This window comes from Salarias fasciatus, chromosome 15 (genome assembly GCF_902148845.1).
Source record: "Salarias fasciatus chromosome 15, fSalaFa1.1, whole genome shotgun sequence".
Taxonomy (NCBI): domain Eukaryota; kingdom Metazoa; phylum Chordata; class Actinopteri; order Blenniiformes; family Blenniidae; genus Salarias; species Salarias fasciatus.
In genome coordinates, this window is record NC_043759.1 from 16,707,657 (window position 1) to 16,845,785 (window position 138,129).

General features: G+C 42.4%; 12 protein-coding genes and 2 long non-coding RNA genes across 25 annotated transcripts; 10 read left to right on the forward strand and 4 right to left on the reverse strand.

The window, feature by feature from the left end:
* Positions 1-5,542: 5,542 nt before the first annotated feature.
* cep57l1 (centrosomal protein 57, like 1) lies at positions 5,543-9,904 on the forward strand. Of its 2 annotated transcripts, none has more exons than XM_030110242.1 (11): positions 5,543-5,710; positions 6,665-6,821; positions 6,907-7,095; positions 7,215-7,339; positions 7,792-7,902; positions 7,989-8,066; positions 8,317-8,400; positions 8,495-8,566; positions 8,680-8,930; positions 9,014-9,158; positions 9,268-9,904. In XM_030110242.1, the coding sequence occupies exons 1-11, from the start codon at positions 5,690-5,692 to the stop codon at positions 9,472-9,474; spliced, it is 1,440 nt and encodes a 479-aa protein (XP_029966102.1). In that variant the 5' UTR covers positions 5,543-5,689; the 3' UTR covers positions 9,475-9,904. The 2 variants fall into 2 exon arrangements, with proteins under 2 accessions (XP_029966102.1, XP_029966103.1); XM_030110243.1 differs by having other exon boundaries at positions 7,218-7,339.
* Positions 9,905-13,600: 3,696 nt separating this feature from the next.
* Positions 13,601-23,560, reverse strand: cd164 (CD164 molecule, sialomucin). 2 transcript variants are annotated; one of them, XM_030110278.1, is made up of 6 exons: positions 23,310-23,560; positions 22,425-22,499; positions 18,210-18,278; positions 17,805-17,909; positions 16,886-16,978; positions 13,601-16,714 (listed from the first exon to the last, which is right to left on the reverse strand). In XM_030110278.1, exons 1-6 carry the CDS (start codon positions 23,374-23,376, stop codon positions 16,554-16,556), a joined length of 570 nt encoding a protein of 189 aa, XP_029966138.1. In that variant the 5' UTR covers positions 23,377-23,560; the 3' UTR covers positions 13,601-16,553. The 2 variants fall into 2 exon arrangements, with proteins under 2 accessions (XP_029966138.1, XP_029966139.1); XM_030110279.1 differs by lacking the exon at positions 17,805-17,909.
* A 544-nt stretch (positions 23,561-24,104) lies between these two features.
* Positions 24,105-26,903, reverse strand: ppil6 (peptidylprolyl isomerase (cyclophilin)-like 6). The gene is made up of 8 exons (XM_030110835.1): positions 26,824-26,903; positions 26,636-26,731; positions 25,459-25,647; positions 25,149-25,211; positions 24,862-25,009; positions 24,576-24,635; positions 24,315-24,450; positions 24,105-24,216 (listed from the first exon to the last, which is right to left on the reverse strand). Exons 1-8 carry the CDS (start codon positions 26,899-26,901, stop codon positions 24,105-24,107), a joined length of 882 nt encoding a protein of 293 aa, XP_029966695.1. The 5' UTR covers positions 26,902-26,903.
* Positions 26,904-27,318: 415 nt separating this feature from the next.
* On the forward strand, positions 27,319-32,236 carry gen1 (GEN1 Holliday junction 5' flap endonuclease). The gene is made up of 13 exons (XM_030110263.1): positions 27,319-27,479; positions 27,559-27,757; positions 27,854-28,030; positions 28,238-28,348; positions 28,440-28,513; positions 28,591-28,676; positions 28,887-29,037; positions 29,477-29,513; positions 29,601-29,681; positions 29,764-29,894; positions 29,987-30,048; positions 30,402-30,551; positions 30,950-32,236. The coding sequence occupies exons 1-13, from the start codon at positions 27,319-27,321 to the stop codon at positions 32,188-32,190; spliced, it is 2,661 nt and encodes an 886-aa protein (XP_029966123.1). The 3' UTR covers positions 32,191-32,236.
* Positions 32,237-33,631: 1,395 nt separating this feature from the next.
* On the forward strand, positions 33,632-34,190 carry msgn1 (mesogenin 1). The gene has a single exon (XM_030110280.1). It carries the CDS (start codon positions 33,632-33,634, stop codon positions 34,061-34,063), a length of 432 nt encoding a protein of 143 aa, XP_029966140.1. The 3' UTR covers positions 34,064-34,190.
* A 520-nt stretch (positions 34,191-34,710) lies between these two features.
* LOC115401895 (cleavage and polyadenylation specificity factor subunit 6) lies at positions 34,711-40,228 on the forward strand. Of its 2 annotated transcripts, none has more exons than XM_030110277.1 (6): positions 34,711-34,893; positions 36,270-36,358; positions 36,558-36,707; positions 36,789-36,923; positions 37,081-37,206; positions 39,872-40,228. In XM_030110277.1, exons 2-6 carry the CDS (start codon positions 36,270-36,272, stop codon positions 39,891-39,893), a joined length of 522 nt encoding a protein of 173 aa, XP_029966137.1. In that variant the 5' UTR covers positions 34,711-34,893; the 3' UTR covers positions 39,894-40,228. The 2 variants fall into 2 exon arrangements, with proteins under 2 accessions (XP_029966137.1, XP_029966136.1); XM_030110276.1 differs by lacking the exon at positions 39,872-40,228 and adding an exon at positions 37,736-38,251.
* On the reverse strand, positions 38,319-46,681 carry LOC115401898 (uncharacterized). Its single transcript, XR_003933027.1, has 3 exons — positions 46,669-46,681; positions 46,584-46,585; positions 38,319-38,398 (listed from the first exon to the last, which is right to left on the reverse strand). It is a non-coding gene; the product is annotated as an uncharacterized LOC115401898 (long non-coding RNA).
* Positions 40,441-42,147, reverse strand: mrps10 (mitochondrial ribosomal protein S10). Its single transcript, XM_030110275.1, has 7 exons — positions 42,064-42,147; positions 41,874-41,926; positions 41,473-41,542; positions 41,205-41,344; positions 41,017-41,125; positions 40,700-40,789; positions 40,441-40,598 (listed from the first exon to the last, which is right to left on the reverse strand). The coding sequence occupies exons 1-7, from the start codon at positions 42,133-42,135 to the stop codon at positions 40,518-40,520; spliced, it is 615 nt and encodes a 204-aa protein (XP_029966135.1). The 5' UTR covers positions 42,136-42,147; the 3' UTR covers positions 40,441-40,517.
* tulp4a (TUB like protein 4a) lies at positions 43,151-67,052 on the forward strand. 5 transcript variants are annotated; one of them, XM_030110261.1, is made up of 16 exons: positions 43,151-43,216; positions 45,122-46,139; positions 54,776-54,904; positions 56,408-56,569; positions 56,787-56,967; positions 57,661-57,768; positions 57,904-58,070; positions 58,291-58,515; positions 58,727-58,961; positions 59,769-59,913; positions 60,176-60,347; positions 60,492-60,585; positions 61,167-61,915; positions 62,030-64,594; positions 64,719-65,994; positions 66,046-67,052. In XM_030110261.1, the coding sequence occupies exons 2-15, from the start codon at positions 45,888-45,890 to the stop codon at positions 64,833-64,835; spliced, it is 5,301 nt and encodes a 1,766-aa protein (XP_029966121.1). In that variant the 5' UTR covers positions 43,151-43,216; positions 45,122-45,887; the 3' UTR covers positions 64,836-65,994; positions 66,046-67,052. The 5 variants fall into 5 exon arrangements, with proteins under 5 accessions (XP_029966121.1, XP_029966122.1, XP_029966119.1 ...); XM_030110262.1 differs by having other exon boundaries at positions 62,030-64,590; positions 64,715-65,994; XM_030110259.1 differs by having other exon boundaries at positions 61,167-64,594; positions 66,027-67,052.
* Positions 67,053-68,612: 1,560 nt separating this feature from the next.
* Positions 68,613-76,190, forward strand: tmem181 (transmembrane protein 181). Of its 3 annotated transcripts, none has more exons than XM_030110265.1 (17): positions 68,613-68,964; positions 71,307-71,410; positions 71,659-71,729; positions 72,950-73,040; positions 73,125-73,243; positions 73,385-73,501; positions 73,584-73,664; positions 73,773-73,872; positions 74,046-74,176; positions 74,257-74,348; positions 74,438-74,495; positions 74,641-74,743; positions 74,833-74,884; positions 74,967-75,049; positions 75,136-75,225; positions 75,440-75,506; positions 75,619-76,190. In XM_030110265.1, exons 1-17 carry the CDS (start codon positions 68,831-68,833, stop codon positions 75,698-75,700), a joined length of 1,575 nt encoding a protein of 524 aa, XP_029966125.1. In that variant the 5' UTR covers positions 68,613-68,830; the 3' UTR covers positions 75,701-76,190. The 3 variants fall into 3 exon arrangements, with proteins under 3 accessions (XP_029966125.1, XP_029966124.1, XP_029966126.1); XM_030110264.1 differs by having other exon boundaries at positions 68,617-68,964; positions 75,616-76,190; XM_030110266.1 differs by lacking the exon at positions 68,613-68,964 and adding an exon at positions 70,901-71,028 and having other exon boundaries at positions 75,616-76,190.
* Positions 76,191-77,884: 1,694 nt separating this feature from the next.
* Positions 77,885-83,135, forward strand: LOC115401893 (uncharacterized). 2 transcript variants are annotated; one of them, XM_030110273.1, is made up of 6 exons: positions 77,885-77,988; positions 79,730-80,047; positions 80,203-80,502; positions 81,658-81,759; positions 81,839-81,867; positions 82,056-83,135. In XM_030110273.1, exons 1-6 carry the CDS (start codon positions 77,943-77,945, stop codon positions 82,119-82,121), a joined length of 861 nt encoding a protein of 286 aa, XP_029966133.1. In that variant the 5' UTR covers positions 77,885-77,942; the 3' UTR covers positions 82,122-83,135. The 2 variants fall into 2 exon arrangements, with proteins under 2 accessions (XP_029966133.1, XP_029966134.1); XM_030110274.1 differs by lacking the exon at positions 77,885-77,988 and adding an exon at positions 79,175-79,239.
* Positions 83,136-84,816: 1,681 nt separating this feature from the next.
* Positions 84,817-93,755, forward strand: LOC115401890 (uncharacterized). 2 transcript variants are annotated; one of them, XM_030110269.1, is made up of 8 exons: positions 84,833-84,906; positions 90,376-90,696; positions 90,850-91,137; positions 91,256-91,375; positions 92,212-92,237; positions 93,012-93,071; positions 93,233-93,304; positions 93,435-93,755. In XM_030110269.1, exons 1-8 carry the CDS (start codon positions 84,846-84,848, stop codon positions 93,489-93,491), a joined length of 1,005 nt encoding a protein of 334 aa, XP_029966129.1. In that variant the 5' UTR covers positions 84,833-84,845; the 3' UTR covers positions 93,492-93,755. The 2 variants fall into 2 exon arrangements, with proteins under 2 accessions (XP_029966130.1, XP_029966129.1); XM_030110270.1 differs by lacking the exons at positions 90,376-90,696; positions 90,850-91,137; positions 91,256-91,375; ... (2 more) ...; positions 93,233-93,304; positions 93,435-93,755 and adding exons at positions 85,583-85,897; positions 86,052-86,351; positions 86,642-86,743; positions 86,823-86,851; positions 87,040-88,353 and having other exon boundaries at positions 84,817-84,906.
* A 15,182-nt stretch (positions 93,756-108,937) lies between these two features.
* Positions 108,938-134,021, forward strand: LOC115402324 (uncharacterized). The gene is made up of 7 exons (XM_030110836.1): positions 108,938-108,976; positions 109,071-109,212; positions 109,946-110,263; positions 132,795-133,094; positions 133,412-133,513; positions 133,593-133,621; positions 133,810-134,021. Exons 1-7 carry the CDS (start codon positions 108,938-108,940, stop codon positions 133,891-133,893), a joined length of 1,014 nt encoding a protein of 337 aa, XP_029966696.1. The 3' UTR covers positions 133,894-134,021.
* Positions 110,972-111,444, forward strand: LOC115401899 (uncharacterized). Its single transcript, XR_003933028.1, has 3 exons — positions 110,972-111,095; positions 111,175-111,203; positions 111,392-111,444. It is a non-coding gene; the product is annotated as an uncharacterized LOC115401899 (long non-coding RNA).
* Positions 134,022-138,129: the final 4,108 nt, after the last annotated feature.

The window sequence follows — 138,129 nt, forward strand, 5'->3', positions numbered from 1 at the left end:
GAGCCCCCCTCCCTGTTACCCCCATGTCCTTCCCTGACAACGTGAGAAAGGCCTGAGCGTGTGTGTGTGTGTGTGTGTGTGTGTGTGTGTGTGTGTGTGTGACGGCCAGGGGGAGGGGGGGCTCCTCCAACTGCGGGGCCATCAGCTCACACATTGGGCTCATAAATGCAGCCTTTGGCGAGTCCTCTGCAAATGTAGCTTAGCATAATTCAAAAATTCCAGACGGTGTGTGTGCACTGTGGTGCGCTGCTAAACCCGCAAAGCAGCTTTCTCCCCCTCTCATCCCTCTCCGCCCTCCTCGCCCATCTTCCAGAAAACACTTCCGTACAAACAGGATTCAGCACCACCGCCAAACATTTGATTTCCACAGCAAAAAAACCCACATCCCACGCCATCAAAACCTGCTCAGTTTATTTTGTGTTCGTTATTAGAAAACTCATTAAGTGGGACAGGCCACAGCTAACACTCCGCTAAAGCCAGTGTAAATTCAATTTAACATACACACACACACACACACACACAGCCAAAATCAGATAAGTCTGCTGCTTCATAAAATAACAACAATGTAAGCAAAAGAAACAGAATTAAGGCCGAAGCTTTATATGAGAGTGTTCTTATCTTGAGTTGATCCATGTAATATTAATGTCTACAGACGCTTTAAACAGACATTTTCATTCCAAGACACACTACTGCTGGAAGACTGCACCTTTGCATTCATGTTACTGATCTGGTAGTGGTCAAATCTGCAACAGCAAATTAGCAACATCAACAAGGGGGGAAAAAAATCAACTCAAATAATCAAAAACAACACTCATGACTGCATTACAGAAGCTTAAAGAATCAAAAGGGCAGAACTGTTTGTTCGTCATATTCATGAGATGCTGTCACTATAAGGCATCGCCTAAAGTTAGCAGTGTCAATAAAATGTGTTTGGCTTGTGGGGATCACCCACATGTGCACTCCGCCGGTGTTTATTATTGGTGGAACTCCCTGTGTTATGAACAGAGTCATTTCAGAAAATCAGATTAAAGCACAGCAGACATGAGGCAAACTCACCATCATCGTTTTCAGAAAAGCAAATTTCCATACCGTCTTGAATGTTCTATGAGACGTCTCTGTTAAAGCTCTATAACAGAATCTCTATATGTTCACTGGTTACTCAAAAGGTATTGCATGTTTCTAGAGAAGTGTTTTATTAAAACATACAAAATGCATTTATCCTGTCAACTAAGATTGATTTGATGTAAGAAAAGTGAAAAAACTCACCAATTGAGATAAATATGACAGCAATCTGTTGAAAAAATAATTTAAAAAACCAACAACATATTGTATGTAATCTTATTTTCGGCAAACCCAGTTGTTGTTTGTTATGCAATGGAACTGATTGAGGGGGCGTCTGTGGGGTTGTAAGGGTAAACCATGAGCTTTGTGTGTTTAATGCGACCAAGTTTGTGGTGTTTCATTACGTCATTGACTGTAATCCATCTGACAAGGCATGCATTAGGCTTGGTGAGCTTCAGTCAAACCACAGTGTTTGCATTGCTTATGAAGAGGTGAAGAGAGGAAGATGGCAGATGGCTGCAGAACAATACAACGACCACAACAAGTCACCAGCTGGAGCAGCCTGAACACAGTGTGAAAAGCTCACCGGGAGCGGGGTGTCGTTATAAAATTACTGGATGTCCTACCTGGACGGCCTGCAAGAGCCGGCTGCACTGCGCCCGGACGTCTTCGAAAGGGCACCGTCGGGACAGCATGAGAAGGTGAGCCAGGATGTCGTTCAGGTCGTTGCTGGGGGGACTTCCTGAGGCCGGGGACAGAGGGGCTGGAGCCGGTACGGGTCCGATGGCCTCCACCTTCCTCATGACGTCCTGGCAGATGATGTCCATGGCTTCGGTTCTGGAGATGGCGTCCCTGGAGCCCAGGCCATCCCACCTCCCCAGAGACTCCTGGTCTTTCGCCTCCATAGCTTCGTGTGTAGGTAGTGTTTGTGCTGTCTCACAACAGGCTACAGACAAACGACACGGGACATGAATGGTGCAATGTTATCACCAAGTGATGAAGATCTGATCATTGATTTTATTTAAGTGTACTTCTTTGAATGTGAAGGTGTACGAGGCGAGTACACGACTTCTTTCAAGTCTTTTAGGACAATGATGTTAATGTGTGTTGAAAATAAATTGCATTAATTGTATTTTTGAATCGTCTTTATTTTCATGATTATTATTATAAGTCTGTATATATGTACCTATATGAGCATTCGTTCAAACTATCAATCAATAAGATTTTCAGTTGGAAATGCATTGTTTGATAGTCACTGATCTTGCAATTCCAATGAAAACTGGTTAATAAGCACAAACACTCAGGAGGGTCTCATTGACATAAATTAGGCAAAAAAAAAAAATCTGAATCAGGGTGATTACTCAAAGTGATGCAGTATTAAATCAATTGTCATTAACATTAATTAATTTCAGATTATTCGTTATTTATTACTTAAGTGTAGAAATTGGAAAAGCCTCGCTTTCACCAGGATTCACACTCATTTATATCTCTCTTGATAACATGAACATGATTTTTGCAGTGCAGCTGAAGCAAAAAACGTCTCATACAGTTCACCAAATATATGCATTTAACTTAAAAAAATGCATTTCTTCTCTGGATCAAAAAATATAAGGTCCAAAACCCTTTAAAAACGCAACCACCTCTACAATAGCTGCAGAGAACTCCACGAAAAAATTAACATTTTGCGCCTTGTTAGGAGAAAAGGTACACCGTGTTACCCCATCTATCTCTGTCAACAGCAGCTTGTCTGAAGGATTTAAAGTGAGATCATGCTGGAAATATTTCATCAGCAGTAGCATCGATCATATTATTAGGACCACTTGTCTCGTGCCAACTTCAAAGACAGAAAAAGAAAAGAAAAGAAACCCAATTTATTAAGCAGCGTATTAATGGAGGAGCTCTCACTAAACGTTATTTCTGTAGAGAAACAATTCAGTGTCAAGGTTCCTGAATTCCATTTAAGTATTTTTGATCGGTTTTGGAGATAATGTTATTAATAACGCTGGCGAGCAGCCTGGAAGTGAAGTCCATTCAATCTTCCCGTCTGCCTCTCTGTCTCTTCTCTCGTTCTGCCCCGTTAAACAAAGACGCCAGTTCAAGTACAGCGGCTCCACATTCGCATCGGCAATGGCTTCCACTGTGCACCAAAAACGGAACGTGTCATGCACAAATACTCACTTTATCCACATTCTTTGGTGCGGCTCTGCTGCTGCGGGACGGACGGCGGAGTCTCGGCACTGACCAGTTAAGTCCCAGGGAAGGAGCGATAGGCAACAACTTGACTGTAAACATGTGATTGACACCTGGGATGGCTAATCAGGAAGGCTTGATATGTTTGTGGGGCGGGGCTATAGAAATCCCGATATTTTATTGGCTGATGGGAGGTTTCCATGTAGCGGACGTTCGCTTAATGGGAGTTGAAGTCTTTTCAGGGAGCATTTCTTTTTTGTTTATGAGCTCCCGTAACTACATTTCCCGTCAAGCCTTTCGACAGCAGCGGTCGCTTGTTTATCAGAAATAACTGAACAAGAGCAGAAAAACAGCCAGAGGAGAAAAAGGTGGAGATTTTGAAGATTTCCACTGACTGTTTAACCCTGTTATTTTAACTGACAGTCAGATGCAAATGAAGCAAACTTCACGGGACCTTTTGCCTTTTACTGCAGCAAACTATTTGCTCGCCGCTGTGTAAATGTTGACAGTATGATTGATTAGTGCATTACCTAAAGCTACTGTCCAAACCTAAAATAGCCCAAGTGATCAGAAAAGACAACAAAAACAGCTGTAAACTGTGTATATCTTATACACAACTTTGTAGTTTTCCTTTTATATGTGACTGTTTTTCTATAAGCAGACCTCAGTTAAATCTACAGGGAACCACACACACACACACACACACACACACACACACACACACACACACACACACACACACACACACACACACACACACACACGCGCTCAGTCTTGTATTTCTATCCTTGTGGGGACCGTCCATTGACTCCCATTCATGTCTAGCCCCTAACCCTGACCCTTACCCTAACCCTAACCCACACCACAACAAAGCCTAACCCTAAAGAAATGTTTTTGCACTTTTACTTTTTTCAGTAACAACAACATGGTCAAGAAAACACTGTTTCTCCTACTTAGGACCGGAAAAAGGTCCCCACAAGGCACGTTGTTCCACGTTTTGCTATCCTTGTGGGGACATTTGGCCCCGACAAGGATAGAAATACAAGAACACACACACACACACACACACACACACACACACACACACACACACACACACACACACACACACACAGAATTCATTAGATGTGTATCCTTTGCATAGCATTCACATTTTGTCTGCATGGTTTATTAAACATTTCAAACAGTGATTTTTAAAGACATGCAGGAAAACGTGCTGCAGAATAGACAAACTACCCTTACATCATGTCAACAGATTGCTATTGTTAACAAAATTGCTCTCTTTCTTCAATGCTTTGGTATGTGATCTGGACGGGTTGACTTTATAGTTTAATTTTAACGAAATGTTGTATCCCATCCCATGTGGAGTGATCTCAGGCTGTGTCACGTTGCAAATCGGATCACAAAGAAAGATAATGGTTGATTCTTTTATTACCAGTTATTCTGACTCAGCCTCTCCATGATGCTCTTTTTATTCTATCAGACGACTCTCTGCAGGGAAATTACCTAACAACCTTTAAAATGTTCCACAAAGTCCTTGCTTTTCTTCTTCTTCTATTTTTTTTTTTGGTTCACTTTGTCAGTATTTGTTGATGTTGCTTCTTTTTTCTTTGTCAATATTGACCACTTCCTGTCTTCTCTTATAAACCAACAAATACAGTTGAAACTACATTTATTGAACAACAAGAGATGAAGAAAATTGCATTTGCATCATTTAATTTTCTGAGTACTGTTGGGTTTGTTTCCTCCCTTACTTTTTTGACATGTGCTGCTGTCATCAACTTCAAAATAGACCATTTTAGAAACAGTGTTTTCTTTTTCAAACTTCATGTTATAGTATCTAAAATAAGCAGAATGTATAAAATTTGCACATCCCCGCATTGTTTTTTTTTATCCTTCTCTTGAGATTGATTCTTTTTTTTCAGTTTTATTTTATGTTTCTACACTGTGACAAAGGTAGGACTAGGTTGCCATCATGGTACCCATGGAGGGGTAAAGGTTTGTATAATTCCAAGGGCCTCTGACTGATGAGCCCCCCCCCCCCCCCCCCCGAAACAGGCAAAATTTTAAATTTGATTTGGCAAATACTGTGAATTTCTTCACTGTGGGATAAATTAAAGCCTATTTTGTCTCGTCATGTCTTATTTTTAACTTGAATCGAGGACTGAATGTGTGTTTGTGACTGTGTCTCTCTATTTGCCCTGTTATGAAGGGGGTGGGGGAGGGGGCGGTAACAGCGCGCACTGCGCAGGCGGAACCAATGTGTACAGAGCGGCAGAGAGGAGGGAAAATTTAAAACTACGGACCCGACGCTTGCTAGTGACAGCTCGGTTTAAAACAGAAAATATTGCATTTCACGACGCCAGTCACCAGCCTGGGAGTGTTCGCTGCACACATATGACTGGTACTGAAGCTGTTTCGTCCTCTTTATCGCAGTATGGAGACAAACTACGATCAGGTAACAATATATCAATGTCCGTTAGCTGACTGTGCGCGCGTTAGCTTCTTTGCTTTCGCCTGTTGACGTCCATCACCACGTTATCCTTTCCTTTTTGGGTCAGATTTTTCACAATTAAATATAACCGTTAATTTTACTCATTTAATTTTAATCACTATTTTTGCTAAAACATGGTAGGTTGTCTTTTCGGATTGTTTTCGTGGCCATTTGACGTCGCTCTCACGCAGAGCTGGCAATAAGTTCAGTTTCAGACCTGAAATGATGAAAACAATCTGTTAATACCTGAAAATACAAGATTCTGATGTGAAGCAACTATGAAATATACTTTTAAAATACTTAATAGGTCTGGGCGTGTCATCCTGGGGAGGGCTCCGGTTTATACATTTATAAACACTTTATGTGGACATGTACCACAGCTACTGATCACAGTGTTTCAGTTTCAGACAATTAACTCAACTGCAAACGTGTAAACCTAGACAGCTAAAATGTGAAAACGATCATCCCAGGGATGTTAGATATTGTTAAAAACACATTTGTGAAATATTGACTATTGGTGTGAAAACAGAAGTATGATAAACTAGGCCCTTGTCCTAAAACATATAAATCCAAAATACATCTATTTTTTTTAGGGGAAAAGTTAATAAGAAAATGTCAGTTTTCCAATAGAATAAATGTCAGACTAAACCTGTGTACCACCTGTTGAATGCAGTCTAGTCCTGAATATGAATGTGTCCTTCACATAAAACAACTCCTGGCATGTCTATTAACTGCAGGAAAATATGTAGGAAGAGTTCAGATATGGCTAAAACTAAAGCTTTTTTTTTTTTCCAGCATCAGGGATCTGCATCATATATGGTTACATATCTCATATTGGTCTTTGGGACACTTTATATTCAATATAAGTCTATAGTTGCTGCAGCCTGTGTCTAAACGTGCTCTTCTTGTCATTTGTAGGTTTTAGACTCACCCTCCAAGAACAGTTGTATTGGGAGCTACTACCAGCCTCCAGATAAGATACTGTCAGTGGCACGGCATCTGGAGTTCCCTACACACCCAGCTGTCACCTCGGACCCCCACATGTCCAGCCCCAGTCCCAGTATTGACAGCAAAGGTGCAGCACAGGTCTTATGTTGAGCTTGGTGTCTCATAAACCGATATGATCACACTCAATCTAATTATTACATTATCGTCTTCAGCTGTGGTTGCTGCTCTGAAGACCCTCCAGGAGAAAATCAAGAAGCTGGAGGTGGAACGGAAACAAGCGGAGAAGAATTACAGGCAGTTTTGCCTTGATGCACAAAAGCATCAGCAGGTCACAGAACCTGCTGAAACAACAACAACAGCAGCAGCCAGCCGAAATGAGACTGATAGCTCTACCAGGAAGAGTAGGTCACAGGAAGTGGAAATGTAGGACGTTTGTGCTTCATCAGACTCTTGAAATATGTTTTCAAACATTCTGAGAATCCAAGTGTTGAGCTCATGGTTGTGCTTACCTTTTCGATAGCAGAACTTGACTCCAAAATGCGGTCGGCAGAGGCTCGCTGCCAGGTCCTCGAGAAGCAGCTGGTCTACATGAGGAGAATGGTAGAAAATGCCAAGAAGGAGAGGAATTCTCTAAAGCAAGATCAGGTAAAACTACTAAACATTTAGGCCAAAAAAAAAAGCTCATTTGAACTAGATTTGAGTTTTTAAGTTGATTTTTATCCTCATTCAAGAATAGAAACCTTAGTTTCTTTACACTGAAATTTCAGAAGATGAAATGTTTTTGGTTCTCACTGTGATCAAAGCCACCCATCCCTGAAGTTCATGAACAGATGTCATAAAAACAGTATTTCATTTACATAACAGTAACAACGTAGCACTCACATCACACTTTTGTAGTGTAAAAAAAAAACAGAATAGTGACATATAACAGTGAAACATCACTGAATGGAGAGTGAGAAAAGAAAGAAGCTCATTTACCATCTCCCAGCAGTCTAAACCTCTGGCAGCCTCCCCAGAAACTGGTCCAGTGTGTCCTGGACCAGCCTTAACTGTTAAAATTAGAGACTAATCTCCATTTCCCTTTTCCTCTTCACAAGGCATCACTGCAGCAGCAGACGAGCAGCTCCTGCAGCCAGACTCAGCGGGAGAAGCTGGAGAAACTCGAGTCCGAGTGTCTCAAACTGAAAAAAACCCAAACTGTGGCAGAGGTAGCTGAAAGTTTTCCAATACATGTGAGTGTCAGCATCCTTGGCGGTGTGTGTTGTGTCAGTGTGAGGTTGTGGTTAACTTTCAGATGAAGCTTGCCATTCTGGAACAGAAACTCCTGAAAGAAGAGCATGAGCGGAAACTTGTTCAAGAGAAGGCAGAGGAGGTTGGTCACAGACAGTTCATTGTTTTACAGAAAGAGGGCAGCATTCAAACTATAAGCCTTTTTTCCCCTCTGTTAATGGATATCAAACTTGCCAAATATTTAGTGGTTTTCTTGTATTTACACAATGTTGTTCTGTAGCAGGTACTTCAATACTCCACAGAGATGCTCTGAAACATTTGTTAGCAGGATCGGAGGAAGAATGGTTTACTTGTGGTTTAAAGCCAGCTGGTTTTTTTTTCCTCGCCTGCAGCTGCAGAGGGAGTTTGACGTCAGCCTCCGACTGTCCGCTCAAACCACTGAGGAAACAAAACCAAAGAGGACGAAAAAGACAAAAGTATTTCCATATTCTCGAAGTTAATTAAATGTTGCTGATAACACATGTAGCATTGTCTGGACTGAGGAGTCACAGAAGCTCTCTTCTTCTGCAGAAAACCTCTAAACACGATGAGCCGGTGACTGGCAGCCCGAAGCAAGTCAGATTTCCTTTTGTTGCGGGAACAGTGAGTCACCTCTCATGTCTTTAAAGAAACATGTTATTAACTGTTTTATCATTTTAAAAATCCTGCTCATTGACTGATTTTTTTTTTCTTTTCATTTGTCTTTGCTGTTGCAGTCCACCAGCCCGAGCCACTCGGTTCATGCCAACGTGCAAAGCATCCTCCACATGATGAAACACCACCAGCCCCAGCTGTGTGAGCGAGTGAGTTCGCTGCACAGGTCGGGAGCGAAGAAGAGCCTCCAGAAGAACTTCCCCTCGTCGGCCAGCGCCGCCCGGAGGCCGGAGAGCCCGCCTGCAGATCAGCCGCTGGGCTCGCTCTCCGACCTGCTCCTGGCTCTGCAAGACGAACTCGGACAGATGAGCTTGTGAGTGGGTTCAATTATTCTGCAACAAATTTCGAAAAACACAATTTAATCTACTTATCTACTTTTTTTGGTTTGTTTGTCAGTGAGCATCAGGAGTTGGTGCGTCAGATAGACGCAACAGAACGTCGGGATAAGAGGCGGGACCTCGAGGGGGAGCTGGAGAGGCTGGTCACCCGGATGGAGGAGAAAGGGGCGCAGATCACCAAGCTCCGCAAACACCAGCAGCAGGTATGACCCTGACTGTGGAGGCGTTCAGGTTCACAGCTTCATGAATTCCATCATGTTTTGCTGCAGTGTGAGCTGATCCCGATGTCTTCACTCCTCTGCTTGGCCACAGATACACAAACTGACCCAGAGTCAGCGGGGGGCCGAAGAACATTACGCCAAAAAGCCGGGCGGCGTCAAGCCGCCCGCTCCTTCTCCTGTCACGGCCAAGCACAGACCAAAGAACGGCACGACACTTCAGGCCAACCGGCAGCTTCTTAGAGAAACCCAGAAGCTCCAAAGCAGCCTAAAACAAGATGACCTCTGCTGGGAAACATGAGGTCCTGTGACAGACCCCTGCGAGGACACATTCTGATGTTTGTTCTCACCATCTCTCTGTTTTTGTTTAGAATAGGAAAGAAATGCTTGAAAAAGTAGCGATTTTTATTTTAAAGCCTTCAAACATACTTGCTTGCTTGAGGTTTTGCACACATGGTAGCCTTCACTGAGCGGACAAGCCAGAATAAATTATGTGAGTAAATTTACATTTTTAATAAAGCCTATTTTTTCTTCATGTAGGTGTTCTTTATGTTCATGTTTAGCACTTCGACATCCAGAGCTGGACTCAGCATACCGTATAGTTTGTCCTACTGTCTCCCGTCCTGCCAGACACGAGTGCATTTTTTTTATTCAACATTTTATTGTGTTGTCTAGAGTACAGGTTATTATCTTTCTGGTTTTATTAAAGTCCTGTATGCATGTTATGATTTTATAATTGCCACATCTCAGCTTTTTTTGCAACTTCTTGAGAGCCACCACTAGATGGCAGCACTCAACCTATATCAGCACAACAGGAACAGATTGGAGAAACATAATCGCATGTATTAGTGGAAAAATAACTCGGTGCTGATTCCTTGCAGCATCCGTCTCTTCACTTTCTGAAACAGTTGGTGATAGAGGAGCAAACGCTGTGCGAGCGCTCCAGCAGCAGCTGCTCAGACAGCTGAGTAAATGTGGCCCTCAAGCAAAGGTCAAACAATGAGGACTCCTCACCCAGGGCGCGTGGGAGGACCTGCGCTTCACACAAAACACTTCTCAGCGAACCTGCATCTTTCGGTCAGATGACGGGACACACTCGCTGCTGTGTGTATTCGATTTATCCAGAAACACAGCCATGTGAATCAGCCTCATGACATTCCTGCATTTATCTCCATGCTGTCAGGACATGATCCACATGTTCATGGTGTCAGAGGATAATGACACACAAGCAGGATTGGTGAGCCACCGTTAATTTCCACCACATATAAACACTTCAGACTGCTGCTATAATACACTTCGGAATTTAAAAGAATACTAGAAAAGAGCAGGGATGAGTGTTATTGCAGCTCGGTGCAGGTTTCCAGGGTTCACTGCGTGGTGAAATGAACGGCTTGGTGTTTCTGAGCAAGATGAAGCCTGATGCATTGTTTTCCTCTGCGCCCCTATTAGATTACCCAGCATGACTGGACACAACAATCAGGTTAAGTCGAGATCTCTCTGCGTCTCCGGCCCTGCCACTCTCCTGACCGTGCAACTTTGATAGCGTGTGACTACACCCTGCTTTTTGTCTGAGCAGCAGCCGCGTGTCCTCCTGAGAGGGAGGTGTGTGTGTCAGGCATTCTGCTGCGGGTGTGTGAGAGGATTGTCTCTGGACGACTTCAAGTTCGTCATCGGGTTAAGAAATGTTTGACACGCAGCGTTCAAACGAGAAAAGCTGCAGCATTTGACTACAAGCTTCCACAGTGTACAATAGACAAACAACAGAAGCGCTGTCTGCTGGCCTCTGCTCCACTTCCACCTCCCAGCTGACGCTTTTTCAAATCTGTACAGCACTGCTGTACAGCATTACTCACTGCTGCCACTATTGTTTGTGAAGACGGTCCCTCTCAGGAATAAACTCAATGAATTGGAGGAGAAACAGAAGCGGGAGTGGCCGACCGGGAACCTTCATCTTTTTAACAATGATCTGGGTGTTTCTGTGCAATTATTTCTTCATCTTCTGTTTTTAATTGTATTTTTTTTTAAAAGTGATCCCTTATTTGAATGCTTATATATTAAAAATAATTTTAGATTTACATCAAATTCATTAAAATAGTCACATTTAAAGTGAATGGTCAGTGGGAGCTTTGTTTGCTCAAGATGCAGATGGGAAGGCTCCTAAATGTAGATAGGTGTGTTTCAGCTGTTCCCTTCCAGGGTTGCCACACAGACCACATGATCTGCATGTTTGTTTTGGCACAAATTTGAGTAAAACCAGAACAGTTGGGGCGAAACGGCCTTGCTCAGAGGCTGAGGACTCAAAATTGTGAACATCAAGTTAAAAGTTTACTTTTCTTTCCTAACACACGTCCTCAACGTGAGAGAGTAGAAAGTAGCTTTTCCAAGGTCTTTCTTCTAAATACGGACATGCATGAGGACGACCATGTTGCCAAATAAATCAAATATCCCAAAACTGCCCACCTGCAATTAATATACAATCTGAAACATTGAACTGCAGATGACTTCCAGTGTACTCGTGTGAAAAAAATGAACAAAACATCCTCTTCTCAGTTCTGGGAAACTCCGAAAGAATAACACCGTGCTCAGCACTAAAATCACACACCGCACTCCCTCGCACTTGGTGGAAGTAGAGAACTGGAGCTGGAGTCTCCACAGAGCACAGGCTCGGCGGCGTTTCCGTTGGTATGATCAGATTTTTGCTACACAAGCAGAAATCTCCCCACGGCCTCAGGAACCAAGCGTCCCGTTTGGAACGCGGCAGTCAGGAGAGAGAAACTAACCGTTCTCTACACTGATGGCTTCTATGTTGTTTTCTTGTTATGGTGACTGCTTGATAGTTCGACATGAGTTAAGAAGCACTGTCAGTTTCTGTATCATTTCTATGTGCTGTTTAGATTTTAGACCTGGGATTTCTGTGTGGAGTTTGCATGTTCTATCCGATTTTCCTACATCTTGGTCCAGAAAAAAAAAAGCTCAAACTGCACCTGAAAACATAATCCGAACATCTCTAAAATGTTGAATCACCGCTGTTAACAGGCCACTGACCATGTTTGGTAACCTTCCCCCCCCCCATTTGATTAAATAAAAGAACGGTACACATGAACCCAGTCAAAGACCTGGATTTAGCGACTGATCAGAGTTCAAAACACAAAAACCTCAGCTTCATTTTAAGCCTCACTTTAGATTAAGATCTGCTGAAGCTCGATATGAACCCACTTTAAATATTCACCTTCTGTGAAACCCAGCTTCGAAGTTGGCAACAAACGCGCGAAACTACTCGTACTGTCCAGATTTACCTCGACACTGATCTCAAAAAAAATTGACAAGAACCACTTGTTTAACAATATTCAAACTTTATTGGTCTAACATTGTGAAACTCAAGACAACACTTCAAAAAGAAAGAAAATAGGGCAAAATGAAAAAGCTTGATGGGGGCGGGGGCAGAAAACATTACAGGAGGCATTGTGGCACCTGCAGGTCTCTACATATGGCTGTGTGTGTGTGTGTGTGTGTGTGTGTGTGTGTGTGAGAGAGATAAAGAGAGCGAGACAGTGAGAAAAGCCAGAGGCCACACAGAACATACAGCCTCTTAAGTTGCTGATCAAATATGTTGTGCACCTAATAAAGACACAGCGCAGGAAACTGATCACTCTGAACGTTGAATAAACACTAAAAAATAGAGCTCTTCGGGATGGGAATATGACTTTTAGGATGGCGTGAAATGAAACATACAAGTTTATCCGGCATTTATGGGCACACTTAGATCTTCATCTTAGCCGGAATTACATTATTTCAATATTTCAGAATCAAATTTCCTCATTTTCTACTTATGAACTGTCAATTTCAAGGTATTTTCCCCAATAGAAGCGGCCTGGCAGGGTGCTGAAAACGTCAATCAGATCTGGGATACACCCACTGCAGGCCAGTCATTTTCAAACCTGGCCGGACAGATGAGGAATCACCCAAAGACCAAGCTGAATTCCCGCTAATGTGATGATGGCTCGCACTATGAAGGAAATGTTGCAATCTGTAGTTACGACATGGCTGACGAGTTGTGTTATGACAGCGAGCTGGCGAGAAGCTGTTCAGGCTGCGTCTTTTCGGAAATCCCTCCCATTCATGCCATCCAGGCAGCAGTTGTACGCCACCGAGTCTCCGCCTCGACGTGCAAAACAAACAGTAACACCTCAGAGTTGCCTGAACAGCTTGGAGCTCGGTGTGTTTGATGAAGTTAAGGCTGGGTGTGACAAAACAGACATTTAAGCTGAACACTACACAGTAAACCACGTCACAGGGGCCTGAAAGTGCTGAGTTAGATATTTAAAAACATGCTGCAATCGCTCTATAATACAACTCTACGTGGTTTTTTTGTTTAACTGAATAAGGCACTTTTCCTTAATAGGTGCAGAAACTGAGTGACTAACTTGGAAGAGGAGTCGCGACACAAAGGACACTGGGTGCCGGACATCAACATGTGACTGTTTTTTTTTTTTTTAAGGAATGCGGCCACCGTGTCGAGAGTGGATCCTGGCGGTGATGCAGCGGCGGGCCACACAAACAGCCATGGCATGAAACTGGAGGCATTTCTCTTGGTTTGGGTGGAGGGCAGGGGGGGGGACTAGTTCACATGCAGGGAGAGAACGCACGGCTGAGGCTAAGGCGAGACTCCTGCAGCCTACCCGCCACGCTGTGTCTTTGGGCTGTAGCCTAATGCCACCAGGTGACCGTCGGTTAAAAGGCGTGTTAATGGTGAGCAGCAGAGGTGTTTTCCCCAAAATTAAGCAAGCAACAACAAAAAAAAAAAGAAGAGATTTCCACACAATTCCTTATTGTTTGTGGTCATAAGAAAACAAGGTGATTAATTCCTCCGATATCTAGCTATATTCAAGACTGAGAATTTAAACAAGCATCAGATTTTATTATAATCTTTAGGCGGAGCCATGAAAATATTTACAAACGCAAAAGTCACAAAGCAGAGCTCGTCAGTGCAATGCTCAATTTCCGTGCCAAAACGGAGGATTTTGGCGTAATGCACACTGTCTGAAGGCATTCTTTCAGCTAGCATATGGGCTAATCACAAATGATCGAGTGGTTTATTCAAGTGTCTCTAGATCCCTACGAGCAAACGCGATGGGGGAAAGACGGGCGAGGAATCACAACTCCGAGCATCCAGCATGCACTAATGAAAGAGAAGAAGGCATTTAAAATGAAGCCATCCACGACAGCGGCCGCGAAACAAGCAAAACGGTCTGATCACGCTTCTTCATTTAGCCTTTCTGAAGTTAGTAACCGAGACCAACAAAAAAAACGGACATGGCTATGTACAGATGGGAGGAAAACAAAACAAAAAAAAAAAACAAAACAAAAAACAAACACAAAAATCACATTTAGCAGCTAGCTATTTACAGGACATGAGCTTTAGCGCAGCCAGCTGAACCTTCATTCACAACCTGCTCGTTTACATGGAAAAGTTCAACATTTTCTACCCAAACTCACTCTCTCAGATACTTCAGGTTTTAAATCAAGCCTAATTTATTCACCTCTTAATCATCAAAAAACAAAAAAGGTACCCTCTTAGCTTCATCACACTAAAGTTGGAAATTTCCACCCAGCTCAATTCGTTGTTTTTAGATTTAACGCGCTTTACAAGCAAGCATTCACAGAGAGGTGGGAGGAAATCTAAAGGTGCTGTCTGATGCTACAGAACAGAGGGTACCTTCACATGGCTTTCACTGCCGACAGTGAATTAAGGTCACACAACAGAAAAAACAAAAAAAAACCTGCAGAACACATTTTAAGAATAAAGTCAAGAAGAACAAAAAGGACAAAAAAACTGAAGGAGAAATAAAAGAAGGCTAAACACACATTTGAAGTTGGAATATGATGAAACATGTTGGCAACAGAGTTGTAAAGTCATGAAAATCAAACATTTCACCATCGACCTTTGACTGGGCTGAGTCTTCACCAGTGCCAGCTGAAATTACTGTGAAAAGCAGCAGCTTCATACTTGCCGACTTCAAACACTATCTCACAAACTTTACCCTTGATAAAAAAAAAATTCTGTGTATCTTCTTGCATTATATTGCCCGACAGGCTGCCGCGCCCCGCTTCTGTACCTTTGAAAGAACGTCTTGACCGATCGAGGCCCTCGAGTGACGACTATCGACTGGATTCGACAACAAAAGGCTCTTCAGTCCAGCTGGGAATAAAAAGGCTCCTCACCGATATCTGCGCCGCGATAACATCTCTCTCCTACAAATATAAACTAATGACAGAACACGGGCCTCAACCGGGAGAACAGACTTCTCTCTCTTCACACCATACTGGACATTAAAGGCACTTCACCGCTCTAACTGTCCACACATACAGAAAGGTGCATACCATACCATAACCCCCCCCCACCCACCCCCCCCTTCCAATCTTAGTCTCTACATTATACATTAGAATATTTGAAAAAGGTTCCTACAATCATTCTTTTTGACTCCTCCATAAAAGAGGAGAGGCCAGCTGGGTTTGACGTCAGCGGAGATCAGAAATAACAGTTGGGAGATTAATGGCAGCAAAATGACCCCATACATAATTTATTGCATTGAGCCGCTCACTGGCAGTTGATGGTTGATTTCCTTTCATGCATCTTTTAGTGGGTGAAATGTTTTCTCGGGGGATTATTCTGACAGCAGAAAACTCTCGGCACTCGTGAGCATCAGGAGAGACGGCCATCGTCAGATGATCGGGTGTTGCTTTGACTCCCCTGTGAGTAAACCTCGCCTCCTGTCGGGTCACCTCTAACACCCTTATGCATACCGGAGCCACGCGGAGGAGAGAAAACTCACAGATTAGGCTGAAAACAAAACCGAATCACCACGTTTATGAATAGCTGTGAACTCGAAGAGCGTCTCCAAACGGGATGCTGCGCGACTGAGCGTCAACAGGAAAGCTCCTCTTTATACGTGACTAATTTCTGAACTGGCGGATGAGAAGGACTGGAAATAACACGAGCCCCCTCAGTTCATCTGAAGGTGGTCTTTTGCAGGATGACTAACGCGGTGATAGGGGTGGGAGAAGCTGGCATGACGTAATCCGTGCCCAAATGAGCCGTCAGCACGGATCTGCTTGGCCGCACCGATCAGCGCGGCGGAAGCTTCCATGCATATGGCGTGCATGTGCAACCTCAAAACAGAGTAGAAGGCCGCCATTAACCACAAATGGAATCAAAGATTTCAAAGAGGATAAAAATAAAGGGAAAAACCTGCTTGGAAACACTGTTCGAGTCCACCCTGATGAACGAGTGCAGACTGGGAGTTTTCTCTGGGAGGGTCTACTTAGCAAGGGGGGGGTTTGGGGTTCGTCGAATGATGTGGATCCTAAAGTGCAGCCGCTTCAGAGAGTGTGGTAATTGCGGTCCTTGGACTTGCAGAATTTGTAGAGGAAGAAGATGACGGCCTGCAGACCCAGGACCAGCACGATTCCCCCGATGAAGCTGGCGGCGTCAAAGGTGGAGTTCTTATGGGGGGGCGCCACCGTGGTGAGCGGTGTGCTGGCTGTGATGCAGACAGGAAGGCGAGGGCGAATCAGAAACGAGTAAGAAGACGACATAATAAAGATACTAAAGAAAAACTGTCACTTTAATTGAAGCACTGATTTAACAGTCTAAAACAGAATAAAATGTCCCTTTAACAGACAGACGACCAAAGACGAACCATCAGACGTACCTGTAGTGGCGTTAGCTACGGTGGTGTTGGAGCTGGTGGTGGTGGCATTAATAGTGGGACTGGGTGAAACGGTGGGAGTGACCGTCGGATTGCCTAAAACAGAACAACCCTGTCATTTCTGTGGTAACCGATTCATAATGCAGCTGAACTTATAATGTTCTTCATGTTAGAATAAGGTCAGAAATGCTGCACCTTGATTTCAAACAAGAAAAAAAAAAATATCTAAAGTTCATGCTTAATTCACATTATTTAGAACTGCCTTGGCATGTTTTCGTGTATTACATTCATGCAGCACCTCAGCAGCTTATCTTTTTCAAATTCTACTGGTCATCTAATGCGATTCAGCTGGTGAAAAATGAAAATACTGCTGCCCATTTTCAGCAAAACAGTGGAAGTGGGTCAAGCCTCAAAGTGACAAATCTTAATTTCGTGTTTGTCTCAAGCGAGGACCACAAGATGACGGCAACGCATACGCGCGAGGCCAGTTTTGTCGAGTGTGACTCAAACCTGACGTTTTGACCAACGCCGAGTCGCTGCAACTCCTATGCTGTTGCGTTACCCGTGCCAACACAGCTCACAGTGTGCTTTACTGGCGCTCTATTCAGAGGAATTTTCCGTCTTGTCCCGATATGCGTCAATACAATACAAACTCTTAAGGGAGTGGACAAGCAGCAAAGAGGCCGACTCAAAGGAGGAGTTACAAAAAAAAAAAAAAAGTTAGAAACTGTGTGGCATTGTTTGCTTTCAGGCTATATTTAGTGCAGAATGAGAGAGACTAATTCTTGTGAGCTCATTACAGTCTAAACTTGAGGGATTACGGCCTAACTCTCTAGAATTTAATATGAATTTAAGAAGAAAAAATAATAATCCCAGACAGAGTACATCAGGAAGGAGCTGGGGTCTGTTAGAAGACGGTTACCTGTGGTGCTGCTGCTGTTAGAGGCAGCAGTGGTCACAGCAGAGGTATTGGGGGCAAGAGTGGGAGAGGAGGCGGTAACCGGAGCGGAAGCGGTTGGAGGTGTGACTGGATCAACCGGACGGGGAACCAACACCAGGACAGGGGAAAAGCGGGAGAAAAGCACCCAAACAACACAATTTAGCCCAGAAATCACACCGACGTCCGTCATTAACGTCTGCATGTTAGATTAGGGTCACATCATTTTAGACACCAACACACACACGGGGATGAAAGAAAGACCCAAAGCATTCACACTAACAATTAGTAAGGGGCTAGTCAGGCAGAATCCACAGATCATCCAACAGCTGATTCTCAACACGTTCATATGAAATGATCATTTCTGCTCCGACGGGCCGGGGAACTTACCTGAGCAGGTGGCGTTGTCGCAGGTTTCATTCGTTCCTCCAAGGGTCATATTGCGACAGAACGGGGTCGCTGGAAGACAAAAGCATTGAGGGTTTGCTCTGATTAGGTTCAAAATATATTTGAAACGGGCCGTCTTAGATTTAAGTAAAAAGTAGCAGGTTTTAAATTAACTCTTGACTTTATTGACTGGAGCTATTGTAATTTTATGGCTGTATGACGATCAAAACGTGTAACAATGTCTAACTTTCTCTTGTTTCTCTTCTTCCTGGTAGTTATGGAATATTCCAGACATCACGAATGGTGTCGGCGTTTTTGTTATAACAAGTATGACTGCAAAATCCTGTCAGGGACGACGTAATAGGAATAAAAATTAAGCTGCAAGCTACAAAGCGGAGCCTCTTTCCTTATCTGCTACAGGAAGGCCAGAGCAGTGGTCTGCACAGCCCCGCATCCTGAAGACCCCATCATATCCTACAAACCAACCCGAGTGAGAAAACCTGTATGTGACCATTTATTATCCCAACTCAAACGGCTACAGAGAAAAGCGAGAATTATATTGGAATCAAGAATCAATCAATAGGATCTCAGATTGTTCTGCAGCTATGAAACACTGGAAAAAAAAAAGAAGTCTTTTACTCTCAAAAAAACATCAACTTGGGAAATCCAAACACAAGAGAACCATTACTTCACAATATAACTGAGAAAACCGAGCTCAAATGTTTGCAGATGGTCTTTATACAGCAGATACGCCTCTATCGGGAGTGCATCACCGTATCTTACATTAAAGACTCGTGCATAATGCATGAAGTTGGAAAAAGCATTTGTGTTTCAGCTCCTTCAGGCTGAGCTGCTTCAGACGACTTCGATCCGTCACAATGTGTTAGATTTTCTAAACTGGTCATTTGTTTTGTATGGAAAGTCATAACTGCTAAAAAAAAAAAAAAGTACACTATTTGCTTCAGAGGTGCAGCACAGCAAAAGGCTCAAGTAGCATGAAATTAAGAAAATTGCATTTATTATATTGAATATAAATAAACTGGGTTTAACAATAATGATCTGTGGTAACCTCATGTACCAAGTTGCAGTCCATCCTGGTTTTGACATTTTAAATTCTTACCTTTTCCAATCGTGTCGCTGTTTATTTCCTTCAGTGAATAATTGATTACTTATTAACTATGACAGCAGGGAACTTTGGCCGACATGAAGCCTCGGCTGACCTAAATACCTCCAACAAAAAGTGAGACACAAACAGCGGCACATCTTCTGAATTATCTACTTTTTCCAGCAAGTTTTATAGACAGACAAGCTGAGCAAGGGACATTTCCACATCTCCATTTATTACCAAGTACGTCTTCAGCAGTGTTTCACAGTGTACCTTAGTTAGGATTATCGATATCTCACGCTCAGACATTGGAGATTTTGCTGCCGTTGCTCAAGTTAAAGTTCCATCTGGCACCATTTGAACCAGTGAGGACTTTCCTTCCTGACCGCCTTCAAGAAACAAACTGTATCTGCACTGCTTCAGCTGTAAAAGTATCAAAATAGCTGGTTCATGTTCTTCTTTCATGTCATGTGATCGTTTAAATCCGTTTTTTTTTTTTTACTGAACCAAAGAATTGTGAACTGACAAAGTTTAGAAAAAAAATCTTACAGAAACAGACACCTGATTGTGTGTAACCAAAGATGATAACATCCACACATCTCACTGAACATTTTCTATTCAGCTTTTGAAAAATAAGTGAAACTCAATGAGAGGGAACGACCTTCGACCCTTTCTCTCATCAGAAATGCTTCTGAATTTGTTTCTATGTATCTGGAGACGTCATAAAGCTGCACCTTCCAGCCGCAGGGCTGCAAAACACCCTCCTGCACCTTCGCTGCAGCCCGGCCTAATGACTCCCACCAGATGGTGGCGGCCCATAAATTACAGATAAAGCAGCTGAAACGCAGAAAGAGGGCAGCGACTGTCGAAGCCTTCGCTTAACAAGGTCAGAAATGACAGCGTTACATTTTCCACTGGACACTGGGCCGTACTTTATGGTTCCTGTAGCAGGTTGTGAACCTCGTTTTACTGCCATCCATACTTTCACGACAGCTATAATGATTTTGTTGACCAGTTACGGTCATTCAGATGTCTTAGCAATTGCCTAATATCTCTGTCCTCTTTCAAAAGCAACCAAAAGAAAAAAAAAAGATTTTTCTCTTCGATCTGGAACCTGAATGTCACACTCCCTTTGTAAGTGTGAATTCAGTCACATTTTGAAAGTATCACCAGCTTCATTTTCCACACCTTTTGTGTGACCTGACAGTGCGGTCTATATGTACGTTAAGCCATGTGAAAAAAAGTTTTTTTTTTTCTCTCTCTCAATCTAACAAGCCAGGGGGAAGTTATCTCACAGGCAGCTGTGAAAGGTGGGACTTGCTCTCACTCGTTTCCAAGACGGTGACATTATTATCACCACGCAGCACATCTAAGCTCGAGCAGGAAGTGTCGGTGAAAGCCTCCCGGGCCTCCAGCTCACGCAGAAAATGGCCTCAGAGTTACAAGATGTGGTTGAGCTTTGTTTTCCACGCTACAGTTTGGACACCTGTAAAGTCTTGAGGCACTTAAAAACACCAGGTGGTTAGGAAATGTGCTTCTGACGCCAAATACATGTTTACACAAAGTCCCTAAACCAAAGATAAATCTGTGGATGACAATGTTGGAAGCGCTGTGGTTATGCGGCAGGAGCTGACCGTTCTGGTTTTTTCACTTGTTCAAAATAGGTGAGCCTGATTCCTGAGGTTGTGAAAGCTTCTGCTGTGCACTCATTAAGGGTGTGTTTGTGTGGTAAACAGGGAGTGTGTTACACCTGACTGTGTGCAAAGCTGAGAAAGTTTCACCAAAGAATGATTTTACCTGATGGGAGAAAAAAAAAAAATTGACACCAGTACAAACCGGTAAAATAACTTGGTTACACAAAACTTTCATTTTCAGTGTCATGAATGGAAAACATCCTCAACAAAACCAGAAAGTAATTTGGAACTTGAAGAGGACGTGGGATCAAATCCCCTGGAGAGAAGAATCAGAGCACCTCATTTATGAAGTTGTCAAACAGGTTCAATCTCTTGAGCTTTGAAAACACCTGCGCTTGTCTGGTTAAAATTTAAATACCACAGAAGCTCAGCTGGGAATTACTTATTCAACCATCTTGTGACACAAGTAACTTCCGATATTCGGGCCTAAAGGTAAAAAGAAACTCAAGTTAGGAGAATGAGGCATGGCAGGCTAATCATTTGCCCGATCGGAGCAGTTTCCTGTCACTTGCTCTGTTACTCTCTCCTTTCTTCCATTTCCCTGCGGGAGGATATTGCAGGATTTCCTGCCACATGATTCTTCACTTCCTTTCTTGTTCATCTTCGTTACAATCATTCAAGACAAGAGTCTGACAGACACGCCCTCAAGGAGAATATGGTCAGTCTAAATCAAGAGGATCTTTTCTTTTTTGGCACCACCACACAGTCTAATCAGTATTATTCAAATCCATTGTAACAATTATTAAGATACAGTATCACAGTGATCTCAGCTCTCACTGGAAAGCTTGTGAACTTGTTACCCAACACTGATAATCATAAAAACATGCCACACGCCTCCTTATCTACATATAATAAAAACATGTTGACACAGTGACACAGTTAACTCAGGATAACGCAGTTACGGGAACTCCTTCTCTATGAATGTCACAAAGTCCAAACCACTACCAGCAGAATCCCAAATTACATTTTTGTTTTCAAGCACACACCGCAGCAGCATATTTCTAAACTGTGCTGCCACACTGCACAAGTTGAAATTTCTGATATTTATAGAGCTCCTGTTTACGCCGACATCTGCATTAACATAATGAAATTACAGAGGGCAGACGTGGGGCGGCAAAACCACATCCAGAAATAAAACGAGACTCCCGAGTCACAGAGAGTGTTGAAGAGAAATCATTGAGAGCAATACCGTTTAAACAATAAACTGGAAGATTGAACAACCTGAATGTGGTCTGTCCTCACTACAAAACTGCAATAATGCTGCTCGGGGTTCAAGACCGTTGGAATGACATGATGTGTTGAGTCGGCTGCCCTCGCCATACATTCCCTCCATACCCAGAGTCACACGTTCCATCACATCAGCTGTGGGCACAATGCCGTCACACATAAAAACGCCACGTATTTATGACCAATACTCACCATCGCCTGTGCAATTCACCCATTGGCAGCCAGAACCCGATTCACATGCTGTACATGACAGGGAGCTACATTCATCTGGAAGAAAAATCAAGATATACGTTACAGGAGATAAAAAATAAGATGATAAATTAGGCTCGCAATGTTATTTTGACATTACAAACTTAGACAGGGACAACATATCTCAACGCCTATCTCTTTAAGGTTCTCTAATGTTAACAACCCTGACTCAGCAGCCACGGTGCAGGTAATTTGACTCCAGCCTCATTGTTATGTCTAACTTGGTGGAACAAGTTTGTCCAAACCACATGCTCAAATCTTCACCCCAAATAAGTCGTGTGAACATGTCATGGGCGTGGATTTAAAATGAAAACTCGGTCCTGCGACCTTTAAAGCTTTACAGAGAACCTCAAAATGTTTGATCCCCAAGTCATGAATGTGGCACAGTTCGCACACGAGGCGCTTACATAACGAGCTGTTCTGGTTCCTGATACCTGATCGGCTGGACGGGACACTTCAGTTTACCCCAGTCCTCGTGAAGGAGTAGCTTCACATAAATCACGTTAAAATATGTCAGGTTACACAACGTGAATGTGATTTCAGGTCACATCGTCTCTTCGCTCGCTGGCTAAACGCGTTAGCCGGACCTGGCAACTCGAGCCCTTCCTCTCCGGCCAGCGTGGAAATATCGCTGACAAGTTAGCAAGAAGGAGGCTAGAAGGGCAAGAAGCAACTAGAAAGTAAGGAAGGGAACCTCTACTGCCCCCCGCGGAGCCACAAACCACGGCTAAAAGTCCGCGTACCGGAGATTTGTAGCTGTAGCCGCTAGCAAAGAGAGAGAGAGAGAGAGAGAGAGAGAGAGAGAGGGGGGAGAAAAAAAAAACTTACCTGAGAGAACCGCTACTGCGCCAATCAGAACCAGAGACGCCGCGAAAAACAACACCTTTACGGCCATGACTGCGGCCAACGGTCTGCTCAGCCTGGTACCGGAGGGGGAGGACGGAACTGTGTGTGCCGAGAAACGTCGAGAAAGTGAGAGTTCGAGAGGTTTCGCTCGGCTCCCTTCACCGTCTTCAGTGCGTGTGTGTGAGAGAGAGGCTGCGGCGGCGGCTCGCTGCTGCTGCTGCTGTTAGCTCCACTTCCTACTTCACAGGTCATGTGGCGCTTCTTCCTGGGAGGAGGGGGGACACGTCAACACACACACACACACACACACACACACACACACACACACACACACACACACACACACACACACACACACACACACACACGGTTCTCATTTCTGATTGGCTGACACCTGATTGAAGCGCACCTGAATAATCATCTGGGGCAAAATCTGGGGCAAAATGCTCGACATTACACGCCAGTCATCACTCCGGAAATCCGGAGTTCCAGTAAATGCTATTGTAGTCCCTGAGGGCAGTCTTGGCCACTTCTTGGTCTTTGGATGCTGGTCTTTGACCTCTTGACTCAGTCAGTGATTTATCAAATTTCCTTCTATTTCATCTTTTCTATGCACATTTTTCTGTAAAATGAACAATTTAATAATATTAAATGACAAGAATTCATTGTATTAAGACAAAGAAAGACAAAGAAAACATGTTTAATCTGTATTCATGTTTACTTTATTGCAATAAAAACAGTGTGTTATGTATTATGTACATTAAATGGTGCACAAAGTTATGTGGTAAACACTCCACATGCTGTGATTTTGCAATCATATTTGGGTGTTTCAATGCAAGTGGGGACCTCTTCTAACTTCCTCAGGACGTCAACACCCTCAACCACTTGACTAGAAGAGAAAAAGAAGATATTAGGAATCAGAAAGTATCCACATAAGAAGTGATATGTCACAGAAAAGAGTTAGACAGTGAAGTTAATCATGCACACCCAAAGGCAACGTAGGTCTTGTCCATCCAGGGTGTCGGCTGCAGGCTGATGTAGAATTGGGAACCATTGGTATGGGGACCCTTATTTGCCATTCCCAGAATTCCTCTCTTAGAGTGGGAAATAGCAAAACTCTCATCTAAAATGAGGAACAAACACAGGCTCAAGTGAATATAGACTGTGTAAATATCCTTGTATATATGGCTGTATAGAGTGATATGATCGCAATACTGTGAATTTCCAGTGACTTGCTTGTTCTTGTACCTTCAAAAGTGGGTCCATAGATTGATTGGCCCCCATCACCTCTTCTCTCTGGTGAGATATCTGATAAATTGGATCCATATTTTACACATCATGAAATCAAAGAGAGAATCTTAAAAACTCCCACAATTTGAAAACCACCAATTTATGCCTCAAATTGATTACCAATGTAAAGCTGAGAATGAAAAAAAAAATACTTCAAAGAACCTCAAGTTTTAAAATGAGATGACTCTGTATTACTGGATGTTTTTATGACTGTCATGATCCGATTGGTTGGGCCATACAGCACCTCCACCTTGCACCCAGCCATTGGGAACAATCCGGTGAAACAGGGAACCCTTATAGCAGAGCGGCAGGCCACTCGACGACAATCCTCGCTCTCCGGTGCACAGGGCCTCGAAGTTCTCCGATGTCTTTGGACACACATCTGTGAACAGCTGAGGAGGTGAAAACAACGTGCTCTGATCACAGGGTTTACTCGTGCGACTGTATTACTTTTGAAGGCAGTCACTCACAACTGACTGTTGAGAAATTGTCGAATGAATTTGAAACCTGGTGTTAATACGTAAGCCTCACCTCAAACACTAACTTCCCCGCTGCTTCTCCGGCTATCTCAATGTCCATGAAGACAAAGCGATGCTACAAAATAAACAGAATACTTTCATTTGTGATATTACTGTTTGAAAATGCATCAAGCATGATAAATTAGCATTTTTACAGTTATCTTTTGATACAAAAGTGTTCTTTGGGAAATCTTTTTTTAAATTTCAAAATCACAAGATGTTACTAACCATAAATCCAGTTATTTTCTGACAAAATTATAATTACATAATCTAATTAAAAAAAATGGTATCTTCATGTTAATGTGACAGTGAAGAAGACTTACCCCAGTCTCTTGGAGGTGTTTTTTGTAGCCATCCTCAGCCAGGGCCCTGTAGAACGCTTGCGGCCGAGTAAAAGTGAAACTCCACTTATCCTTGGCCCAGCAGGCGAGATCCTTCTCATTACCAAGAAGCTGGCCGTTCAGAAAGCACATCAGGCTGCTGGAGTACTGCCACACTTCACCACGCAGCTCCTTGAATCACACATTTGGAACAATAGAAGTGTTGTAGCTCCACATTTCACAATAATCATAACATCAAACTACAGCAACAGTATTTTTTTGTGTAGGTGTAGTAGAGCACAGCAGAGCACAGAAACCTGCAGTAGATCTGTCATTCAGCTCTATTTATGGATAACGGATTTATTTTCACCCATTTCAGATGCTGTCATTAATGTGAAAAAAATGAGGAACAGAAAGCTTTGCAAGACTAACCCAATGCATTTCTATAAATTGGCCATACAATAAATTATGGGAAGTTGGATGCTGGGTAACCATTGTTTACACAGTCATGCAATCATGACGATAATACACATCCTGATTCAGTAATCACGTGGCAACATCATACCACAGTTAACACACGCCCAGTGCTCTGTTACTTAGTATGTATGTATTTCCCCTTTTCTATCATTAAATAGTTCTACTGCTTTTATTTGTCAGTCTTTGGCTTCAAAAAGTTGCTTTTCATATACTCTTGACACATTTTCTATTGATTTTTATTCATTCTGATTTTTGGAAGACTTCTGCTTTTACATAAGTTGCGCAAAAGTAAAAATACATATTGTTGAGTTTTTTATTCTAACAATGTATTCCTATCCTTCACTGACTTGTATTAAATTCTGATGACTTGCCAGGAGAATTTTACTCAAGTTGACTTTCAATATGAAGGAATTAGGTGACAAAGGAAGGTGAGGCTCTGATGTTTGGGAGGACAATTGAGGATTAGTCTAAGCTTCCATGGTGTTACAGCAGAGGGCACCTGCTGTATGCTTTATTTGCTGACCCACCTTTTGCTCTGATGAGAGGCCTACTACTGTATCTGCAGTGCAGATTTTAAATAGAAAATCTAAAGGGCATATCCATGCTAATATTAATGTCAACAGTTAAAGCATTCTTTTCATAAAGAGAAAGAATTAACACAACAAACATTCTTAACTCAATATGTTGTTTGAAACATCCCTACCATTTTCTTACTGTACAGGTATGTGTGCCAGTCTAATTCAAGAAGCGGCTGAACTCTGGGCTCCAGAAAGGCCTCAGGAAACTTCTGCTTCAGTCCCTGCAGTGAAGAGCCAGACAGGTGTCTTTCAATGCGGAAGTGAAAATAAACTATGAAACTGAGCAGGAGACAAAAATAAGGTGTTGGTTTACCTCTGCGATGCATTTAGCGGCGTGGAAGCAGGACTCTTTGATCAGACCTACAATTTCTAATTGGATTTTAGGATCCATAATGAAATCTGTAAACATGAATGGTAACCATGGCAGCCAGGCGCTTGAATATGACGTTTACGGAAAAATGTTCGGTTTCGTTCCATTTTGTTAGTGCTCCCTTTCTGTCCGCATGTCTCAGTTTTGAAATCATATAATTTTAGTTAAAAAAAAGACAATTTAATATAAATTAACCTGATATATTTTTGTTTTGCTCTGAATTCAGCCAATTTTGGATGTAGACACACGCGACACGGCAAAAAAGAAGCGAAGTACAGCCTCTGAAAAAGGAATGGAACGCGGCCCAGAGGCGCCAGAGTTTGAACTGGTCGGGTTGTTGTTCTGTTGTTTTGTGCTGCGATCTTCTAAGTTGCATAATATTGTTTTTTGCTCGTTTCGTTGCGTTTTGAGTTTGGAAAAAATACTTTAGAAGTGGTCATGGGTGTTCACGAGTTGTGGTCCATCCTTGAGCCAATCCGTGAGTCGGTGCCGCTGTACAGTTTGAGCGGAAAGACGCTGGCCGTGGACCTCAGTTTGTGGGTGTGCGAGGCCCAGCACGTCCAGGCCATGATGGGGAGAGTCACGAAGCCCCACCTCAGGTAAAACGATCATATCATGGCTTAAGCTTAATGTATTTATCTGTCTGCAGTCACTCCAACGCAGTGTTGCTTTGTCTAGGAATCTGTTCTTCAGGGTGTCCTCCCTCACGCTGATGGGGGTCAAACTTGTCTTCGTTATGGAAGGGGAAGCCCCGAAAATAAAAGCGGAGACCATGAGCAAGAGGACACAGGAAAGATACGGAGGATTCAAAAAGGCTGCCACAACTAAAGCTGCATCAAACCCCAGCAGAGGGCGCTTTAAGGCTGTACTGCGAGAGGTTTGCTGCTGTCTTTCTCCTGCTGATCACAGGTTGTGGTGATGAGTTGCTCCTGCATCACCTCTTCCTCATCTTCTCTTCCTCTTCTGTCTGCAGTGTGCAGAGATGCTGGATTACCTGGGCGTGCCGTGGGTGACAGCTGCTGGGGAGGCTGAGGCCATGTGTGCTTACCTGGACTCACAGGGACTGGTGGATGGCTGTATCACCAATGATGGGGATGCCTTCCTCTACGGGGCCCGGACGGTCTACAGAAACTTCAACATCAACACTAAAGTATGTTTCATTGAGTTCACTGAATATGTTGTCATGGGTCTTTTATCTAGCTGTTGCAGAATCTATATTTTTAAGCAAACAATATGATACAACAGAATATTATAAACAACACAAAAGATTAAACTGCCTCCTAAGAATAGCAGTAAACTTAATAATATGAAGGGATGAAGTTTACCTTGTGCATTTCTTTCTGGTTTAACCCTCCAGGATCCTCAGGTTGATTGTTACCAGACCGCTCATGTGCAGTCAGAGCTGCATCTCTCTCGAGAAAATCTTGTTGGTCTGGCGATTCTCCTCGGCTGCGATTACATCCCAAAGGTAGGAAAACCACTTCAACCTGAAAAATTCAACATTCACAGTACTAATATGGATGACTATTGTCAACTGTGCATTTCATGCTTCCTTTCAGGGCATACCTGGTGTGGGAAAAGAGCATGCCCTGAGGTTAATACAGGCTCTAAAGGGACAGTCTCTGTTGCAAAGGTGGCTTGTCTTCTTTTCTAATGAGTTGCTAAACGAGTGAAGGATTTGTTCTTTAAATCTTTGCTTAATTGTTTCAGGTTCTCGGTCTGGAAGGAGGAGATTACAGATGTGTCTGAAGGAGTTGTGAAGAAGGTTTCCCACTGCAACTTATGTCGACATCCTGGTGAGTGGAGGTTTGTTTTGAACTCCGTCATGTGGTTTTGAACATGAAGAAAATATGAGTAAACTGGAGAGTGAATACATCTGTCACAATTTTTAGCTTGAGAAATTTGCGTTTCAGCATATAGCACTTTTCAAAATTTTTAGTCAAAATGTTGAAAAGTAAGAAGTGAATTTAAATATTGTGAAATATTTCACCCTCTTTCATCTACAGGTTCGGCAAAGGCACACGAGCGCGGTGGCTGCACGCTTTGCAACAGCCAGCGATTCTGCCAACCTCAAGACTTTGATTACCAGTGTCCCTGTGACTGGCACCGCGGTGAAAAGACACGCCAGGAATTGTCTCTTGAGGCAAACATCAGGAGGTAAACGGCGCCTTGTTGGGTTACGGGTTTCTTAAATTAGCTTTGTGAAGGGGAGACGTGACATTCCTGGCACGGGCAACATGAGAGCATGCATCTGGCTGCAATCTTCTCCTAATGTCTTCCATCAGTAAAGTCTGTTTACCATTCGCATGTCAATGAAGTAAAATGTCAGAGTTCAGTTACCAAGGCCTCTTTGAGGATGTTACATAACTAAGACAGCTTCATTCATCCTCTGTGCTCAGTTTCTATAATATAATGAGCTATAACCTAACAGATAACTGATTTTCTATGTCTTTTACTGAATGTCTACAACCTCTAGTGGTTTTGTTGAACATGAAACGGTACATTATGTCAACAAGACTCAAAATGGGCATTTTCTCCCCTGCAGTTTATCCTTGAAATGATCATTATAAATTCAAAGTGTTGTTTTGTATTTCAGGAAAACCCTGGCAAGTCAGCAGTTCCCCTTTACAGAGGTGAAGCTGATTTCATGAGCTGTTTCAATCATCCGCTGGTATTATAGTCTGAGTATTTTTTTTTAATTCTTGTGGGACTTTTTGCAGATCATCGGCGAGTTTCTGGTTTCCAAAGATAAGCCTGTGTCGCATTTCAAGAGGAGGCAGCCGAATATGCTGCTCATGCAGGTAATAGATTTAAGTCTTTTTTTGTGTGTGTGATACGTGTGTTCAGTGACCTGGATGTGAACGTTTATGGTTTTCTCTCTAGAAATTTGCCTATGACAAGATGGAGTGGCCGAAACACTACACAAGCGAAAAGGTTTTAATCTTGATGACCTACAGCGAACTGATGAACAGAAAATGTGGACGAGACGTGCCCTCTCAAATCAAACCCGTCCGGTAGTCCAAGTGGTTTACAGAGTTGCTAAAAATCAATTTAAGTTGTTCGCATTGTAAATATTAACTGCAATGTTTCTCTATTTCTATCAAAGAATACTGAAGCCAAGGGTGAGGAATGGCATCGCGTGCTTCGAAGTCATCTGGGGATCTCCAGGTCGGTTCAAGCCTCGTGTTAAAAGTTGATATCAAATAGTTTCACCCCAGTTTGAGTGACGCGACTGCTGCGCCGAGCGGAGGTTGGGGCGCGGGCCGCTCGTCGCCGGGTCGTCTGTTAGTGACTGGCTGCGATGTGGGGTTCAGAGGTGACAGATCAGTCACAGCAGTCACGAGGTGCTAAAGCAACTTCCTCCTGGAGCTGGAAATCCGTCATATCAAAGTCCGCCTCACTAACAAGCCCGTCTGACAGCAGCGGCCCGGGAAAGTCCCAATCCACGAACTCAACCTCCACTTTTAAGAAATAGGACCTGACCTTGAGGACTTTTTTTTTCCCTTTTTCTATTTTCCCAGAACATTTTGTGTTTCCTGAGGACCAGCAGGCTGCAGGCCAGCATGAGGTGAGGACGGTGGAGGAAGAGTCTCTGTTCCGCGTGGCGTTCCCCGAGCTGGTGGAGAGCTACCTTCGAGACAAAGCTCTGGCTGAAGAGAGCAAGGCCAAGAGTAAGACAACAACCCATCACGTTCACTTTATTGCTTCATCAATATTTCATGCTCTGAGATAATAAGCTGCAAAAAGAAAAAAGGTAGATTGTTACAACAAAAGCTCCCCCGCTGATTTGACGAGCTCGAAGACTTCCCACGCTGTGTTGACAAGGACGTCCTGATCAAAGGCACCTGGAACTCCGGGTTGTTTTTCAAGCCCGTCTATTACAGCAGCTCTGACACCTGAAAATGTAGCGTTTGGCAGCTTGGCTAGTTAACGCCAAAGGCTTTGATGCAGCTGGGAGGTGTCTGTCTCGCAGGTTGAGCCTTGCTCCCACTGGTTACTCGTGCTGTAGAGATTCCCTTCTTGTTGAGATAGAAGCTCTTGACGTTTTTCTTTCGCTCTCCTTTTACAGAGAAGAAACCAAAGAGTAAAAAGGAGAAGCCCGTCGAAGGCTGTGATGGTATTTCGCATCTCTTGGCTCAGATGGCCCTTCAGGGCTCCTCTTCAGCAGATGCGCCCTCTGAGCCGCCCCTCCCCAGCCGTTCAGCCACAGTGGAAGGAGAGGTAGTGATTCTGGACTCTCCAGTGAGCCACAAGCAGCTTAGGAAGGAAAAAGAAGAGCCCAGCAGTCTGCAGGAGCGCTCTGACTCCCAGAATACAGCGTCACCTTCTGCCTCTGTTGTTATTGGCGCTCTGCACCTCAGTGACATCGACTGGGACGCTTTCTCCTTCACATCCTCTCCAGCAGCTGTAAGCCACACCGCGGGGGAAAACGAACAGCAGAAAAGCCCGAGTGATGTCCCGCAGGGAGGTTCAGAGCTGTCCGTCATCGAGCGCTCTCTCAGGGACCGGGTGCTCGTGAAGAACACAGCCAAAACCGTCAATCAGATGGAGGTGGCCGATGATCCAATCCCAAAATGGCCTCACGGTGGAATAGCCTCACTTAAACATAATTCAGACCCACAGATTCACAATCAATGCAGTAGTGATGGTAATCTACTGAGGAAGGAATCTCCTGTCGACAGGAGCGAGCCCTTCACAGACAAAATCCAGTGTGCAACAAGTAATGTCGGAAGAAAAGCTTCAGAAGAACACGAAACATCTGCAGGACAAACTGAAAGTGAGACAAAAGAAAAACCTCGTGGCTCCAAAAAGCCTCCTCAGAAGTATACATTTGTCAAAACAGCGGTTCCGTCTCTGGCTGCTCCACCGCAGCAGTGCCGCTCCGACCCGGGCCAAGGCAAGAAGGACTCCAGAGCGCCGCAAACCACCAAGAAGAGCGTTTGCATGAGCGTGTGTTCATCCAGTGACGACAGTGATGCAGAAAACCGCCCAACCGGACCTCGGAGAGCAACAAAAACCAAACCCGCTCTCAGAAACTATGCAAAGCCTCTTTCTGTCCCTCCCAGCAAACCACATGCAAAAACCAGTTACCCCCATTTGAATGAACCACATGCTCAACTTGTCAGAATGTATTTAGAAAAAGGTGCATCTGAAAACACGTCGCAGGATGTCCCACCCGCTGAGGTGGAGGCGGACGTCTTTCTTCAGACTCCAGCATCTCCTGTTGTGGGAGAAGACGGCGATTCGGTGATCAGTAGTGATAGTCCACTGCCGCTGGCTGAGAGGCTGAGACTGAAGTTCATGAAGTAAACAGCGGAGTTTATGGTGAAATAAATTCTCTGGGTTCCTCCTTTAAAACGCATGAAGTGGCAGAGAAGCAATGTGGAAACCGTCTCGTCTGCACAAATGACGCAAAAGGATGAAGTTATGTCTGAAGGTGAAGCGAAATGTTGACAAAAATTGTCAACCAATGTATGTTTTGCCACTGTTTTTTTTTTTTTTATTTAAAACCCCCATAGTGCACATTTTAAAGCTGCTGAGACCCTATTTTTTTGTGTGATTTTTTTTAAGGAGCTTAGTTTTGAAGTAACTTCTATAATATGACTTTTCATTACTTACAATTGTAATAAATGCAGAAGTTGTGGACTGTTAAATTGAACAGTACATGAACAGAAAACATATTACATTCATGCACATTTCTGTGAATATGAAATGTATTGTCAAAAGCTGACAAATAATCAAGTTTGAATTGAACTCATGTCAACAGCTGTGTGAAGTTTGTAGATTAGTAGAGTATAAAGGACACAGAGTCATATTTTTTTGAAGAAAAGCTACATGTCGATTCACAAAGCTGAAAGAGGAGAAGCCGCTGTAGCTGACGTGGATGGAGGACGCTGAGCCGCTGGTTTTACAGCTCTCCAGCGTCGGTCCCCTTGATCACCAGCGAGGCCTCACACCTTTTCAGACATGAAAGGTCTGGCAGGAGCTTGGGGACAGCTGCATCCTCTGCTCAAACAGCAACACAGCCATATACCACCATGTCATTCTTAATTTCTTCCTTTATTTTTTTTTTTTTTTGAATGAGCTGCATTTGACAGCATTTTTTTTCCATGTGCAATTTGAATTTTCAATAACTTGAAAGCAATTTCACAATTCATAAGCAAATGCAGTGGAAGAAATTTTCTCTGTGGCAATTTAGGGGGAATTAGAAAAGAAACGTTATTAAGAGCAATGGATTTGCTTACATTTTTATGCAAATTTGTGCGTTTCCATAAAATTGGCATCAAAAGTGATTGTTTAAGGTGAAAATGAGTTTCCCCTGTGTGGGTTTTGTGGCTGTTTGACTTCCAGTCTGCAGACACACGCAGGTCTTGCTTGCCAGAGAGGTGTGAAGACATCAGGTGAAACAGCATCCTCCCACTGCTTCATTAGGCAGCTCACATCAAACTGACAATTGTCGTCGAGCAGACTTTAAAGAGTAATTTCCCACAAAAGGAATCTAATTATTTTTCTTTCTATCACATTAAACCTCTATTTAGCCTTATTCACACCACAGTGATAACCAACGACGTCCCTCTGGAAAGTCGCATTTTGGCACTTGCGGCTTTCTTTGAACTTTTTTTTTTTCGCCTGAGCTGTGAACCTATAAACCTCCGGAGATCTGCTTCTGTATAAAACCGCGTTGTCAAAATCACTTTCACACACTCTGTCTGGATGCCATCCTCTCTGCGCGGCGGTCTGGCTTTGTGACATGGATCTGGATGCGATCACAGCTGACATGCTGTCCGAGTGGGAGACCCACGAGACCGCTTTTGGAGAAAGCCCGGAGTCCCTCCAGTCCAACTCGGAGTCCTCCATAGACTGCATGTGCTCCTCGCCGGAGATGTGCTACTCCGGCGAGAACCAGGAGAGCAAGGACTTCTCCTTTGAGTTTTCCGCGCGTAAAATGACTTCGGCGGTGCAGCCGAGGCAAACCAAGACGAAGATGTCCACCAAAAGACGCATGAAGGCCAGCGAGCGGGAGAAGATGCGCATGAGGAGCCTTGCGGAGGCGCTGCACCAGCTCCGGGACTACCTGCCGCCGGACTACAGCAAGAGGGGACAGCCGCTGACCAAGATACAGACGCTGAAATACACCATTGAATACATCAACAAGCTCTCAGACATCCTGGGACGCGCGTAACGGGCGCGCGGCGGAGCGCTTTTACGCGCCACGTTCACTCTCATCTGGACATTTTAAGTTAGAAACTGACAAGTTTTGACTTGATCGTCTTATTTAACATCAGAGATTGTTCCGTGTCCTGCTTCCGTCGCCACCCGTGATGTAAATAGTGTTTTGCAAGCATTTGTGTTTGTATATGAAGCTGCTTTTATTGAGTGTGTTGAGAAATTTCGTTTAGAGAGCGTAGTTCATTCGAGCTTGGTGTTTCGCCAGGGATGGAATTCAGCTTTATGATATTTTGTTCTATTTTGTGTGATTTTATTGTCTTTACCTTTCTACCCATTATAGAGTTTATAGACCGTGTGACATTTTTAAAACGCTTCAGAAATCTAATAAACGATTTGTGGTGTAATGATGCCATCTGTCTGCTTTGTCATTGAAGTTATTTAACTTTATTTGAATAATGGTTTAAATGATGAGTCAGATGCAGGTATGCTCCTGTGCCTCAGTCAATTTATGAACCATCAATTTCTCCAAGCTTGACGACAATTAGCATTGCGTCATCGCGTTTATCCAATCAAAATGCGAGAATGCGCCACGTGGGGAAACGAAGACATCGGACAGCCAATCGGAGAGACGCTTTTTATCCCGGTGGGCGTGGCCTGTGTGATACGTTCCTCACAAAGAAATCCCTAACCTGGATGTCTGATTGAGCCGCCATTTGAAAGAAGCCCAAGGAGCGGGAGGAAACTTTGTACTTTTTTTTTTAATTTAAATTGAAATATATTTTTATTTTTTAGCAGCCAGACAGAAAGCTATATCTCTTTTTGAATCTACCTCGCGCAGTTGAAGTAAGTCCTCCCCTCTTTTCCATTCCGGCGAAAAGACACAGGAACGCCCCTTTTTTTTCTTACACACCTAATCTTAATCTTGATTTTAGCCATTTATTGCGCCATAATTCGATTTGAGGATCTATTACCCTGACGTTAATTGCTTCCTTGAATCGTAATCGTAGAATCAACGGCTGGTTTTATCGCGTGCCGGGGCTGGATGGAGTAAGCGGCGGTAATTCCAGGAATTAGACGTCGCCTTTTCGGGCTTTGCGTTGTGCCATCGGGTGCGATGCTCGACCTCTGCTGCTGTTGGACCGTGTTATTAAGTAGCCTTACTGAAAGCTTGCGCCGTATTCATTACACGGGGCTGTCTGCGCCGCTGCTGGATCGGCATTAAAGAGCGCACACAGCAGGATAAAAATGTTTCCATGACGCTCGGCGTGCCTCTGGTTTATTTACTACACCACAATGCAGACGGATCAGGCTGTCCTTCATGCCACCACGGTCACAGCATTTTAACATTTATCTCTGTTATCAAATCAATTGAAGGCAATGTGCAAAAAGCATGTGCTGATGACACGGATCCATACAGTGAACACCCGGGCCTACGGTTTGACTGAAGCGCATAAATAAATAAATAATTAACATCTGTTCATAGTGCGAATAATGACCACAACTAAATACAACACAAATGCATGGATATTCACTCCTAAATGTCAAGAATTTTCACATGACACATTCATGTGAATCTCCCCTGATTCATTAAAAAAAAATTCTAATTTCATAATTCCAGATGTTTATTTTCTGACAGCTGTATCACTCAGGATTGCTCAGATTCGGTGGAGAAACACTGCATCTTTATGGATTTATGATTAATGGATTATTTGTTACTCTGGAAGATTCATATTTTGATTCAAATCCCATCCTATTCATAACCTAAAGGATAAATAGCAGCAGCATTAATTGCAACCCATGTGCAGCTATTACTTAAACCAGGACAACCAGTCTCTGAATGTCTGAAAGCATGATTTTACACATAAATAATGTAAACTATAATTTGGCTATTAACAGCTGTAATATATGTTTGATATTAATGTCTATATTTGTTGTTTTTTTTTCAAAGATTTAAGGAATCCAGTCCACTCTAAACTTTTAAAAGGAATGTGAAAAATCCTCCAAATATGTGTCAGTTTCTTGCTGAACTTCCACCTCCTGTTTTTCATGCTCTGAAACTGCTGAACAGGCTGCTCTGCTGCTGTTTTTGAAGTTTTTATGTCACTCAGTATAGGAGTCATTATTGATCTGTCCATGCTTATGTTTTTGTGCATCAAGAAGTGAAACTTCTTGATTTTATCCAATCCTAATGCTGAGTCTTTGTGTTGTTTTTTTTTCAGATGGATGGAGACACCGGAGAGAAAGTCACAGAAACTACTAAAATTTCCAAGGATGAATCAGAGAGATCTACGACAGACTTCAAGTCCAGGTTGGTCCACTTACAAGGTTTTAATGTTCTGTTAACTCTCTGGTCTGTGAAGGAACGGTCAGTCAGGTCAGATTGGTAAATGAAACGGCAATAGCTGAAGGTATTGAGATGTTTGTGACATTCTGACACTGTGACGTTTGATTGTTTCCACTTCTGCTGGAGGCACAGCAGCAATTTTGTAACATCTCCTTTTCTTCAGGGGCCGTGGGGCCAGAGGACGCTTTCGAGGGGGACGCATGAACCGAGGCATCATGCGTGGTGGGCGGGGCGTGATGAAGGCGTTCGGTCCACCGGGATACATGAGGGGTCGAGGGAAAGACGGAGCCATGAATGGATTCGGGCCCATGAGGTTCGTAAATGCGCCCATCAAAACACAGCCAGATCTGTCCGGACGCCGTTAAACCGCTTCACTCCTCTTGTTGGCTTGCAGAGGAATGGGGAGGATGCGGCCTTACCCAGACCTCAGAGGCCACAGGGGTCGGGGGGGACCGATGGGCATGGGCCCTCCGCCGCCTCCCCCGCCTCCTCCCATGCATCTCAGAGGTCCGTTCCCCCCGATGCCCAGGTAACCTCCACCAACCTCCACACACACACAACGCCAAATGACTGAGCCCCTTGTAAAAGCTGTTCTTCATCTCATCTGATTGATTAGAAATAATTACCTTATCCACCACGACAAAACCCACCTGTGTGACTTTTTTTCTCCCGTCCCCGTCTGTCAGGCACAGGCCCCCTCCCCCTCCCCCTCCAGGCCACCCTGCTTTCAGAGGGCGTCCGCCGCACCCCCAGGTCCGCGGCATGCCGCCGCCCGGGCCTCCGCGCCACTTCCACCCCAGAGGGCCGAGAGGGTAAGAGGTGTTTTCACTCCTAACATTCAGCTTTAGCTCTGAAAAGCCACGACTCTCGTCTGCGCTTTGCTTGCACACGTTTCATATTCTTAAAGTGTAAGACCTGCACCCACGGCAGTCCTGACACCTGTAAGCAGAAACAGCTAGTCCTGTGACGCGGATGCACACGCCTTTCTGTTTCTTTTTCTGAAGCCTCCTCATTTTAGCTGCCATTTCTGTCTCAGAGGAGGCCGTAAACGTAGCGTTTCACTTTAGAAGTTTGTCTTAGTACAGATGTTAAGTCAAATAATGTTTGTATTAAATTAGTATATTAAAACTGAACTTGCTGCTCTTCTTGAAGCCAGACTTAAATAGTGCATGTTCGATAAAATTAACATTTCACTGTATTTTGACTTTCGGAGATGCACAGTTGAGTAGCAGGGGATCACTTTTCCCCACTGGAAGTAGTTGAGATGGCTGCTCTTATCAGAGTGTGCCCCCTATTGGCTCGAGCCAACAATCCAATGTGTGATTTTATCCTTTTACACAGCTACCACAATGGACCGGTCTCTCCTCCGCCTCACCCCCCACCTGGCAGGGGCCAGAGGTGGCCAGGCCCCCCTGGCGGCCGACGTTTTTAACACAGCCTGCCCTAAAATCTAAAAGCAAGCGCTTCTTAACGTAGAAAGGGGGGCCGAGAGCGGCCCCCGCCCGCCCACTCCCGACTCTGTGCGACACAAAGTCTCCCTGAGAATCTCTTGAGTATCTATGAAATTCTCTGTGGCCAAATGTTTTGGTGATTGCTATTGTTCCAGAAATCAAGTCACTAATGACAACCGAGGACACGTAAAACGATGTTAAGGCATTCTCACACTCTGTTACTGACAAACACTGTGCAGACCATTTGACGTTGTTGGAAAGAAGTTGTTTAAAAAAAAAAAAGAAATGCTGTGCTGGAAGGGAGGAAAATTCATGTTAAAGTTGATCAAATGTTTTGTGGTTCTCGTCTCGGTCACCCTGTGAAGCCTTAAGAAATATCCCCGATTCCTAATAAAGGTTTTAAAAACGTGGGCGACGCCGTACGCTCGAAGGTGGGGAGAAGTAATCGGCCGTCAAGCACCACTGTTGGATAATTTAATTGACCTTTGACCTCCCTTGGCCTTCCCTTTTGTTACAAACAGTGCAGCAGATATGTTCAACACTTTACACGTTTCTAAGTGGAAAAAAAGCAAGTATTCATGAGTATTTAATTTTATATCTTTAATGTGCAGCTATTTTTAAGTTATGAATATTGCTGTTTGAAACATTCATGTTTGTCTCCAGCAATCTTTTGAGTAGTGTTATGAGTAGTAGAATGAAAAAGATCTTTATCTATATACATATACATATATAACTATATCTATATCTATAGTTTCTTTTATGGATAAAAGCAAATTCCATTTGTTATTGGCTAAAGTTAAGGATAAGACATCTATCTGTCTTTACTGTGTGTTAGTTCTTTTGAAGTGTGACTTCCATATTCACTGTAATTAACATAACTTTTGTGAACCTGTGAATGTGTTTTTGAGAAACATGGAGACATATGAGATAGTCTTTGAAAGAAAGAAAATAAAATTAAAAATAAACTCAACCTCTTCTTTTTATTTTTTTTTTGTTCATTCACAAACAAGCCTGAGAGTTGTCATTACGATCTGTAACTTTTACATGGAGCAGAGTGAATTGCAATGTAATATCTTATGTGATATTTTTCTAAAGTGAACATTACATCCAAGAATGCAGACAAATTAATTTCAATTCCAGTTTCGTAGTGCAGAAAAATAGCAAATCGCCATTTTTGTAGAGGAGAACTTGGAAAAAGCGTAAGACGTAACAGCACAGCGTGTGAATTTGACTGGAGGACTCAGAGTCCACACATCGGTTTGAAATCAGTGGTAGCATGTCTAAAAGGAGGACATCATCTTCAAAGGATAAACACTCTGATACGACCGCGGACCGCCACATGCCGTCTTCGCTGTGATCAGAAGCAGGAAGTTCACAACAATATGATTGAATATTTAAAATTTAAACATCTTGTGTGATTCCTAGATATCTTATGAATTTGCAATAAAACATTGTGATCATATAAATAGATATTTGCTCTAATTAGTCACATAACAGTGCCAAAAAGTGGTATTTGATTAAATATTACATGTATACATTTTGAAGCTTATGCTTCCAGGTTTGTTTAAAGTCATAATGCAAAGGATCAGTCACACAAAAAAGTAAATATTCAGAGTTTGTACATTTTCCTGCAGAACAGCTTGATGACAGACCTCTGCTGTCTTCACTCTGACGCCTCAGGTTGTTCCAGCTGTTCTCAAACTGTGGGGAGGCCGTGTGTGGAGCTCCTCGTGCAGCAGTTCATCAGTGGATCATAAGATAGAATTGTTCGTATCCACGTGCAATAAAAATCAAAAATCCCTCCCCTCAGATTCCCCACACTTTGAGAACCGCTGGACTCGTGGCGCTCTGACGCCGTCCCGGAGGTGATCAGTGACCAGACGCAGCCAGTCGGGTGTTGCACTCTCCCCTCCTCTGTCTCTCTCCATCTCTTCAGCGCTTTCACTCCATGTCTGGGCCTCTTCAGCCTCTTCTTGTTTCTCCCTGTGGCTGATTGTAACAGACTGACTGTTGTTGTCTCCTGAAGGGGGGCACACAGTAACAGTTAACCTCCCGGGCCCCAGGAGCCCCCGGCCCCGCCCTCACATCTCCCCCCTCCTTCACCAGCGGCGCGACGCCCGAGCGCCGGCACTTCGCGTGGAAAGGTGAGCCTCCTCTCGTGTCGATTAACTTCTAACCTCTCCCCCTCTGTTAAACTGGAAGATTTTCTTTCAGGAGCAGAGTGTTGCATTCAAATCAAGTTAAAGCTAAACAAAAAAAAGAGCAAATCTAAGGTGAAATAGACTTGAGAAACTAGATTTCCTTACATTTTTTTGTCTATGAATAAAGCATGAAGCTGTACAGGTAAGTTTGTTCATATTCAGTCTGTGGAATACTTTTTCAATAAATGACCAAAAGAATCTTGTCCGTGCCTGTCTTTAATTATACATCTCGTGTTGTACATGCTCAACACTAATGGGGCATTGCACCATAAATATTTTATTCAGACACACAATCCTGACTGATCAGCTGCAGAAAGGTGAGGCCACAATGTAGGTGCACATTCAGTAGCTATTGAGCTTTTCTCTTCATATTTGAGGAGATCCAGACAATACAGTTTTTTTATATTGCTTTTATTGAACAACATTCAGAGGGGAAAACATTTATTTAAACATCTTTCGGTCAGGGCAGCTTCACGGGCTGGGTTTGTCATCGGTAGGCTCGTCTTTCCACATGGGCTCAAGGATGTGATCTGGGACTTTCTCCATGGCAGTCTGACCACAGAAAGAAAGGGAAAGAACAAGATTATTTTCACTCCTTGAGATGTCCGCCTCATGCAGATTTAGAATGAACACACGCACGCGGTCCGTCTTACCTTGGTCACCTCCATGGCTACGCCTTCAGGGAGGTTCCTCTGGATGTACTCCAGGTACACCCGGGCTGTGCTGCCTGTTAGGTGAGAAAGCTGTGGGGGAAAAAAATAAATGGAACTGAACGTCACTGTGAAATTCAAACAGTAAAAGTTAAAATTCATGGCAGTGATTTCGATTTTCAGTTCAATTATTTAGGTACTTTTTATTGTTTGAGTTTATGTTTAAAGCTTATATTCTCCCTGTGGCTGTAATGTGTCAGCTAAGGGATCCTGAGGATGTGTTTCTGAGATTCCACTTCAAAAACGCCGCCGCTCCTCACCTCGATGCAGCGGTAGTGCGTTCTCATCTCATACTGGACTCTGTGCTTCTTGAAGATGTGGACTGACTTCAGGAGCGTCATCCTCTCGATGTCCTTTTTTGGTTCGAAACTGCAGGAGAGGAACGAAGAATTCTTTAAATCTTCCACCTAAAAACAACATTCTGCAGCGGATCCAAATCGGGACTCACACTTTGCTGATGGTGATGCCCAGCTCGCTCGCCGCCATGGTGGCAAAGAACTCATAGCTGTCCAACACTGCTCTATCATGGCATTTGACCAAAATGGAAACTTTCTGGAACAAAGTGTCTGGCTCTTCTGTGACTGTAATCTAAAAAGACAAAACACATTTGTAATACCTCAGAGATTAGAGCAAAGGAACTTAAAGCAAGAAATGAGTCCGGAAATTTAACATTGAGTGATTCTAATTTACACAACAGTAAAGATCAATCCACTTACTGCTGACGGAGTGGAGGAGAACGTTGCTGTTGAATGGAAGGAAGAGCTGGGAGTCCGAGGGACCTGAAACCTGCATTTACAAACAAACATATGTCACCAGTATAAATACAGCAGGCGCTCATTCATAATATATGCTAGTGTGTGTTTTTAACTTTTGATGCTGGATAGAATTGACCTGTTTGACAAAAAACAAAATCTACCAATGAAGCAAATTTGTCAATCTCGAGAGAAAACAAAATTACAATAACAGTGATTGGAAAAGAAACTGGACTTTATTGTATTTAATAAGGACTGCATCACATTTTTGCATCACATATATCCAGGGGCTTACATCCATCACCCAAACTGTCCCGATAAAAACACAATCAAACTGTAGAAAATAAAGACACGGCGTTTCTCACCGTGTTAAAGTATGTATCCTGATATTCGATGAGGTTCTCAGACATCTTGGTCCCTGAAATAACAGAAGCGGAGTCAGTATTTGAAGATTTGACTCCCGCTGTGCTCAGCTGACAGACAACAGCCAGACCAGCTGGATGCAGCTCAGGTTCATTCACACATGCTGATAAATTAAAATGTTAAATTTCATACCACACGTGAGAATCCGCTGAATATCCTTGTCAGGGAGAGCGCTTCACGTCTGAGAGCCACGGGCGCGGCCATGTTTGTGGAGAAGGTGGAGACTGCAGCTCCTCACTGCCCCCGTGTGGCCCGGAGGGCGAAACACACCTCAACTCATTTCTCCCAAACAAAACCTACAAGTTAGAACATTTAGAAGAAATTTTTGCAAGACAAACTTAGTACAATTTTCAAATAACCAAAAATAAAAAAAATTAAACATCTATGCCTTCAACTACATGGATGGAGAAAGCCTTTACCACTGACATGTTTTCACAGTTAAAGTATTTTCCATTAAAGTCCGCTACCGTTTTATCTTGTTCAGGGTCACAGGACGCTGCAGACAGTCACAGGTAAATAAGAGCAACAGCACAGGATACACCTGGACAGGTCATCTGTCCATCACAGAGAGATAGACAACCACACACACTCACAATTGGAGCAATTTAGGGTCACCGATTAACCTCACACATGCAAATTTGATTTTGACCTCCTCTGGCAGCAAAGTCTCAGTTCTTCCAGACAATGACAGGCACATCAATGGGGTCCTGGACCCAAGGTAGGGATCCACTGTTCTGTAGTGAATACTAATGCTGACAGGTTACTACTGTGAGTCCCTGAGCAAGGCACTTGATCCTTAGCAACTTCCCAGTCACTGCATTTTTGCAGCCCACTGGTCTTGAGATCAAGTCTGAAATCAGCGTACAGCCTGCCGGAAATCATTAGAAGAAGAAGAAGAAGATCAAGTCTGCTGTAGTATCCTGTTCACACGAGAACAAAGCTAAAGCTCCAGGTATTATAATTTGTCATGTATTGGTGAGTCGACCTGAGCAAGGGTTAACTAATACGAATGATAAATACATAACAAGAGGAGTGTGTAGTCAAAGTGAAACAGCATGATTCATTAACAGGGGTATAAGTTGTATTTTCTGTGGATTGATCATGCACAGTTGATGTTTTTGAGACGTTTCTCCTTGGATACACTCGCTGCTCGTGCAGGACCAGACTCAGCTGTGGACGAGGGTCACGTGTGTGTCATGTGACCCAGCTGTCGGGCCCTGGCGGCTGGCGGGGTTCAGTAGCAGGCTGCGGGCAGAGGCAGCAGCAGCGGCGGTACGAAGCGGAGGTAAGCTCCTCTCTGTCCCTTTACGCTCCCCCGGCTTTTGTTTATTTACCCAATTCTGTCTCTGCGCCACCGGAGTGTTGTTATTCCTCACAGCTACTCCGTTAAAACATATAAACATTAGCTTCAGCGGTCGGCTAGCTGCTAGCCTTTTAGCGTCGGATGCCAGCGGCGGACTGTCGGAGCCGTCGGAGCCGCCGACAGAGGCTCGGGCTCAGCTAGCAGCTCGGCTAGCCACCCCGAGCAACCGCCGAGTCCCGCTGCTCTTTGTGGATGAGGCAGTCTCTGTCGGATTAGTGTCGCGACACAAAGCGGTCGAATAAAGCCGGGAAAGATTAATCGGACGTGTTTTGATGCGCGGAGCTCTGTCCTCATCCAGCATCCAGGGCTCGGCTAGCCGCACAGCTAACGGACAGCTCCTGGGGGGAAATTTACACTCTTATTAAAGCCTCTACCGGTAAATTAAGGTCCGAACTATCCGTGTCACTGTTTATTTTTTGCCAGATAGCGCTGTAATAGCCACGTTTCGATGAATTTGCTATGCCAGACGCATCTGTGTGGGATGCTTTGTCGCCCCGTCGCTTTATGCGATGTTAATTTTATTGTATCTAGTAGAAAAATCGGATTGTTCTCGTCCTGACATCTGAGGTAAAACACGATCTTTAGTTATTTATCGGGTGTTGTTTTCACATCAGACAGCCTCCAGCATGGAGACGACCTCCATCGTCGGCGCAGTGTTTGTCTCATGTGTCTGTCGGAGGCTGCTTTATGTGGATTTAACAGCATCGCGTCTTCGCTACAATGGTGTTTTGTTTACCTCTTGTCTCATTTAATCTTTAATTGCTAATTTGTTGCTTTGACCGCGAGAGGCCGCCTTGTTACACTTATTTTGCCCTAATAAAACGGAATAATAGGTAATGTAACTCAATATACCTGTTAACCAAGTTCAGTTTGACATTTGCGTATATAATGTTTTGTTTCGCCTGTAAATACACAATTTCTTTCACTTATTGTTCAGTTAGTTGTAATACACATTTTCAGAATCCATACTCGCCCAAGAAAAATCATATTCAGTCTTCCTGTACTCATGGTCTTGTAATATGAAGTTCCCTTTATATGCCTTTGCCATCAGAATTAGTCCTGATTAATATTTAATTCAAACAATGACATTTTGGTATTTGTGTGATTTGTTTTTTAAAAATTTATTTAATCTTAGTTCATCCTCTTCAGTGAAAGACAGCAACCTTCTCATCTCACCTGAGATCACGAGAAATAGGACAAAATATTCAAACGTAAAGATGAGTTTGATTGTGCGAGACCATTTAGTATCGTTGTAGTTCAAAATTTAGTTGATATCATGTTTACATATTGCGAGGTAAATAGTCAGCATTGATTGGAAGGATTTCGTTTTTTACGTATTATGCTAGAAAACAGACATCGAAATTGTAAAAATATCCATTTTTATTATCACTGTTTTGTCAGTTTGTAACATTGCACTATTTCACGTTCCATCTGTTGCATCTATTTTGTGTGAGATGGTCATGTCACATCTCATATTTTCATGTTACTTTAAATCTATAGGTTTGCTGAAGTTACTGCAGTACTCCAAAGTACAGCTAGGGGTTTTAGTACTCCATGTTAAGAGACATGCTTCTAAATAATTCAGCGATTATTTAAATATCCTTCCGCTGAGCAGGATAGTCCTCGGCTGTGAGGGGTAATTTTAGGAGAGAGCATTAATATTTAAATTACAGGCTTCAGGCGGCAGGTACAGGCTTTTAGCGCTTTTAAGCCGCATGTATCATGTCATGACTTCATAAGTTTGACCTTTGTTGTTTCACCACTGGTGTATTTACCGGTGACACTCTGGGTGATGGTTGACGGTCTTTCCTGTGTGTTATCCACCAGTCCTCTATGGGAACCCCGAGGCGGGCTGAAAAGGCAGACGGGCTGACGCGATGACGTTACCGGGAGAAGCAGCTCTCCTGCGGGCTGACAGCTGATGGAGAGTCCTTGCTCCTCCTCCTCCTCTTCCTCCTCCTCCGCCTCCTCCTCTTCTTCATCATCACACACTCTACACGGGATCAAATGAGGAGGACGCAGAGTGCAGAAATCAGACACTGAATTTGGACAGAAACAACACTCGCCAACTGGAAGCACCGGGACACATTTGGATAGAATTGGATGGAAAAAACAGGCTTAAGTTTACAAGATCAAGGGTTTTTTTGTTGGAGTGTTTTTCTTTCTGATGTGGCATGAATCTGGAGTTTTTCTCAGTGGATTTCTGAATATTTCAAGAACACTTTGTTGCCTTGCCACCGAAATTACATCAACAAGGCAGCTCACTGATAAAACACATCAAAATGACTTGAGTGCCTTTTGCTCCGCGTGCAGCCCGTTGTGCTCCTTGGCACCGCTCATCCAGCAATGTTAAAGCCCACAGACTCCTGACCTCATTTGTGCTCCGGAGGAACTTGTCATTGATCACCATCAATCACTCTTGCAAATCAACGAGACTGCCGAGGGGGAAGCGCAAGTACTATGCACCGTTGTCGCTCTCGGTCATCCGACATCGAACCAGTAACCTCACGAGAGGAGAGGCGCTCGTAACAGAACACGCATCCCCTCCAAAGAACCTCCCTGTGGGCACATTTCCACTCGCAGAACCGCAGGGATGTTCGCCGCTGTGGAGCATGGCCCGGTGCTCTGCAGCGACTCCAACATCCTGTGTCTGTCCTGGAAGGGCCGGGTGCCCAAGAGCGAGAAGGAGAAGCCGGTGTGCAGGAAGCGCTACTACGAGGAGGGCTGGCTCGCCACCGGGAACGGCCGGGGAGTCGTCGGGGTCACGTTCACGTCCAGCCACTGCAGACGGGACCGGCCCACCCCGCAGAGAGTCAACTTCAACCTCAGGGGGCACAACAGCGAGGTAAGAGTGCTTTATTGGGATAATGTAGACTAGATCGAGATGTAGTTCAAGTCCAAGCGGTGATATTTGTGTGCCGGAGTCTGTGGCGCTGCTGTTCACTTTTACTATTGTAGCATAATCCTCTCCAAGGGTTGTCACAATGAGCTCATTGTGGTTATTTTGCTTTCTTATCATAAAGATCAGCAGAGTAACGTCTAACGCCACTATCTGCTAAATATCCCTGTAAGTCGTATGTCGTGCTGTCGTGAGCGGAGATTGCACACGAGTTGCGTTTTCTGTGTTTGTGGGCGTAGCCGGTGGTCAAATGGAGAAAGTGGCTGTGTCAGCATTCCTTAAAGCAGCTGAGTGGAGAGTGGATGAATCCCGACACAGAGTGACTGAAGCACAGCAGAAATGTCATTTAACTCTGCCCACTTGAACCTGGCCCAAGCACTTCCATTTCACTTCTGTTGATTCAGTTTGTCCAGTGTGGAGGGTTTTTAATCCCTTTTTTGTTTTGCTTCACGTGGTGTTTGATTTCATTGATGACTTTAGAGTGATAACTGTTTGTGACACAGAGTATAATTCACCTTCAGCTTATTGTGGCATTAATACAAACAGCAGTGCACACATTTGTAAGTTTAATGTTTTTATACACTTATTTTAATTGGAATTTTATTGAGCTCCATGGAAAGACTTTCCCTGTCAATCCATTCTAATCTGGGGCCTTCTCACTATGAGGTGATGATGGTGTTGACTACTTAACCCAAGCAGCATACTTCATCTACTAAATGTTTCAGCTGTCTGTACAAATCTCGCACAGCTTGCAGGAGAAACAAATATCATTTCTAATCAGCCCAGCACCAGTAACAAGAGTAGTTAATGTCCTCTCCACGCCCTCTAATGATCTGATATAAAGCCATAAATAAACACTTTGTCAAATATTAAAGGCACCAATTTCCATTTCACATTTCCTGATGAATTCTGTTGAGTTTTGACCGATGCGTTTATTCACTCGTCTCATTTTTCATCCCAATTGTGATGGGAGGCACTATAAACAACAACAAACGGGTGTTTTGGGTGACTGTTACCTGTGTTATCTTCCACATTTGGCGATTGACTCTCCTCTGTAGTGCACTTTGCTTGGCGGCTGTTGCTGCCGGTGTGTAAATGACTGTGTGCGAATGAGAGGATTTGACAGATCATAAAGAGTGCCCTGAGACTAACAAAGTAGTAAAAATGCAATTTATAAGTAAAGTCCATTTGCTGTTAACTAATGTATTTGCATTGGCAGAAACCTTTCGCCCACATTTAATTCATTTACTTGAAACCGCTAAGTCGATGCATTTCAGTAACCTTTTTTTGTCTACCAGAACCGCTCCCTCAGCATTTAACGCGGCCCCGTCCCCTGACAGTCCTGTCCTTTCCACGTCAGCTTTGTCATTGCCGCCGCCGAGCGTCCTTTCACACGCATTAGCTCAGGCCGCGTCGCGAATGTGCGCGCGCTTCGATGCAATATGAACTCATCCAGTAGAACTTCTAGTCCTGCCAAGATCAATACTCATGTCAGCATGCTTAAGTTTGCCCATTATTCCTGTTGATGTATGGACCCGAGTGTCCTGTGATCCCTCTAATGCAAGTGAGCGCCTGAATGGATGCGTCTTTTGGGTTTGGTCCAACTTGGACAATGTAGTAAAGTAAAAGCCGGATCTAAAGCTGTGTGTCAGACTGATAGAGGACTCCTCTCCCGCAGTACATCACGTCGCCTGTACCTGGACGGAGGCTTTGATCTGCACTCGGACTCACTCGTGGTACAGAGATTGGCTCAGAAAGCTTCTGGGTAGAAAAGCATTTCACGCCGGGCTTCATATGTTGTGGAGACGCCGCCTGTTTTCCTCCTCAAGCGCCCATTTAAAGGTTTCCCATGATCTTCAGATAATGAAAAGGTTTTCCAAGCACTGTAATACATCCTGATGAACGTTTGTCCCCTCCAACCACTGCGACAGGTAATTACAGGGTCACAACTTCAAAAGGTGCAAGGTGTATGTGTGCTGCCTTGATGTTTCTGTTCTGTCCTCGCAACGCCACATCTGTGGGTGTGAGAAACACTCCGCTTTGTATTCTGCTCAGCCGTGCGTGAAAGTTGTGATAGGTGATCAGGTGAGTGCAGCTGGTATCGTCCGAGCCTGTTTTTAGGGAGGATTTTAGTTATATTTTTCTTACTTAATGTTGCGTCTTCTTGAGAATTTAACTCGGTAAATTTAATAACCCCAAGTCTACGATGACCCATATTTTTCAGAGATTTCCTCCGAGGTTTATAGCGCGTCTTAGAATTGGACCAATTTTACAATTAGCCTGTCTAGATCAATTTAAAATGCGATGGCTGAAATGTGATTCATCAGTCCTTTCATTGGGATTATTGTGCTCAACAGCTCCTGAACCAGAAAAAAAAAAAAATCTCAATGCAAAGAGAATGAGAAGCTGTGTGTTTGTCCTAATAAGCACATTTCGTGTTTTGTATACATGGGAGTAGATTACCCTAATCTTAAATTAGAACTGTATTGGCATGTCTGCTGTGTTGTTGCTAGAATTTGTACCGTAAAGTATTTACGTGTGTTGTCAGAACAGAGCAACTCCTCTTTTTAGACCAAAGTTAAATCAACCCGACAAAGAAGGGAGTGCAGAGCGGCAAGAAAAATTGTCCTCAATTGTCCCAGTGCTATTTTTATACCCACATTTAAACAGAGTGACTAACCTTTAGCGGCAGGCCTGTCACTTACACCACACTGAAATGAAATCGGAAATAGATGAAACAGAAACGCTACGTTTTCCATCTTTTTATGTGACTTAAAATGCTGCCAAAAAAAAAAAAAAAAAAAAAACCCCTCTGGGACGGGCGTCAGAATGGATCAACACTTCTTGTGACAATACGGAGCTTGTTTTTCCATTACGCCGCCTTCAGATGCTGAGCAGAGCGAACAGCTAGTCACTCGGAGTCCATTCATTCGCAGCAAGAACTGAACATCCCAGACAGGCTTGACAATGGCGATCGCCATGTTGACAGAAGTGTTGGCCGCAGCAGAGGTTTTTGGGCAAAGTGTCTGTCAGTATCCTGTCATCTGGGCGCGGTGATATTTGTCTTATGGTTAAATCATATGTGCATCGTTTGCTGTATGAGGAATATTGTAAATTCAGTTAAAGTCCCTTTTTAACAGATTACTTTTATTATATTGGATATTCAAAACTAACAGAGGAGATGTGATTTTGCAGCTTTTTAGCAGTTTGCAGCGTAGACTCTGCAATCTGCGTTACATTCTGTATGCATCAGGATCCTCTCACGCGTTTTCATATTGATAGAACATAATTGGAATTTTCTATTGTTCCTTGCATATGTTGCACAACGGTATTTATGAGCTTGAATCAAAGAAAACCTTGAACAATAGGTGACAGTCTCAAGTCGAGAGGGATTATCACTTGGTAACTGTTAATAGCTATGCTAACCAAATTTCTCGTGCACTGTGATTTTCTTATGAGTTACTGTGACTGAAAGCTGTTAGTAATTGTTATGAGCGTTTGCTTGATTGTTGAGCATGTACGTTTGCTGAACACTTGCACACAGAACAGCGCCGTTCTCAGGAGACTCGTGGGTGTGTTCGGGCCCAGAGGCAGGAGTCCCACCTGTTTGTTTCCCCTTGAGGTCAGATCAAAGCTTCTCTCCAAGGGAAAGATGGAGAAGTTTAACAAGACCCTAAGCCAACAGAAACAGGTGACACCAAGACACAGGCTTATGTTTACCGCTCCACTTTTAAAATTAAACTGGCAGTGCCTCTGAGCCTCTGCGGCTGACTTATTCACCTTATTCCCACCTGCCCACCCAACCTGCCTTCCAACAAACAGTTGTTTCAAATGAGGACAAAAAAAAAAAACCCGACAGAAACCCATAAATAGAATGAATAGATGGATGGTAAGACTTTTCTTTCATCTACTCCTTAACCATAGAAGTCCAGCCCGAAGTGATGAAGTTTAAGTAATCTATTATTTACGTCTGTGCAATGTTTTTACAAAACAATATCAAATACAACTCATGATTCAGACCATATTGGAGACTGCATGGCACAATGAAGATTTTTCCTCCACTGTTTGAGTCAGGCTCACTCACCTGGACTTCCATCATTACCTGACGCTGACCTGTACATCACAGCCTTTTTACATTATCCAATTAGTTCCCTCCTGTGCACCTCGGTTCTCCATCCTCATTTTCCTTCCCACAGTCTCCTCAGCTGAGCTTGCGACTGCGTTGCCTTTACACCTGTTTTGATTGAATACCTTCTCCTGCCCTCTCCCTCGCTGACTCCTTGTCATTGAAGGCCCGGCTCATGTCTGAACAGTGCATGTCTCCTTTGCTGCATTAATATGATCTCACTGAAATGTGCTTAGTGGAAATGGCTTTTAGTGTGCTAATCCATCCTTGGAGAGGACATGTTGCATAACACTCGGGCTTGACTCCTTGCTTCCAGCCAGGTGTGCTCGTCAGTGCACAGAAAAATATCTTGAAAAGGGACAGTGTGGCCTGTACCATGTTATTTGTCTTCGCTGCAAGCACTGTAGGGACACGCTTGGGTTACAGTGAGTCTGTTCCCAGGGTAAAACCATGTCTTTCTTATATAGACACTGGAAAGCTATAGAGAATACAGCTTATGCTCTTTGGACTGTATCTAATGCTTCCATGAGCTCATATTGCACATTTGTTTTTTGGATTAGGCCTTCTCAGTTAAGTTACTCAGGTCGCCTCAGTCACAAAATCTGTGTTTGGTCAGAAGCTGTGCCATGAGCATGAAGTGAGCCACTCCAGACATCTGCAGCTCAGACTACAGTTGACCGTGGAGTTCCACAGGGTTCTGTGTTAGGATGCAGATATTTTACATTATACATGCTCCCTGTAGGGAATAATTTAGGAAACACTCAATTTACTTACATTTTTGAGCAAATGATGCACAAATCTGTCGATCTATTAAACCAGATGATGATGGTCAACTTTTCAAACTAGAAGCTTGTCTTAAACTCCCTTCCAAACACACAAGCAACCTTTGACTTCAAGAAGAACCAGGGGCCCTGCAGGCTTAAGATATGAGCTTAATAAAATGTTTCTGAATCTACATGAAAACGGTGAAGGATCTGAACCAAACAACTTTGTCAGAAGTCCTGTGCTTAGTTCTCCAAGAAGTTCTAAAACAGCTTCTTTGCAAGTTCCGTTGACTGTGTGAATGTTCCGAGAACTGATGCTGCTTTGAAAGCAAGGGGTGGTAACACCAAACACTTTTTTTTGTTTGGTTTTTTTCCCCCCTTCAACTAATTTAATTTGCAATTTGCAAAGACCAACTTCGAACTCATAATATTGAAAAGCACACATGCAAATTCTTCCCCAGCCTTAAGCTTAAACAGTGTTGTGCATATATTTGCTCATTTATTTTTCTGGTTGTAGTCCTTGCAATGTTTCTTCTATATGATTTGTTAATGATGTCCCACATTCTGTTTGAAGCTGTGTAAATGTGAAAATGTCCTAATGCATGAACCAGGAAATAGGAAAGTTAATTTTGCTCTGTACCTGCAAAACACGGTCAACCCTCACTTTGGTCCCAGCAAGACACTAGGGATGGAATAAAATGCAAACCAAGACAGTGTAGGCGTGAACACTGTGCCAGCCTTCCGAGCAGAAATGACCAGTGACCACATGCATAATTTAAAAGAATTAGAAACATGCAATTTACCCTTGTCTTACTCACTGGTCTGGATAGCACGGCGCTTTGTGTGCCGAAGTCCTCTTTATTCAGGTTTTATAAACACTTTGGTTTAATTTATTCGCTGGTTCTTTCCATAAGGTTTTCAGCATAAATGCACAAAAACAGTCTGCTTTTCCTATGCATTATATTTAATGAATATTTAATAGTTGTTGTTTTTTTTTCATTATGAGTTTAAGTAAGTCTTTGTTTGCACGTGATCCCCTCTGGTCCCTCATTGTCTTGTGGCTTTCCCCTCTCATCCTGTCCGTCTCCATGTGACGTCTGATCTCCGGGATCGCTGCGTCACAGAGCGGTGCTCAGCTGCGCGGCTCGCAGGACGCCTGACCAGCTCACACTAATCTCCACACTGTGCTAAATTTACAGACACTTTATTCTCACCTCTGTGGGGCTGCAGTTGTGTCCACACACGTGAGATGCAGCGTGTGTGAAGCCTCAGGAAACGTATCCCTTCATGCATTTTGTTGATGTTAAACCATGTGCTGTATATGAAATATACAAACTGGAGCTCATGTCTAATGTAACGACTCGGTCTCCATTGGTGGGAACTGAATTACGCTGTATATAACACTTTCTGGAAAAGTCCTTGTGCACGGATATGTGTTATCTTTGTCAATGCCGCTGCACAAGCCTGTTAGGTTTGCGCCCAGTGAGCACTGCTGCATGAGCGACCGCTGCGCCTGAATGATACATGTAGGGCCGCCTTTAACGGCCCGTGAATGCGGTCAAATCAGAATGACATTTAGACCTGCGACGGGCCGCCTCTCGGTGTCCTCGGCTTGCCAGCTGAGGCCTGCACATGAGGATGTACACCCCTCGGAGTGAGACTGAAAACACGCTGAATCTGGCTCACAGGACGCTGTACTGCTGAGCGAGGACAGCCAGGAGTGATGAGTGCTGCTGTGCATGCGTTACACTCCAGGAACATGTGTTTTCGTATCAACAAGTTGGGTGACGGAGCACGCTCAGGTTCACCAAGGAGAAAAACTGACAGTGACAAATGGGGAAATATGCAGATGAAATGCATCAGCTGCTTCAGCTTTTCCATTTGTCACAATTTTTCTCCAAGTTTAACATTGTTTTTGTGTGTGTGTGTGTGTTATCGAAACTGTAAATAACAATTAAAATCCTCCCCTTGTTCATTTAAGCAAATTTTTTCTTTTTCTCGGATACTAATGCTGTTTAGATAATCATGTATTCTAAGTGCTTTACATTAACAAACCTGTATAATTGCCAATAGCAATAAGAGAGGTGAATAAAAACACAAAAATAAACAGAAAACATCAATTACTGAGAAAAAAAAATCCCACTAAAAATAAGGGTAAAAAATGACAAGAGATAAATATACAGCGCAATATAAACATCTGCCTGTCATTGTTCAAACTCAGGTCAGAGTTCATGTTCAAGACAAAATTTGTGGCTTTGTTGCTGATTTTTAACCTCACAGATTGAAGGAGAATGCTTGCATTTAGTCTTTCCCTATTGGCTTAAAAAAAAAAATCTCCTTCCCTTTTATCAATGTTGGTGCAGTGAAACTTTGACCTGCTCAGTAGATTTACTAAATACATGTAAGTCTCTTGGTGAAAGGATGTAAATCTGCATAGCTATGATTGCACAACTTATCATATCTAAAGTGTGGGTTGTTAAGTACAAATTTGAAATTGCACAAAGAAATCATTTTCATTTCGACAGGAAATAGGGTTGAAACCAGTTTAGTGCTGCGCAGGAGATGCAGGACGGTGTGTCTGTTTTCAGCTCCATAATATACAGCAATATGAAGGGATACAAAGTTATATTTCACAATTCATGACTTCAAGATTTCGTTAAACGGCAGAAATTTGCCACTGGTGGATGCTCTTGGTCACAATTTGGCTCGTTGGTGCCCGTCCCTGATTTATGTTGTTCACAAATGATTGAATCATCTCGGTTTTCCGTCTCTGTTTCCCTGTGGTATAAAATCGAGCGCAAATTGAACCGGGAGGTTGAGTGCAGGGGTAATGAGGGGATGGCGTTGTCGTGTTGTGAAAAAGAGCAGGGCTGGCTCTCAGCCGCTGATCTGTTGGACTTGAACTCCGAGAGCGTAAGCCCGACTAAAACCTGCCCCACGTTTTGTGTGTCTGAGCGTGTACGGCCCACGTGCTTCCCTCAGCGAGAGCAGAGCCGCTCTCCTCTTAGGATTATTCCCCCTGAGAATAGGCTGAGTCACGCTACAGAGGACCAAACACACACACACACTGAGAAGAGGGCGCAGCAAGGTTGTAATGTGTGCCTTCAAGGTGGGTGACACTGATAAAGGAAGCAGCTATAAACAGATTGATCTCTTCTGTTCATTGCTTAAGTGTTTAATACCTTCCTCATCTGGAAAAGACACTTTGAACCCCAGATGACCCTCCACTCAATCCACCTCACACATGCAGAAACCCATGTTTTTGAGAGCTGTTTACACGCCTAATCGTCTGACTGTACAAATTATAGATTTAAAATTAACATTTTAGAAGCATTTCCATGAATAAGAAACAGTGAGAAGGGATTTGGTTTAACTCACTTTGATTTTCTCACACGAGCAGCTTCTGTCTTTAATTAAAAATAGCCTTACCCTGCTTTGTCAAATGTTTCTATTGTGATGTTATATTTAGCCCTTTCAAACATGTAAACTAGGGCTTTACTATTTTAGACCTCAGATGTTTTGTTAGATTTGCATCAGTGAGAAACTCAGAAAAATTAAAAAGTCCACCTCTCACTCCGGCACAGCAAGGAGGAAGACTTGAAAAGAGCGTGTGGTGTGAAGGAGTTCATCTGCATCTCTGCAGCGTCAAAGCATTCAGGTAATGGTTTGAATTCTTCTGTGTTTCCCTGAAGGTGGTGTTGGTGCGGTGGAATGAGCCTTTCCAGAAACTGGCCACGTGCGACACAGACGGGGGGATTTTCGTGTGGATCCAGTATGAAGGCCGGTGGTCCGTGGAGCTGGTCAATGATCGTGGAGCTCAGGTAATGTCAATAATTGATTGGATTAGCACTGCAGCTAATGTGAAGCTTCATGATCATTCCTGTATTCTCGTATTTCCCTCCCAATTAACCAAATTTTTCTTTGTATTTGGAAAAACAAACATTTGCTTGCTTGAATTGAAATGTGAGCAGATATAATTACAGAATAGTTTGTCATTTGTCCTCCACAGTTCAATGTCTTCACGAACACATTTTATGATTAAAAAGTGAAGCTTAATTGTTTAGTTATTGTGTTGATGGTAGGTTTGAGAATAAAAGGCTGAAAAAAAAAACAAAAGATCATGTCATGTGTGCTGCTGGTAAGAAACAGATTAAAAACCGAGTAGTGAGTCAGTTAACATCGTTTTACTGGTGTGATGACCTTCCTCAGTAGCAGTGAATGCACCAAAGGTGAAGCATCCAAGATCCTCTCATAGCAGTCAGTTCTTTTATCGATCAGCATATCCACTGGAGACGTTAACGCCACGTTTCTTCACGCATATTGTAGTGACTTTCCCTGCAGTCGAGCTTCCTTCGTCCTCGTGGATACCTCTGTGCTCCCGTTCCTCGTCAGTTTTGCAAAGCTCGCATGTCACGCGCTCTTGTTTTGTGAAGCGTGAGCTGCTCCCACTCCACTGAAGTTTCCTTTAAAAACACTGTCTCTGCTCTGAATCTGCTTCACTGCTTTGAAATGGCTTAGTTTTTTGTTTAATAAATTTGGCTTCGGTCAGCCAGTGTCACTGCATTGGCCACAAAGTCTGCAACATGGCGAGTGATTTTTTAAACTATCAATATGTGTTATAATATAAAATATAGGATTAAGAAATTTCAAATAAGTTAAAGTGACAAACCTCCTTAAGATCTCATCCCCACAACTTTGTCTCAATCCTTTCCCCCCAAACTCCTTCTGCTGCTGAAGCAAAACTGTTTCAACACTAAAACTCTTTCTATTGTGTAGCGTTGTACAACTGAGCTGCCAGACACATTAGTGAATTTACATATCCATGAATTTTCTTGGCAAAATAAGATTACCTTTAATTCATAAGACTGGAATCATTTTGTTATTGACTGAGTCGTTTACTTTGATAATTTGCCAGCAAAGGGAAATCTTTTTTGTTGTTGTTTTTTCACTTTGCAGGTGATAATTTATATAACTGCCAAGCAAACATAGCTGATGAGTTGGCAATTAGTAAATGTCATATCATGACAGTGACTTATCTTTTTACTTATTCAGGTGACAAGTCTAAACATTAGTCATGTATTCACATTTCATATCCTCAAAAAAGAGCCTCTCTTGCTTTTTTTATTGCCAGTAAGTGTTTGTGCATTATGCTGACATAAAACGTGGGCCTGTCAGTGTTTTTAGTCTGTAGGATGAATAAGCGTAATAAGCACTGATGCATTTAAAGCTCTTGAATTGCATTTTTTAAAACGTGTTTTCTTCTTGCTACTACTTGGAAGTATTGAGATTTTTGCCAATATTTTGTTATTTTGTTGTAAATGTAGGTGAGCGACTTCACCTGGTCCCACGACGGCACCCAGGCCCTCATCTCCTATCGGGACGGCTTTGTCCTGGTGGGCTCTGTCAGTGGGCAGAGACACTGGTCCTCCGAGATCAACCTGGAGAGCCAGATCACCTGTGGCATCTGGACTCCAGACGACCAGCAGGTAAACACACACACAGGCGCAACTTGTGGGTCGTGAAGGTTTTTGCTTTTTCTCAAAGCATTCAGCCTGACTTTCAGCTCTAATAGATGTTGAAAATGTAGGGTTTTTTTTTTTATCAACTCCTTTCCTATTCCTGAGCGTGCCTCTCTCGCTGCCCGAATCTAATTTGTCCCTCTGCCTTCCATTGCCTGATAACACTTCACTGTTTCCTCCCAAGGTGTTGTTTGGTACCGCAGACGGACAGGTCATAGTGATGGACTGCCACGGGCGCATGCTGGCCCACATACTGCTGCATGAGTCGGATGGCATTGTCAGCATGTCCTGGAACTACCCCAACTTCCTGGTGGAGGACAGCAGCGAGAGCGACACGGACTCTGACGACTACTCCCCGCCGCAAGGTGCGCTGCCCAGCATTGGACGTGAACAGAACCGTGACCGTCTCCCACCTTCAACAAACCAACACACAAACATAGCATATCAGATTTTTGTATTTACTGCTTTCAAACGTTCAGTGCCGTGTTCTTTTCTCCTCCTGCTGTGCTAAATTTCCTCTTTCCTTTAACCCCACTCCAAGCGGTAAAAGTCGAAAAATGCTTCCCTTAGCCGGAACACTGATTATGCTCTAACTCACTAATTAAAGCGATCGATATGAATTGATTGACCCCGATAGAAATGATCCCTCAAGTCGACAACCTGACGGAGACGCCGGGCCTCGTCCTCCTCCGGCTGCGGGACGCCGCCGTCATGATAAACGACGGCGAGCCGTTATCAGTGCTCAGTACGGCACAGTGCACACCAGTCCCTGCAGCAGCGTCTGTCTGCTTTAATGGAACACCTGCTGCAAATGTCGGTGCTGTTTTTGGACCAAACAGTCTCACCTTATTGCTTTTTTTTTTTTTCTTCCAACTTTAAACAGGGCATTAAACCTCATAGACTAATTAAAAATAGCATGATTGATATATGATCTTCTCTTCTTTAATATGTTATTTAAAAAGTTAATGTTGACTATAGGAGTGATTGTTTTTTTTTCCACAATGGTGGTGTGATTTGTGTGATTCTAGTCTTATCCGTTTGTTCTTTTCTCTCCTCAGTGCACAGTCAGAAACCACTGCTGACTGTCAGCTTCACATCTGGAGACATCAGCCTGATGAACAACTACGACGACCTCTCACCCACCCTCATCCGCACCGGCCTGAAAGGTGTGCAGATTGCTCTAAACCTTCAAACTACTTTGTCTCTCTTTTGTTTGTAATTCACCAATTCATCCATTCCTTTTGAGAACGACGAATGTTTCGGGAATGTTTGATGAGCACGTTTCTCTGCTTCTGCTGCAGATGTGGTGGTGGAGTGGTGCTCACAGGGGGATTTACTCGCTGTGGCGGGGATGGAGCGGACGATTCTCTCCCTCGACCCCTCCTGCCCTCCGCCCACCAGGAACGCCATCGTCAAGTTTTACAACGTCCGGGGCGATCACATCTACACACTGGACACACCAGCACAGGTGCAACAGAAGAGCGGTCTCAGCGCTCACATAACCTACGTGCATTCATTCAATATTGACTTTTTTATATTAAATTAGTGTCTTTTTATGTCAGATTGATTCTCTACTGTTATTATATAAGTTAACTTACAATGGTAGCTGAGAAAATACAATCTGAACATCTGTTTCCACTGTAACCTTGTGAAACGATGCTGTGCTCTCGTCATTCATTGCACTGCAGCGCCCCATCACCACGCTCTGCTGGGGCCACCGGGACTCTCGCCTGTTCCTGGCGTCGGGCCCGGCGCTCTACGTCGTGCGGGTGGAGCACCGTGTGGCCGCCCTGCAGCTGCTCTGCCAGCAGGGCATCGCCACGGCGGTGAAGGAGGAGAAAGACGTGGCCAAGCTCACCATGCCGTCCCGCCTCTGCTCCTACGTCACCGCCGCCTTTGCCCCCACCATCAAGGTAACGCAGGACGGGAGGGATTCAGAGCCGGAAAAGCAGGAGAGCACAGATGTCTTTGTGTTTTCAAAGCAAGTTGAAGAAAATTAGAAAGATTTTTTTATTATATTGAAAAGCTCAACACTGTGAAAAAGTTTTGTATTTCCTATATAATTGTGTAAGATCACCTTTATGCCGTCCGATGCTATTTTCATGTTGTTATTGTCGTTTCCAGCCGCCCATACCAGATCCAAACAACATGAGGGATTTTGTGAGCTACCCGACGTCCGGAAACGAGCGCCTGCACTGCACCATGAAGCGCACGGAGGATAACCCCGAGGTCGGGGGACCCTGCTACACCCTTTACCTGGAGTATCTTGGGGGTCTGGTGCCGATTCTCAAGGGCAGGCGGATCAGCAAACTGCGGCCTGAGTTTGTCATCATGGACCCCAAGACTGATGGGAAAACAGGTGGGACTTACTTGTTGGATCTAATATATAAGTGGGAGAATTTATGTTTTTATTTCCAAATACTCCAGAAAACTTGTTGTGTGTGTTCTTCTCAAACAGATCGAACCCTCTCGAGTAGTTTTCCATCATTTGTGGAGCTGGCACGGGGCAGACTAGGCCCATGTTAATTAAAAGCTGCTTAATGGGGGCTCTGATGGCCCCCAGGTTCCTCGTAAATCAAGCCTCTCCCCACTCGGTGATAAATGAAGCCAGCCACGAAATGGTTCCAGCCCGTTCACACTCTAATGTCCGTCAGATAAATTAGCTTGACCTAAAATGGAGCAGCAGGCGTACTTTAAAGGCTCTGTATGAAGAGAGGAGGAGGAGCACAAGTAAAAAGAAATCAAATTACAGAACGGCCGTCTGAAAGGAAGCCGTTTTAATGTTGGTACATAAAATGATAAAATATAGTTGGAGCATCGTCTTGTTTTCCATAAATGTTTTGTTTCAGTGTTAATATAGCGGAACAAATATAGCTGAACAAGTAATAACTGTATAATTCACCAGTATTTCAAAGAACAGATCCTAGAAGTTTCCAGTGTTACTGCATTCAGAATGTATTTTTACCGTTTGGATATGAGAACTTTCCCTCTTCCCAGCTTTACAGAAATGCATCACTAGAATCACATCAATGGCTGCTGTGGTTGTATGAGCTGACGAGTGACACTTGATTTGTTTTTTTTGTTTTTTTTTAGTTTAATTTAAAATTTTATTATTCCTCAAATGCGGTTTTCACACAGTTTGTCATGTTGTTGTTTTTGTCCTCAGATGAGATCTACGGGAACAGCCTGATATCGGCGATGATCGACAGCTGTAACTGCTCTGACTCCAGTGATATCGAGCTGAGCGATGACTGGGTGGGCAAAAAATCTCCAAAGATATCGCGGGGAAGCAAATCCCCCAAACTCCCCAGGTAAGCAAACACTGGCCTGCGTTTGTTTCAGCATGCTGCATCTTACAAGTGTGTGTTTTGTTGTTTTTTTTAATTTGACGCTTGGTTCTTTCACTTGCAAAGGATTGAATGAAATGGACAAGAGCAGTTTGGTTGTCTTTTACCTTCCTCCTGATAACACAAAACTTAAAGTCTAACTAAGCTAATCATCTTTCTGGCTCTTTTTGTTTTGTTTGCCTGCATGCCTAAACCTTCTTTTTTCCATTTGCCACCTTCTCTGTAGAGACTTAGTTTGTCCCTTTACCAACAGGATCAACATTGATCCCAGAAAATCCCCCAAACTGTCCCGCGCTACGCAGGAGATCTCCAGATCCCCTCGGCTACCCATCCGAAAACCCTCCATAGGGTCGCCCAGTCTGACGCGAAGGGAGTTTCCTCTCGACGACATCACCCAGGTACATGTTAGATTATACAGAGAAGTCAGGCGATCATGTGTTTCTCTCTCTGTTTGTTTTATTGTCTCTGTGTTCACAGCAGCAGCATGTGAAAGTCTGTGAATATGATTCCATGTGAACAATAAATATTTGTTTCCCTTCCAGCAAAATTACCTCGCTCAGGTCACATCCAATATTTGGGGAACGAAGTTCAAGATCGTGGGGCTGGCCACATTCTTGCCAACAAATCTCGGTGCAGGTAGGTAACCTTTATTTTGATTCAAGCGGACACTAAGATGTGTGTTTGATGTTGCACTGCAACAAAACACAGATGCATCTGCAAGACATTAAAATGGTTCTTCACTGGAATCCTCATTGCATCAGTCTGCATCTCTTTTCAACAGTCTTGCATTAATTAAAAGTCCAGCGGCGCTAACAAGATGCAGAATGAACATTTAGAACAGACCAAAGCAGTAAAAGCACAGGCTGTGTGCTCGAGGTTTTGTTGTAGCTCAGTAGCATGAGTGCTGTCTCTGTATGCACTGGAGGCAGACGAGGTGAGTGTCATCACACATTCTAGATTTGCTTGAGTCTATCACGGTGAGTAATACACGTCTGAGGTGGAGAGCATAAATAAGTTCTTGTTTTTGATTAATGATTAATGATTAATGATTAGTGTGACTTAAGATGGGCCAAGTGATCAGGTCTTATTGAAATATTAAAGTAGACTTTAGAGATGGTAAATCTGGACAAGGTTTCACATTTAATGTCACTTGACTTAAAAGCACTAAAACACAAAACCTGTCAAACTTACGGTGAAGTTTTCTTCTCTCTTCTCAGTTATCTACAAGACGAGTCTCCTCCATCTGCAGCCCAGACAGATGACCATCTACTTGCCGGAAGTGCGCAAGATCTCCATGGACTACATCAACCTGCCGGTCTTCAGCCCCAATGTTTTCAGTGAAGACGAGGATGACCTGCCCGTCACAGGTCCTGCTGGTGGCGCCGACGACAACCCACCGTGCACGGTCAACATCCCAATCGCCCCCATCCACAGCCCTGCCCAGGCCATGTCCCCTGCCCAGAGCATTGGTCTGGTTCAGTCCCTCTTAGCCAATCAGAACGTCCAGCTGGATGTCCTCACCAATCCCACAGCGAGCCCCGCTGGAGCCGCCGGCAGCGGGCCAGACCAAAGCCAGGACGCCATCCTGACGGCTCAGTACACGGTGCCCACCCGCTACTCCAGCCCTGGTCAGGTCATATTCGGGGGGCTGGAAGTGGGCCGACTCGTGGTCGGACCTCCACCCTCTCATCATCCCTCCCAACAACAGCAGCAACAATCCAGTCAGCATCAACAACAGCAACAGCAACAACAACAACAACAACAGCAGCAGCAGCAACTGCTGCAACACCACCAACAAATCCAGCACCACCAACAGCAACTTCAGCAGCAACACCTCCAACAACAACAGCAGCAGCAGCAGATGCTCCAACACCAACACCTCCAACAGCAACAGCACATTCAGCAGCAGCTCCAGCACATACAACAACAACAACAACAACAGCAGCAGCAGCAGCTCCAACAGCACATACACATACAGCAGCAGCAACAACTACAACAACAACAGCAACATCAACAAATTCAGCAGCAACTGCAGCAGCAGCAAATGCACCACCAGCTGCAGTCTCAGCAGCAGCAGCACCACCATCAACTTCAGCAGCAGCTTCAAATTCAAATCCCAGTTTCCTCCATGTCATCGGGACAGCTTTCCAATGCGGCGCTGCACCAGCTGCAGCCCGGCGCGCTGCAGATCCAGATCCCTCACCCGCCGGCCGATTTGGTGGCTGAGAGAGCAGCGGGCGGCGAGCACGAGCACTTACTGAAAATCAAAACCACCCGGTCGGCTTCGCAGCTGGCCGAGGGCGACACGGTGGTGTTCAGCACCCCTCTAGAGCTCAGCAAGATGAACCCCCCGCCCCCGTACCCCGGGACAGTGGCCGCTGCCGTGGCCGCAGCCGCCGCCGCCGCCGCTGCCGCCTCAGCCTCCGCTACAGCTTCCGGGACTGCACCTGGAACGGGAGGGGGCACGGGTGGAACTCCTCCCCCTGGCGATCTTTGCATGAAAAAGGGAGATTTCCCACTTTACCCTTCAGGTCAGCAGCAAGCGCAGTACCCCACGCCACTGGGCTATGAGCGGATAACGACGTTTGACAGCAGTGGGAATGTGGAGGAAGTGTGTCGCCCTCGAACGCGCCTCGTCTGCAATCAGAATGTGTACACACTCCAGGGTCCTGGCAGCTCCGCCACTCTCAGGGTCACCTCATCTTCTGCTGCAGCTGACAAGAAGATCCAGTTGCCCTACTCCTCAGCTACTCTCAACAGACTCACTGCACCTCGTTATTCCATACCCAGTGGAGACCCACCTCCTTACCCTGACCCAGCCAATCAGAACGGCGCTTTGGGTAGGAACCCTGCACAGAGGCTCGACAGCAGCCTGATCCACGCCACCCTCAGGAGGAACAGCCGAGAGGCCGCACTCAAAGTTTCCCAGATGCTGGAACCGCCTAGACCACTGCCTCCCAAGGCTAAGAACAGTAGTGCACTAGCAGCCTCATTCCAGCAGAGGGTGCCAACAGCCTTATACACCTGCAGTCAGTGTAGCAGTGGCTCCAGTGTTGGAAGCACTGCCCCAGGGAGTGCTAATGGGATCGCAGGAGGGACTATTATCAGGCAGGATTTCCCTCCGGGGAATGGCGCGCCACACAGCACAGTCATTGTTCACTCCAACAGCGGCACTCCTCTGGCCTCCCAGTCCTCGTACAGCCTGATGAGCTCGCTCGAAGGATCGGGAGCCGGAGCTGGAGGAGGCAGTAACAGAGACCGGGCCGATTATGTGAATTCAGCTTTCACAGAGGACGAAACGCTGAACCAGTCCCTGAGGCATTTGGCCCTCGGCTCGAACGATGCATTGGGGCTGGTAGTTAAACGCCCACCTCCCTATCAGTGGGATCCAGCCGCCACAGAGGAGGTGTGGGTTCCTCAGGAACGGACAGCATCTCTGAACTCTGCAGTCCCCCCAGGACCGCACAAACCTCCCCCTCTTATTCTTAGCCCAACTCAGCACTTGGATGTAACCAGGCTGCCTTTTGTTCTTTCTCCAAAGTCCCCCACCAGCCCCAGCGCCGCGTCATTCCAGGCTGCTGCCGCAGCGACAGGCTACCAGATCTCTCTCCAGTACTCCTCTCCTGCCACTGCGTACTCTGGAGCCCAGCTCCAACCCACCCCGCTGTCGCCACGCCCCTGCTCCTCCCCGAAGGAGGTGGTGGCACCAGTTCCCTTCTCCCAGCAGGACGCGACCCTCGTGATACCGCCGGGTTACTCGGCAAACCTCGCCAACCTCGCCTGCTGCCCGCTCCCGCCCATGTATCCCGGAGGAAGCGCGTGTGCCGGGCTTCCCATCCCTCCCATTGCGCTCCACACCCCGTGGGGTACCTACAACTCCTGCCCCCCGATGCCCAGTCCCGCCGTGCCACTACCGCCCAAAGCCTCCCACATGGTAGCTGAAAAAAATGTGGCCTCGCCGCCTCCCCCTCCCCCCCCACCCCCTCCTCCACCACCAGCAGAGCTGCAGAGTCACGGGGGGCTGCAAGAGGCCATGGCGGAGGCAGGGGAAGGTTTCCAGGAGGTGCTCTCTTTGACCGAAAGCCCCGTCCCACAGCGGTCTGAGAAGTTCAGCAAAAAGAACCGCAAGCGTGTGGACGGTCGGGCCGAGGAGGGCAACGTGCCGCCGCTGTCCGAAGGTAGCAAATCCAAAAAGGAGGGCAGAGCGCTGGGCGACTTCAATTCGCTCATCTCCAGTCCTCGGCTGGGAGGCAGGGACAAGAAGAAGCTGAAGGGGCAGAAGGAGCAGCAGCTGAAAGCAAAGAAACTGAGTAAAGCCACTGCCAATAGCGAGTTCCAGGACAGTTCAGAAAGTGAGCCCGAGCTGTTCATCAGCGGGGATGAGCTCCTCAACCAGTGCCAGAGCGGGAAGAAGGGCTGGAAGAGCAAGAGGAACATGAGAGCCGCCAGCGAGCTGGACGAGATCAAGTGTCGAAAAGCCAACGAGAAGGAGGACAGAGGGCTGGGGAGCCAGGGCTTCGTTTATGTCATGGCAAACAAGCAGCCTCTGTGGAATGAAGCCACGCAGGTCTATCAGCTTGACTTTGGCGGGCGGGTCACGCAGGAGTCCGCCAAGAACTTTCAAATCGAACTGGAAGGCAGACAGGTGAGACCGCTACCGTTGCATCTTATTGATTTGTGTGTGTTACCAGAATGTATGGAGTTTCTGACTTAAACGAATCACCTTACTTCCCTTTTTCTGAAAACTTTGCGTGTTTTCTTAAACACAGGTGATGCAGTTTGGCAGGATCGACGGCAACGCCTACATCCTGGACTTCCAGTATCCCTTCTCTGCGGTCCAGGCCTTTGCAGTGGCTTTGGCCAACGTCACTCAACGCCTCAAATGAGATGATCCCTCCCTACTTACCCCGAGTTATATCTGGGATTTAAATGCAATCTGTCGGAGGGGCACAGTTGTTTCGTTTGAGTTTGATAAAACTCTTGTGAGTGGATTTTTAGGAGAGGAAACACATACCAGCCCTGGCCGTAGAGAGAAACACAATCACGCTGCACTACACAATGCTGCCACTGGAGTTGGTGCAATAAGCATTGGCTGCATTGGGCGAGGATGCCGTCGCGGCGACTCCAACTGGCAGCCAAGCGGCATCCTGCAATGCATGTAGGGCCAAAGAGCTGAGCTTTGCTAATCATCATGCAAATAAACGCTGCTTTAGCTTGAAGGAGCTCACAGACGTGTGAACCGATGGGTCGCCTGAGAGAGAGGGATTATCAAGGTTCAGTTTTTTAAAAGAAGCAGCAGTAATACTTGAAAACCACACTCTGGAGATCAAAGGTGTTTATCCCCAGAGCGCACAGGTACCACTGGGCACTGAAATCCATTGCTGTACAAACCTTTATTGAGACAGTTACCACTTTAATATACTGCTTTTGCTTTTAGGATTTTATTACATGAAAAACATGGCGGAGGCTCGGAGGGTCTTTGGGTTTTTGCTCTCTGCCATTCCTTTTGTTATTATCTCAGCGTATCTTGGCTGGAGTCGAGGCTTAGATATATGCATCATTTAGGAGCACTGCTGCAAGTTTAGACTTTCCACTGTTGTGAACGGTGCACCACTGTTAAAAAGGTCAAGGTGAGCTGCAGTCCTTTTCACGTGGAACTTTGAAGGAAGAAGAAATGTTTCTGCCACACGGATTTAATTTGTACGTACATGTTGTCTGTTCATCTTTCGCGATATGGATTTTATCATTTTAGTCTTTGTGATATACAATCCTCACACGTCATCATGGCTTCACTTGTCTGCTTTGTTTGGGAGACTGAGTTTGAATATTGCTGTGTGGTCTGGGGAATTCACGTGGCAGTGATGTGCAGAATAACTCTGGCTGACATGCCCTCTAATGAGTGAATTCTTTACAAATGGTGACCCCTGAACATGTTGCCAAGGCCGAGATTGAACGATCAGACCTCTGGCATGAAGCAGCCCGTCACCTGCCGTCACTTCTGTGAAGTGAATGTATCATTGGGGGGTGGGGGGGGGTGGGGGGGGGGTGGGGGGGGGGTGGGGGGGTGGGGGGGAGAGCTGTCCCCACTCCTAAAAGACCACAGTATAACATGTAAGCAAGGTACAGGAAATATTTTTGTATATTTCACCTATGCCATTTCATACTATTTTCATGTGGATACTCATTGGTTATATGTGGACGTTGTAAAAGAGACTTGGGTGATGCCGACAAATCTGTTTACACCTGTCTCCACTGTGTTCTAAGTGTAATTTCAGGTGTGGAGCCGCGCTGTTGTACTGTGTAGGTCAATAGCATTAGCTACAAGAGAAGCTGTTCACTGAATCTTTGAAGTTGGAACTCAAATGAAGAATGAAGCTGTTGAAATCTATTTCGTAAGCTGACTTTAAAATCTGAAAAGCTGGTTTATTCTCATCCTTGTGCTAAGTTTCTTTCGGTGACGCTCGTGTTGAATTGCGAATACGAAGCAGGGCCAGCTTGAAGGGAGGGTGGGATTTTATACACTACATTATTACAGATATCCGGTTTGGCTTTTTAAGTGCATACGATGGCAGCAACAACATTAAAAAAAAAAAAAAAAAAGCGAATGAATGAATAATTTGGGTAGCTATGATCATGATCACCTCAAACGTTTGTGCCAAAATCAAAGTTAAAACCAACAGGCTAAGAGGGAAGCGAAACTCTGAATATCACTCAAGACCAGCACTGTTTTCGAGGTCTCGGAATTGATGAGAGTTTGACACTCTTCAGTGTGATTGTTTCATATTAAAACAAGATGCATGTGCGTTAGCGCGGCGGATCGTAATGAAGGGGACTGGAGAAATAAACCTCAAGTTACTAAAGATTAAAAAGAACATGAGCATGTCATGAGGAAACACCCACCTTCTTGTGTTAGTTGTGCAATATTTTCTTAGGGAAAAAAAAAAAATCCTTTGTCATGACTTTTGACGTTTTTATTTCAGCATCTCACTTGCTGGTCTGTACAATTTATTTATGAGATTATTTCCTAACGGAGATGGGAAAAATATCTATACATACTGTATATTGTGGAGTTTTCTGAACATTTTTTTTTTTTTGTGTTGATTGATTAAGATTAAAAAAAAAAAAAAAGTTTGTTGCAAGTGTAGCCTGAGATGGGACAGCGGGGGTGGGCTCAGAGTGGAGGGGAGGGGCTTTTTTTTCCCAGTGTTTTTGTGAAGTTTTCATTGGATGGAAAAAGATGTGAATGAGTAAGTGCCCAGTTTAGTGTAGTTGGTAGACTAGTTCTGTAGAGTTTACGTGTTAAGTCGAGGTGTGTCTGTATTCAGCTGTGCAAATCCCATCAGTGTTAAATCTATTATCTCCGGATGTGTGTGTTCATCATGGCTTCTTACACATAAAAACACACATGCATCATTCACATGAGTTCACTAGTGTACCTCACTGAGCTCTTCATGTTCATCGCTTATGGACTTGGTTAAGGATTCACTTTAAACTGATGATGACCTGTTGTAGATATTCCTAGGATCTGGATTTTCTTTAGAAAAGATGATGTGCTTTGTATTTGTAGATGTAGACTTAAATATGGCAAAAACAACTGAAAAAATACGCGACTGATTTGGTGACTGAACGTTTATAGTGAATGGGTAGTAAGGCATGCCATGTAAATTATTTTATAATTGTATATGTCACGCATCTTTTGAATAAAATGTCATTGTTTCAGAAAAAAATCGGAGTCTTGTCTTGCACATACACATTTCTCAATCCAAAAGGTTTTTGATTCTTAAATCTGCAACAAAGGAATCTGAGTTTGAAAACAGGAAAATGCAGTATTAATGTCCAGCAGTATGAAATGACTAGATAATTCCTCCCAATCACATGCTTATTTGCAAATTTTGTTAATGTAAAAAAACAAATCAGATCTATTCAATATGTTTGGCATTATTTCCAGAATACTTTTTTTTTTTAAATAATTAAGGTTTAATCATCAGTGTCAACACACATTTTACAACTGAAGTGATAGAAATTATATGGAAAATGAATTGTTTTCATGATAATTGTGATGGGTGGTGGAGGAGTAATATTCTGTTCAGTTTTCATTACATTAAGTACTGTTAAAATATTCTCATGTGCATATATTGATGAATGGTGGAGTATAAATGTCAGTGGCATATTCAAATAACATAAAAGCAAGATTTTAATGGTGAGTTTCTCACACCAATAGTCTCTTCACTAACAAATATATGATCAGATAAACAGCTACACATGGTTTTATCAATAACAGGCAATGCTTTCGATGACTAACATGAATTGCACGTTTTGTAAAGGATGAAAACTGCATCATCACCTATCTGACACATCTAAATTACTTTATTTTGTCAATACATTGCTAAAGATGTGGAAATGGGACATCCACATTTTGCTCTACGAGGACCTTTCAGAGCGTTCCCATTTCCGAGTTACACGTGAACGCCTCATTTTATGCAGGAAATGACTAAATTGTGTTTTTCTTTTTTCTTTTATGTTTTTAATCGTTTATTGTTACTATCAGCAACCTTTAAATGGTGTTATGACTGTTGATTATATTCTGGATGAGGGATAGACTCTGGCGTGGGTTTGGGCGGCTGTGTCCTGCTGTCTCTGTCCGTGGTGCTGAACCGGGATCAGCTGACCGCCCTCCTGCGTGTCGGCTCCGTGTGTCCGCCCACATCTCTTTGGCTTCAGCCTTTTATCGTCCCTCCTCTCTTGTCTTTCATTGACAATCAAACAGCTTCGGCTGCACTTTGGATGAAACGAGGCCAACAATGCGGGCAGGTCGGCGCGCTGTTCACTGAGAGCCGCGGATTATTTTCCTCATCGCCATTTTTTTTCCCGGGTGCGCACAATGGACACCGAATACACGGCCGGCTTGGAAAACCCTCTCTACAGCGAGCTGAAGTACTTCTGCAGGAAGGTGCAGGAGGCCTACAAGGAGCTGAAGGAGGACCTGACACCCTACCGAGATGATCGATTTTACAGGTGTGTGTGTATGTGTGTGTGTGTGTGTGTGTGTGTGTGTGTGTGTGTGTGATGACTGCTGATTCTGCATTGTGAGACGAAATCTGCTCGCATATGAAAAACACATCAAAACCAGACCAAACCTGTGATGTGTAAATGTTCCTGTAGCCCACATAACATCCACACAGTGCACACACACTTATTTAAACAAGACACGGGCCTTCTGTTTTCTCCCATAGTCATTTTATTCCCATGTCCCAGGCTGTAGGTTCTCCATACAACATATAAGTTTAATATTAGTTTAATAAGAATATCAAGTTTTGAACATAAAAGTAACGTTTTTGTAACATTTTCGTGTGTGTACGGTTTTGGGGGATTGTTATTTATTTAAAAGGAAAGGCAAATTTATTTATATAGCACCATTCAAACGCAAGGCAATTTGCAGTGCTTTACAAGGAAGTAAATAAAATATAATAAATCAAGGCGATTACAATCAGCATTCAACGGAGAATAAATAAAAGAAAATCTATAGTTTGATGGAAAGATAAACAGCTTATGCGTGATGTGTGTAATATGATAAAACTTGTCTATTGATGTTTTCAAATACAATTTTACTGCTGTATTACTCTTGAACAACATCAGGAACAATGAAACAGACATCAACACGTTTCAACATCATTTTCCCCATCTTATAAAAAAAGGAAAAGTAGAAAATAGCTCGATGACTCTTTGATTTTACAGTCTAAATATTAAGATTGCACTTTGTTTGGGATGGGAGTATTTGAAAAGTATTAAAGCTGTTTTGATAACTGACTAAATGAAACGTTCACCTTTTTTCTTGTAAGGATGTGATATCTGCAGTTTTGCATGTCAACATGTCAGATGTGGAAAGTAGACAGTTTTGTACACTTTCATGAAAATCATGAGCTCCTGATAAATTTGAGAGTAACCTATTCAAAAAAGCTGAGACTACTTGGTATTTACCTTTGTGTTTTATTGGATCTCCTTTAAACAACAGTCTGTAAAAGTTTGGGAAGTGAAAAGTTTCAGCCCTGCATCTTTCTCCCTGGAGATTTTGGTGTGCCAAATGTTTGCACTGGTGAAACAAGAGGACTGCAGATGGATTGACTGAGCACCTGTACCTGTTGGATCAAAGCAATGCCCTGTTGAAATATGGGAAGCATGCTCTGGAAGACCTCCTTTTTCCATCATTGATGCTGTCCTTACATTCCAACCCCATAACATTACAAATCTAGTTTTGTTTTGTTTTTTTGTTTTGTTTTTTGTTTTTTTCGTTTTTTTAACTTTTGTGCACCGGTGACAAACCTGCAAGGCACTATTGATCTAAAAACAGAGCACTTTTTCATTTTTTCAGTTGAATTTAAATGAGCCTCAGTTCTCAACTTGACCTTGCATTTCTTTAATTCCTTTTCTTTCCTCTGTCCCAACTTTTCCTTTTGTGTTGCTGCTGTTAAATTCAAAAAGAGCTACAGTTTGTTATGAAATAAGATTTCTTAATTTCCCCATCTGATATGTAGTATTGTGAATGAAACACAGGGTTTACAGGAAATACAAATCAATGCCTCTTGTCTTTTTTTTTTTAAGTCTCCACATCATTCTAACCTTTTTGGGGCTGCATAGAGTAACTCTTCAAAAGACATGGCCATAATATGACTTTCATTACGGCATATTGATTCGAAATTTAAATTTTGCATTGTAGTTTTTGAGTACTTTAGTGAAATTTCTTTTTAATAATCTTGTGATATTTTTTATAATTTTTTTCACAATTCCATTTAAATTTTTTGAAGAGACCAACAAAATGTATTTTTTTTAATTATTATTCCATAGTATCAAGCCATATTGAAATGTGCTTGTGGGAGTTATTAAGTGTTTGAAAACGCTTTAAAATAAATAAATTGATTTTAAAACACGCTGACGTCACACTCTATGGCCCCGCCCACCCGGTGACGTCGCCCTCCAGTTGTCGCAGGCTGATGTGGAAACCAACACGGATGTAGCTCCGCAGCGAAGGCTTTAGCGTTTCTTTTATCGCCGGAGAGACTACAAAGCCACAGAAATGGAGCTGTAAGTGTCCGGACCGTGTAGCGGACACACTCGAGATGTGTCGCCGATGTTCAGACGTCTGAGATCGGGCGTTAAAATAACTCTTTTTACATTCTGTCACTGCTAGCGCAGATTAGCACTGATGCTAACAGTGTTGACATCCGTGCAGGATGTAAACTCAGAATATCAACCGCAAGATTAATATTTCCGAAGAGATCTCACCCCTCCTGGTTTAATCTCTCAGTTGTGTGGATTGTCCGGGGTGTGTTTACGCATGTCTCTGCTTCTGTGTGTGTCAGACTGGCTCCCATGCGGCTCTACACTCTGTCTAAAAGACACTTCGTCTTGGTCTTCGTGGTGTTCCTGATCTGTTTCGGCCTCACAGTCTTTATCGGGATCGCAGGTGAGACTCATAAACATCGCTGATAAACACCCTGCAAATATGTACTCTGAACACCCAGGCTTACTGCTCTGAGACGGGCGAACTCATTGACGCATTGGTTTAAGAACAGGGATGACATGTTTAGGTTTCACATTGAATAACATTGAATAACATTTTTGCCCATTGCTAAGAAATAAGAAAACATACTATCAGATACATTTGAGTCATGTCAAAGTAAGAAAAAAAAATGTCATCCTTCTTATTTGTAGGCCCGAGGATCATTGCTGAGCAAGAACACAATGGTGATCAATGTCTTGCTTCTCAAAATGATTCTGTTAAGGTAAGACATTCCTCATCAGATTTTGGAAAGTAAAAATGTAAATAATTTGTTAGTTTGTTGTTCATGACTTCTAATTTCAAAATGTATTTAGTGATTAGGGACTGAAATGGCATATATCTGGGAAGGTTTTTTTTTTTTGATATTTATTTTGGAATGTTTCTATAATAAAATAACATTTAATTTGCATTTTACAAATGTAGATAAAAGTAAATTCATTGTAAGCTGTGCAACATGCATGTGAGACATTAAAGCGTGAGAAAGTCAGATCACGGACTATCGGTTGATTAGATAAATCTTCTAAATCTTCATTAAAGGAATACTCCGAAGATTTTGGACCCACGCCCTATCCCTATCATTTTTATAGTGAGACAAGATCATACATACCTTTATTGTCTCTCTGCGTCCAGCGGCTGGCTCCCAGCTGTTAGCATCGTAGTTAGCTTAGCTCAGCTGCTGGAGGTGAAGAGGAAACAGAGTCGGACTGACGAAAGTGGACAAAATACTCCTCACAGTGGTCCAGGGGACGGCGTATTAGCACGTGAAGTAAATCCGAATGGTTATAAAACATTTTAAAAGACGTGTTTTCTTTTCAATCCGTTAAAATAACGTTTTGATACACACAGATCTGCACAAGCATAGTGCTCCGTGGAAGGATATACCGGCGCACAACGGCCGAGTCTATGGCTTCTAATGCTGTGCTCCGGTATATCCTTCCACGGAGCACTGCGCATGTGCAGGTCTGTGTGTATCAAAACGTTATTTAAACGGTTTTAAAAGAAAACACGTCTTTTAAAATGTTTTATAACCATTCGGATTTACTTCACGTGCTAATACGCCGTCCCCTCGATCACTGTGAGGAGTATTTTGTCCACTTTCGTCAGTCCGGCTCTGTTTCCTCTTCACCTCCAGCAGCTGAGCTAAGCTAACTACGATGCTAACAGCTGGGAGCCAGCCGCTGGACGCAAAGAGACAATAAAGGTATGTATGATCTTCTCTCACTATAAAAATGATAGGGATAGGGCGTGGGTCCAAAATCTTCGGAGTATTCCTTTAAAACCATGTCAACTGACACACCCCTGGTATCAGGACCCTATCCTGAAGTGTAGGCGAGTTTATTTGCTTTGGTGGCGACACTCTGTGCTTCTGCCACACAGTTACCTTATGGACTTAAAGTAAGTAATAAATGTTTTTAATGATTTCAAATTGTTGCGTCTTCACAGACTGGGCCCTTCAATCTGCGTTCTCCTCCTCTCACCACCTACAACCAGCAGCTGTGGCTCACCTGCGTGATGCAAGCTGAAAACAGCACCAGTAAGAAGAGAAAGCAAAAGAAAACACCCTGAATGTGTGGTTGGCTTTGCGTCGATGACGGCAGCTGTGAAATGTCTTTTCCAGTGGGAGATTTCAAGCAGGACTTTAAGATCAGCGTGGGGCTGAAGGGGGTCATGCAGGACGCCTGCGTGACGCACAGCAACAACACGCAGCAGAAGTCCCGGACGCTGCACTGCGGAGCTGTACGTATCGACACGCCGAGTTCTACTCCTAATCTGCTCTGCTCCGTCCTGTGGGGAATGCAGCAGCGCTCGTAATTTCAGGCGGTTCTGTTTGGCCTGGTGAAAGAAGCCATTCCGTGTGGTTTTTGTCTCACCTTCCAGAAATGCGACGAGATCATCGTGCTGCATCTGGCCTACCTGAACTACACCCAGTACCGGGCGGTGGTCAGCTTCCAGGGCCTGGAAAAAATTAAATATGAGCTGAAGGTTAAGTTCGTGGTACGTGAACGCCGTGGATCCGCCGATGTGTTTTCAGTCGTTGCAGCTTTCGGGACTCAGACTCGTTTCCCTTCTTTCTCAGTGGAAAACCTACAATCCGACCTTCTCACAAGTGGAAATCTGGTTTCGCTTCGTCTTTGTGGTTTTGACCTTCATGGTGACGGTAAGAGCGAGCTTTACGTTTCTGTTTTCAGATATTAACTTGAAAAAACACACAAGTCAGTTGGATTGAATGTTAATGGTATAACTAAATGTTCCCTTCCTGTCCCAGTGTTTGTTTGCTCATTCCCTGAGGAAGTTCTCGATGAGGGACTGGGGCATCGAGCAGAAGTGGATGTCCATTCTGCTGCCGCTGCTGCTGCTCTACAACGGTCAGTTTCTCTTTCATTCTCTTTACCTTTCATTACAAGGGCTTCACATCCTTTGGCCACCAGAGGGCAGCAGCTCCAAACATTCCATCCACTGTCATCAGGAAGTGTCTTAGCATCGTTCCTCTTGCTTGTTTACTCACTCTGGATTTTTACTTTTTTTTTTTTGTGTTCAGATCCCTTCTTCCCGCTGTCCTTCCTGGTGAACAGCTGGTTTCCGGGGACGCTGGACGCTTTCTTCCAGGCCCTCTTCCTGTGCGCTCTGCTGCTCTTCTGGCTCTGCGTGTACCACGGCATCAGAGTGCAGGTTTGCGCACTTCCCACGCTCACATTTTCACTCTGGGCTTTATTTGTCTCAGATTGTTTACAGACGTGTTGCTTTTCCAGGGTGAGAGGAAATTCCTCACGTTCTACTTACCGAAGCTGATCATCGTAGGGCTCCTGTGGCTCTCGGCCGTCACGCTCGGCATCTGGCAAACGTACGTGCAGCATGGATCGTTCATTCATTCTCCTCTGATGGATTTCTGACGTGACTGAACAGATCTGCCTTTCTTTCCTAACATTTCAGGGTTTATGAGCTCCAGGATCCGACGTATTCATACAAAGTGGACATAGCAAACTTTGAGGTGAGATCAGTTTAGTACCATTTTGTTATTACTGTGAACAACCTGTGATGAAAGAACAAGAGGAGTTTTCAGTGTTTGAGTCAGCAGATGTGAGCCCTGATGTGTGGAAGTCACGGTTTATTCGGGGATTTTGTTGTTTGTCCAGGGGATGAAGGTCTTCTTCCTGGTTGTAATTGCCGTCTACGTCCTTTACCTGATCTTCCTGATTGTCAGAGCCTGTTCTGAGCTCAAGAACATGCCTTACTCAGGTACTGCAGCTCACCTGGCGTCTCTGCATACACTGCGACTCCAGCACTTCCTCATTCTGATATTAACAAGCTGTCGTTTCACTCCCCAGATCTCCGGCTCAAGTTTTTGACCGCGCTCACATTTGTGGTCCTCGTAATAAGGTTTGTTCAGACTCACCTGGATGTAGTTTAAATCCTTTGAAGACTTGTGTCCTCATCATTTTATTCCCTTTCTTTCCTCCAGTATGGTGATCCTCTATCTGAGGTTTGGCGCCAAGGCTCTTCAGGACAATTTTGTGGCTGAATTGTCAACTCATTACCAAAACTATATCCTTTCACCAGTGTTTAGTTTGAGTTGTGATGGTGTCACCTTGATGTTTTCAGTCTGCTTTATTCTTTAACTCCAGATGTACCAGCTGAATTCTTGTCCTTCTATGGCCTGCTCAACTTTTATCTGTACACTTTAGCATTCGTGTACTCTCCTTCGAAAAACGCCTTTTATGGTAGGTACTCCTCACAGTCTGCCGTTGTGTAAATTAGAGTGTGTCTCCCCTCCCTCATTCGCTGCAGTGTCTCAAAACCCTCCGATTTCTAGTGTCTGACTGGCAACAAACACACATTACACATCAAGTTGAGCTTTTAGGTTTGGGGGGGAACCATGTTGGGAACCACTAAGTAGAAAATAATGGTTTGATCCAAATCGTTTTGTCTTCCCAGACTCCCAGTTGAAGGACAACCCAGCTTTCTCCATGCTAAATGACTCCGATGACGAAGTCATATACGGGTACGTGTTTCGCTCATTTCTAACCTTTTCCTTAAACTGCACTTCTTCTATAAAACAAAAAATATATGAATGAACCTGTTTTTTGTTTTTTTTTTGTATGTTCATCAAGAAGTGATTATGAAGACATGCCTTTACAAAACGGACGTGCCATCAAAGCAACCGCCAAGTACCAGGACGAGAGCGACAGCGACTGATGTGCCTCCGAGCGGCGTTTCATTCATCCTGTGTTCACATCTGCAAAAATCGAACTGCTTGTGCAAAATATGCTGCGTTTGCATTGGATAAAGAAAATGAGATTCTTTAAGTGTATATAAATATATTTTTAAGATGATGAATTACATGTCTGCTGAATGTATTGTTCTCTCAGTGGGTGGTGTGTGCAGCCACTCCTTTCTTTTCTTTTCCCTCAAGATTCATTTAAACAGATACGATTTGGTCTATTTCTGAAGTTTTTCTGCTGGTGAGGAACATTACTTTCCAACTTTGTAATTATAAGTGATGAGAAAACATGAACTCGTCCTATTCCTGGCTTTGTGTTGAACCACTCCTGTATTCCTGTGTTCTTGTGTTCGTCATTCCTTTTTTGCTCTCTGACAGCTTGAGAATAACAAGTTTGTCTCTGACCTTTTGATCTTTAGCTGTAAAAAAAAAAAAAATAATAAAAAATTTCAGAGAGAGCCTTAAGAAGATACCACTCCTCTTAATATTTGTGGAACAGCTTTGTAATTGCACTTTTCAAGAATTGTATTTATTTGCCAAAAAGTGATTTGATACTGACCCGACCACATGGATTGATGGTTTTTGAACTACTGACGGATCATGGTGAACATTTCTTAACCCAGCATGTACAGAACTGACACTACTGGCCAAATAAATGTTGCCTTTTTGTCAACATAATTTGTAATGATAACTTTGCGTATATTGCCAACAATGTGGGGCTTGTTCTTTTGTTTTCTGAAACTGGGGCTGATGGACAGTAAAAAGCCAACACAAAGGTGTTTCTGTTCTTTACATATCTGTATTTTAATGGAAATGGTGCCTTGTCCTGACATCACTCAGTTTTTTTTTGTGTCATTGAACTGTGGTCTCAGCTTTGTAAATGATTTCACTGAAATGTACATGTTTGGTTTTTTTTTAACTGTGGAAGTGGCTTTTGTTGGGTAAAGGTGTTTTTGAAATATTTGTTCATTCATAAAGACGCTGTACATGGAGCTTTATCATGTCAAGTGTAAATAAAATGAAGTATATTCAGACACTAGTTGAGTTAAATCAATTGCACTTAATAACTACAACATGTCCAGTTTTTGTGGATTTTCTCGAAGATGGTTTACCGTAATGCCAAGAAATGTCATTGCACGCAATTCCTGAATTTTATGCGCCTTTTGATGCACTTTTTGTGGTGCTGCTCCCAACGGTGTGCACGTGCACGGTAGCATTTCAGGAAGGTTTGTTCTTTTCCTGGAGTCAGAGTTTTGAAAATGCTCCACCTTGGGAACTGTTTAAAAAAAAGCATTCTCTGTGACTTTTTATCTTTTATCTTTTTGTCCGAAAAATAATATAACATTTTTAATTTAGGACTTTAACAGGATCTTTGCTTAGTGTTGACTTCAGTAAAAGATGAGGATAGTTTTTACATCTCTGATGATGAGTGTCAAGTAAGTGAAGTTTTTTTATTAAGTGCTCGACTCATATAAATTCACAAAGTGCTGTACAGAACAATGTAAACGACATACATACAGTGATTCATATATCTATCCAGTGAAATATTCAGCTGAAAGCTTCCCTGAAAAAACAATCTTCAAGTCCAAGTTGTTTCAGAGAGCGGGGGCAACAGCCTGAAAGGATCGGCCTCTCTGGGTTTTAAAGTGAGTCTTTAGGATCTTCAGAAGTTTCTGGCCTGAAGATCCAAAGGAGCAGGGGCGTAGGGGCACAACAAGTTTGCCATGTGGTGGGGGAATTCGCCATGCAATGCTCGAGCAGTCAGAACTAAGGTTTTAAAGTCAATCGAAGACTAGACAGAACTGGGGTAATGTGGGTTGTTCTGAACACACCTGTCACTGGTCCAGCTGCAGGGTTTTGTCGGGTTTGAAGTTTTTTTTATAGCAGTCATGCTAAAAGTGAATTACAATCATCAATACGGCATGAAATAAAAGCATGAATGATTAGCTCAAAATCTGACTTGGACAACATTTTTCTGACTTCAGAGATATTTCTCAGGTGATAAAACAGTTTTCGGTACATCTTGTTCTTACTCAGAAACTCTGCGATAAAGAGGAAATGTACTCCAAACTAAACTGGTTTCTCCCAACCGAGTAAGATGAGAAACAGTTTCACACATTTTTCATCAAAGTCCACCACAAAGAGGAAATATCATGTCTTTTTAAAACTGAACTTCTGCATCAGAGAATCTTCAGTTTCAAATGATTCAGACATCAAATGGCTTCACTGAGAGTTTTCCTCGTTTTGTTTCTTCAGTTTAAAGGTAATTCCCTTAATTTCATGTTTTTTCTAATGGTCATTTTTAAATTATTGTTCTTTCCAAAATAAACAAACAGTTCAATAGTTTGTTTTGACAATATCTAGAAAAATAATCTGACCAAAAGGCAGGATATATTTGTCTAAGTGTTTGAACATGGTAAGATTTCATGTGGAGTTTGCATGTTCCCCCTGGACGTGGATTTTTCTCTAGACATCCTGGCTGAGTTTAAAAGTCCAAGGACATTCTACTAGTTAGGCTGATTGGTTAATCCTCATGATCTGTAGGTACGAATGTGACTGTGTCTTACCGTAATCATAGATGGGTTCTAATATTAAAACATTTCTAACAAAGCGACAGAGAAACCAGTAAAATGTAAAACGGCACAAAGAACAATCACAAGCTTTATTTTGAGCGACGACACAAACGTTATCTGTGGGAAATGAGTTCTATTTCATCACTCCTGACCTCTGGATAGCGGAGCCCTCGACGTTCACATCACCATGTGTCGACACGACGTGTAGTTAGGATTTTTGGGAGGTGCGCGTCAAGCCTTAGCGTAGGGTCTGCGTAGGGGTCTGCGTCTCAATGGGCTCTCTCAATTGAGCTCTGAGGTTTCACCCCCGAGAGCCCCACAGACCCAGCAAGGGACCTGTACTTAGTGCTGGGTGGTGTGTCTCAGCCTCCCCCATGGGCTCTTGGCTACAAAGGGCAATACCACATTCTTGGTGGCCGCACACACTTCTTTTTATCAGCCCATCATGCCTGGAGTGGCACCCAGTATTAGGGTTGTCCTTTTCCTGCAGGTGCCGTCGGGTCCACAGTCTATTTAGCCTATATTGCATGTTATGCCTGCCTATTGGGCGTCCCTAGAGACCGGGTGGAACTTTTGTGCCCAGTAAGGGCTCTGGGATGCTATGTTGACACTACCATGGGCATTCGTTCCTCCGAACAGCTTGTTATGGAGGCCCTGACGGTGGCTCTGCTCTCTCCAAGCAGCGCTAATCCCACTGGATTGTGGGTACCTTTCGCCATTCTTGTCAGGTTGCGAACCGCCCTCTACCATTGATTATGTGCTGCCACTCCACCACAGTGGTTTCCACACCTTGGGCTGTCCTGAGCTGAGTTCCCTGGTCGACATATGTTCTGCTGCCTCCTGGGCGACACCGGCACCTTTTTCTAGGTGGAGCAGCATGAATGCCACTATTCACCATCCACTTGGCATGATCCTTGGCTCTGCAGAGGCTTCTCAGTGAGGTTGGTCTGTGGGACTCCTGACTGAGTTGGGATAGATCATTCAGTGTGTTCAGCACCAGTCTGGCGGTCGGTAGGGATGAAATAGAATGAAAAATACGAATGTAACTACGGTTCTATGTATCCCAGATGACCGCCAGAGCCTTCTGTCACTCACAAACCTTGTTTTTTCTGTAGGAATCAAATCTGGGGTTGGACACCAGAACTTGTTGTTCCTGGGTCACTCAGGGGAAACAAGTGACATTTGTTGGTATACATACTCTATCTTCGCATGCGCAAAGGGGAACATTCAGTGCTTTCAGTACTGACGTCTAACGGTCAACCAGGATTCATAGAACTGTAGTTACATGCATAACTTTCATTTTATTTGAGTGTGAAAAAGGTTTCAGGCAACTCTTACAACATAAATTATTTGGCCTCACTTAACAAAACATATTATGGCCAGCATTGTTTTACAAAAAATGTTTCACTTGTTCATTTCTTTTTACATCAGGGATCAGAGGAGACGACTCTTTCTATCATCTCTATCAGAGACCTGGAGATGATGTCTTGTTGCCCTGTCTTCACACATCATTCTCTGAGACCAGATGTTCAGATATTGACTGGTGTTACATGAAAGATGGAAGAAATTGTATTGACGTTATCGATGGAGAAGTTCTGATGGTGTCACCCCGAGCTGCCAGGCTGAGTCTGCAAACTAACTGCTCTCTGATCATCAATAACATCACAGCTGAGGACGCTGGTCAGTACGCCTGTGGCTTTCTGGAGGAGTCTAACTGGGACACACATGTGTTTCTAAACATTTTATCAAGTGAGTATTGAAACCATTTGTTTTCCTGACAATAATATGATTGTAAATCCTTGCTGATTGGAAAACCACAGAGAAAATCACATTCTTGATGTTTCTACTACAGATAGATATTCCAGTTTCTGCTTTGTTAACAGATATTACTTGTTATCTTCTAGTTTCATCATCATCTACAGACACAGATCCAAATAAAGATGGAGATGTGACATTAAGTTGCTCCATCTTCAAATACGACAGACCGTGTGAACCCAGGAGTCTCCACTGGGTGGATGAGACGGGAGCTGAGCTGGTTGGTGAAGGTGATGGTTTCAAGTATGGAGGACAGATAAACTGTGTTTCTTATCTGACTGTGAAGCTTCAGACTGAACACAGCAGAAGATACACCTGCCAGTATGTTAATGGAACAGGTGTGAAGATTGAGGCTCACTACTCAACTGTGTCCTCAGTGGCACCAACAGGTGAGGACTCAAACACACACAAGACACACTTAACCTTTGAAAATGTGTATTTCTTTATCAGGGTTTCAGATTAGAGAAAAACCTGCAGTTCACATAAGTTAAGATTTATACATGTTCCTTATGTGTGTGTGTATATATATATATATATATATATATATATATATATATATATATATATATATATATATATATATATATATATATATATATATATATATATAGAGAGAGAGAGAGAGAGAGAGAGAGAGAGAGAGAGAGAGAGAGAGAGACTAAAACCTTCAACATATTGATTGAAGTTTGAACACATGGACTGAAACCTTGAACAGATTGTACAAAGTTTGACTATATTGACTGAAACTCCTCGTTTTCTGCGCCCCCTTGTGGGCACAGGTAGGCATAGTAAATTCAATTGTAGTATGGCTAAATGCCACCAGCAACCTCTCCATTGTTACAGTTATAAGCAAGGAGGACTGAACAATTACTTCTGATGCAGAAGTTTGGTTCAATAGTCAAACTTCATGAAATATATTCAAGGTTTCGGTCAATATATCAAAATATTTTATTCCCCAATGACATACCATAAATCCTTTATCTTCAGAACGAAATAGTGTCTTTCCAAATGACTTCCTGGTTAAGAGATTTTTAGCCAAAATCCCCATGAATATCAACGTGAGCTGTATTTTTCCTGCAGATTCCACCGACTGGTCTCCTCTGAGATACACCATGTAAAACTCTTAAATATACACATCTTTAACCATTTAACATACAATCATGAAATACAGCATTTACAATCATTTTAATGACTGTTTTTTAACTGATTTCATCTATTTATTAAAATTCCATGTATTTGTTCTAAAGACATTTTATTTATAGGCTTTTATTTTTGAAGCCCTATATAACCCAGGGTTACATTAGTCTTTATCAGGGTTTTCAGATCATCAAGAAATCTGACACACATTGAAATTCTAATACTATTTCTAAAATTTCCTTCTTCTGCTGTTCAAAATTTTACTGCAAAAAAAAAGTCTTCTCTAAAAATGAAATCCAATATTTTATCTCAAGAATGAAATAGTGTCTTTCCAAATGACTTCCTGGTTATGAGATTTTTAGCCAAAATCTCCATGAATATCAATGTGAGCTGTATTTTTCCTGCAGATTCCACCGACTGGTCTCCTCTGAGATACACCATGTGGGCTCTGCGCATCTCATTATTGATCCTCATGATGGTCATCACGGCTCTGATCATCAGAGGCAGAGGTGAGAACTTTCACATCGGATCACAATTTGACTGAAGCCGTAAATGTGAACTTCAGTATGACTCTGGATCTGTTTGCAGGAAGCAGCAGGCAGCTCAGAAACAACAGAGTGAGTATAAACAAAGGATTGAACCGTCACATTAAATCCACATGTTCTGTGTTGATGAGATTATTCATTTGATCAGTATTGATGATCACAGATTGTGAAGATGCATTGCAGCAACTCTCTGGAGGCACCGTAGTTTATTCAGTCCCTTCAAGCCTCTTTTTCAGATTGTTTCCCGTTTTATTTCACAGGTTCGTTACATCAAGACTGATGATGGTGGAGCAGTAAACTATGAAAATGTAGATCCAAGAAGATGAAATAGTTGATGCTCACTTTGAATCCTTGAGGTTGAAGCTAAAAACCTCAGACTCAACAACTCAACTCTGACAGCTCTTAGAAACAGAAGCTGATGTTTATTTGAGAGGTGTGATGATAATCAATTGAAATCATTGTTAAAAATACAGTCAAGTCATTTCAGGACAGGATTACAGAGAAAACCCAAAGATTCAAATAAAAAACCTCCCTCAGCAGAATCCGAGCTACTGTAGATACAGGTTAATAAAACATTACAGACAGTGGATCATCTTTCATCAGGAGGACTGAGTCAGTTCAGGTTAAATCAGATGCTTCTCCTCAAGTAAAGACAAGTTTAGTGAAATAGAAACCATTAAAATAAAAACTTCAGCTCACACTGGGCTCAGTGAGCAGGGAAGAGCGAGGGAGAGACAGCGGCTCAGCAACATTTTGAATAAATAACTGTTGCTGTGTTACTGGTTGAATGATGCGAATCAGTCAGTAACTCATTACTTCTGAAGGCAGCAGTGTTACAGTAACATGTTGCTTCATGAAATATTCTCCCCAACATTCCAAACCAACTTTTTTCATCTGCTGATGTCTTTCATTATGGTTTATTGATGCACTGTATCTTCTACATTCATGATTTTATTACTCTTGATTTTACTCAGTCTTTTTCTCATATTTCTTGATATCTTCATTTTCACTTCATCGTATATTTTATTGATGTTATTGTGTTCAGATTTGTTGATTTGAAGCACTTTGAGTTGCCTTGTTGCTGAATTGTACAAATAAAGTTTTCTGTTTAAGCATTCAAGTATTTCAAAGTTGATCTTGGTGATTGAAGTGCACAAGACTTCACAACAGTCGGAAGCACGTTATCATACCAGTCCAATCATTGCTTCTTTTCTGAAGCTGGGCGAGGGACGCAAACTGAAAACTCTCATATATTTTGCTGAGAGTAATAATGTAAAAAAATTGTTGGGATTCGTGGTTACACGAAAGAAACTGTTCATTTGATCTGTAGTTCCATCCCTCAGTCCTCCATCCCATCTCATAAACCCTCCATCTCTCACCCACACCCCCCCCCCCCCCCCCCCCCACACACACACACACACACACACACACACACACACACACACACACACACACACGACTTGTATAGACATCTAGATAGAATTGTGTGTTTGGTTTTGCTTTGTTGTTAATAAACATAATTTTTGGAATCATTTGGGTCGTTAATGTTTCACAGTTATGAATGGAATGTCTATGTCTTCTGTCCAAGAGCTCCAGCATCCTTCAGGTTTTACTGTTAAAATTAGTGATTGTTAATAATCTAATTATTAAACAAAATTCCAAATTAATAGGTAAACCAAGTTTATAAGACTGATTACAAAGAATTGGGTAACTGGTGAAAATCAGATCCTATTTTTTAATTATTAATAGTTATCTTTGATAATCATTAATTATTACTGATAGCCACATTTATTAAGTTGAATTTCGAACAGTAATGGTGCGAAATCCCAACAGTGCTCTCCTTTTATTTTATTTTTGTTTTTTCTTTTTCTGGGCAGTAATCTTTGCACCTTACCAGAGGAAGGCACACAGAATTTGACACCATTTCAATTATCAATTAAATTGTTATTACTCGGTGGACAGAATGAGTGAACTGATGGAGTGTGTACTTTTCTTTAACTATTGTAAAATGTTAAAAATATTGAATAAACAAATATTTTCAATTGCGCTTAATAATAAAACATTACATTTGATCTAATGCAGTTGATTCAACTGTAAAATGACAAAGTTCTCGAAGAATATAAACTGGGGGTCATGTCAATCTGGAGGCTGCCATTGCTGTTATTTTACACCCACTCAGGCATGTGCAGGTGGATGATTTACTGCTGCCATGGTGCACTTGCACGGTAGCAGCGTTTCAGGAAACTTGCGTGTGCACCCTCATTTCCATAGAATTGAAATGTTTTCAAAATGCTCCACCTTGCGAACTGTTTTCCAAAACTTGCATTCTCAGTGACTCTGAGCACTGTTGTCATGTAAACAGACACCCAGAACTCACGAAACGTTTCTGCAAACAACTTAAATGACTCTTCTGTCAGAGTCTGTTCATATGCTGGAGAATCCAGAACACCAATGCAGCTGACATTGTCACTGTTTGTTTCACCTGGGGACTGCAGAGTGGTATAGAGTTCAGCATGCTCACCTCACAGTGAGGGGTCCCTGGTTCAAGTCCAGCTTGAGGTTCTTTCTGGACTTCATTAAGACAGAAACGACTTGGCCATGACTCCCTTCTGGGGTCTGCTTCAGTGTGTGTCTGCAGTGTGAGAACATCACGTTTGTGGCATCAGGATAATCAGCTCTGAGAAATTTGTGGAAGTTGCAGCCACTTTCTGTTTTGATCATGGCTGAAGGGAGCAGGCAGATCGACCAACAATTCTGTTTCTGACTCAGATCCATATGACAAGTTCCAACTTTACAATGAGCAGGATCTTTACTTAGTTTTGACTTCGGTAAAAGATGAGGGTAGTTTTTTCCAAGTCTGATGATGAGTGCATCTTATTTTTAGTCAGAAACTCAACCATAAAAAGGAAATGTACTTTAAACTGAATTTGTTTCAACTGAATAAGGAGAGGAGCAATTTCTCACAATTTTCAGCAAACTCCACCAGAAAGAGGAAGTGACAAAGCTTTTTTAAAATGTGAACTTCCGCATCAGAGAATCTTCAGTGTCAAATGATCAGACATCAAATGGCTTCACTGAGAGTTTTCCTCATTTTGTTGCTTCGGTTTGAAGGTAATTGCTTTAATTTCATGTTTTTTTTTAATCTCGTATTTAAATTAATGTCCTTTTTACTAATTATTGTAAACAGTTTAATAATTTGGTTTGACAATACCTAGAGAATAGTCTGACCAAAAGTCAGGATCAATTTGTCTAAAGGTTTGAACATGGTAAGGTTTTATGTGGAGTTTGCATGTTCTCCCTCGGCGTGGATTTTTCTCCAGACACTCTGGCTGAGTTCAGAAGCCCGAAAACATTCTTCTTAGGCTGATTGGAGAATCTATATAATCCGTTGGTATGAATGTGAGTGTGTGTTACTGTAATCACAGATGGGTTTGAATATGAAATAAACATTAATAGAGCAACAGAGAAAGCAGTAAAATGTAAAAATTCAGTTTTTGCATTTTTTACATTACACTGAATTTCCCAGTCTGGGATCAATAAAGTAACTCTGTACTCTAAAAATGGAATGAAGAACAAAACAAAAAAAAAACAAAAAAAAAAAATTATTATGAGCGATGGCACAAATTTTAACTGAAAGAAATAAGTATGTGTCTGAAAAGGTTTCAAGCAACTTTTAGAACTTGAAATAATTGACCTTGCTTTGGACATCATGTCATGGTCTGCATTGTTCCACTTTAAAATAATTTCAGTTGAAAATGTTTCATTTGTTGTTTTCTTTTTCCTTCAGGCATCAGAGGAGACAACTCTTACTATCTCTATCAGAGACCTGGAGATGATGTCTTGCTACCCTGTCTTCAGGCGTCATTATCTGATACCGGATGTTCAGGTATTAACTGGCTTTACCACAAAGATGGACGAACATTTCTTGATGTTCGTAATGGAGAAGTTGAGAAGAGCTCACCCCGAGCTGCCAGACTGACTCTGCACACTAACTGCTCTCTGATCATCAATAACATCACAGCTGAGGACGCTGGTCGGTACATCTTTCTAAATACGAAGGATCTCACCAGGAACACACAGGTGTTTCTAAACATTTTGACAAGTGAGTGCTTTAAAGAAACAGTTTTTTTCCTGGCAGTAATCTGATTGTAAATCCTTGCTGATTGCAAAGCCACAGAAAAAAAAGAGCAGTCTGATGTTTCCACTACAGATTCAACTTTTTGCTCTGTTAACAGATATTACTTGTTGTCTTCTAGTTTCACCGTCATCTACAGACACAGATCCAAATAAAGATGGAGAAGTGACATTAAGTTGCTCCCTGTTTAAATTAGACGGACAGTGTGAACCCAGGAGTCTCCACTGGGTGAATGAGACGGGAGCTGAGCTGGTTGGTGAAGGAGATGGTTTCAAGTATGAAGGACAGAAAAACTGTGTTTCTTTTCTGACTGTGAAGAATCAGACTGAACACAGCAGAAGATACACCTGCCAGTATGTTGACAGAACAGGTGTGAAGATCGAGGCTCACTACTCAACTGTGTCCTCAGTGTCACCAACAGGTGAGGACTCAAACACACACATGACACACTGAACCTTTGAAAATGAGTTTTTCTTTATCAGGGTTTTCAGATCATCGAGAAATCTGACACAAATTGAAATTCTAATACTATTTCTAAATTTTCCTTCTGCTGTTCAAAATTTTACTGCAGAAAAAAATAGTCTTCTCTTGAAATGAAATCCAAACCTTGATCTCAAGAATGAAATAGTGTCTTTACAAATGACTTCCTGGTTATGAGATTTTTAGCCAAAATCTCCATGAATATGAATGTGAGTTATATTTTTCCTGCAGATTCCACCGACTGGTCTCCTCTGAGATACACCATGTGGGCTCTGCGCATCTCATTATTGATCCTCATGATGGTCATCACGGCTCTGATCATCAGAGGCAGAGGTGAGAACTTTCACATCGGATCACAATTTGACTGAAGCTGTAAATCTGAACTTCAGTATGACTCTGGATCTGTTTGCAGGAAGCAGCAGGCAGCTCAGAAACAACAGAGTGAGTATAAACAAAGGATTGAACCGTCACATTAAATCCACATGTTCTGTGTTGATGAGATCATTCATTTGATCAGTATTGATGATCACAGATTGTGAAGATGCATTGCAGCAACTCTCTGGAGGCACCGGAGTTTATTCAGTCCCTTCAAGCCTCTTTTTCAGATTGTTTCCTGTTTTATTTTACAGGTTCGTTACATCGAGACTGATGATGGTGGAGCAGTGAACTATGAAAATGTAGAACAGCGTCTGTCTCCTTCCACGCTGCTCTGATCTCCAGCAACAACAACTCTCCATGCTAACATGAACTGTTTTGATTCCTCACTGAAAAATTGAACATGCTGATAGATGTTAGGATTAATGTCTCTTTCATGCAGATGAGGTCAACAGGTTGTCGGTTTCAGATCCAAAGAAGATTAAATATGTTTACTTTCAATCCCTGAGGTTTGAGACTACAGAGCCAGAAACTTAAGGCTCAAAATGGACTCTGACAGGTTCAAATCGAAAACTACAGTAGTTACTCTTCTCAAATCTGGACTAGGTTATTCTAAAGATGTTAAACTTTCATCAAAACACTGTTTATGATTTGTGACACCTTCTTTGGATTTGTTATGTAAACGAGAGCATAGTTGACTGTATTTTTCACAGCCAGACTGCTTCGGACCAGGTCCAGGTCAAAAACTGCTGAACCTGCAGTTCTCAAATCTGGACTATGTTATTTTACAGATGATAAACATTCATAAAACCACTGATTTTGATTTGTGAATCCTTTATTTTATCTGTGGAAAGGAAAAAAGTGCATAGTTGACTGTATTTTTTAAATGTTGACCGCTTTCGGCCAGATTCCGATGGAGAACCGCTGGACATGCACTTCTCAAGTCTGATGACTGAAGTCTCATTCAAGAGTAATGTATCGTTCGAAAGCCTGTGAGATTTACAATGTCAACAAACTTTATTTGAATTCCCAAGACTGACGACAAAAGACAGTGCATGAACCTACTATGTTGAGGTATTGGATCATGGATATATATATACTGTCGGGTTTTGTTCCAGATGTTGCTGATGTTGATGGCGTGTTACTTTTTGCATATGTATTTTAATTTTGTTATAAAACAAAGTCTTTGATGTCACAGTGTGCTTGGAGTGTTCAGTTAGTGGCATTTAGGGCTTTTTATTTGAGAAACAATGGAAAAACAACTGTTTCTTGCTGGTGGTTCATGTTGGAGCTGACTTGATCACTTTAGTGCCCTTCATTGCGTGTATTTCTTTCAGTTTTAAAATGTTATCTTTTTATTTGTTTTAAATGTCTTTTTTTTTTAAATATAAAGGTGAATAGTATGAATTATTCTTAGAACTGATGTTTTTTTGACTCATATTTCTAGAACGTGTGCTCATCCATACATTTTGTGAGGTGGTTTTTCAGGCTTCTGACCATAACCACCAGCCTGGTTGGTTATTTTTTCAATTCTCTGGAATGTATGTACATTTTGCTTCCAGTTTCAGAGATGCGCCTGAACTTTTCAACAGTTCACAATAAAATGATGTGGTTTGCCCTCGAACACATTCTTCATGGTCAGTATTTAAACTCAAAGCTCCAGATTGGTCTGGAGGACATGTCAGCTTGTTTTCACTGGATTTATCACCAAACAGGGCACTTCTCCTTTCATTTCACCACTGACATGACACAGTGGAAACTGCAGCACTCCATATTTCCCCATTTCAGAGAGAAAGCTTCACATTGATTTCCTGTTGACAGAATGAAACAAAATGACTCTGCTCATGTTGATGCTGGTTTTTCTGCTTCAGAATGGAGGTAAGGCTCTTCTTATGTGTGACTTATATCATAGTTTGATACTAAAATGTTTTCAAGATACTTTTGTCATTTAATTTGAACTGTGAGAGTGGTGGACACTTGAAGAAGAATCACATTTACTCCTGCAGTGTCAGTGGAATGACACTCTGCAGAGATCCTGGTCTGGAAACTTTGTTGATAATAACATTAATCTGCTCAAATAGAGATGTTGACTTGGGTCATGTAACTTAGACTCAAGTTGATTCAAGTCTCTGTTTTGATGATTTGTGACTTGACTCGAAGAAAAATTAAAGACTTGAAACTTGACTTGGAAGTGAAAGACTTGAGACTTGACTTGAGACATAATGACTTGAATGACTTGAGTGTTGTTGAGTTTGTGTTTTCAGTTTTAACAAGTATAAAAGTAAAATCAAATGTTACCGATATGAGCACAGCTTTAAAATAGTGGTATGATTGAAATCGATACCCTGTCAGTTATGTGCTCTCTGTCAAACAAGAGTTTTTTTCCCCACAGTCAAACAGAAAGGGGCTTTTGGTCTCTCAGCCAATCAGAGGACACGTGAGTTAGGGAGGCTGACACAGTCTCTGCTTTCAAGGCTTGCTTAAGACCTTTCTGTTTAGTAAAGCTTGCAGTGAGGGGTGGTTCATGTATTGTTCATATCAGCATTGTAATTATCATCAACCCCTGGAATGAGATTCCCAGGTTTTCAAGCAACATGATTGTTTTGCACGCACTAAAAACTTAAGGGCTGAAAAAGAAAACTTTGCAAAGATGGAATACCTTGATATTTGTGATAACTGAGTAACCTAAAAAAGTAAAGTTTGAAAGTTGGTTAAATATTGTTCGAGACAGACTAAATGAAGTACTGATTCAAAAATGAAGAAGTTACAAGCTAAAACATTGTAATATTGATTAAAATCAGACTACGACATGGACATGTTTTGAAAACTTGGCAAAGTAAATTGATCTGCTATAAAAAACAAAAAAGATTTTCTGATACAGAGCATTAAAATAAGTTTACTTGACTTGGACTTGACTTGACCGATGACTTAAGCAAGAAAAAATGACTTGGGACTCACTTGAGACGTTCACATTTGTGACTTGGTCCCATGTGTGACAAATGCATGATATTAGTGAGATGATGGTTATTAGGTCATTCGTTATGGAGCAGGTTATTTCTAGTTAGTGGGACAGTGTCTCATCCAGTCTCATTAAATGTGTGTTGACATGATTTAACCTCACATTTCAGGCATTTCTAAGTTTGATCAGATTAAAAGCAGAATCTGTAGTTCAGTGTTGCAAATTTACATCCAAGTGATTTAGTGGACAAGATTAAACTGAGTTTGGTGATTAGTAATAATCTAATGATTTGATTTGTATCAGATTGATTTTTGTTTTAAAGTGAATTGAATAAAGGAGAATTTTCTAATCCAGGAAACTGAGAAAAAAGATGAGATTAACAGTGATTTTGTGGTTGTTTGAAACATGTAAATATTTTAAGTTGATGTCAGTAAATTTAAATATTTGTTATCAGTTTTATTGCTGAAGAATTTGAATGTCAAGTTTAACTTAATTTCAGTCACAACTTTGTCGACTGATTTCATTTAATGGATTAGATTAACAGAGCCGAGCTGTTTATGTTTCCAACATAAAATATTTTTCCTTTCCTTTGCACATCGTGTTACATTTTCTTTTTGTCTTTTTCCATCAGGCATCAGAGGAGGCATCTCTTTCTATGATCTCTATCAGAGACCTGAAGATGATGTCTTGTTACCCTGTCTTCAGGTGTCATTATCTGAGACCAGATGTTCAGGTATTAACTGGCTTTACGACAAAGACGCAAGCAGAACTTTCACTGATGTTCGTTATGGAGTAGTTCAGAAGAGATCACCTCGAGCTGCCAGACTGAGTCTGCACACCAACTGCTCTCTGATCATCAAAAACATCACAGCTGAGGACGCTGGTCAATACACCTGTAGATACACATGGGACGCTAAAGGGGACACACAGGTGTTTCTAAACATTTTGACAAGTGAGTGTTTTAAACGTTAGTTTTTTTTCCTGACAGTAATCTGATTGTAAATCCTTGCTGACTGCAAAACCACAGAAAAAAATGACAGTTTGATGTTTCTACTACAGATTCAACGTTTTGCTCTGTGAACAGATATTACTTCTTATCTTCTAGTTTCATCATCTTCTACAGACACAGATCCAAATAAAGATGAAGAAGTAACATTAAGTTGCTCCCTGTTGAAATTCAATGGATGGTGTAAACCCAGGAGCCTCCGCTGGGTGGACGAGACGGAAGCTGAGCTGGTTGGTGAAGGTGATGGTTTCAAGTATGAAGGACAGACAAACTGTGTTTCTTATCTGACTGTGAAACTTCAGACTGAACACAGCAGAAGATACACCTGCCAGTATGTTGATAGAACAGCTGTGAAGATCGAGGCTCACTACTCAACTGTGTCCTCAGGTACAAGAACACACTGCATGTTCAATCACAATGGAAACTTAAGATGAGCTTAAAGAATGAACTTTACTTCATGAAGCACTTATTTTACTTTAATTAATCATTCTTGATCTGATGATAGGTCCCACCAGTGATAAAGCCTTCGTCTTCATCATCGGGGGAGTGGTCGGGCTGCTGGTGTTGTTACTTGTCATTGCAGTTATTCTACTGAAATGCAGAAAACAAGCCAAAGCTACAAAAGGTCAGTAAAACTGAACAAATGCAGCTTTTAAGTCAGTGATAAAGTTTATTTCTACTCAACAACACTTTCAAAATAACTTAAAAGGCTGTCAGGGAGTGGACTAAATGTTCTTTACTGGATACTGTAAGAAGATAAAACAACCAGACAGCAAAGTGTTAGGAGTTACTCTGCTTACGTTTTGACTCTCAGACTGTCTGTTTTTAAATCTCACTCACTGTTATTAGAAATGTACGTGTAATAATCATACATTGAGTCAGTGAATGCCTCCCTCATTTCATTTCTGCTTTTGCTACAGTTTTCTGTGTTGACAGACTTTATTTCTCTTTCAGAAGGATATTTTTATTTTTGCTGCTCAGCATTTTTAGTGAATGTTAGTTTTTTGCTTCCTCTTGTGTTCTGTCTGTTAGACAGAGCTCTGAATAATGCAGTATAATGTAATGTGTTTCTCTGAAACTGATTCCACTCTTGAAATTAGTAACTCTTTGTTCGTCACTGAATTTTAGTGACAGCAGTGAAAAGTGCTGCAGAGCTGCTGACTGTTAGCTGGATGTGAACCAGGGTTTCAGACTGATTCTGTTTCATTTTACGTCACTTCAGAGGTCGAAAACAGCCGAACTTGGTCTCAGTAGAGCCAGACCAGAAAATGGACATGAAAAAAATTATATTACTGTAATATTTAAATAGTACAAAACAGCTTCAACGTTCTCCTTTTGTTCAAGTCTTCTTCTTATTGCAGTCTTGAAAATGTATGAAAATAATACATAAACTGAAGTTACATCATGTTTTCATGTGATTGTTCTGATGAATAAAGTATGAAATCTCACTCTTTCTTCCAGATGCTCTAAAACTGGCCAATATCCCGGTAAGTATTTCCTGAATAGAACTGATAACTTCATGAAAGCTCCACACAAGGTGCCACTTGCTACACTTTATAAAACTGAATTTCCAGCACTTGAAAGATATTTGTTTCTGTCAGTGATTTGTGTCCCAATGATTAGAATCTGAAAGAAGCTTCAAATGATCCAATATGAAAAAAGCCCAAACAAATTTAGATCAACTGCTCCAGTCTTTATACAAACATGTAAAACTTTGTGTATTAAACACACACTTTCAAAGCTTTACACTGACATTTGTCATTTAAGTTTAAATTCACAGTATGTTTAATTTAAACTGTAGTTAAAAGCATCAACATGTTAGTTGTTAATTTAGTTCAATGTAGGGAAAGTTTCTGTTTGATTTATACAGCATAAATAGATTTACAGCAGATATTTACAGACTGAAAATAGAGTTGTGTTCTGTTGTTGAATAGATTTTATTTTCATGTTTAGCAACAATTAGCAGACTCTCCATAGAGAAACTTTTCACTGTGTTCAGTTTCTCCTGTCTCTGCTCATGACTGTCACTCACATAATCCTTTGTCGGCTACAACAACGTACTATGGAGGTTTTTTTCAGTATGTGACTAAACAAAGTATGCTGTGTTTTCTGTCACCGTGGAAACAAAATTGAAATTTTCACTGAATCCAAACCAAGTGACTAAAATCAATCAGCCTCCATCGGACAGCAGTGAGGTGTTTCCTAAACACTGATAAGAACCATCAAAGGTCACATTTTCCATAAACTCCTGTGTTTTCCAGGAAGAGACAGATGTGACCTATGCCACAGTGAATGAGCATCACACCACTGATCATAAAAATGTAAGTCGTTTCATTTGATATGATTTAATCTTCAACCACAGAAGCATAATAACAATTACACTTTTTGTCACTCTGAGATTCTAATATTTTGCAATGACTGTTTGGGACATAATTAATTTTTGTGCTGTTTGTTATTCTTAAACGTGTGTGTTCACACTCAGGATGAGACAGAGATCAGTCTGACCTACGCCACTGTGAGCCTCACTAATCTAAAGGTCCATCAGAAGAACAAAGTAGGTCCCTCTTTTTAATACAGTGGCATTAAGAAAGAAATAAACTCTTCTGACTCCAACACTGTAAAGTTTATCAAAGAGTGACCTTCTTGCTGTGAATCACATAAAAACTCTTGTTTGTGTCGCTCAGGTCAAAGTTGAGACAAAGGTGGAAGAAGTGACTTATTCTACTGTCAGGACTCGGTGAAGACCAAACTGAAAACTCCCAGAATGCCTCGGGGTCAGACTGTTGTCATTTATGAAGGAGCAGTCAGTAGTCTTTACTGATTACTGATTTTCTTAAGTAATTTGGTAATTCGTCGACCTCCACACCTGAAGGACACTTGAACAATTGAACTCGAGTCGTGTGGAGTGGAGAGACACTGACGGCGAAGTTCCAGAATGTACAAACCAATTTGTTGATTTCACCGACTGTACAGTTCAACTACAAAAAAAAAAAAAAAAAAAAAAAGAAGAAGTGTTTTGAAGTGATTATTCTGTTTCAGACTGATTTACTATTCTGTTTTTTCTCAGTTTTGAAATGTTTGCTTATCGGTCAAGTTTTGAGTCAAGTTCAAAGATTAAAGCCTTTATGGTGACATTATATTATTTTGGTTCATTAAAAAAGAGAGAGAGCAATGTCATGTTAATAATGATGAATCTGTGGGAAGCAACAGCAACATCTAGATGTCGAATGTCGGGAAGTAACAGAAGCCAGCTGAGCATGGAACCTGCAGCCTGGAAAGTAAAGCCTTCTAAATATTTTTATTTTTCTTAACCTGTCCTGTCCAGCATGGAAGCAGCAGAATAGAAGCCTGGCTGCCGTTGTGTGCCCGACAGATTTGCTCTTCCAAAAGGAATTTATAAATATCAAGCTCCTCTTGTTAACGTGCTGTTTTTTTTTATTCTATTTTATTTATTTTGAGTACTAATACATGATATTGCTGGACCTGACAGGGGGACAGAAAGTGAAACAAACAAACAAGTGAACAGACAAGCAAACAACAACAAACGAAGGTGAAGAGAAGGAAGAGACTGCAAAGATACGACGGTCTTTAATTAATATCGACATTCCAGACGGCCGGCTGCTGCACCTGCATAAAAATATGACAAAGGGCATCTTATGGACTTTAGTCGGAGATTATTTAGGTTAGTCCAACCAAAAACAAGAAAACAATGGTAACCGAGTCTACATGCAGAATATGAGGAGGGATTAAAGATCGGCGTGATCATGGAAATGTGAGAGTGATCATGCGTATATGACCTCTGACCCCTGAGAAGACCAGAAGCCGGCCAGAGAGGCCCAGGGCACAAGAGCCCAAGAGCCAACCCCCCCACCCCCCCACCCCCCCACCCCCACCCCTCAGGCAGAGGGCCATGACCATACCTGGGTATCCACATTTTTCAGCAAACTCCACCACAAAGAGGAAGTGACATAGCTTTCTCAAACTTCTGTGAACTTCCGCAACAGAGAATCTTCAGTGTCAAATGATCAGACATCAAATGGCTTCACTGAGCGTTTTCCTCATTTTGTTGCTCCAGTTTGAAGGTAATTGTTTTAATTTCATGTTTTTTTTTTAAATCTCGTATTTAAATTGTCCTTTTTACTAATTATTGTAAACAGTTTAATAATTTGTTTGGACAATACCTAGAGAATAATCTGGCCAAAAGTCAGGATAAATTTGTCTAAAGGTTTGAACATGGTAAGGTTTTAAGTGGAGTTTGCATGTTCTCCCTGGACGTGGATTTTTCTCCAGACACTCTGGCTGAGTTCAGAAGCCCAAAAACATTCTTGTCAGGCTGATTGGTGAATCTATATAATCTGTTGGTGTGAATGTGACTGTGTGTTACTGTAATCACAGATGGGTTTGAATACGAAATAAATATTAACAAAGCAACAGAGAAAGAGGTGAAATGTAAAATGGAAAGACGAACAATCAAAAGCTTTATTATGAGTTACGACACAAACTTTAACTGTAAGAAATTCGTTTTATTTGGGTCTGAAAAAGGTTTTTTGCAACTTTTAGGACATAAAATAGTTGACCTTGCTTTGTACATCATGTCATGGTCTGCATTGTTTTAATAGGAAATAATTTCAATTTAGAACGATTCTTTTGTTGTTTTCTTTTTACATCAGGCATCAGAGGAGACATCTCTTATTATCATCTCTATCAGAGACCTGGAGATGATGTCCTGCTACCCTGTCTTCAGGTGTCATTATCTGATACCAGATGTTATGATATTTACTGGCTTTACGACAAAGATCAATGGAGAACTTTTCTTGATGTTCGTGATGGAGAAGTTGAGAAGAGCTCACCCCGAGCTGCCAGACTGAGTCTGCACACCGACTGCTCTCTGATCATCAATAACATCACAGCTGAGGACGGTGGTCAGTATGTCTGTCGATATATGAAGGATCCCACCAGGGACACACAGGTGCTTCTAAACATTTTGACAAGTGAGTGTTTTAACGTTATAGTTTTTTTCCTGACAGTAATCTGATTGTAAATCCTTGCTGATTGCAAAGCCACAGAAAAAAATGACAGTTTGATGTTTCTACTACAGATTCAACGTTTTGCTCTGTGAACAGATATTACTTCTTATCTTCTAGTTTCATCATCTTCTACAGACACAGATCCAAATAAAGATGAAGAAGTAACATTAAGTTGCTCCCTGTTGAAATTCAATGGATGGTGTAAACCCAGGAGTCTCCGCTGGGTGGATGAGACGGGAGCTGAGCTGGTTGGTGAAGGTGATGGTTTCAAGTATGAAGGACAGAAAAACTGTACTTCTTATCTGACTGTGAAGCTTCAGATTGAGCACAGCAGAAGCTACACCTGCCAGTATGTTGATAGAACAGGTGTGAAGATCGAGGCTCACTACTCAACTGTGTCCTCAGTGCCACCAACAGGTGAGGACTCTTTTCTGATAAAACGAAATATTATAGTATTTTTATGTTCTATCTGGTAATCGTTACATCATATGAGTGAATGTTCCTTTTGTACTAACAGTTAGCTTCAAGATAACATTGTTTTTTAATAACTCAAAAGATTCATATTTCTTTTAGATTCAGGCCTGACAAGTCTTCTGATAAGATCTTCAGTTTCTGTAGAGTTGTGGATCTCAGTAATGACTGCATATCTGCGTCACAGAGTAATTTTGGGGTCATGCAGGCTGACCGGTTCTCTGTATGACTCCTGTACTCCATATAAAACTTTCAACAGATCATTCGTTGAAGATTCTTTTTACCCAAGGCTGTCAGTGGTCTACATCATAGAATTTCCATGATAGACTCAAACACACACATGACACACTGAACCTTTTAAAAGGTGTCTGTCTTTATCAGTTTTCTTCTTTTGCTGATTTATTTTGATGCAAAAAAGAAGAAGTCCTCTCTAAAAATGAAATCCAATCCTTTATCTTCGGAATGAAAAAGCGTCTTTCCAAATGACTTCCTGGTTATGAGATTTTTAGCCAAAATCTCCATGAATATTAATGAGAGTTGCATTTTTCCTGCAGATTCCACCGACTGGTCTCCTCTGAGATACACCATGTGGGCTCTGCGCATCTCATTATTGATCCTCATGATGGTCATCACGGCTCTGATCATCAGAGGCAGAGGTGAGAACTTTCACATTGTATCACAATTTGACTGAAGCTGTAAATCTGAACTTCAGTATGACTCTGGATCTGTTTGCAGGAAGCAGCAGGCAGCTCAGAAACAACAGAGTGAGTATAAACAAAGGATTGAACCGTCACATTAAATCCACATGTTCTGTGTTGATGAGATCATTCATTTGATCAGTATTGATGATCACAGATTGTGAAGATGCATTGCAGCAACTCTCTGGAGGCACCGAAGTTCATTCAGTTCCTTTCAAGTCTCTTCTTCAGATTGTTACCTGCTTCATTTTACAGGTTCGTTACATCAAGACTGATGATGGTGGAGCAGTGAACTATGAAAATGTAGAACAGCGTCTGTCTCCTTCCACGCTGCTCTGATCTCCAGCAACAACAACTCTCCATGCTAACATGAACTGTTTTGATTCCTCACTGAAAAATTCAACATGCTAACAGATTTTAGGATTAATGTCTCTTTCATACAGATTAGGTAACAGGTTGTAGGTTTCAGATCCATAGAAATATAAATAGTTGATGCTCACTTTGAATCCTTAAGGTTTAAGACTAGAAAGCCAGAAACCTCAGACTCAACATGGACTCTGACAGCTCTCAGGAACAGAAGCTGATACTTGTTTGAGAGGTGTGATGATAATCAATTCAAATCATTGTTAAATACAGTTAAGTCATTTCAGAACAGGATTACAGAGAAAACCCAAAGAGGCAAAGCAAAAGCCTCCCTTAGCAGAGTCCTAGCTCCTGTGGATACAGGTTAATAAAACATTACAGACAGTGGATCGTCTTTCATCAGGAGGACTGAGTCAGTTCAGGTTAAATCAGATTCTTCTCTTCAAGTAAAGAGGAGTTTAGTGAAATAGAAACCATTAAGATAAAAACTTGAGCTCACACTGGGCTCAGTGAGAACTGCAGAGAGAGAGAGACAGCAGCTCAGCAACATTTTGAACAAGAAGTAAGTGTTGCTGTGTTACTGGTTGAATGATACTAATCAGTTTGTGACTCATTACTTCTGAAGGCAGCAGTGTGACAGTAACATGTTGCTTCATGAAACATCATCCCCAAGATTTCAAACCAACTTTTGTCATCTGCTCATGTCTTTCATTATGGCTTAATGATGCACTGTATCTTCTACATTTATGATTCTTTCACTCTTGATTTTACTCAGTCTTTATTTTCTCATAGTTCTTGATGTCTCTATATTCACTTCATCGTATATTTTATTGATGTTATTATGTTTGGGTTTGTTGATTTGAAGCACTTTGAGTTGCCTTGTTGATGAATTGTACAAATAAAGTTTTCTGTTCAAGCATTCAATCAATTTGAGGTAAATATTGATGATTGACGTGCACAAGACTATTGACCACTATGGATAATTTGTTGCTACATTTGAAAGGAAGTCTTGATTTAACAATTTCTCAGGTTGTAGCTTGCTGTGATGCAGAGTTGGATTGTGTCAAATAGAGATGTCTTAATTTTAATAATTAATACTAATTTCTCAGGGGAGCGTCAGAGAATCAGTTTCTCTGAGCCATTCTTTTCTCTCTTTCTATCGCCTTACGCCAACCGGAATAGCAGAAAGCTGCCACCTTTGAGCCTGGTTCTGTCAGTTTCTTCCTTTAAAAAGGGAGTTTTTCCTTTCCACAGTCGCCTATGCTCATGTTAATCTGTTGGGTCTTCTCTGTAAAAGCAGCCTAGAAATGACTATGTTGCATTTGGCGATAAATAAATAAAGCTGAGTTGAAATGATTTGAAACGAATTTATCATATTTGAATATGAAAAAAAAGCATATTTAACAGTAATCTTCATAGCTTGAACAAACTGAACGAGGTCCAGATCGAAAACTACTACAGCTAGATTTCTCAAATCGCTCACTTGGAAATGTCTAAGTCGATGAGTCGGCAGTAGATCAAAGTTATGCGATAAATCTGCAAAAGAATGAAAAAGGCCATTTTTGTAGAAATCCTTGAAGCTTTTCAATCCTTTATCATGCTTTGATTTAAAAGCTGGATCAGTAATTGGGGGGGGGGGGGGGGGGGGGGGGGGGGGGGGGGGGGGGGGGGGTTGTGAAGGTGCGTTCGGAAGGGGGCGGCAATGGGGCCTTCTGCGAGAGCCTCCCCAAGGCATGTTCTACTCCACCAGGTTCCCATGAGCCTCCTCGGCATTCAGCGCTTTTATTTGAGACACAACTGAAACACAACTGTTGCTTGCTGGTGGTTCATGTTGGAGCTGACTTGATCAATTCAATGTCCTTCATTGCATATACTGTTTCTTCGAGTTTTAAAATGTTTTTTTGTCTTTTTTCATTTTAAATTCGGCTCTGTTTTTGTCTTTCTAAAAATAAAAAGATGAAATATGAATTATTCTTATGGCTAACATGTTATCGACTCATTCTTATGTCTGTAGTTTGTGTATTCATCCACATATTGTGAGGCAGCTTTTCAGGCTTCTGACCATAAACACCAGCCTGGTTAGTTATTGATTTAATTCTCTGTAGTGTATGTCGATTTTGTTTCCATTTTCAGAGATGCGCCTGAACCATTTAACAGTTCACAGTAAAATGATGTGGTTTCCCCTTCAACACATTCTTCATGGTCAGTATTTACACTTCAGATTGGTGTGGAAGCTTGTTTTCAGTTTATTTTCACTGGATTTATCACCAAACAGGGCACTTCTCCTTTTGTTTCACCACTGACATGACACAGTGGAATCTCCAGCAATGCGTATTTCCCCATTTCAGAAAAAAACCTTCACATTGATTTCCTGTTAACAGAATGGGCTCTAACTTCGCAGACTGCGCCGAATCCGCCCGCTGTCAGCGGAGCGCAAAGTGCGCTGTCGGCGGATAAAGTCAACGGGGCGTGTCCAGAAAATTGTCCTAATTTCGTGAACCAGGCGCAGTCACGCCTCCATCCCGCCCACTGGCGCAGGTGGCACAAGAGGGAGGAGAGAAAGTGGGTTTAACCCAGCTGAGAGTAATTTGACCAATCAAATGAACACCTCTCCTTTTTTTCAAATGCACTGCAGCAAAGGACACTGCTTCATTAACATGATGAAATACATTTTATTTCCTGGCCTCAATACTAAACCATAGTGAAGCAACAATGTATATGAAGGTATTTTAAAATAAATAATCTCTTGAAGAGCTTGGGGAACCAGACAAATGAAATAACAATGCAGACACATTTACAGGCTAATACTTCTTTCAGAGCGCAGATCGGCTCCGCCGAGGTCTTTACATACAGTGCGCGCTTTTACGCACGGCACTATTTATTCACAAAGAAAGACAAGGCAAACTGACAGGTGCATGGCTGTAGCAAATGCGTCGTGACAAGATGCAAGATCAATAAAACACTCTAAGAGCCCTCCCAAGACTGTCCGAACCGTGTTTTGGTCCGATGGTGTGAAATAACTTCTGACATCGTGTGGGTTTCCTCCTCAAAATCACAGGTAGAAATGATGATTCACCTGCATGCATATACAGCCGTGCGGGATCCACATAGTTTCCGCGCCTGCAATATGTTCATTTTATCTTTTTTAATCAGATCAATCAACTGAATGAAGCCGCTGTCATTGCGTGGAGTGTGTTGGTCAGCTAGTGACAAACGGACTGATTCTCCATATGAAGGATTTTCTTTAAGCCGGTTCAAAATGACCTGAGAGATCTTCCAGCACAAAATAGAGACTGTTCATGCATGAATGAGGCGACGCAAAGCGGAGAGTCCCTCATTTTCGACTCATTCATGATGACAGAGTTGGTGTCACAGCTCTGTAGAGACAGCGTATCCTGCTCTGGGCCCGGCCGAATTGTACATTGACCCACATGAAACCATTTTCGCGTGTGGTTTGTTTTTCTTTTGTCTTTTCTTTCTTTCTTTCTCTTTTTTTTGTGTGTTTTTTTTTTTTTTGTTGGTTCTTTGCCTGTGGAAGATTGACAGCGGTCGAAACCTAGCGCGAAAATAAGATAAATAAACAAAATATTAAGTCAAGAGGATCAGCAAACCTTTTAATGCCTCATGTCTGCTTTATCAATGCCTCAAATCAGGTTTCAAAATTTATTTAACTTTTTACCTCTCACTGACACTCCGCGCACTTATGCCCCTGATAAACACGCACACACACACCAACACACATAAAAAAAGTTGTATTATTAACCGTCAATAATAATCAAAAGCATATTAAAATTAGTAAAATAAGTCTCCCCGGCTGCGCACCAGGACGGACAACTTCCCACACCGTCCCGTCCTCTGCTCATTTGATTCTGGGACTACAGGCTTGACAGGACAAAGGTTTTTATTTAGAAAATATGTTCGTTCTAAAATTAATTTTTGGAAACGAAAAATACATGGTTTGCTGTACTGTGATGGAGAATATAATATTTTACCTGAATCTGTAATTGGCACCTCTGGAGACGCTGCAGTGCTCCTGCTGTCAACTACAGTGTTCACTGTTGTTTTTAATTTTAATACATTAGTTGATTTTTTTACACCATTTTATGTTATAATTATTTAGTTGTAAACTGACAGTAGCCTACAGTAATTCTCTATACCTGGAGGTGACGCGTGAGCGCTTCATGCGCCGCTGCAGGTTCTACGCTGGACTGTACAGCAGCTGGAGGTCGATCGGGCATTTTTGGGGCAGCAGGATTAAATTTGTTTCACTGTTTGGCGCGTGCCTGTTCTGACTCTGATTCAGAACGTTCCTCCTCTTCACTCCAGTCAAGATCGCTGATGTCCGACACGTCTCCGCCATCCGATTCCCCCTCACTGACCTCCTGTATCATTGCTAAAGCTTCTTCCACCTTATATCTCTTATTTATGCCTGTTTTTATTGTCTTTCTTTTGGGATTTGCTTGATATTTTTGGCCGTCTGTCTGATTGTCTGCTGTCAGAGCTAGCTCCCTGTTCAGACGCGCGCATGAACCAAAACAAATCAATAGCAGAAGAAAAAAAAAGCCCCGTGAAGTGCGTCTTTTTTTTATCAGCAGTCTGTGAGACCACTGTTGGCCTTTGGAGGTATAAATGCTTTGTAATATTATTTGTGTCATTGTTAGGACCTTATTTGCTTCAGAAAAACATACAAGACACATATTTAGGAAAAGTCAAAGAATTAGAGGACAGGGAAATTATTTTTCACAGATTTATTTGAATTCCAAAAACCCAAACGGTCTGTCAGAGCATTTTGGCTGTTCTAGTGCTAAAGAAGATAATAAAAACAATTATGTGCTTCATGAGTGATTCTGTGTATCTTTCATGACACTGACAAGCTGTCAGTGTCATCAGATCCTCCTCCCCAGCCTGCTCACACCTTCTGCACTAAACTCTCACTGCGCCCAGCTGATTCTGTCGACCCCTCCCCCTGGTGCGCCGCCACGCCCATCTCGGCGCAAGTGCAGCGGACCGGCCAGAAACCCTCTTCTGCGCCTGTCGAAAATAGGAATGCGCTGCCTCCGCCGCTGATCATCGCCAAGTTGCGCCGTCAAATTAGAGCCTAATGAAACAAAATGATTCTTCTCATGTTGATGCTGTTTTTTCTGCTTCAGAATGGAGGTAAGGCTCTTTTTGTGTATTAACTATGCAGTAGTTTGATACTGAAATGATTTCAAGATACTTTTGGCATTTCATTTGAACTGTGAAAGTGGTGGACACTTACAAAAGTATCACATTTATCCTGCAGTGTCAGTGGGATGTCACTCTGCAGAAACACGGATCTGTAAACTTTGATGATTATGAACTTCATCTGCTCAAATAGAGATGTTGACTTGAGTCATGTAACGTCAACTGAAGTTGAATCAAGTCTGTTTTGATGATTTGTGACTTGACTGGAAGAAAAATGAAAGACTTGAGACTTGACTTGGACTTGGAAGTTAAAAAATTAAATTATCCAGGAACAATATATGTTCTGAAGCAGGAGGTGACAATTCAAGGCACTTTTTTTCCAGAAGCATCTGGGTGTGAACTCTGTTTTTATTGAATGAAATATGCATCACATGGTCTGAACACAAACATTTCCTTCTGCAGATTAATATTTAGTAATTTCATATTTGATTCTTGTTTTTTTTATTGTTCAATTCTACTAATATCTTTTTTCTATTCTATGTGTGGAGCAACTGTAATGGATTCCGCTCTGGGATTAAGAAAACAGGGCTGCATGATGAGTCAGTGGTTAGCTCTCTCACTTCACATGAGAAGGTCATCGATTCAAACACTGTGTGGAGTTTGCATGTTCTCCCTGGGTCTATGAGTTTCCTCCCACAGTCCATAAACATGCATGCTGTAACAAGAGAAACTATTGTTTGTGATGTGTTGCTTCGGGGACTCGATATTGTGTGAGGCCGTTGATGCCGGACCAAACGTGTAACCTCTCGCACTGAAGTTTAACAATTAAAAGTTACACACTCGCTGGGTTGAAACAGGACAAGTCTGATGTTGTACTGGAATTAAGGAGCAGACTTTAAACATGGCGGCAGCGACAGAGGATTTGGTCTTGGTCTGAGGATCGGCATCCGATTTTCACTCATAAACTCTGCAATAAATAGGAAGTGTACTTTAAACTAAATTTGTTTCTACTGAATAAGAAGAGGAGGAATTTTTTTTTCAAAGCTTTTTTAAACTTCTGTTAATTTCCACACCAGAGAATCTTCAGTGTCAAATGATCAGACATCAAATGACTTCACTGAGAGTCTTCCTCATTTTGTTGCTCCAGTTTGAAGGTAATTGCTTTAATTTCATGTTTTTTTTTTATTTCTTTTTTTTGAATTATTGTCTGTTTTACTAATCGTTGTAAACACTTCAATAATTTGTTTTGACAATATCTAGAAAATAATCTGACCAAAAGGCAGGATATATTTGTCTAAGGCAGCGGTTTTCAAAGTGTGAGGCCCCTGGGGGGCGCCAGAGGGCTTCAGGGGAGGCACAGCGAGCGAGAGAGAGCTAGAGAGAGAGAGAGAGCGAGAGAGAGAGAGAGAGAGAGAGAGAGAGAGAGAGAGAGAGAGAGAGAGAGAGAGAGAGAGAGAGAGAGAGAGAGAGTTTCTCTCACAGAGCAGAATGGACAACCATCTAGAACCGAAGGATTGATCACCGACACAAAAGCATTGACTGCTAAAATCCCAAGTAAAACACGCCAGTGCAAATCTCCAACATTTTTTGTCAATGGTGGTTTATAAAAGACATTCCAAGCTGGTTTAAAGTCAGGTTTGACTTTCAGAATGGCTCTCCATGGTGTGTCTGCCCTTCCTTTGAGTTTTTCTCTGTTTAAGGCCTTTACACACCCCTGGTAAAGACCTTTAACATTAGCAGAGTCCAGAAACATCCAAACACAACCGCTGAGCAGAGGGTCCATCGTGCCACAGTCTGGAAAATTTGGTTTGATCGCCACCCTAGGAAATGGATCAGAAGCGTCAGGTGTTACTTGACCGTTAAACCACTGTTGCTGGAGCGCCCTGTCCTCCTTGGAAAACGCCCTCCTGAACTTCTCCAGGATGGCACCAACCGTCCGGACAGACCGGACCTCCAGTCTCTCTGCCAGGGCGTCAGCGTTGTCCAGGTTTTCTCCAGCCAGCTGCAGCAGATGTTGAACCGTTGTTATTTGTTTCTGAAAAAAAAAAATGAAGAAATTAATGAGGCGTCTTTCCATGCTGTTCCCAGGCGTGCTCCTTGGAGTATGGGCTCTTTAAGCAGCCAGTGCAGAGATGTAGTAGAGTCCAGTCCGCTCACCTCCATCAGCCTCCACACTCTGACCACACTGGCATAAAAAGGTGGCAAAGAGTTCATATTTAGATTGGCCCAGTCAAAGCAAAACACTGTTTTACCAAATCCCAATTTCCCAACCTGACCAAAAATAAAGTCTGCAACTGGCCTCCACGGTAAAATATCAGAACCATAAAGGTAACTTTGTAAAAACTGAAAAGCAGCTTTCCTGCTGAGCAGATGAACCTGCCCCTGTCCCCCTTTTTCTTTCGGCAAACAACAAAACACTTTGAGGGAACCAGTGAAGATCATCCCAAAAGAAATCAACGATGTAGCTCTGAACACTCCTCAACAAATCTTGTGGAGGTTCTAGAACAGCCAGCCGATGCCAAAGCATGGAGGCCACCAAATTGTTGATGATTACTGTGCGCCCCCTATAGGACATCCGGGGTAACAGCCAGTGCCATTTCTTTAGCCTGCCTTCCATTTTTTCTGCAACTCCCTCCCAGTTTTTCATAAGTTCCCCCTGGTTACTGAGATGCACACCAAGATATTTAATCCCATTTCTTTTCCAACAGACTCCACCCGGTAAACCCGGCTCAGATCCCCCCCATTCTCCAACTAGCAGAGCAGTGCTCTTACCCCAGTTTATTTTGGAAGAGGAGATCCTTCCAAAGGAAGATGCAATGTTCAGCAGCCTCTGGATGTCCTCAGTATCAGTGATGGCCACCATGATGTCATTTGCATAAGCAGAAAGGTGTAGTGATAAAGCATCCTGTCTCAGTTTGACCCCTTTCAAATCATTCCTGATCTTAACCAGCAATGGTTCAATAGATAAAGAATACAGCATACCAGACATTGCACACCCCTGTCTAATGCCCCTCCCAACAGAGAAAGGAGCACAAAAACCACCATTGACTTTCAATATACTTTCAATGTCAGAGTAGAAAGTCTTATGCCAGGCAGACACTGTGCGATTTTAGAAATCTGACTGTCGGGGAAATGCTCCCACTGCACGACTGGGTTTGTCACTTGTACTCTATTTGACCCTGTGACATGTGCACTCATACTGTACGACTGCTGTCAGTCAAGATTATTGACAACCACGGCGTCAGTCGGCGTGTGACGGCACGACGTGCTCGAGTGTAAACAACGAAAAACAAAGGTTCCGAGTTCCTATGACAACCACAGCGTGCATGACAACAAGACGGCGAGCAGGCAGCAAGTTGTTGCAGATGAATATAGTCAGCTCCACCGGTGTGAACGTAGAATCATGACGTAACACCACTCACACTGTACGAGCTACGGTGAAAATTTCTGACATGCCAGAAGTTTGATTGGGAGGTTGCAGCATTATCGTTAAACGTAGCAGCAATTAATCCTTCCTCTTGACTGTTCTCACACTGCAAGGCTTACGATCTCCCGACCGGACATCCCGATGCTACGATGTTTCCACGATGACGCAGCGTGGTCTGCAACGGCAAAATCGTGGTGAAATACCCTCGAAATCGCACAGTGTCCACCCGGCATTAATCATGGCGACAAAACTGGGGAAGAGACCAAATGCCTGTAGGGTATCCCAAAGGTACTGGTGCTCCACCCTGTCAAAAGCCTTTTCTTGGTCCACTGAAATCAGACCAAATTTTAAAACCAATGAACTAGAGACGTCCAAATAATCTCAAATTAGGGATATATTATCACTTATTGATCTGCCGGGGATACAATATGGCTGACTGACATGAATCACATGCTCCATCACCTTTCTCAGCCGATTGGACAGCACTTTGGACAGGATCTTCTAGTCAGCACACAACAGACTCACAGGCCTCCAGTTCTTGATCTCCAACAGGTCACCTTTCTTCGGTAGGAGGGTGAGGACCGCTCTTGTAGTGTCAGTGGCCGCTCTAGGTCTGCATTGTCCTGTGCTGACACCTGTGGCAGGTTGCCAAGGAAGGAGTTGGATATCAGCAGATCCTCCCTGTGTTCACTGATATACAGCGACGAGAAGAAGTCCACAGCTCTCCTCCTGATCTCCTCTGGCTCTGTCAGATCCCTCCCATCAGCTGATCTCAGGCAGTGAATCAGTCGCTTCTGACAGTTCTTCTTCTCGAGAGAAAAGAAGAACTTCGATGGAGCATCCATATCAGCCATGTTTTGGAAGCGTGATCGGACTCGCGCCCCCTGTGCTCTAAGCCCCACCAGATCTGCTAAAGCTGACTTTTTTGCTTTGTAGGCCTGAAAATGGCCTGAATCTCCTGTGGAACCACATAGTTCTTCAAGCTCCACTATCTCGATCTCTAGAGCTCTGACTGATTGTATCATCTCTCTAGTGACACTGAAATTATCTTGACTGTTGGAAAACTGTTGGATTTGTAATTTTCCAATATCCCACCATTGCAGCAAGGAGGAAAACTGAGGTTTTCTGGACCTCCACTGCTTCCAAAAGAAGTCAAAACACTTTTTAAAATGGCCGTCATTGATTAAAACAGTATTAAAATGCCAATAAGCACTCTCGGCTTTTACCCCTGTAATAAAAACATTTTCCATCAGCAAACAGTGATCCGAAAACCCCACTGGACTTAAAGTGCAGGATTTAAAAATCTGTGCCTGATGTTTATAACAATAGAGTCTGTCCAACCTGGCCAGAGAGACCTGATTGTCCTTTATGTGTGCCCAGGAGTACTGCCTGCTGTCGCCATGCTTAGAGCGCCACACATTAGTCAGCTCATACGTTTCAATGATCCGTTTCACCTTTCTCCGTGACTGCGCATTCGGTTCCAGATGGTTTCTGTCCAAGTCACTAACAGTGCAATTAAAGTCACCCCCACAGATCAGAAAGTCCGTTGAAACACAAGATGAAAGTGCATTGGCTAGATCCTCTAAAAAAACACACTGCTCACCAGGGTTAACTGGTGCATACACATTTAAAAGAGTCAGGGTATGTTCTTCATATTTTGCTGTGACTTTCAATAATCTTCCCTCTACAACTTCCTCAACCTCATGGGATGAGGGCAGAAAAGACTCTGAAAAGAGAATTGCAATACCTGCACTGACTGTGGTCTTATGACTGAAAATTATGTCCCCACCCCACTCTCTCTTCCAGTCAACAACATTACCAGTATTACTGTGGGTTTCCTGTGCAAACGCAATATCAATATTCTTAGTTTTTAAAAGCTCATAGAAAACTGCTCTCTTTCTAACATCTCTGGCCCCATTTAGATTTAAAGATGCAATCCTAAAACTGCTCATAGTCAGAAAAAGTGCAGCAAGGAACCAGACAAAATGTGTGAAACACATTTTTATCTGTTTTGATTTACTTTTAACCATCACTAAGTTGTAATTTCACCTTTTGAACCAGTTTCTGAAGGCGGTAAACCTCTGTTCTCTCCAGCCCCTCAGGACCTCTGTTTCTTATCAGCCACTTGGCTGACGCAACAAACAATAACTGGTTTGGAAAGAAATCTTCCACTTTTACTTCTCTTTTTCCTTTAGTTGCCTGTAGGAATCTTCGTATCTGCTCCAGACTATAACCATTCTCCTTCTGACCACCAGGGAGGGTTGAATCTGAAGACTCCTGCTCACTGCCTGATGTAGATAATTCATCTGAATCCTTGTCTTTATTCACATCTGCTTTTTCCAGTGCTGCCATTTTCTTTGCTCTCATTCCTTGTCCTTGTTTTTTGGTTTTTCATTCTGCTTTTGGCAATTTAAAAACAGAATCATCATCCATTACCTTTTGTTCACCTTCAGAAAGAACATCCACATCTATCCCCTCCTGCTCCCTGTCACCATCTTCAGTGAACTGACTGACTGTACTGGTCTGACTGGGTTCTGTGGGCACCTCAGCAGAGGTTGAGGGGGGCTCGCGACCCGGATCCTGGGTGACTGGACCCTCTGGGTCCTGGGCCCCCGGCCCTTCTTGCTCCTGCTCCGCCCCTGCATGGTTTTCACTGTTTCCCTCTCCTTCAGCCTGAACAGTCTCTTCTTCTGGTTTGTTAGCTTTAGCAGGGCAGCTGCGCACGAGGTGACCCTCTTCCCCACAACCAAAACATTTCATAACATCCGAGGTAGCAAACACAGTGAAGCAGAAACCCTCAATATGAAACTTCAGCACGATCCTCATCCCCATCCCTCAGGATCATGTACACTTGTCTCCTGAAAGACACCACATGCTTCAGTTTGGGGGATTTATAGTCTAAAGAGATCCTTTTCATAACATACAGTCAGACCACACCGTGAGAGCTCCTTCAGCAGAGTCTCGTTAATGATAAACGGCGGTACGTTTGAAACAATAACCTTTTGCACAGGATTCATTAAAGGGTAAACTCGGACATGAGTGCCCCGCATCACCACGCCTCCCTCCACCACGCTGTTTATCAATTGATTCAAGAAGCAACACAACCGCGCTGTTCATGCGCGACGCTGCTCTCACCGCCTCACATCCAACCACTTCTCCTACCGCCAGAGCGCACTCCTCCACGAAGAAGTCCGCTCCAACCGGGACTTTCACTCCATGCCTCCGGGAAAGACGCTCAAACCCGCCAGCCACACCACCACTGGCCATGGCACCCAGCCAAACACCGGCTGCTGCCGCACCCGCTCACACCGTGACCCCACCTTCCAACCCCCCCGTGAACCCCACAGTGCTTTACAACAGTGGTGACAAGTGGAACAAAGTTGTGAGAAAAACCATCCGTGAGGAGAGAGAGAGAGAGAGAGAGAGAGAGAGAGAGAGAGAGAGAGAGAGAGAGAGAGAGAGAGAGAGAGAGAGAGAGAGAGAGAGAGAGAGAGAGAGAGAGAGAGAGAGAGAGAGACTCACAACATAAGAACATTCCACCTTAAAAGAAAGCACGCCTGCCCGCACCAACGGCAGGGCTCCCTTTGGGGAGGCTCGCTATTCCCCACTCAATATGGTAAGGCTTTACGTGGAGTTTGCATGTTCTCTCTGGACGTGGATTTTTCTCCAGACACTCTGGCTGAGTTCAGAAGCCCAAAAATATTCTTGTTAGGCTGATTGGTGAATCGATGTAATCTGTTGGAATGAATGTGACTGTGTGTTACTGTAATCACAGATGGGTTTGAATATGAAAAAAATATGAACAAAGAAACAGAGAAAGCAGTAAAATGTAAAAATGGACAGATGAACAATCAAAAGCTTTGTTACGATACAAAATTTAACTGTAAGAAATTCATTTTATTTGGGTCTGAAAAACTTGTCATGCAACTTTTAGAACAAAAAATAGTTGACCTTCCTTGCACATCTAGTCATGGTCGACATTGTTTTAATTTACAATAATTTCGGTTTGAAATGTTTCATTTGCTGTTTTCCTTTTCCATCAGGCATCAGAGGCATCCCTTTCCATGATCTCTATCAGAGACCTGGAGATGATGTCCTGCTACCCTGTCTTCAGGTGATGTTATCTGAGACCGGATGTTCTGATATTGACTGGATTTACATGAAAGATCAATGGAGATCTTTTCTTGATGTTCATGATGGAGAAGTTCAGAAGAGCTCACCCCGAGCTGCCAGACTGAGTCTGCACACCGACTGCTCTCTGATCATCAATAACATCACAGCTGAGGACGCTGGTCAATACACCTGTAGATACACATGGGGCGCTAAAGGGGACACACAGGTGTTTCTAAACATTTTGACAAGTGAGTGTTTTAACGTTACAGATTTTTTTCCTGACAGTAATCTGATTGTAAATCCTTGCTGATTGCAAAGCCACAGAAAAAAATGACAGTTTGATGTTTCTACTACAGATAGATATTCAACGTTTTGCTCTGTGAACAGATATTACTTCTTATCTTCTAGTTTCATCATCATCTACAGACACAGAGCCAAATAAAGATGAAGAAGTGACATTAAGTTGCTCCCTGTTGAAATTCAATGGACAGTGTGAACCCAGGAGTCTCCGCTGGGTGAATGAGGCGGGAGCTGAGCTGGTTGGTGAAGGTGATGGTTTCAAGTATGAAGGACAGACACACTGTGTTTCTTTTCTGACTGTGAAGCTTCAGACTGAACACAGCAGAAGATACACCTGCCAGCATGTTGATAGAAAAGGTGTGAAGATTGAGGCTCACTACTCAACTGTGTCCTCAGTGTTGCTAACAGGTGAGGAGTCAAACACACACATGATACACTGAACCTTTGAAAAGGTGTTTGTCTTTATCAGGGTTTTCAGATAATCGAAAAATCTGACACACTAAAATTCACAGAGGATTTCTCCATTTTTCTTCTTCTACTGACGTACTTTTGCTGCAGAAAAAAATAGTCCTCTCTAAAAATGAAATACAATCCTTTATCTTCAGAATGGAATAGTGTCTTTATAAATGACTCCCTGAATCCCCATGAATATTAATGAGAGTTGCATTTTTCCTGCAGATTCCACCGACTGGTCTCCTCTGAGATACACCATGTGGGCTCTGCGCATCTCATTATTGATCCTCATGATGGTCATCACGGCTCTGATCATCAGAGGCAGAGGTGAGAACTTTCACATCGTATCACAATTTGACTGAAACTGTAAATCTGAACTTCAGTATGACTCTGGATCTGTTTGCAGGAAGCAGCAGGCAGCTCAGAAACAACAGAGTGAGTAGAAACAAAGGATTGAACCGTCACATTAAATCCACATGTTCTGTGTTTATGAGATCATTCATTTGATCAGTATTGATGATCACAGATTGTGAAGATGCATTGCAGCAACTCTCTGGAGGCACCATAGTTTATTCAGTCCCTTCAAGCCTCTTTTTCAGATTGTTTCCTGTTTTATTTCATAGGTTCGTTACATCAAGACTGATGATGGTGGAGCAGTAAACTATGAAAATGTAGATCAGCATCTGTCTCCTTCCACGCTGCTCTGATCTCCACTAACAACAACTCTCCATGCTAACATGAACTGTTTTGATTCCTCACTGAAAAATTGAACATGCTGACAGATTTTAGGATTAATGTCTCTTTCATACAGATGAGGTTAACAGGCTGTAGGTTTCAGATCCAAAGAAGATTAAATATGCTCATTTTGAATCCTTAAGGTTTAAGACTAGAAAGCCAGAAACCTCAGACTCAACATGGACTCTGACAGCTCTCAGAAACAGAAGCTGATGTTTATTTGAGAGTTGTGATGATAATCAATTCAAATCATTGGTAAACACAGTTTAGTCATCTCAGGGCAGAGAAAACCCAAAGAAGCAAAGAAAAAGCCTCCCTTAGCAGAATCCTAACTACTGTAGATATTATACATGTTAATAAAACATTACAGACAGTGGATCATCTTTCATCAGGAGGACTGAGTCAGCTCAGGTTAAATCAGGTGCTACTCCTCAAGTAAGAGGAGTTTAGTGAAATAGAAACCATTAAGATAAAAACTACAGCTCACACTGGGCTCAGTGTGAAGGGCAGAGAGAGAGAGACAGTGGCTCTGTAGCATTTTGAATAAGAACTAACTGTTGCTGTGTTACTAGTTGATGATTCTTTCATCTGCTGATATCTTCATTTGTCATTTATTGATGCACTGTGTCTTCTACATTTCTGATTTTGCAACCCAGTGTCACTCCAAATTGTGTAATAGCTAGGTTGGTCCTCAGCACATATTTTCGACATGTCATGAAAAAAATCACCCCAAGACACCGATCAACTTCCTTCCAGTTCGCAGGTCAGAGTCCTTAGCAACCAGCATAGCAACCAGTGGAGCGACAGTTCCCTGAGAGCTCCCAGATGTCAAGGTCATAACAAAAAACCTGCGGATCAGGCTGACGTCTTCACGTCAGAGCCGCAGAATGACTGGATATCCTCAGATCTACCCCCGGACTTCTCTCCAGGACGTGCTGCTCAGCATGCGCCTCACTCGTGGAGTAACACGCGGTCCAAAGACACCTTGCTGGCTGAAGCTCGACTGCACCATCTTCCCCTCCTCTCTTCACCGGTGAATCCCCTCCTGAACCTCCTCAGTGGATCAGGCTGTGCCAGCCTGCATCTCGGTCTCCCTGCAGCCCAAAGAGGATTTCCAGACCCCAGTGGAATGGACTTCATCCTTCCTTCACGTGAACTGCCAAAAGAGCCACATTGACCGAATCTCTGCTGGATGCAGCAGAAGAGTTGAATTAAGGCGGTGGCTTTAATTCCGCAGAAATCACAGCGCTTCGCCTGCCAGACCCCCCACTGAGCGGCTGCTGGAAAACAGCAACTTTTCTCCCCATGAGGTCGGTGCCTGGGCAGACTTAGACAGAAGTGTGATCATTTCAAAGCTTGTGTTTTTTGTTTTTTTTTTTTAACTTAAACTGTAAAGTCTGTTCTGCTGCACGTTGTTGATTGATGTCACTGTCTGAGCCCTGTGAACACGCGTTCACAAGCGTTCACAAGCGTTCACAAGCATTCACACGCGTTCACAAGCGTTCACAAGCGTTCACAAGTGCTGCAGAGGAGAGGCTTCAGCTTCGATCTCATTTTCTCTGTCATTTCTTTTCTTTGTCTTCTTTCCACTAACTTCCGAGTTTAACAAAAGGAGCGCTCAACTCGTCTGTCATAAGTGTGCATGCGCCTGACTGCGTAGCCCGCATGCGCATGCGTACGTGCTCGCACGTAGTCATACAGCCTCCACCCACTGGTGGAGACTTTGAGGAGGAGTGAACACATGCCCTTTCTCTCTCTCTCTCTCTCTCTCTCTCTCTCTCTCGCTTGCAAACTCACACACACACATACACACACACACACACACACAAACACACACACACACACACACACACACACACACACACACACACACAAACACACACAACACACAGATGGTTTTTACGCTTTGAATCTTGTCAGATCTGTTCCTAGATGTATTGATTAGCAATAGACATTTTTAATAAACGCTCATTACCTGAACTGGATGATTCATGGTGGTTTTTGCTGTATTAGTGACAAGTCCTGTTTGTAGCAGCCTGTGCTGATCTCATGCTTCTATGACAATTTAAACAGCTTTTCATATGTTTATATGTTATGTTTGATCAATAACACCTTCTGTAATCAATGATTTAATAGTTAAATTGCTCTGAGATTTACTCATTCCCAAATAACTGATTGTCTGACATTATTAATGAATAAACAACGGTTTATTCCGATTAATAACTGATTTTGGAAATTTACTTTTGTGCTTCACCTTAAAAAGTTTGTTATACCGTAATTGACGGTTATTAGCGACTCACAGTGAACGATCTGTAATTGTTAATTACTAAATGATAATTTAGTCAAACTAATATGAATTACCAAACATAAATCCCAACACTATCGACTCATGCATGCGCAGATGGACTATCTACTGCTGAGTTTTGTTTTGTGTCATGGGGTCAGAGTTTTCAAAATGCTCGACATTGGGAGTTGTTTTCAAAAACTTGTATTCTCAGTGACTCTGAGCACTGTTGTCTTACAAACATACGCCCAAAACTCAAGAAACGTTTCTGCAAACAGAAAAGACTCTTCAGAGTTCTTCTGAACTGTCAGTTTCTGTGGAAAAAAATGATGCTGGAGAATCCAGAACACTCAGATGCAGATGACGATGCCTTTGTTTGTTTCACCTGGGGACTGCACAGTGGTATAGAGTTCAGCATGCTCACCTCACAGTGAGGGGGTCCCTGGTTCAAGTCCAGCTTGAGGTTCCTTCTAGACTTCATTAAGACAGTGATGAATTTCATACATTTGGCCTTGACTCCCTGCTGGGGTCTGCTTCAGTGTTTGTCTGCAGTGTGAGAACATTACATTTGTGGCATAAAGAGAATCCACTGTGGGGAATTCTACTGTACAAGTTGCGGCCACTTTCTGATTGATCAGGGCAGAAGGGAGCAGGAACACAGACTAACAATTCTGTTCCTGACTCAGATCCATACGACAAGTTCCAAGTTTAGATTGAGCAGGATCTTTACTTTTGTTTTTACTTCAGTAAAAGATGAGAGAAGTTTTTCCACCTCTGATGATGAGTGCATCTTGTTTTTAGTCAGAAACTCTGCCATAAAGAGGAAATAACCTTGTAACTAAATTTGCTTCTCTCAACCGAATAAGGAGAGCAGAAATATCCCACATTTATCAGCAAACTCCACCCCAAAGAGGAAATGTCAAAGCTTTTTTAAACTTCTGTTAATTTCCGCAACACAGGATCTTCAGTGTCAAATGATCAGACATCAAATGGCTTTACTGAGACTTTTCCTTGTTTTGTTTCTTCAGTTTGAAGGTAATTGCTTTAATTTACTTTTTTGAAATGTCAAATTTCAATTATTTTCCTTTTTACTAATCATTGTTAACACTTAAATAATTTGTTTTGAAAAAATCTAGAAAATAACATGACCAAAAGGCAGGATATATTTGTCTAAGGGTTTGAACATGGTAAGGTTTTATGTGGAGTTTGCATGTTCTCCCTGGGGGTGGATTTTTCTCCAGACACTCTGGCTGAGTTCAGAAGCCCGAAAACATTCTTGTTTGGCTGATTGGTGAATCTATATAATCTGAACTGAATTGTAAGAAATAAGTCTATTTGTGTCTGAAAAGCTGTCATGCAACTTTTAGAACATAAAAAGTTGACCCTTGGTTTGCACATCATGTCATGGTCTGCATTGTTTTAATTTAAAATAATTTGAATTTTAAATGTTTCATTTGCTGTTTTCTTTTGAAATCAGGGATGAGGGGAGACATCTCTTACTATCTCTATCAGAGACCTGGAGATGATGTCTGGTTACCCTGTTTTCAGGTGACATTATCTGAAACCGGATGTTCTGATATTGACTGGTTTTACATGAAAGATGAAAGATCTTATCTTGATGTTCGTGATGGAGAAGTTGAGAAGAGCTCACCCCGAGCTGCCAGACTGAGTCTGGACACTGACTGCTCTCTGATCATCAACAACATCACAGCTGGGGACGCTGGTCAGTACAACTGTCAATATATGAAGGACTCTAACTGGGACACACATGTGTTTCTGAACATTATGACAAGTGAGTGTTTTCAAATAACAGTTTTTTTTCTAACCATAATCTGATTGTAAATCCTTGCTCATTGCAAAATCACAGAGAAAATAACAATTTGATGTTTCTACAGCAGACAGATATTCCACTTTGTGCTCTGTTAACCGATATTACTTGTGATCTTCTAGTTTCACTGTCATCTACAGACACAGATCCAAATAAAGATGGAGACGTGACATTACGGTGCTCCCTGTTCAAATACGATAGACGGTGTGAACTCAGGAGTCTCCACTGGGTGGATGAGATGGGAGCTGAGCTGGTTGGTGAAGGAGATGGTTTCAAGTATGAAGGACAGAAAAACTGTACTTCTTATCTGACGGTGAAGAATCAGACTGAACACAGCAGAAGATACACCTGCCAGTATGTTGATAGAATAGGTGTGGAGATCAAGGCTCACTGGTCAACTGTGTCCTCAGTGTCAACAACAGGTGAGGACTCAAAAACTCACGACACAATGAACCTTTGAAAATAAGTTTTTATTTATCAGGGTTTTCAGATCATCGAAAAATCTGACACAAATTGAAATTCTAATACTATTTCTAAAATTTCCTTCTGCTGTTCAAAATTTTACTGCAGAAAAACAAGTCTTCTTTTAAAATGAATTCCAAACCTTGATCTCAAGACTGAAATAGTGTCTTTACAAATGACTCCCTGGTTATGAGATTTTTAGCCAAAATCTCCATGAATATTAATGAGAATTGTATTTTTCCTTTCTCATTTTTTTCAGATTATAGAAAAACCTGCTTGCACTGAAATTCACAAAGTATTTCTACATTTTCCTTCTTCTGCTGGTATATTTTTGCTGCAGAAAAAAATCTTCTCTAAAAATTAAATCCAATCCTTTATCTTCAGGATGAAATGGTGTCTTTATAAATGACTTCCTGGTTATGAGATTTTAGCCAAAATCCCCATGAATATTAATGAGAGTTGTATTTTTCCTGCAGATTCCACCGACTGGTCTCCTCTGAGATACACCATGTGGGCTCTGCGCATCTCATTATTGATCCTCATGATGGTCATCACGGCTTTGATCATCAGAGGCAGAGGTGAGAACTTTCACATCGGATCACAATTTGACTGAAGCCGTAAATCTGAACTTCAGTATGACTCTGGATCTGTTTGCAGGAAGCAGCAGGCAGCTCAGAAACAACAGAGTGAGTATAAACAAAGGATTGAACCGTCACATTAAATCCACATGTTCTGTGTTTATGAGATCATTCATTTGATCATTATTGATGATCACAGATTGTGAAGATGCATTGCAGCAACTCTCTGGAGGCACCGTAGTTTATTCAGTCCCTTCAAGCCTCTTTTTCAGATTGTTTCCTGTTTTATTTTACAGGTTCGTTACATCCAGACTGATGATGGTGGAGCAGTGAACTATGAAAATGTAGAACAGCGTCTGTCTCCTTCCACGCTGCTCTGATCTCCAGCAACAACAACTCTCCATGCTAACATGAACAGTATCGATTCCTCACTGAAAAATTGAACATGCTGACAGATGTTAGGATTAATGTCTGTTTCATGCAGATGAGGTTAACAGGTTGTAGGTTTCAGATCCAAAGAAGATTAAATATGTTTACTTTGAATTCTTGAGGTTTAAGACTAGAAAGCCAGAAACCTCAGACTCAACATGGACTCTGACAGCTGTTAGAAAGAGAAGCTGAGGTTGATTTGAGAGGTGTGAGCATAATCAATTCAAATCATTGTTAAATACAGTTAAGTCATCTCAGGACAGGATTACAGAGAAAACCCAAAGAGGCAAAGAAAAAAATCCTTCCTTAGCAGAGTCCTCGCTACTGTAAATACAGGTTAATAAAACATTACAGACAGTGGATCATCTTTCATCAGGAGGACTGAGTCAGTTCAGGTTAAATCAGGTGCTTCTCCTGAAGTAAAGATGAGTTTAGTGAAATAGAAACCATTGACATAAAAACTTTAGCTCATACTGGGCTCAGTGAGCAGGACAGAGAGAGAGAGACAGCAGCTCAGCAGCATTTTGAATAAGAGGTAAGTGTTGCTGTGTTACTGGTTGAATGATACTAATCAGTCAGTAACTCATTACTTCTGAAGGCAGCAGTGTTACTGTAACATGTTGCTTCATGAAACATCATCCTCAACATTTCAAACCAACTTTTTTCATCTGCTGATGTCTTTCATTATGGCTTAATGATGCACTGTGTCTTCTACATTTCTGATTCTTTCACTCTTGATTTTACTCAGTCTTTAGTTTGTCGTATTTCTTGATGTCTTTATTTTCACTTTATCTTATGTTTTATTGATGTCATTATGTTCAGATTTGTTGATTTGAAGCATGTTGAGTTGCCTTGTTGCTGAATTGTACAAATAAAGTTTTCTGTTCAAGCATTCAAGTATTTTGAAGTGATTATTGGTGACTGAAGTGCACAAGATGATCACCACCATGGATAATTTATTGTTACATTTGAAACAGAGTCACCATTTAACAATTTTTCTGGTTGTAGTTTACTGAGATGTAGAGTTGGATTGTGTCAAATGGAGACATCTTTGTAATCTGTTAAACCTCTCATATGTTTAATTGAGAGGGTCTGTAGCACCAGCTTATTGCACTGTTATTACATGATGCAGTGCACGGTCAATAATCACTGGAAACTTCAAGCAACAATCTTTCATTATTGTTGAAGTCACTATGGCTTTAGTCCATATTGAACTTTATTCTTATTGTGAAAACAGAATTTAGAGCAAAGCTGTTGAACTGGATTGCATTTCATTAGATTTTCCTTGATGGTCGAGTGAGTGCTTGACGTCACTTTTTACTTCAACAACTGTCCTTCTGTAAACAGTTGAAAATCAATCTGAATGAAATAGAGTGATATTAAAAAAAAAACAACTTTAGTGGCAAACCCCCCCCCCCCCCCCCCCCCCCCCTCCCCCCGCTGAATTTTTATCTCAGCAGGGCTGAAAAATCAAAGTCATCCATGTGTTTTGTGTGAACTGTTGCCTCCAGGTGTGACATGGTGTTAAATAACAGAGTAAAAGAGAAGCAGCACAGCCTGACAGTAAAAACACACAATAAACTCTCCGTCATACAGTTTACACAAACTTGATCACTGGATCACATGGTGGTGCAGTGATTAATGCTCTGACTTCACAGCAAGAAACTTCTGGGATCAGTTACCAGCTGGGGAGATTCTGTGCTTAGTTTGCATGTTCTGTGTGTGTGTGTGTGTGTGTGTGTGTGTGTGTGTGTGTGTGTGTGTGTGTGTGTGTGTTCCCTCCAGGTTCTCCCTTTTAACCAAGGAAGTTGAAATTTTAGTATGTTGTTCTGTCTTCCCTCAGGATTACATCTGTGGTGGTTTGACCCCACTAAGTCCTTCCTGGTGCCCGTACAGGGCACAGCAATGTCCAGTTAAGACAGTCAATTAAGCATCATCATTTGGTCAATGGCCTCCGCCCTCCCTCCAGCCACTGCAGCACTGGTTCCAGGTCACTGTCGTGTAGCTGCTGTGACCTCCACCCCGCTGCATCCGCAACCTGCAGTGCTCTACAGGTGAGTTCAGCTGCATCATCCCATTGTGTGAGCTCCCTTTCTCTTGCTTCCCTCTTTTCACAGTAGTGGCAGCCCTCAGCAGCACACAGTCGGTGGGACAGAGCATCAGCATTAGAGTGCTGGGTCCCAGCTCTGTGGGCGATTGTGAAGTTGAAAGACTGTAGCTCTTCTAGCCAGCGAGCCACTTGGCCTTCTGGTTCTCTGAATGACATCAGCCACTGCATGGCAGCATGATCTGTTCTGATTGTGAAGGGCGTGCTACACAGGTAGTATCTGAAATGTCTTATAGCGGCCACCACAGCAAGAAGTTCTCTTCTCGTGACGCAGTATCAACGTTCACTCTTGTGAAGTACTCGGCTGAAATATGCCACCACCTTCTCTCCCTCAGGCCCTACCTGTGATAGCACCACCCCCAGTCCAACGTTACTGGCATCAGTATCCAGGACAAATGGCAGGGCTGCATCAGGGGGCGCAAGAACAGCAGCTGCGATCAGTGCTGCTCTCAGAGCGTCAAACGCGTTTTGACAGTCCTGTGTCCTGTGGCTGTGCAGAGAGCAGTTTTGGGTTTGGACTCTGCAGACAATGGCACCTGCCAGTACCCACTCCCGAGGTCCAGAGATGAGAACCATGAGGATCCAAACACCAGGTATAAGGATTCATCAATCCTAGGGAGGGGTTAAGAGTCCTTTTTAGTGGCTTTATTCAGTGGCCTGCAATCCACACAGAACCGCACCCTGGAACTTTTCTTCTTGGGCACCATGACCACTGCAGAGGCCCATGGACTGTCTGAGGGTTCCACTATTCCTGCCCTCAGCATCTCATCTAGCTCTCTGTCTCCAGCGTCTTGGTGTGCCAGTGGGAAGCGCCGTGGGCACACTTCCACCAGTTGGGCATCGCCAGTGTTAATCTCGTGCTGCACCAGGTGTGTTAGGCCCACTTCACTGTCATTGAGGGCAAAAATGTCCTTGAACTCGAGCAGCACCTGCCACAAAGTCTCTCTCTGTAGATCACTCAGTCCCTCTCTGTTCTTGGGCCAAATGTCCTGTAATGCAGAAAGCCTCTCCTCCTCCCTTGGTGACTGGTGTTGGGAAAGTTCAGGAGGGTTGCCCTGCATCAAGGGGGACTGGACTGGGGGAAGTTGTGGGTCAGAGCTGTCCACAGTTTGGCGGGCACAGTTCAGAGAGGGAACATTGGTTGTTTCGGACAGCCATGTGTGGTCTGGAGCTACAGCAGCTACTGTGGGGGGGGGGGGGGGGGGGGGGGGGGGGGGGTTTGTGCTTGTTGGGGGGGGGGGGGGGGGGGGGGGGGGGGGGGGTTTAGCTGCACATTGTCCCCTCCGGGGAGAATAAGCAAGCCCCTGCCGAGGTCCAACGTACCACCAATGGTCCGAAGAAAGTCCAGACCGAGGATGCATGGGTCTTGCACCTCAGCCACCCACGCAGCAAAAGACACAGAGAGGCTTCCCACAGTAAACAGAAACTCCCCTCTGCCTCTTGTTGGAGCCAGGTCACCAGTCACTGTCTTCAGCTGAACAGAGATTGGTTCTACTGTGACCCCCCCGGGACAATGTCAGGACGCACCAAGGTTACATTCGACCCTGTGTCCAGTAGGGCTGTACATCCAGCTCCTGCCCCTGTCACAGGGATGTGACAGAAGCTCTCGACGTGCGTCCAACCGACAGCTTTTTCGGTCAGAATTGATGGTGATGATGCTAGGCAGTGGGTGTCTGCTTCACGGGCCCGCGTTCCACCACCTACATGGGCCCCTGGTCGTTTCCCTGCAGAGATGTAAATTTGGGGCAGTGCCTGAGGAGGTGACCCAGCTGGTTACATCCACATCAAAGCTTGGAGCGGCGTTGTGGCTGCATGTCCTGAAAAGGGGTGAGTGACTGGGGAGGGGTTACTCGAACTGCATCCTGCATGTCTGCTGGTCCCTTCACGCTTGTCGTCATTGCTACTCTCACCACTGGCATGTCATCACACCTTGCAACCTCGTTGTTCACCATTTCCCTCTCCACAGCCAGCTCTAGTGCCTCACTGAGAGTGGATGTGTGAGCTAACTTTGTCTGTATGCGCAGCTCTTTGGGACTGAGGGCCTGTATAAATTAGTCTCTGGCAAGCTCTTTCTTCACTGATGGTAGCATGTCAGCATAGGCTCGGCCACACAAACATTCAATGTCATTAGCAAGGATGCGAAGGGGCTCACCGGGTTGTCTGCTTCTACTGTTGAACTCTGTGCACAGCAGCGCAGGCTGATTGAACTGTCCAAAGCGCCTCTCAAGAGCTCCAGTCAACGCACCATAATCCATCCGCTCCTCGGGGCTCAGCAGCAGGAGGCAGTCGACCGCTTCATCGGTGAGATACAGAGCCAGCTGCAGCGCTTTATGCTTCTCTGACCAGGCAGCAGCCACAGCCAACAGTTCAAACTGAGCCTTGAAAACCTCCCACACTGTCTTGCCGGAGAACTTAGGTGTTTTTATGGTCCCCGGTGCCTCCGGACCAAGGGCGCCGCCATCTTTGTTTACATCACGTGACTTGCAACATGCCGTTCCGGACCCATCATGGCCATGCAGAGCATGCGAAGCTTCCTCGCAGCATCTAGCGTGTCCCGGGGAAAACCCGGCTTCAGCCGCAAGCAGCATAGCAGTCTTTCTGACAGTGGATGTAGGTGGGCGTGATTCTGCATCACTGTCTGGCCGCTCCATTTTAATCTAGGCGGACATACCTGGTTGCTGTGTGCGCTGTCTGGTGGCTGGCCGCTCACCCCGGTGTTGGCTGCTCGGGCGACCTTGTAGCATCGAGCGTTGGTCCGTCATTTACAACCGCTTCTGACATCAGTGTGACGTTCTGCAATCTGCGAAGCACCAGACGTGTCCAGGTCGTTCCACACGGCTCTTTTTATTGCACTTTGGCAGAAGAATCAATGAATCAACACAGGGCTACTGTTGCGGCCGTAACCCACGCCAATCTCTCAAACTCTAATGGTGCATTCACACCGGACGTGTCTCGGGCGTCGTCGACGCTCGGGACGCCTCGAAGCTGACGCTTGTGATGCTTCAAACACGACGCTTGACACCGGGTGGTCACAAAGCTCGCGACGCTCGCGACGCTCTTGACGCACGTCAGTTAATTGGTGCGCGGGAGGCTGATTTCTGTTTCCAGCTATGGCGGATCGCATCAGGAGAGCGGCTTGGCTTTATTTGTTAAATAAAGCTAGACCGCGTCGTCGTCGGAAAAGTCGCTATTGGCTGCTCTTCTCCTCTCTGCTCTGACTGCAGCGGGGAGCGCTGCTGAGACTGACCGCTTGTGAGCGCTTTGGGACGGGGGAGGGGCTCACGCAGCACCCGCTGCTCATTGACGACAGCAACGAGACGTCCTGTCACGTCTCCAGAGCACCAGAGAAGGTTGCTAGATTTGTCACTAGTTGCTTTTGACAAAAAAACGTCGCCAAGAGGCTTTGGAAAGTCGCCAGATTTAGCGAGAAAGTCGTCAAGTTAGCAACACTGGCTGGTTGGCCCGCATCGGTGCTCGGATCACTCGTAGTGACGTAGCACCGGAGGGATCGTCTCTGATTGGTTGACGCTCAGCGGCAGCGCGTTGAAAGTTCAGTTTTCCCAACTCTCAAAAAGCGACGCTCACGACGCTCCTGACGCCGGGGACAAGCGTCGTGGGCGTCGACGTCCGAAACGCTTGAAAAGTGACGCTCATGATGCTCCTGATGCGCCGCCCTGCCGCCCGCCGCTCCACAACGCTCGTCCACCATAGACTTTGCATAGAAAAGCGCCGTTCACGACGCTTGCGACGCGTCCGGTGTGAACGCACCATAACTCTTTCCAACAGTACAAAACACCAACAGGCTGGCTTCAACCACCTGTCAAATCTTAGAGTGCCTCCCTCAGGAACAATGGTGCAACAGCACATTTAACTGACTAATGATGACTCAAGAATCATTACAATATGATTCCATTGTCACTAGATAAACATCAGTCTTTGCTAGTTTGTGGAGTTTTGTGTTCGTGTACTACTTTCGCTCACCTCTTGTGCATCTCGGGGGGTTAAGCCCTCCAGTGAGTCAAAAATAACAGTGATACACTTTGGCAACAATTGTTGCCAAAGTGTATCACTGTTATTTTTGACTCACAACAATTGTTGCCAAAGTGTATCACTGTTATTTTTGACTCACAATGAAAAATCTCTAAGGTACTAACGCAACTTGTTCCACTTAAATGCTAGTAGACCACTTAAACAAAAGTTTTCATTTTTTAAAAAATCATTTCCAAGTGCTTCCTATCACATGACATCATCTGCTTCCTGCTCCTTCCGGCTGAAGACATGATAGATGCAAATCTTCCTGGAAAGAGGTCATTTTCAAACATTTCTGATGATTTTCCAACAACCATATTTATAATTATGTAATCATTCGAGTCTCTAGAGTACCTGAGCCCAAAAACTGTACCTAGGATAAATATTTTGTGGTTCATGGGCATATTTTTATGAGCAGCAACAAAAGTTGCCAGTGGGCACATAGCTTGTCACTAACTAAAGGAAAACACTGTCTGCAGGATTGCTCCTAATTTACTTATTTAAAATTGTAGAATGATTTACAATGTCTCATTTTAGTCCTCTTAGAATACCCTTCCTAGCTAAATAAGTTCACAGGTATTCAAGGCCTGTGTGTTTAGGATTTTTATGTTATTGTTCATCATTTTATTGCTAGCTAACATTAGCTTGTGTTGTGTAGCTTGCTGTAGAAAGAATGATATTGATGATTCATCAATAAAATCATACGTAAACAAAAACATGGTGCATTCTTACATTTGTCATGCTTGTTTTGTCATTCATTTAGGTCCTGGAAAAGCGGGCAGAAGGATCTCCACTGTTTCCAGAGGCGGATAGACTAGACCCTGCTCCATGGAACAAAGCCAATTAGGCAAGGCAGAAGATCTTCAAAGGCATTGCTGATAACTGGTTTGATAGTTTCAACCACTGGGCCTTCAACAGTAGCAGGTGCAACTAGTGAGGGACAAACGAGGCCTAATGAACCACTGTCCGTATTGTCTGAAGCCACTAGATGGTGCTGTCTGTTCAAGAAATGTGTGAAAGCACACTTCATTGTCAGTCCCTCAGCCGCCATTTTAAAACCAAGAGACTCGTGGCCTCAGAAAATGGGAACCACAGAAAGTGGTTCACGAGGCCTCATTTATCCATTACTAGGTAGAAACGATACAAGAACTGTGGCGGCGCACATCATGAGTGGAAAGTGTGATGTTCCACCACATGTGGAGTGCTTCAAGAAGTACCAAAATGAGTAGAACATGCATGAAAGATGATGGAATGTATGGGAAGAAATGTTTTGTATTTTCAGAGGTTCTAAGAAAAAACTGTTTGCTGAGGTTTTGTGTATATAAAAAAGAGAATAAAAAAAAACATTCACATTGTTTGTTGTTTTGAATTTTATTCAGGGAGAACCTGAGGCTCCATCTTTTTGTTATTGTTTATTCTGTCTATATTATTATTTTGTTATTATTGTCATTCCTGTATTATAGGTGACATTTGACCTAGTGACCAGCTATGTCATAAAAATGCATTTTTTTTTTTTTTCAAAAAAAGTACAAAATGGAAATAATAAATACATAACATGATTCAACTGGACTCCACTGATAAAATGATATGCCTTATAACTAAAAAAATTGGGCACAAATGGGTTAAACCCCAGTGATGGCCCTGATAAACTGTAACATTTAGTTTCCAATTGAAATGTATTTCTTTCAACAATAGACAAAAGTGTCAAATATAAAAAAATAAAGCATATTTCAGTATACATTGGTGTAAAAAGTCAAATATATCACAGGGAGACTAAGAAAATCCCCTTTGCAGTGTGAAAGAAACAAAGAAATGTACAATATGTTGTAGAAAGGCACAATGAAGCAAAGTGGGCATTTCAAGAAACAAAATTGTCAAAAAATGTCTCATTAAAAATCGGCCACAGCCTCCATGCAGTGCACCTCTGTGGGTCTACAAAACTGAAATTAGCTTCTGTAATGGCATGAAATGAAGACTTTTGTTGTAACTTGTAACTTCGGTAACTTGTTGCAATGACAATAAAGAGTATTCTGATTCTGATTCTTCTTTTGATTCTCTGACTCCAACACTGTACAATTGATCAAAGGGTGACGTTATTGCTGTGAATCATATAAACGCTCTCATTTGTGTCGCTCAGGTCAAAGTCGAGGAAAAGGTGGAAGAAGTGAGTCATTACTTATGCAGCAGCACGTCTGGTCTTCAACCAGCCCAAAAGAGCTCATGTCACTCCCCTGTTCATCTCCCTTCACTGGCTTCCAGTTGCAGCCAGAATCAAATTCAAATCTCTCCTCATAGCTTACAGAACTATTACAACAACGGCTCCGGCCTACCTGGATTCCCTGATCCAGGTCTACTCTCCTTCATGCCCACTTCGCTCTGCATGCGAGAGACGCCTGGTGCTTCCAGCCCAGCACGGCTCTAAATCTCCAGCTAGACTCTTCTTCTCTGCTGTTCCCAAATGGTGGAACAAACTATCAAGCTCTGTGTTCTGCTGAGTCCCTTTCTACTTTCAAGAGACAATTGAAGACTCAATTGTTCAGAGAACATCTAGGCACTTAAACCGACTCCACCTTAGGGGTAGAATAGGTCAGTTGGTCCAAAACCCAGCACCTATTTAGCACTGAATAAATTGACAAAAAAAAAAAAAAAAAACACACAAAAAAAAAAAAAGGGAGTAGTTGGCACTTCTTAGGCAACTTGATGGCGCCACCTTTGACCATTCGCACTTGAAGCAACTGAGGCACATACTAAAGGTTTCTTTGTTTTGTCTGAATTCTTGCTTGTGTTGTCCGTCGCTTTGGACAAATGCGTCTGCTAAATGTAGAATTCGACTGTCAGCACTCGGTGAAGACCAAACTGAAAGCTCCCAGAATGCCTTGGGGTCAGACTACCATCACTCATAAAGGAGCAGTCAGCAGTCTTTACTGATTGCTGATTTTCTAAAATCATTTGGTACTTCATCGACAGTCCAAGAAAAACAAGCTGACTCCACCAGACGACAACCAGCCCCACACTGTGACCAGCGCCAGACGCCCTGTGGCTCCAGCTGCTGGAGATGAGCACAGCGTCACCAGGAATCCTTCATTCTTCAAGAAGACACATCCACAGCTACTGGACATCTCAGCTGATCCTGAAGATGAAGATGATGAGTACAGGAACGCTTCTACTGCTGCAACCACAACGAGATCCCCCACATGACAGAGACGTCCTCCTCCACACTTGAAGGACACTTGAACAATTGAACTTGAGACGTGTGGAGTGGAGAGACACTGACAGGTAAGTAACAAAATGGACAATTCAATTTGTTGATTTCACTGATGGCAGAGTTCAACAACAGCAACAAAAAAAGAAGTCTTTTTGAAGTGATTTCTCTGTTTCAGACTGATTTATGATGTTCTGTTTTTTCTCAGTTTTGAAATGTTTGGTTCTCAGTCAAGTTTTCAGTCAAGTTTAAAGAGTCAGGACATTATGGTGACATTATGTTATTTTGGTTCATTAAAAAAAAGAGAGCAATGTCATGTTCATGATGATGAAACTGTGTGAAACAACAGCAACATCTAGAGGTCGAATGTGAAGAAGTAACAGAAGCCAGTCAATGGTTGAGCATGAAATCTGCAGCCTGGAAAGTAAATGTTTGATCACCATCTGCCTGTTCCATCATATTGATTAAACCAATATTTTTAATTTTACTTGATAATAAAACAGTACATTTGATCAAATGCAGGTGATTTAACTGTAAAACTACTAAATCCTACCAGAATATAAAATTGGGAGACTTGTCACTCCGGAGGCCGCCATTGTTGTTATTGTCAATCCACTCATGCATGTGCAGGTGGATTATTACGTACAGCCATGTCGCACAAGCACGGTAGCAGCGTTTCAAAAAACTTGTGCTTTTACCCTCATTTCCACAGAGCTGAAATGTTTTCAAAATGCCCCACCTTGGGTGCTGTATTCAGAAACTTGCATTCTCAGTGACTCTGAGCGCTGTTGTCATGTAAACAGACACCCAGAACTCCAGAAAAGTTTCTGTAAACAGCTTAAAAGACTCTTCAGAGTTCTTCTGAACTGTCAGACTCTGGTTATATAAATGATGCTGGAGAATCCAGGACACGCAGATGCAGATGACGATGCCTTTGTTTGTTTCACTTGGGGACTGCAGAGTGGTACAGAGTTCAGCATGCTCATCTCACAGTGAGGGGGTCCCCGGTTCAAGTCCAGCTTGAGGTTCTTTCTAGACTTGATAATAATAATTACAATAATAATAACTGTGCAAGTTGCAGTCACTTTTCTGATTGATCAGGGCAGAAGGAAGCAGCCACACAGGCCAACGATTCTGTTCCTGACTTTGATCCATATGACAAGTTGCAACTTTACAATGAGCATTATCTTTACTTTCCTCAGAAACTCTACCATACAGAGGAAGTGTATTTTAAGCTGAATTTCAGTTTCAACCGAATAAGGAGAGGAGTAATTTCACACATTTTCAGCAAACTCCACCACAAAGAGGAAGTGACATAGCTTTTTTAAACTTCTGTTAATTTCTGCATCAGAGAATCTTCAGAGTCAAATGGTCAGACATGACATGGCTTCACTGGGAGTTTTCCTAATTTTGTTGCTTCAGTTTGAAGGTAATTGCTTTAATTTCATGTTTTTTAAAATCTTGTATTTTAAAATAATTTCTGTTTTTCTCATCATTGTAAACAGTTCAATAATTTGTTTTGACAATATCTAGAAAATAACTTGACCAAAAGGCAGGGTATATTTGTCTCAGGATTTGAACATGGTAAGGTTTTATGTGGAGTTTGCATGTTCTCCCTGAACGAGGATTTTTCTCCAGACACTCTGGCTGAGTTCAGAAGTCCAAAAACATTCTTGTTAGGCTGATTTGGAGAATCTATATAATCTGTCGGTATGAATGTGACTGTGTGTTACTGTAATCACAGATGGGTTTGAATATGAAAAAACTGAACAAAGAGAAACAGAGAAACCAGTAAAATGTAAAAGTGAAATGAAAAACAATCAAAAGCTTGTTGATGAATGATGACACAATTTTTAACTGTAACAAATGAGTTTAATTTGGGTCTGAAAAAGTCTCATTCAACTTTTATAACAAAATATTTGACCTTGTTTTGAAAATCATGTCTTGGCCTGCATTGCTTTAATTTAAAATGTTTTTAAACCGAAGTGATACCCGATGGGTTCCCGAGTGAATTCTTTAAAAAATTTGCACATCAGCTGTCTCCTATCCTACTTTCTGTATTTGAAGAGTCGTATACCTCTGGATCTCTCCCCCTAACTGTGTGCCAAGCTATCATTTCTCTTATTCCAAAAAAAGATAAAAACTCTTTAGATTGTGGCTCGTATCATCCCCCCCAGTTTCTGTCTGAGTTCCTTTAACTCTGTTTCCTTTTCAAGACGGAGCGCTGTTACTGGCTGCCTGGGCGTCTTTAAAACCCATGTAATTTCGTTGGAACTTGTAACTTCGGTAACTTGTGCAATGACAATAAAGACTATTCTATTCTATTCTATTCTATTCTATTCTATTCTATTCTATTTCCCTCTTAAATGTGGATAGTAAAATACTTTGCAAAATACTATCTTGCCGCATGGAAGCGGTCTTGCCTTCAGTTATAGCTGACGATCAAACCGGCTTTATTAAAGGTCGCCACTCTTTTTTTAACATTAGACGCCTACTCAATATTCTACATGGTCCCACTCCACCTGATATTCCAGAAATATTGCTCTCTCTCGATGCTGAGAAAGCGTTTGATCGGGTGGAGTGGGATTATCTCTTTTATACTCTCAAACAATTTGGCTTCGGTGAAAAATTAATATCCTGGATTAGAGTTCTGTATTCCTCCCCACTTGCGGCCATTCAAACAAACAAGAACCTCTCCTCTTATTTCACTCTTTATCGTGGTACCAGCAAGGGTTGTCCCCTGTCGCCACTCCTGTTCGCGATTGCGATTGAACCACGTGGTGAAGTCAATATAAAAGGAATACGGAGATATGACTCAGATAATAAGGTGTCTTTATATGCTGACGATATGCTTTTATATCTATCTTATCCTCTAGCTAGTCTACCAAATACTCTCATTTTGCTTGAGGAATTCAGCAAAATATCTGGATACAAAATAAACCGACAGAAGTGTGAAATTATGCCAGTAAATATTGCAGCTCAGCAGATTGACTTTAGTTTATTCCTGCTTAAAGTCAGCCCACAAAAATTCAAATACTTAGGCATCTGGATAACACATGTTTTTAAAGATTTATTCAAAGCTAATTTTTCACCTCCGTTTCGTCTCCGTTTCAGGTGTAAAACTTTGGAACAACTTAAGTCCAGATCTGAAAAAATGTTCAAGCATGAGGATATTTAAGAAAAAAATAAAATAATCGATACTAAAGAATTACGATCTTAAGGAAATCAACTAATTTGAAGATGTTTTCTTTGTCTTTGGAATTTATGATATGTTACTGATCTGACACAGGAAACGGATAATGATAAGTTTCAATTGGGAGAGGGGGTGGGATTAAATAAGCTCTGCTTCTTCCCACTCCTTTTCAGACATGTAGGATGGCATCTATGTTCTCTATGTTTGGTATATTTTGTTTGAATTGATGTCTGTTTTGATTGATGTCTGCTTTACAAAGTCGCTATTTAGATGATTTTTCAATTTTGAATTATGGTTTGCATGTTTGAAACAAATAAATTCATTCATTCATTCATTCATTCATTCATTCATTCATTCATTCATCTGTTTTTAAAGATTTATTCAAAGCTAATTTTTCACCTCTACTGACTCACCTCAAGCAAGATATGGAACGTTGGAGTTTACTCCCCTTGTCATTAGGAGGCAGAATTAATATCATTAAAATGAATGTTTTGCCCAAATTTCTGTATGTATTTCAGTGCATTCCCCTACATCTATCAAAGTCTTTTTTCATGTTAGTGGATAATTTTGTATCGGGATTTATATGGAACAAGAAAAGCCCCCGAATACGGAAAGGGGTTTTGCAGCGGCATCGTAAACATGGAGGATTAGCTCTCCCTAACTTCCAGTTTTATTATTGGGCTGCCAACATCAGGTCTGTTATTTTGGAAAGATTCTCCATTGGGCGATACTGCCCCTGTGTGGCTACAAATGGAAAATTCCTCTTGTTTCCATACCTCTTTATACTCATTGCTATGCTCAAAACTTCCTCTTTCCAATTCCATATCTAAATTCACCTCAAATCCTGTTGTGAAACACTCTTTTAAAATTCTAACCCAGTTCAGGAGAAGTTTTTTTCTCAAGGATCTGCCCACCTGTGCCCCTATAACAAAAAAACCATCAGTTTATGCCATCAGTTATTGACAATACTTTTCATGAATGGGCTGATAGAGGAGTTGCCACAATAGAAAATTGATTTATTGATAATGTTTTTGCATCTTTTGATCAATTAAAGCTCAAATATAGCATTCCAAATTCTCACCTTTTTCGATTCTTGCAGCTCCGCAGTTTCATATCAACATCATTCACCAACTTCCCAGCCCAACCGCCCACCACCCTCCTAAATTCCATTCTGAAGTTTAATTCATGTTCCAAAGGGAATATCGGGAACATATATTCCATACTAAATACATATAATCTGAACCCTTCAACATCATTAAAGACCCAATGGGAGGGTGATTTGGGGTTTGAACTTCTTGATGAGATTTGGGGAAAGGCTTTGGATCGAATACATTCCTCTTCAATCTGCCTGAGACACACAGCTATCCAGTTCAAGATCATACATCGTCTTCACTGGTCTAAAGAGAGACTAGCAAAGTTTACACCTACAGTTGATCCCATCTGTGATCGATGCAGGCAAGCACCAGCTACTCTCTCCACACATGTTCTGGTCTTGTTTAAAACTACATAATTTCTGGCAGTCTATATTTAAAACCTTTTCAGATGTTTTTCAAGTACATTTTGAACCTTCTGCTATTACTGCCATCTTTGGAATAACTCCACAAGACATTTGCCTTAACCACCAGCAACAAAATATGATAGCTTTTGCATCTCTCATAGCTCGGCATTTAATACTTCTGAAGTGGAAGGAGAAGCTTCCTCCAACTTTCCAGATGTGGATCAATGATATTTTGCATCATTTGGTACTAGAAAAGATAAGTTACTCCACAAGAGGATGAATTCAGAAATGTTATGCTACATGGAAACCTTTTTTTTCAGGTATATAGAGAAGTAAGATATTAACATTGGTATTCTATAAGACTGATCCTGTATTATGCTTAATTTAAGACCTATAAGGACCATACATAATTACGTGATTTTTTTTTCTTTTTTTGCTTGTTTATGATTATTATGTTTTAATCCTTTTTTTATCATCTTTTCATGTAAATATAGATTTGCACAACAATATGTACATGTTATGTGTAATGTAAAGTTGTCTATGGCACAGTAATATTGTTCAAGGGATGGGGCTCTGTTGGAGCGGAGGGAAGGGGGTTTGTTGATTGCAGTTGTATTATTTTTGTCCATATACACCTTTGAATTTATGTATGTTGTACACTCTGCATAGAAATGTAAATAAAAAAGACTTGGTGCAAAAAAAAAAACAAAAACCCAAAGTGATGCCCCTGATGGTCTGTAAAATTTAGTTTTCAACTGAAATATATTTATTTCACAATAGACTATATAAAGTGTCAAAAAACGAAAGGTGTCAAAAATATCACAGGGAGAATAAGAAAATCCCCTTCGCAATGTGAAAGAGAAGACAAGATAATTTTAAAATGTTTCATTTGTTGTTTTTCTTTTCCTTCGGGCATCAGAGGAGACATCTCTTCCTATCATCTCTATCAGAATTTTCTAATTAACCAAAACTGAGAAAAAGGATGAGATTAGAAGTGATTTTATGGTTGTTTGAAACATGTTAATATTTTAAACTTTAAACTCAGTAAATTTAAATTGAAGCATTTATGTGTGAAGTTTAACTTAATAATTTCAGTCACAACTTTATTGACTTGAAATGATTTCAGATATTGGGTTAGATTAACAGAGTTGAGCTGTTTTTTTTTTTATTTCAACGTGTGAGATTTTCTTGTTTTCTTTTTCCATCAGGGATGAGAGGAGACATCTCTTTCTATCATCTCCATCAGAAACCTGGAGATGATGTCCTGCTACCCTGTGGTCTGGTGTCATCTGACACCAGATGTTCAGATATTGAATGGCTTTACAACAAAGATTACAGAACTTTCACTGATGTTCGTGATGGAGAAGTTGAGAAGAGCTCACCCCGAGCTGCCAGACTGAGTCTGCTCACTAATTGCTCTCTGACCATTAATAACATCACAGCTGAGGACGGTGGTCGGTACATCTGTCGATACAAATGGTACTCTACCTGGGACACACAGGTGTTTCTAAATATTTTGACAAGTGAGTGTTTGCCAAAGCATTTTTTATGCTGACCGTAATCTGACTGTAAATCCTTGCTGATTGCAAAACCACAGAAAAAGTAACAGTTTTTATGTTTCTACTACAGACAGATATTCCACTTTTTGCTCTGTTAACAGATTTTACTTCTTATATTCTAGTTTCATCATCATCTACAGACACAGATCCAAATAAAGATGGAGAAGTGACATTAAGTTGCTCCATGTTCAAACATAATGGACAGTGTGAACTCAGGAGTCTCCGCTGGGTGGATGAGACGGGAGCTGAGCTGGTTGGTGAAGGTGATGGTTTCAAGTATGAAGGACAGAAAAACTGTACTTCTTATCTGACGGTGAAGAATCAGACTGAACACAGCAGAAGATACACCTGCCAGTATGTTAATGGAACAGCTGTGAAGATCGAGGCTTACTACTCAACTGTGTCCTCAGTGTCACCAACAGGTGAGGACTCAAACACACACACGACACACTAACAATTTGAAAATGTGTAGTTCTTTATCAGGGTTTCAGATTGTTGTCTTTATCATTTTTTTCAGATAACATAAAAATCTGAAACACACTGAAATTGAGGATTTTCTCAATTTTTCCTGTTCTGCTGACAATTTATATTTTTGATACAAAAAAAAAGTCTTCTCTAAAAATGAAATCCAATTCTTTACCTCAAGAATGCAATAATGTCTTTGAAAATGACTTGCTGGTTATGACATTTTTTGCCAAAATCCCCATGAATATTAATGAGAACTGTATTTTTCCTGCAGATTCCACCGACTGGTCTCCTCTGAGATACACCATGTGGGCTCTGCGCATCTCATTATTGATCCTCATGATGGTCATCACGGCTCTGATCATCAGAGGCAGAGGTGAGAACTTTCACATCGTATCACAATTTGACTGAAGCCGTAAATCTGAACTTCAGTATGACTCTGGATCTGTTTGCAGGAAGCAGCAGGCAGCTCAGAAACAACAGAGTGAGTATAAACAAAGGATTGAACCGTCACATTAAATCCACATGTTCTGTGTTTATGAGATCATTCATTTGATCAGTATTGATGATCACAGATTGTGAAGATGCATTGCAGCAACTCTCTGGAGGCACCGTAGTTTATTCAGTTCCTTCAAGCCTCTTTTTCAGATTGTTTCCTGTTTTATTTCACAGGTTCGTTACATCAAGACTGATGATGGTGGAGCAGTAAACTATGAAAATGTAGAACAGCGTCTGTCTCCTTCCACGCTGCTCTGATCTCCAGCAACAACAACTCTCCATGCTAACATGAACTGTTTTGATTCCTCACTGAAAAATTCAACATGCTAACAGATGTTAGGATTAATGTCTCTTTCATGCAGATGAGGTTAACAGGTTGTAGTTTTCAGATCCATAGAACAATGTTCACTTTGAATCCTCGAGAATTAAGACCAGAAAGCCAGAAACTTCAGACTCAACTTCGAATCTGACACAGTTTACTCATCTCAGGGCAGAGAAAACCCAAAGAGGCCAAGCAAAAGCCTCCCTTAGCAGAGTCATAGCTCCTGTAGATACAGGTTAATAAAACATTACAGACAGTGGATCATCTTTCATCAGGAGGACTGAGTCAGTTCAAGTTAAAGTGCTCCTCCTCCAGTAAAGAGGAGTTTAGTGAAACAGAAACCATGCAAACCAAAGCTATAGCTCACACTGGGCTCAGTGTAAAGGGCGGAGAGAGAGAGAGAGAGAGACAGCAGCTCTGTAGCATTTTGAATAAGATATAACTTTTGCCGTGTTACTGGTTGAATGATACTAATCAGTCAGTAACTCATAACTGCTGAAGGCAGCAGTGTCACAGTGACATGTTGCTTTGTGAAACATCATCCTCAACATTTCAAACCAACTTTTTTCATCAGCTGATGTATTTCATTGTGGTTTTTTGATGCACTGTATCTTCTACATTTGTGGTTCTTTTATTAAGTCTTAATTTTCTCTAATTTCTTGATGTCTTTATTTTCACTTTATCATATATTTTATTGATGTGTTATATTTTTTGTGAAAATGAAAAAAGTGCACAGTCGACTGTATTTTTTAAATGTTGACCGCTTTAGACAAGGTGCAGATGGAGAACCGCTGGACCTGCACGTCTCAAATGTGATGACTGAAGCCTCATTCAAGAGTAATGTATCGTTAGAAAGCTCAAGAGATGTAGAATGTCAACAAACTTTATCTCAATTCCCAAGATTGATGACAAGCGGCAGCATATCAAATGATGGCACAGGAACCCATGATGTTTATGTGGAGTAAATAGATATTGGATTATGGATATATATTGTTACATTTTGTTATAGATGTTACTGATGTTGGTGGCGCTGTTATTTTTTGAATCTGTATGTTAAATTTTCTAGAAAACAAATATTTGTTGTCACAGTGCACTTCGAGTGTTCAGTTCGTGGCATTTAGGCTTTTATTTGAGAAACAATGGAAAAACAACTGTTACTCGCTGGTGGTTCATGTTGTAGCTGACTTAATCAATTCAGTGTCCTCCACTGCATGGACTGTTTCTTCTAGTTTTAAAATGTTTTTCTATCTTTTTTCATTTTAAATTTGTTCCTTTTTTTGTCATGTTTCCTTTATAAAAATAAAAAGATGAAATATGAATTTTTCTTATAGCTGATGTCTTAAATACTCATTTCTATTTCTATAGTGTTTGCATTCATTCATTCATTCATATTGTGAGGCAGCTTTTCAGGCTTCTGACCATAAACACTGGCCTGGTTGTTTATTTGATGCTCTGATGTAGCCTCTGTCAATTTTGGTTCCACTTTCAGAGACACGCCTGAACTTTTCAACAGTTCACAGTAAAACGATATGGTTTCCCCTCGAACACATTCCTCATGGTCAGTATTTAAAGTCAATGCTCCTATTGGTCTGGAAGTTTGCTTTCAGCTTGTTTTCACTGGATTTATCACCAAACAGGGCACTTCTGCTTTTATTTCACCACTGACATGACACAGTGGAAACTGCAGCACTCCATATTTCCCCATTTCAGAGAAAAACCTCCACACTGATTTCCTGCTGACAGAATGAAACAAAATGACTCTGCTCATGTTGACGCTGTTTTTTCTGCTTCAGAATGGAGGTAAGGTTCTTTTTGTGTATTAATTACATCATAGTTTGATACTGAAAAGGTCTAAAGATACTTTTGACATTTAATTTGAACTGTGAGAGTGGTGGACACTTATAGGAGGATCACGTTTACCCTAGTGTCAGTGGGATGACGCTCTGCAGAGATCCTGATCTGGAAACTTTGATGATAATAAACTTCATCTGCTCAAGTAGAGATGGGGACTTGAGTCATGTAACTTAGACTCAAGTTGACTCAAGTCTGTTTTGCTGATTTGTGACTTGACTCGAAGAAAAATGAAAGACTTGAGACGTGACTTGGACTTGGAAGTTAAAGAAGTGGGACTTTACTTGACATGAGACACGATGGGCTCTAATTTGACGGCGCAACTTGGCGATGATCAGCGGCGGAGGCAGCGCATTCCTATTTTCGACAGGCGCAGAAGAGGGTGTCTGGCAGGTCCGCTGCACTTGCGCCGAGATGGGCGTGGCGGCGCACCAGGGGGAGGGGTCGACAGAATCAGCTGGGCGCAGTGATAGTTTCCTGCAGAAGGTGTGAGCAGGCTGGGGAGCGGAGGATCTAATGACACTGACAGCTTGTCAGTGTCATGAAAGATACACACAATCACTCATGAACCACATAATTGTTTTTATTATCTTCTTTAGCACTAGAACATCCAAGACAATCTGACAGACCATTTGGGTTTTTAGAATTCAAATAAATCTGTTAAAAATAATTCCCCTGTCCTCTAATTCTTTGACTTTTCCTAAATATGTGTCTTGTATGTTTTTCTGAAGCAAATAAGGTCCTAACAATAACACAGATAATATTACAAAGCATTTATACCTCCAAAGGCCAACAGTGGTCTGTGAGACTTATTATTTATTTATTTATTTATTTATTATTATTATTATTATTATTATTATTAGACTGATTAAAATGATGCACTTCACGGGGCTTTTTTTTCTTCTGTGATTGATTTGTTTTGGTTCATGCGCGCATCTGAACAGGGGGCTAGCTCTGACAGCAGACAATCAGACAGATGACCAAAAATATCAAGCAAATCCCAAAAGAAAGATAGTAAAAACAGGCATAAATAAGAGATATAAGGTGGAAGAAGCTTTAGCAATGATACAGGAGGTCAGTGAGGGGGAATCGGATGGCGGAGACGTGTCGGACATCAGCGATCTTGACTGGAGTGAAGAGGAGGAATGTTCTGAATCAGAGTCAGAACAGTCGCGGGACAAACAGCGAAACAAATATAATGCTGCTGCCCCAAAAATACCCGACCGACCTCCAGCTGCTGTACAGTCCAGCGTAGAACCTGCAGTGGCGCATGAAGCGCTCACGCGTCACCTCCAGGTAGAGAATTACTGTAGGCTGCTGTCAGTTTACAACTAAATAATAATAACATAAAATGGTGTAAAATTATTATTATTATTATTATTATTATTTAAACTAATGTAATAAATCTGAGCACAACAGTGAACACGGTATTGACAGCAGGGGCACTGCAGCGTCTCCAGATGTGCCAGTTACAGATTCAGGTAAAATATTATATCCTCCATTAAAGTACAGCAAACCCTGTATTTTTCGTTTCCAAAAATTAATTTTAGAACGAACATATTTTCTGAATAAATACCTTTGTCCTGTTGAGCCTGCAGTCCCAGAATAAAATGAGCAGGGTGAGGACGGGTCGGTGTGGGAAGGTGTCCGTCCTGGTGCGCAACCGGGGAGACTTATTTTACTAATTTTAATATGTTCTTGATTATTATTGACAGTTAATAATACAACTATTTTGTGTGTGTTGGCGTGTGTGTGCGTGTGTATCAGGGAAACGAGTGCGCGGAGTGTGAATGAGAGGTACGCTGCGCAAATGCGCACTGTAAAAAGTTCAATACATTTTAAAACCTGATTTTAGGCATTAATAAAGCAGATATGAGGCAGACGTTTTGCTGATCCACTTGATTTAATATTTTGTTTCTTTACCTTAATTTCTAATGCATTAGATTACAGAAAAGCAACCTGTTGGTGTGCTCCTGCGCAAAAACACTGCATATGACAGCCTGGCTGACCATAGTGGCCTTTGGAGGGGGGTAAGAATGCTGGCAACACGTGAAGCAGAGCGGAGGACGGAGCAGATAGCAGATGTCGCCACCATTCTCTCATAAATGATTATCCTTCGTCTGGGATGGCCGGAATGCCATGTGTGTGATAGGAATTACAGGGAATCATTTCAGAGGACATCGATCTGATGACAACTGAACCAGCAGTCCTAAGTAGACTCACCCAGCTCCGCTGTGCAGCTGCGCTGAGTGATTGGCACCTGTAATTCTTTGTGCTTTCCCAAATGTATCTTTAAGAGTTATGATGCACACAAATAAAAA

What these genes read in the sequence shown, in the direction of transcription:
- cep57l1 (XM_030110242.1), top strand. Translation starts at nt 5,690, where the DNA reads ATGGAGACAAACTACGATCAG. An exon ending in TGGAGACAAACTACGATCAG is followed by an intron (nt 5,711 to 6,664) that starts GTAACAATATAT and finishes TGTCATTTGTAG; the next exon opens with GTTTTAGACTCACCCTCCAA. An exon ending in ATTCTCTAAAGCAAGATCAG is followed by an intron (nt 7,340 to 7,791) that starts GTAAAACTACTA and finishes CCTCTTCACAAG; the next exon opens with GCATCACTGCAGCAGCAGAC.
- cd164 (XM_030110278.1), bottom strand. Translation starts at nt 23,376, where the DNA reads ATGGCCGTAAAGGTGTTGTTTTTCGCGGCGTCTCTGGTTCTGATTGGC. An exon ending in CGCAGTAGCGGTTCTCTCAG is followed by an intron (nt 22,500 to 23,309) that starts GTAAGTTTTTTT and finishes TTTTTCTTCCAG; the next exon opens with ATGAATGTAGCTCCCTGTCA. An exon ending in CGTAGCTAACGCCACTACAG is followed by an intron (nt 16,715 to 16,885) that starts GTACGTCTGATG and finishes TCTGCATCACAG; the next exon opens with CCAGCACACCGCTCACCACG.
- ppil6 (XM_030110835.1), bottom strand. Translation starts at nt 26,901, where the DNA reads ATGGATCCTAAAATCCAATTAGAAATTGTAGGTCTGATCAAAGAGTCC. An exon ending in AACACCTCCAAGAGACTGGG is followed by an intron (nt 25,212 to 25,458) that starts GTAAGTCTTCTT and finishes TTTATTTTGTAG; the next exon opens with CATCGCTTTGTCTTCATGGA. An exon ending in CTATGGACCCACTTTTGAAG is followed by an intron (nt 24,451 to 24,575) that starts GTACAAGAACAA and finishes TCCTCATTTTAG; the next exon opens with ATGAGAGTTTTGCTATTTCC.
- gen1 (XM_030110263.1), top strand. Translation starts at nt 27,319, where the DNA reads ATGGGTGTTCACGAGTTGTGGTCCATCCTTGAGCCAATCCGTGAGTCG. An exon ending in CTTGAGGCAAACATCAGGAG is followed by an intron (nt 29,038 to 29,476) that starts GTAAACGGCGCC and finishes TTTGTATTTCAG; the next exon opens with GAAAACCCTGGCAAGTCAGC. An exon ending in TGAAGAGAGCAAGGCCAAGA is followed by an intron (nt 30,552 to 30,949) that starts GTAAGACAACAA and finishes CTCCTTTTACAG; the next exon opens with AGAAGAAACCAAAGAGTAAA.
- msgn1 (XM_030110280.1), top strand. Translation starts at nt 33,632, where the DNA reads ATGGATCTGGATGCGATCACAGCTGACATGCTGTCCGAGTGGGAGACC.
- LOC115401895 (XM_030110276.1), top strand. Translation starts at nt 36,270, where the DNA reads ATGGATGGAGACACCGGAGAGAAAGTCACAGAAACTACTAAAATTTCC. An exon ending in ACGACAGACTTCAAGTCCAG is followed by an intron (nt 36,359 to 36,557) that starts GTTGGTCCACTT and finishes CCTTTTCTTCAG; the next exon opens with GGGCCGTGGGGCCAGAGGAC. An exon ending in AATGGATTCGGGCCCATGAG is followed by an intron (nt 36,708 to 36,788) that starts GTTCGTAAATGC and finishes GTTGGCTTGCAG; the next exon opens with AGGAATGGGGAGGATGCGGC.
- mrps10 (XM_030110275.1), bottom strand. Translation starts at nt 42,135, where the DNA reads ATGGCCGCGCCCGTGGCTCTCAGACGTGAAGCGCTCTCCCTGACAAGG. An exon ending in CGCACTACCGCTGCATCGAG is followed by an intron (nt 40,790 to 41,016) that starts GTGAGGAGCGGC and finishes TTTCCCCCACAG; the next exon opens with CTTTCTCACCTAACAGGCAG. An exon ending in TAGCCATGGAGGTGACCAAG is followed by an intron (nt 40,599 to 40,699) that starts GTAAGACGGACC and finishes TTCTGTGGTCAG; the next exon opens with ACTGCCATGGAGAAAGTCCC.
- tulp4a (XM_030110259.1), top strand. Translation starts at nt 45,888, where the DNA reads ATGTTCGCCGCTGTGGAGCATGGCCCGGTGCTCTGCAGCGACTCCAAC. An exon ending in CATCCGCACCGGCCTGAAAG is followed by an intron (nt 57,769 to 57,903) that starts GTGTGCAGATTG and finishes CTTCTGCTGCAG; the next exon opens with ATGTGGTGGTGGAGTGGTGC. An exon ending in CTCTCGACGACATCACCCAG is followed by an intron (nt 60,348 to 60,491) that starts GTACATGTTAGA and finishes TTTCCCTTCCAG; the next exon opens with CAAAATTACCTCGCTCAGGT.
- tmem181 (XM_030110264.1), top strand. Translation starts at nt 68,831, where the DNA reads ATGGACACCGAATACACGGCCGGCTTGGAAAACCCTCTCTACAGCGAG. An exon ending in CTCAAAATGATTCTGTTAAG is followed by an intron (nt 71,730 to 72,949) that starts GTAAGACATTCC and finishes GCGTCTTCACAG; the next exon opens with ACTGGGCCCTTCAATCTGCG. An exon ending in GCAAGCTGAAAACAGCACCA is followed by an intron (nt 73,041 to 73,124) that starts GTAAGAAGAGAA and finishes TGTCTTTTCCAG; the next exon opens with TGGGAGATTTCAAGCAGGAC.
- LOC115401893 (XM_030110273.1), top strand. Translation starts at nt 77,943, where the DNA reads ATGGCTTCACTGAGAGTTTTCCTCGTTTTGTTTCTTCAGTTTAAAG. An exon ending in GTCCTCAGTGGCACCAACAG is followed by an intron (nt 80,503 to 81,657) that starts GTGAGGACTCAA and finishes TTTTTCCTGCAG; the next exon opens with ATTCCACCGACTGGTCTCCT. An exon ending in GGCAGCTCAGAAACAACAGA is followed by an intron (nt 81,868 to 82,055) that starts GTGAGTATAAAC and finishes TTTATTTCACAG; the next exon opens with GTTCGTTACATCAAGACTGA.
- LOC115401890 (XM_030110269.1), top strand. Translation starts at nt 84,846, where the DNA reads ATGATCAGACATCAAATGGCTTCACTGAGAGTTTTCCTCATTTTGTTG. An exon ending in GTTTCTAAACATTTTGACAA is followed by an intron (nt 90,697 to 90,849) that starts GTGAGTGTTTTA and finishes CTTATCTTCTAG; the next exon opens with TTTCATCATCTTCTACAGAC. An exon ending in AGGTCCATCAGAAGAACAAA is followed by an intron (nt 93,305 to 93,434) that starts GTAGGTCCCTCT and finishes TGTGTCGCTCAG; the next exon opens with GTCAAAGTTGAGACAAAGGT.
- LOC115402324 (XM_030110836.1), top strand. Translation starts at nt 108,938, where the DNA reads ATGAGTGCCCCGCATCACCACGCCTCCCTCCACCACGCT. An exon ending in GTTTCTAAACATTTTGACAA is followed by an intron (nt 110,264 to 132,794) that starts GTGAGTGTTTTA and finishes CTTATATTCTAG; the next exon opens with TTTCATCATCATCTACAGAC. An exon ending in TCTGATCATCAGAGGCAGAG is followed by an intron (nt 133,514 to 133,592) that starts GTGAGAACTTTC and finishes ATCTGTTTGCAG; the next exon opens with GAAGCAGCAGGCAGCTCAGA.